This window comes from Lolium perenne, chromosome 3, assembly GCF_019359855.2.
Source record: "Lolium perenne isolate Kyuss_39 chromosome 3, Kyuss_2.0, whole genome shotgun sequence".
NCBI classification, from domain to species: Eukaryota; Viridiplantae; Streptophyta; class Magnoliopsida; order Poales; family Poaceae; genus Lolium; species Lolium perenne.
The window spans coordinates 74,156,553-74,298,234 of NC_067246.2; the positions used below are offsets into that span (position 1 = coordinate 74,156,553).

Genomic DNA, 141,682 nt, shown 5'->3' on the forward strand with positions numbered 1-141,682 from the left:
ATTAAGTTTCAGCGGTTGCTTTCAACTTGTAACATGTATATCTCATGGATAATTGTCAACATAGAGTAATATAATAAGTGCAATATGCAAATATGTAGGAATCAATGCACAGTTCACACAAGTGTTTGCTTCTTGAGATGGAGAAAAATAGGTGAACTGACTCAACAATGAAAGTAAAAGAATGGTCCTCCAAAGAGGAAAGCATCGATTGCTATATTTGTGCAAGAGCTTTGATTTTGAAAACATAAAGAGAGCATAAAAATAAAGTTTTGAGAGGTGTATGTTGTTGTCAACGAATGGTAGCGGGTACTCTAACCCCCTTGCCAGACAAACCTTCAAAGAGCGGCTCCCATTTTATTTTGTTTTGGGTGGCACTCCTTCCATCCTTTCTTTCACAAACCATGGCTATCCGAATCCTCGGGTGCCTGCCAACAATCTCATACCATGAAGGAGTGCCTTTTTATTTTAGTTTTATTATGATGACACTCCTCCCAACCTTTGCTTACACAAGCCATGGCTAACCGAATCCTTCGGGTGCCGTCCAACAATCACATACCATGGAGGAGTGTCTATTTTTGTTAATTAATTTGGGACTGGGAATCCCATTGCCAGCTCTTTTTGCAAAATTATTGGATAAGCGGATGAAGCCACTAGTCCATTGGTGAAAGTTGCCCAACAAGATTGAAAGATAAACACCACATACTTCCTCATGAGCTATAAAACATTGACACAAATCAGAGGTGATAAATTTTGAATTGTTTAAAGGTAGGACTCAAGCAATTTACTTTGGAATGGCGGAGAAATACCATGTAGTAGGTAGGTATGGTGGACACAAATGGCATAGTGGTTGGCTCAAGTATTTTGGATGCATGAGAAGTATTCCCTCTCGATACAAGGTTTAGGCTAGCAAGGTTATTTGAAACAAACACAAGGATGAACCGGTGCAGCAAAACTCACATAAAAGACATATTGTAAACATTATAAGACTCTACACCGTCTTCCTTGTTGTTCAAACTCAATACTAGAAATTATCTAGACCTTAGAGAGACCAATTATGCAAACCAAATTTTAGCATGCTCTATGTATTTCTTCATTAATGGGTGCAAAGCATATGATGCAAGAGCTTAAACATGAGCACAACAATTGCCAAGTATCACATTACCCAAGACACTAATAGCAATTACTACATGTATCATTTTCCAATTCCAACCATATAACAATTTAACGAAGAAGAAGCTTCGCCATGAATACTAAAAGCTAAGAACACATGTGTTCATATGCAACAGCGGAGCGTGTCTCTCTCCCACACTAGCATGATGTAATCCAATTTATTCAAACACAAACAAAAATAGAAACAAACAAACAGACGCTCCAAGTAAAGCACATAAGATGTGACTGAATAAAAATATAGTTTCAAGAGAAGGAACCTGATAATTTGTCGATGAAGAAGGGGATGCCTTGGGCATCCCCAAGCTTAGACGCTTGAGTCTTCTTGATATATGTAGGGGTGAACCACCGGGGCATCCCCAAGCTTAGAGCTTTCACTCTTCTTGATCATAGTATATCATCCTCCTCTCTTGACCCTTGAAAACTTCCTTCACACCAAACTTCAATGCTACCCTCGAAGACTATCTTGCTATTTTGTGATGTACATCAAGCTTCAATGCTTTTGACGGAAAAGGCGGCGCCATCTTCATTGACCCTCTTTGCCCCGGTGACAGTCAAAATAGCCGTTCCCTCATGAGCATAATGGAACAAAGAAATCCACCCAACACAGCGAGATGGCGCCGTTGCCGGGGAGGAAAGGTAAAAGGTACTCACACTCCGGACCTCGGCTACCAAGCTATTTTCCGCCGTTGTAAGTACTCAAAGCTATTTCCTTTAGATCCTGCAATTGCATCTTTTTGTTTCTTGTTTACACTAGTTTGGCATAATGGACAAGAATGAGCTTCTTATGCTATTTCCTGATTTAAAACATGGATTGTTTGATGCGAAAATTAAAAAACCTATGGAATCTTATTTGCATGCTGGTAGTAATATTAGTATGAACGCTTTGAACACCATTGTTGATAATGATATAGAAAGTTCTAAGCTTGGGGAAGCTAGTTTTCCTGATCTTTTTAGTCCCCCAAGCATTGAGGAGAAAATTTTCTTTGATGATACTTTGCCTCCTATTTATGATGATTATAATGATAGTGGTCTTTTGGTGCCGCCTACTATGGAGAGTAAATTTAATTATGATTATACTATGCCTCCTACACTTGATGAGAATAATAATAATGATAGCTACTTTGTTGAATTTGCTCCCACTACAACTAATAAAACTGATTATGCTTATGTGGAGAGTAATTATTTTATGCATGAGACTCATGATAAGAATGCTTTATGTGATAGTTATATTGTTGAGTTTGCTCATGATGCTACTGAAATTTATTATGAAAGAGGAAAATATGGTTGTAGAAATTTTCATGTTACTAAGATACCTCTCTATGTGCTGAAATTTTTGAAGCTACACTTGTTTTATCTTCCTATGCTTGTTACTTTGCTCTTCATGAACTTGTTTATTTACAAGATTCCTATGCATAGGAAGCATGTTAGACTTAAATGTGTTTTGTATTTGCCTCTTGATGCTCTCTTTTGCTTCAAATACTATTTCTTGCGAGTGCATCATTAAAACTGCTGAGCCCATCTTAATGGCTATAAAGAAAAGAACTTCTTGGGAGATAACCCATGTGTTATTTTGCTACAGTACTTTGTTTTATATTTGTGTCTTGGAAGTTGTTTACTACTGTAGCAACCTCTCCTTATCTTAGTTTTGTGTTTTGTTGTGCCAAGTGAAGCCTCTAATCGAAGGTTGATACTAGATTTGGATTTCTGCGCAGAAACAGATTTCTATCTGTAACGAATCTGGGCTATTTTCTCTGTAGAAAAATCAGAAAAATATGCCAATTTACGTGCGTGTTCTTCAGATATGTACGCAACTTTCATTAGTTTTGAGTTTTCCGATCTGAGCAACGGAAGTATTTATTAAAAATTCGTCTTTACGGACTGTTCTGTTTTGACAGATTCTGCCTTTTATTTCGCATTGCTTCTTTCGCTGTGTTGGGTGGATTTCTTTGTTCCATTACCTTCCAGTAGGTTTGAGCAATGTCCAGAAGTGTTAAGAATGATTGTGTCACCTCTGAACATGTGAGTTTTTGATTATGTACTAACCCCTCTAATGAAGTTTATGAGAAGTTTGGTGTGAAGGAAGTTTTCAAGGGTCAAGAGAGGAGGATGATATACTATGATCAAGAAGAGTGAAAGCTCTAAGCTTGGGGATGCCCCGGTGGTTCACCCCTGCATATATCAAGAAGACTCAAGCGTCTAAGCTTGGGGATGCCCAAGGCATCCCCTTCTTCATCGACAAATTATCAGGTTCCTTCTCTTGAAACTATATTTTTATTCGGTCACATCTTATGTGCTTTACTTGGAGCGTCTGTATGCTTTTATTTTTGTTTGTGTTTGAATAAATTGGATTACATCATGCTTGTGTGGGAGAGAGACACGCTCCGCTGTTGCATATGAACACATGTGTTCTCAGCTTTTAATATTCATGGCGAAGTTTCTTCTTCGTTAAATTGTTATATGGTTGGAATTGGAAAATGATACATGTAGTAATTGCTATAAATGTCTTGGGTAATGTGATACTTGGCAATTGTTGTGCTCATGTTTAAGCTCTTGCATCATATGCTTTGCACCCATTAATGAAGAAATACATAGAGCATGCTAAAATTTGGTTTGCATATTTGGTTTCTCTAAGGTCTAGATAATATCTAGTATTGAGTTTGAACAACAAGGAAGACGGTGTAGAGTCGTATAATGTTTTCAATATGTCTTTTATGTGAGTTTTGCTGCACCGGTTCATCCTTGTGTTTGTTTTAAATAAGCCTTGCTAGCCTAAACCTTGTATCGAGAGGGAATACTTCTCATGCATCCAAATCCTTGAGCCAAACAACACTATGCCATTTGTGTCCACCATACCTACCTACTACATGGTATTTCTCCGCCATTCCAAAGTAAATTGCTTGAGTGCTACCTTTAAACAATTCAAAATTTATCACCTCTGATTTGTGTCAATGTTTTATAGCTCATGAGGAAGTATGTGGTGTTTATCTTTCAATCTTGTTGGGCAACTTTCACCAATGGACTAGTGGCTTCATCCGCTTATCCAATAATTTTGCAAAAAGAGCTGGCAATGGGATTCCCAGTCCCAAATTAATTAACAAAAATAGACACTCCTCCATGGTATGTGATTGTTGGATGGCACCCGAAGGATTCGGTTAGCCATGGCTTGTGTAAGCAAAGGTTGGGAGGAGTGTCATCATAATAAAACTAAAATAAAAAGGCACTCCTTCATGGTATGAGATTGTTGGCAGGCACCCGAGGATTCGGTTAGCCATGGTTCGTGAAAGAAAGGTTGGAAGGAGTGCCACCCAAAAAATAAAATAAAATGGGAGCCGCTCTTTGAAGGTTTGTCTGGCAAGGGGGTTAGAGTACCCGCTACCATTCGTTGACAACAACATACACCTCTCAAAACTTTATTTTTATGCTCTCTTTATGTTTTCAAAATAGAAGCTCTAGCACAAATATAGCAATCGATGCTTTTCCTCTATTGAGGACCATTCTTTTACTTTCATTGTTGAGTCAGTTTACCTATTTCTCTCCACCTCAAGAAGCAAACACTTGTGTGAACTGTGCATTGATTCCTACATACTTGCATATTGCACTTATTATATTACTCTATGTTGACAATATCCATGAGATATACATGTTACAAGTTGAAAGCAACCGCTGAAACTTAATCTTCCTTTGTGTTGCTTCAATGCCTTTACTTTGATTTATTGCTTTATGAGTTAACTCTTATGCAAGACTTATTGATGCTTGTCTTGAAGTACTATTCATGAAAAGTCTTTGCTATATGATTCACTTGTTTACTCATGTCATATACATTGTTTTGATCGCTGCATTCACTACATATGCTTTACAAATAGTATGATCAAGGGTATGATGGCATGTCACTCCAGAAATTATCTTTGTTATCGTTTTACCTGCTCGGGACGAGCAGAACTAAGCTTGGGGATGCTGATACGTCTCCGACGTATCGATAATTTCTTATGTTCCATGCCACATTATTGATGTTATCTACATGTTTTATGCACACTTTATGTCATATTCGTGCATTTTCTGGAACTAACCTATTAACAAGATGCCGAAGTGCCAGTTCCTGTTTTCTGCTGTTTTTGGTTTCAGAAATCCTAGTAACGAAATATTCTCGGAATCGGACAAAATCAACGCCCAAGTTCCTATTTTCACCGGAAGCATCCAGAACACCCGGGAAGGACCAGAGGGGGGGCACTGGGCCCCCAGACCATAGGCCGGCGCGGCCCAGGCCCTGGCCGCGCCGCCATATGGTGTGGGCACCCCTTCGACCCTCCTGCACCGCCTCTTCGCCTATTTAAAGCCTCCGTCGCGAAAACCCTGATACGTACGACGAAACCCACAGAAACCTTCCAGAGCCGCCGCCATCGCGAGGCCAAGATCTGGGGGACAGGAGTCTCTGTTCCGGCACGCCGCCAGAACGGGGAAGTGCCCCCGGAAGGCTTCTCCATCGACACCGCTGCCATCTCCACCGCCATCTTCATCACCGCTGCTGCTCCCATGAGGAGGGAGTAGTTCTCCATCGAGGCTCGGGGCTGTACCGGTAGCTATGTGGTTCATCTCTCTGCTATGTACTTCAATACAATAATCTCATGAGCTGCCTTACATGATTGAGATTCATATGATGATGCTTGTAATCTAGATGTCGTTATGCTAGTCAAGTGAATTTTACTTATGTGATCTCCGGAGACTCCTTGTCCCACGTGTGTAAAGGTGACAGTGTGTGCACCGTGTGGGTCTCTTAGGCTATATTTCACAGAATACTTATTCACTGATGAATGGCATAGTGAGGTGCTTATTTATATCCCTTTATGATTGCAATGTATTTGTATCACAATTTATCTATGTGCTACTCTAGCAATGTTATTAAAGTAGTCTATTCCTCCTGCACGGTGTAATGGTGACAGTGTGTACATCCGTGTTAGTACTTGGTTTATGCTATGATCATGATCTCTTGTAGATTGCGAAGTTAACTATTGCTATGATAGTATTGATGTGATCTATTCCTCCTACATAAGCATGAAGGTGACAGTGTGCATGCTATGCTAGTACTTGGTTTAGTCTTTTGATCTATCTTACACTCTAAGGTTACTTAAATATGAACATTGAATTGTGGAGCTTGTTAACTCCGGCATTGAGGGTTCGTGTAATCCTACGCAATGTGTTCATCATCCAACAAGAGTGTAGAGTATGCATTTATCTATTCTGTTATGTGATCAATGTTGAGAGTGTCCACTAGTGAAAGTCTAATCCCTAGGCCTTGTTCCTAAATACTGCTATCGCTGCTTGTTTACTGTTTTACTGCGTTACTACTGCTGCAATACTACCACCATCATCTACACGCCAGCAAGCTATTTTCTGGCACCGTTGCTACTGCTCATATATATTCATACCACCTGTATTTCACTATCTCTTCGCCGAACTAGTGCACCTATTAGGTGTGTTGGGGACACAAGAGACTTCTTGCTTTGTGGTTGCAGGGTTGCATGAGAGGGATATCTTTGACCTCTTCCTCCCTGAGTTCGATAAACCTTGGGTGATCCACTTAAGGGAAAACTTGCTGCTGTTCTACAAACCTCTGCTCTTGGAGGCCCAACACTGTCTACTGGAAACGGAGGGGGAAGTAGACATCAAGCTATTTTCTACTTCAATACAAGCAGTACCTTTTACCTTTCCTTTTCCTGTAGACAGTGTTGATACTAGAAAATAGCTTGATGTCTACTTCCCCCTCCTTTTCCTGTAGACAGTGTTGGGCCTCCAAGAGCAGAGGTTTGTAGAACAGCAGCAAGTTTTCCCTTAAGTGGATCACCCAAGGTTTATCGAACTCAGGGAGGAAGAGGTCAAAGATATCCCTCTCATGCAACCCTGCAACCACAAAGCAAGAAGTCTCTTGTGTCCCAAACACACCTAATAGGTGCACTAGTTCGGCGAAGAGATAGTGAAATACAGGTGGTATAAATATATATGAGCAGTAGCAACGGGAAAATAGCTTTTGGCGTGTAGTTGATGGTGGTAGTATTGCAGCAGTAATGCTAACGCAGTAAAACAAAGAAACAAGTAGCGATAGCGATATTTAGGAACAAGGCCTAGGGATTACACTTTCACTAGTGGACACTCTCAACATTAATCACATAACAGAATAGATAAATGCATACTCTACACTTTTGTTGGATGATGAACACATTGCGTAGGATTACACGAACCCTCAATGCCGGAGTTAACAAGCTCCACAATTAATGTTCATATTTTAGTAACCTTATAGTGTAAGATAGATCAAAAGACTAAACCAAGTACTAACATAGCATGCACACTGTCACCTTCATGCATATGTAGGAGGAATAGATCACATCAATACTATCATAGCAATAGTTAACTTCATAATCTACAAGAGATCATGATCATAGCATAAACCAAGTACTAACACGGATGCACACACTGTCACCATTACATCGTGCAGGAGGAATAGAACTACTTTAATAACATTGCTAGAGTAGCACATAGATAAATTGTGATACAAACACATTGCAATCATAAAGAGATATAAATAAGCACCTCACTATGCCATTCATCAGTGAATAAGTATTCTGTGAAATATAGCCTAAGAGACCCACACGGTGCACACACTGTCACCTTTACACACGTGGGACAAGGAGTCTCCGGAGATCACATAAGTAAAACTCACTTGACTAGCATAATGACATCTAGATTACAAGCATCATCATATGAATCTCAATCATGTAAAGCAGCTCATGAGATTATTGTATTGAAGCACATATGAGAGAGATGAACCACATAGCTACCGGTACAGCCCCGAGCCTCGATGGAGAACTACTCCCTCCTCATGGGAGCAGCAGCGGTGATGAAGATGGCGATGGAGATGGCAGCGGTGTCGATGGAGAAGCCTTCCGGGGGCACTTCCCCGCTCCGGCGGCGTGCCGGAACAGAGAATCCTGTCCCCCAGATCTTGGCTTCGCGATGGCGGCGGCTCTGGAAGGTTTCTATGGGTTTCGTCCGATTCCGAGAATATTTCGTTACTAGGATTTCTGAAACCAAAAACAGCAGAAAACGAGGCGGCACTTCGGCATCTTGTTAATAGGTTAGTTCCAGAAAATGCACGAATATGACATAAAGTGTGCATAAAACATGTAGATAACATCAATAATGTGGCATGGAACATAAGAAATTATCGATACGTCGGAGAGTGTATCGATAATTTCTTATGTTCCATGCCACATTATTGATGTTATCTACATTTTTTATGCACACTTTATGTCATATTCGTGCATTTTCTGGAACTAACCTATTAACAAGATGCCGAAGTGCCAGTTCTTGTTTTCTGCTGTTTTTGGTTTCAGAAATCCTAGTAACGAAATATTCTCGGAATCGGACGAAATCAACGCCCAAGTTCCTATTTTCACCGGAAGCATCCAGAACACCCGGGAAGGACCAGAGGGGGGGCACTGGGCCCCCAGACCATAGGCCGGCGCGGCCCAGGTCCTGGCCGCGCCGCCCTATGGTGTCGTCGCTCCTTCGACCCTCTGGCGCCGCCTCTTCGCCTATATAAAGCCCCTGGATCGAAAACCCTAATACGTTCGACGAAAACCACAGAAACCTTCCAGAGCCGCCGCCATCGCGAAGCCAAGATCTGGGGGACAGGAGTCTCTGTTCCGGCACGCCGCCGGAGCGGGGAAGTGCCCCCGGAAGGCTTCTCCATCGACCCCGCTGCCATCTCCACCGCCATCTTCATCACCGCTGCTGCTCCCATGAGGAGGGAGTAGTTCTCCATCGAGGCTCGGGGCTGTACCGGTAGCTATGTGGTTCATCTCTCTCCTATGTACTTCAATACAATAATCTCATGAGCTGCCTTACATGATTGAGATTCATATGATGATGCTTGTAATCTAGATGTCATTATGCTAGTCAAGTGAGTTTTACTTATGTGATCTCCGGAGACTCCTTGTCCCACGTGTGTAAAGGTGACAGTGTGTGCACCGTGTGGGTCTCTTAGGCTATATTTCACAGAATACTTATTCACTGATGAATGGCATAGTGAGGTGCTTATTTATATCTCTTTATGATTGCAATGTATTTGTATCACAATTTATCTATGTGCTACTCTAGCAATGTTATTAAAGTAGTTTTATTCCTCCTGCACGATGTAATGGTGACAGTGTGTGCATCCGTGTTAGTACTTGGTTTATGCTATGATTATGATCTCTTGTAGATTATGAAGTTAATTATTGCTATGATAGTATTGATGTGATCTATTCCTCCTACATATGCATGAAGGTGACAGTGTGCATGCTATGTTAGTACTTGGTTTAGTCTTTTGATCTATCTTACACTATAAGGTTACTAAAATATGAACATTAATTGTGGAGCTTGTTAACTCCGGCATTGAGGGTTCGTGTAATCCTACGCAATGTGTTCATCATCCAACAAGAGTGTAGAGTATGCATTTATCTATTCTGTTATGTGATCAATGTTGAGAGTGTCCACTAGTGAAAGTGTAATCCCTAGGCCTTGTTCCTAAATACTGCTATCGCTGCTTGTTTACTGTTTTACTGTGTTACTACTGCTGCAATACTACCACCATCAACTAAACGCCAGCAAGCTATTTTCTGGCACCGTTGCTACTGCTCATATATATTCATACCACCTGTATTTCACTATCTCTTCGCTGAACTAGTGCACCTATTTGGTGTGTTGGGGACACAAGAGACTTCTTGCTTTGTGGTTGCAGGGTTGCATGAGAGGGATATCTTTGACCTCTTCCTCCCTGAGTTCGATAAACCTTGGGTGATCCACTTAAGGGAAAACTTGCTGCTGTTCTACAAACCTCTGCTCTTGGAGGCCCAACACTGTCTACAGGAAAAGGAGGGGGAAGTAGACATCAAGCTATTTTCTGGCGCCGTTGCCGGGGAGGAAAGGTAAAAGGTACTCACACTACGGATCTCGGCTACTAAGCTATTTTCCGCCGTTGTAAGTACTCAAAGCTATTTCCTTTAGATCCTGCAATTGCATCTTTTTGTTTCTTGTTTACACTAGTTTGGCATAATGGACAAGAATGAGCTTCTATTTCTATTTCCTGATTTAAAACATGGATTGTTTGATGCGAAAATTAAAAAACCTATGGAATCTTATTTGCATGCTGGTAGTAATATTAGTATGAACGCTTTGAACACCATTGTTGATAATGATATAGAAAGTTCTAAGCTTGGGGAAGCTGGTTTTCATGATCTTTTTAGTCCCCCAAGCATTGAGGAGAAAATTTTCTTTGATGATACCTTGCCTCCTATTTATGATGATTATAATGATAGTAGTCTTTTGTTACCACCTGTTATGGAGGATAAATTTGATTATGATTACAATATGCCTCCTATATTTGATGATAGCTACTTTGTTAAATTTGCTCCCACTACAACTAATAAAATTGATCATGCCTATGTGGAGAGTAATAATTTTATGCATGAGACTCAGAATAAGAATGCTTTATGTGATAGTTATATTGTTGAGTTTGCTCATGTTGCTACTGAAAGTTATTATGAGAGAGGAAAATATGGTTGTAAAAATTTTCATGTTACTAAAACACCTCTCTATGTGCTGAAATTTTTGAAGCTACACTTGTTCTATCTTCCTATGCTTGTTACTTTGCTCTTCATGAACTTGTTTATTTACAAGATTCCTTTGCATAGGAAGCATGTTAGGCTTAAATGTGTTTTCAATTTGCCTCTTGATGCTCTCTTTTGCTTCAAATATTATTTCTTGCGAGTGCATCATTAAAACTGCTGAGCCCATCTTAATGGCTATAAAGAAAGAACTTCTTGGGAGATAACCCATGTGTTATTTTGCTACAGTACTTTGTTTTATATTTGTGTCTTGGAAGTTGTTTACTACTGTAGCAACCTCTCCTTATCTTAGTTTTGTGTTTTGTTGTGCCAAGTGAAGCCTCTAATCGAAGGTTGATACTAGATTTGGATTTCTGCGCAGAAACAGATTTCTATCTTTCACGAATCTGGGCTGTTTTCTCTGTAGAAAAATCAGAAAAATATGCCAATTTACGTGCGTATTCCTCAGATATGTACGCAACTTTCATTAGTTTTGAGTTTTCTGATCTGAGCAACGTAAGTATTTATTAAAAATTCGTCTTTACGGACTGTTCTGTTTTGACAGATTCTGCCTTTTATTTCGCATTGCTTCTTTCGCTGTGTTGGGTGGATTTCTTTGTTCCATTACCTTCCAGTAGCTTTGAGCAATGTCCAGAAGTGTTAAGAATGATTGTGTCACCTCTGAACATGTGAGTTTTTGATTATGTACTAACCCCTCTAATGAAGTTTATGAGAAGTTTGGTGTGAAGGAAGTTTTCAAGGGTCAAGAGAGGAGGATGATATACTATGATCAAGAAGAGTGAAAGCTCTAAGCTTGGGGATGCCCCGGTGGTTCACCCCTGCATATATCAAGAAGACTCAAGCGTCTAAGCTTGGGGATGCCCAAGGCATCCCCTTCTTCATCGACAAATTATCAGGTTCCTTCTCTTGAAACTATATTTTTATTCGGTCACATCTTATGTGCTTTTCTTGGAGCGTCTGTATGCTTTTATTTTTGTTTGTGTTTGAATAAATTGGATTACATCATGCTTGTGTGGGAGAGAGACACGCTCCGCTGTAGCATATGGACAAGTATGTCCTTAGTTTCTACTCATAGTATTCATGGCGAAGTTTCTCCTTCGTTAAATTGTTATATGGTTGGAATTGGAAAATGATACATGTAGTAATTTGCTATAATGTCTTGGGTAATGTGATACTTGGCAATTGTTGTGCTCATGTTTAAGCTCTTGCATCATATACTTTGCACCCATTAATGAAGAAATACATAGAGCATGCTAAAATTTGGTTTGCATATTTGGTTTCTCTAAGGTCTAGATAATTTCTAGTATTGAGTTTGAACAACAAGAAAGACGGTGTAGAGTCTTATAATGTTTTCAATATGTCTTTTATGTGAGTTTTGCTGCACCGGTTCATCCTTGTGTTTGTTTCAAATAAGCCTTGCTAGCCTAAACCTTGTATCGAGAGGGAATACTTCTCATGCATCCAAAATACTTGAGCCAACCACTATGCCATTTGTGTCCACCATACCTACCTACTACATGGTATTTTCCGCCATTCCAAAGTAAATTGCTTGAGTGCTACCTTTAAAATTCCATCATTCGCCTTACAATATATAGCTCATGGGACAAATAGCTTAAAAACTATTGTGGTATTGAATATGTAATTATGCACTTTATCTCTTATTAAGTTGCTTGTTGTGCGATAACCATGTTCACTGGGGACGCCATCAACTACTCTTTGTTGAATTTCATGTGAGTTGCTATGCATGTCCGTCTTGTCTGAAGTAAGAGAGATCTACCACCTTATGGTTAAGCATGCATATTGTTAGAGAAGAACATTGGGCCACTAACTAAAGCCATGATCCATGGTGGAAGTTTCAGTTTTGGACATATATCCTCAATCTCAAATGAGAAAAATTATTAATTGTTGTTACATGCTTATGCATAAAAGAGGAGTCCATTATCTGTTGTCTATGTTGTCCCGGTATGGATGTCTAAGTTGAAGAATAATCAATAGCGAGAAATCCAATGCGAGCTTTCTCCTTAGACCTTTGTACAAAGTGCATAGAGGTACCCCTTTGTGACACTTGGTTAAAACATGTGCATTGTGATGATCCGGTAGTCCAAGCTAATTAGGACAAGGTGCGGGCACTATTAGTACACTATGCATGAGGCTTGCAACTTGTAAGATATAATTTACATGATACATATGCTTTATTACTACCGTTGACAAAATTGTTTCATGTTTTCAAAATCAAAGCTCTAGCACAAATATAGCAATCGATGATTTTCCTCTATGGAGGACCATTCTTTTACTTTCATTGTTGAGTCAGTTCACCTATTTCTCTCCACCTCAAGAAGCAAACACTTGTGTGAACTGTGCATTGATTCCTACATATTTGCATATTGCATTACTCTATGTTGACAATATCCATGAGATATACATGTTACAAGTTGAAAGCAACCGCTGAAACTTAATCTTCCTTTGTGTTGCTTCAATGCCTTTACTTTGAATTATTGCTTTATGAGTTAATTCTTATGCAAGACTTATTGATGCTTGTCTTGAAGTACTATTCATGAAAAGTCTTTGCTTTATGATTCACTTGTTTACTCATGTCATATACATAGTTTTGATCGCTGCATTCACTACATATGCTTTACAAATAGTATGATCAAGGTTATGATGGCATGTCACTCCAGAAATTATCTTTGTTATCGTTTTACCTACTCGGGACGAGCAGAACTAAGCTTGGGGATGCTGGTACGTCTCCGACGTATCGATAATTTCTTATGTTCCATGCCACATTATTGATGTTATCTACATGTTTTATGCACACTTTATGTCATATTCGTGCATTTTCTGGAACTAACCTATTAACAAGATGCCGAAGTGCCAGTTCCTGTTTTCTGCTGTTTTTGGTTTCAGAAATCCTAGTAACGAAATATTCTCGGAATCGGACGAAATCAACGCCCAAGTTCCTATTTTCACCGGAAGCATCCAGAACACCCGGGAAGGACCAGAGGGGGGGCACTGGGCCCCCAGACCATAGGCTGGCGCGGCCCAGGCCCTGGCCGCCCTATGGTGTCGTCGCCCCTTCGACCCTCTGGCGCCGCCTCTTCGCCTATATAAAGCCCCTGGATCGAAAACCCTGATACGTTCGACGAAAACCACAGAAACCTTCCAGAGCCACCGCCATCGCGAAGCCAAGATCTGGGGGACAGGAGTCTCTGTTCCGGCACGCCGCCGGAGCGGGGAAGTGCCCCCGGAAGGCTTCTCCATCGACACCGCTGCCATCTCCACCGCCATCTTCATCACCGCTGCTGCTCCCGTGAGGAGGGAGTAGTTCTCCATCGAGGCTCGGGGCTGTACCGGTAGCTATGTGGTTCATCTCTCTCCTATGTACTTCAATACAATAATCTCATGAGCTGCCTTACATGATTGAGATTCATATGATGATGCTTGTAATCTAGATGTCATTATGCTAGTCAAGTGAGTTTTACTTATGTGATCTCCGGAGACTCCTTGTCCCACGTGTGTAAAGGTGACAGTGTGTGCACCGTGTGGGTCTCTTAGGCTATATTTCACAGAATACTTATTCACTGATGAATGGCATAGTGGGGTGCTTATTTATATCTCTTTATGATTGCAATGTATTTGTATCACAATTTATCTATGTGCTACTCTAGCAATGTTATTAAAGTAGTTTTATTCCTCCTGCACGATGTAATGGTGACAGTGTGTGCATCCGTGTTAGTACTTGGTTTATGCTATGATTATGATCTCTTGTAGATTATGAAGTTAATTATTGCTATGATAGTATTGATGTGATCTATTCCTCCTACATATGCATGAAGGTGACAGTGTGCATGCTATGTTAGTACTTGGTTTAGTCTTTTGATCTATCTTACACTATAAGGTTACTAAAATATGAACATTAATTGTGGAGCTTGTTAACTCCGGCATTGAGGGTTCGTGTAATCCTACGCAATGTGTTCATCATCCAACAAGAGTGTAGAGTATGCATTTATCTATTCTGTTATGTGATCAATGTTGAGAGTGTCCACTAGTGAAAGTGTAATCCCTAGGCCTTGTTCCTAAATACTGCTATCGCTGCTTGTTTACTGTTTTACTGTGTTACTACTGCTGCAATACTACCACCATCAACTAAACGCCAGCAAGCTATTTTCTGGCACCGTTGCTACTGCTCATATATATTCATACCACCTGTATTTCACTATCTCTTCGCTGAACTAGTGCACCTATTTGGTGTGTTGGGGACACAAGAGACTTCTTGCTTTGTGGTTGCAGGGTTGCATGAGAGGGATATCTTTGACCTCTTCCTCCCTGAGTTCGATAAACCTTGGGTGATCCACTTAAGGGAAAACTTGCTGCTGTTCTACAAACCTCTGCTCTTGGAGGCCCAACACTGTCTACAGGAAAAGGAGGGGGAAGTAGACATCAAGCTATTTTCTTAATGAGAAAGACTCCAGGGACCACGTCTCGCTGTTCCCTAGGCAACGGCGCCAGAAAATAGCTTGATGTCTACTTCGAGGGTAAAGGTGACAGTCAAAAGCATTGAAGTTTTCTATGTCGATGGAGGTCCGGAGTGTGAGTACCTTTTGCCTTTCCTCCCCGGCAACGGCGCCATCTCGCTGTGTTGGGTGGATTTCTTTGTTCCATTATGCCGGGGAGGAAAGGTAACATAGCGAGACTGTCTACAGGAAAAGTCCGTCAAAAGCATTGAAGTTTTCTATGTCGAAGGTTGATTACAAGTTTTCCCTATCAAGCTATTTTCTGGCGCCAGAAAATAGCTTAGTAGCCGAGATCCGGAGTGTGAGTACCTTTTACCTTTCCTCCCCGGCTAGGGCCCAGAAAATAGCTTGATGTCTACTTCCCCCTCCTTTTCCTGTAGACAGTGTTAGGCCTCCAAGAGCAGAGGTTTGTAGAACAGCAGCAAGTTTTCCCTTAAGTGGATCACCCAAGGTTTATCGAACTCAGGGAGGAAGAGGTCAAAGATATCCCTCTCATGCAACCCTGCAACCACAAAGCAAGAAGTCTCTTGTGTCCCCAACACACCTAATAGGTGCACTAGTTCGGCGAAGAGATAGTGAAATACAGGTGGTATGAATATATATGAGCAGTAGCAACGGTGCCGTAAAAATAGCTTCTTTGGCGTGTAGTTGATGGTGGTAGTATTGCAGCAGTAGTAACACAGTAAAACAGTAAACAAGCAACGATAGCAGTATTTAGGAACAAGGCCTAGGGATTAGACTTTCACTAGTGGACACTCTCAACATTGATCACATAATAGAATAGATAAATGCATACTCTACACTCTTGTTGGATGATGAACACATTGCGTAGGATTACACGAACCCTCAATGCCGGAGTTAACAAGCTCCACAATTAATGTTCATATTTTAGTAACCTTATAGTGTAAGATAGATCAAAAGACTAAACCAAGTACTAACATAGCATGCACACTGTCACCTTCATGCATATGTAGGAGGAATAGATCACATCAATACTATCATAGCAATAGTTAACTTCATAATCTACAAGAGATCATGATCATAGCATAAACCAAGTACTAACACGGATGCACACACTGTCACCATTACATCGTGCTGGAGGAATAAAACTACTTTAATAACATTGCTAGAGTAGCACATAGATAAATTGTGATACAAATACATTGCAATCATAAAGAGATATAAATAAGCACCTCACTATGCCATTCATCAGTGAATAAGTATTCTGTGAAATATAGCCTAAGAGACCCACACGGTGCACACACTGTCACCTTTACACACGTGGGACAAGGAGTCTCCGGAGATCACATAAGTAAAACTCACTTGACTAGCATAATGACATCTAGATTACAAGCATCATCATATGAATCTCAATCATGTAAGGCAGCTCATGAGATTATTGTATTGAAGTACATAGGAGAGAGATGAACCACATAGCTACCGGTACAGCCCCGAGCCTCAATGGAGAACTACTCCCTCCTCATGGGAGCAGCAGCGGTGATGAAGATGGCGGTGGAGATGGTAGCGGTGTCGATGGAGAAGCCTTCCGGGGGCACTTCCCCGTTCCGGCGGCGTGCCGGAATAGAGACTCCTGTCCCCCAGATCTTGGCTTCGCAATGGCGGCGGCTCTGGAAGGTTTCTGTGGGTTTCGTCGAACGTATCAGGGTTTTCGCGACAGAGGCTTTAAATAGGCGAAGAGGCGGCGCAGGAGGGCTGAAGGGGTGCCCACACCATATGGCGGCGCGGCCAGGGCCTGGGCCGCGCCGGCCTATGGTCTGGGGGCCCAGTGCCCCCCCTCTGGTCCTTCTCGTGTGTTCTGGATGCTTCCGGGGATTCTAAGATCTTCGGCGTTGATTTCGTCCGATTCCGAGAATATTTCGTTACTAGGATTTCTGAAACCAAAAACAGCAGAAAACAGGAACTGGCACTTCGGCATCTTGTTAATAGGTTAGTTCCAGAAAATGCACGAATATGACATAAAGTGTGCATAAAACATGTAGATAACATCAATAATGTGGCATGGAACATAAGAAATTATCGATACGTCGGAGACGTATTCTCCAATTCCTTACGCAGGGTGTCGAGTTTGGCACTGTTGGCAGAGGTGTCGGTTTTGGCGTCCAAGGCAGCCTTTTTCTCGTTGAGCCGTTGACACTTGTCTGCAATATCGGCTCTCAACGGTAGCTGGGCGTGGCGAAGGTTAATTCTTTGACGAGCCGACTGCACCCTTGACTTGAAGACCGACAGAGTCACAGCTGGCCAAAGTTTCACCTGCAGTGTCACGAGGAGATGGGGCTGGATATCTTCGAGAATGCCCTTTACTTCCTCGGGGTTTTCAACCAGGGTCTCAACCGAGGAGGAGAGCAAAGCCTTGAGACGCTCGAGTGGACCATGGGCCGTGCTAGGACTTGGCTCTTCACCTGCCTTGGAAGTAGCTGGTTCGATGGATTCAGGGTCGAACGTCAGCAAGCTTGAGAGATCACAACCCTGACATACGAACAAGAATGGCATTAGTATACAACAAAAGAAAAGGGTAGAGCCAAGAAAATGGAGTATACCTCTCCCAAGGTGGGAGGGGCAGCCGATGTCATGGTGATCGGCTTTTCCGTGGGCTTGGTTAGGTTGGCCACCTTATCAGCCGTGCTCGTTGAAGTTGCTAGGTCTAGCGTGGCAGATGGCATCAGTACCTCTTCGACATCTCCGCTAGAGGTATCATTGGTCTACAAAAGGAAGTGATTAGCCGATCCGAGTGGCAATGGGATAGCATGAAATATAAACCAGGGGAGTAATTACATTTGAAACCTCCTGGCTTGATGGAGAAGCTCGTGGGTCTTTGCGAGCCCTCTTGACGCATCGACGCTTCACGCGTGACCCTATTCTGATCGAAGCTTGAAAGGCAGCAGGTTCGGGAGTTGACCTTTTCTTGGAAGCCGACGCTGGCGAGTCCGTCTGGCTCTGTGTGGTGGTTCTTCCAGAATCACCTGAGGTCGAGTCCCTTCGACTGGACTGTGCTTCCTCGCTGGGGTTCTCCTCGGTGGAGGTCTGTAAAGAAAATACAAGCATGTTGCAAAAGCCTAGGAGGACAAATGAAGTTAGTCAAGGCATAGATCAACTTACGTGCAGGCTTTCTTGAGCAGGAGTAGGGGCTTGGCGCTTCAAAGTCTTCCTGGCCGCCACTTTCCTCACTGCTTTCCTCGCCTGGATTGAGGCTCGGGGGGCAACTGGTCCCGAGGATGCTTTACTCTTGGGAGCCGATTTCGGTGAAATCGGCTGGCTCTGCATTATAACCTTCTTCAGGGGTGGCGAGCTTTGGCAGAAGAGAACCACCGGGGCTGGTGGAAGAAATTTGAAGGGGGAGCCATCGGCTTGCATGGGTTCTGGGCCATCTTGCTGCTGCAAATAAATAGAGCCAGGTTACCTCATCGTAAGCCATTGCAAGAAATTTATAAGTAATGGTACCTGGTCTGCAGGAACGTCGTATTCAGCATCAAGTTGCTTCAGCAGCGGTCCTAGAGCTCTTCTGAAGGCGTGGGTCTTCCACATGGACCACCAAGTCTCAAAACCATCGGTAGTGGTGGTGAAACGGAGGTTGTGAGGAATTGGGATGGCCAGAGCATCAAAGAAGGAATAGCACCTCTGGCTAGTAAGGATGTCAGGCAGTTCAGCTCTGCTTTCTGTCAGGTGGTGGAGAAAGAAGTGTGGAGACACTTGTCCAAGGCCAAGCTGCCGGGCTACTACCACCGGCTGGTAAGATTCATAACCAGGCTTGATGATCCTGTTTGAAGTGCTCATGCCAATGGGAAGAAAGCAAGGATGGATCATGATAGAGTACAAATGCCGAGTGCTGGGGTCATCGGCAAAGCTGTCCAACCTGAAGGAAACTGGGTTCTCAAAGTTTTCAGATTCAGTATAAGGAAAGAACAGAGGATTATCCAAGCCTTGGAAGAAAGTCCTGAACCACTCTAATGCTTCCTTAGGGATCAGCCTACTGCCTGGGAGGCTATACAACGCTTGGCCGTAGCTAGTGCATCGGATCTCCTTCCCACTAGCATCTGGGAAGGTGCGGGTGGCCAAAGATGGAAAGTTTGGGATCTGGTGTTGGAAGTACAACTGAGCCCATAACTGAATAAACCACCAAGGACCTCCTGTCTTAACTGTCTTTTGGGAGAACAGTTTAACAGACATCAGTTGGAGAGATCGATAGACTTCCCAAAGAAGCAGTTTGCCGATGCCAAGCTGAGTGCCTTTGGCAAGTTCATAGGCTAGGGAGAGGTAATTCTTGGTTGGGGCGAGTGATGGGCCACAGAATATGAAGTGCTCCAACCAGAAGTTCAGGAAGGCTGTGTGTTCTCTCTCTGTCACAGGGCCTTTGGTTTTCATATAACGTTTTAGGTAGGCACCCCAGCTGGTACACTCTTTTTTGGAGGAAAGGGTGAAAGGGACCTTTGGCAGCTTAAAAGCAGAGGGGCTTGGGGATGCAATGTCTAGGCCTGTGATCATGGCCACGTCCAGCAGAGTTGGTGTCATAGGGCCGTGGCCAAACATGAAGCAGTTCAGTGCATCAGACCAGAAGTAGCCGATGGTTTTCAGAATATTTTCATTCTTTTCAAGAGGAGACAATGATAATGACAAGGCATCGGCTATCCCTATAGTTTCCCAGGTGGCATAATGGGTTTTTGACACTCTATTGTACCATGCCACCCAACCCTCAGGAGGATTAGGCCAGGCTCACAGGCAGTCGGCCCAGGAAGACAGATCTAAGTTCTGGTTCACGAAGGGGATTCTGTTAGCCTCGCATGAGATTAAGTGAGCGGGACTCTCAGAAGAACGGGAGGCAAGACACATAGAATTTGGAAGAGAAGGATTCGGCAGCAGGATGTCTGAAACCTAAATTAATAACGAAATAAGGCATTAATTCAGGTGATTGCTGTTAATCCTAACATTTACTCGGATGGCGAGGGGCGGTTAAGGATTACCTTCAGACCGGAGACCATGGCGTTGGCGTTGGATGATTCCGCCATTGGATGCGCTGTGGAGTTGGAATGGCGCGGTTGAGATCTGAGATTCGTGTGGCCGTGAGTTGGATCTGCTCGGGCGGCGATTTGGGGATCTGAGTTTGCTTTCTCAGACGGAAGTCACAGGTTACCGTTTGAAAGGGCAACTGGGTTGGCCTTACTCGCATTTTATGGTAGAGGCCGATGCGATGCCATCGGCTCTTTTGGGGATTGTTTGACTTTGACTATCGGCAAAAAATTGATTGGGAACACTTCTTCATTAATAAAAGGGGATTTTTACAATGAAGAGCCGATCGCTCAAGAAAGGAGGAACAAAAGAAGAGCCGATTGCTCAGGAACTACTAGTCCTACACTACTAATCCTCGCTGGCCTCGTCGTCGGCATCGTAGCTGCCGCCGGCGCTGCTTCCGGAGAGTTCCTCGTCGCTGCTGCCCCAGCCCTCGGCCGGAGCCTCTTCCTCCTCGTCATCATCATCGTCTTCGCTGTCCGCCCAAGCGGAGGAGGAGGAGTCGTCTTCCTCCTCTTCCTCATTTTCCTCCTCTTCTTCTTCTTCCTCCCCCTCGTCGAAGGAGGTGGGGTTCGCCCAGGAGTGGATGTCGTCCTCGCTCTCGCTCTCCAGCTCCCCTTCAATGAGGAACTGGAGGTCGTCCTCCCCATCGGTCAGGGGCAAGTCACCATCTGACCCGACGAGGGCCTCGGGTGGGCCATCTGGCACGAAGTCGAAGTCCCACTCTTGCTCTGACATCGGCTCACTCGAGGAAGAAGATTGGAAAGAGAGGCCTGATGAGACGGAGGAAGAGGAAGACATTGCTACAGGGAAAGAGGGTTTTTTGGTGCCGATGGCTAGAACAGAGCAAGGGGATGAAGAGGCGAATTGTTCGGCATAGTTAAATAAGGGGAGCATGGTGGAAATTTAATGTCATTACAGTTTCCGAGGAAGTGATGCTAAAACTATCAAATCTTGTAGAGAAGTTGAGAAGGCAAGGCATCATGATGAAGGATACTGCGACGGTTCTGCTCTGCCACGACATGACCCGACGAAGAAAAAGCAGAGTGTTTTTGGAATTATCAATTCCAAAACCAGGGGGGCATGTGTTATCACCAGAATTTGACCGGATCAGAGGTGGGCCGTGATTAAAGATGGACTTGAAGAATATACATGGAAGATATATGTGAATCGGCCTTGTACACGAAGTTTGGGCTAGTTTGCCCGTGTATCTGTAAATATAGTAGGATACGTGTCGGTTAGTTAGAATTTGGCTCGTACACGGTTGGGATTATTCCCACGTTAGAAAGTCTACGGACTATAAATATGTATCTAGGGTTATTGAGATAAACAACAATCACGTTCATCACAAACCAATCTAGGCGCATCGCCAACCCCTTGTTTCGAGGGTTTCTTCCGGGTAAGCATCATACTGCCTAGATCGCATCTTGCGATCTAGGCAGTACACGTTTATTCGTTGTTCATGCGGTGCTCGTGCTGAAGCCTTGTTGATGGCGAGCAACGTAGTTATCATAGATGTGTTAGGGTTAGCATTGCTTCACCGTGCCATATGCTTTTATCCATGCAACCCTTAGACGTCTAGCCGCCTTTACACCTATCTTAGGTGTAAGGGCGGCACCTTGCTTGATCTTTGTTTAGTAGATCCGATCCGTTATGATTGCTCCTTGTTCTTCAAGGATTAGTTTAATATCTGCATAGTTAGGCCTTGCAAACGGGTTGAAGGATCCAGTAGCACGTAGGGTGTAGTTTGCTGGCCCTAGATAAGATGTTCCGGGGATCAACTCTATGTTGGTTTTTAGGCCTTATCTAGGGCCGGTTTATTATCATCTTACGTGGCTGCCAGGCTCAATCACGTGTAGGATGTTCCGATTATGCGGTGAAAACCCTAAATCGTGGTAGGTCGTTTTAGCTTTATATTGATCAAGCAGGACCACCATGTGATCGTAGACCTCATACGAACCATGGGTGGATCGGCTCCTTGAGCCGATTCACAGGACAACCTGAGAGCCGATCGAGGCTCGTATTTAATGTTTACGTGTATGCCATGCAGGAAACTAAGCGAAGCAGATCATCACCTTCCTGACCAGGTATAGGTCAGGTGGCACACCCTTGCACCAGCATCGGGACGTGCGTACCAGGAGCTTTGCTGGCCGTCGCTCGGAGGGACCAGGGCCAGCCGCAGTTCTGGGAGCCTCCCGGCTCTTCGTGTTGCCCGTCGTTGCTCGCCGGTGGGTTTCGGACGCCAACACATGGTGAACTGGGTTTCGACAGAGAGCAATTGCTGCTTCGTTGTCCATCATTAGACTGAACTTTACTGGAGGTTTTCCAGTCATGTTCCCGAGCAGCCGACAGAGCCACATCCCCTGGGTCGCCGCTACAGCTGCGGCGATGTACTCAGCCTCACAGGAAGATTGAGCCACGGTCTTCTGCTTCTGTGAGCACCAGGTGATGAGATTCCTGCTGAGGAAGAAAACTATTCCGCTGGTGCTCTTCCTATCATCCAGATCACCAGCGTGGTCGCTGTCACTGAAGCCGACCAACTCCGCTGTACCACTTCCCTTCCTGTAGCAGCATCCGTAAGACAATGTGCCCTGGATATATCTGAGGATTTGCTTCACCGCACTCCAATGGTTCAGGCTTGGCTTTTCCATGTACCTGCTGGCGTATCCCACTGCATGAGCAATATCTGGGCGGGAGTTCACCAGGTAGCGCAGACTGCCGATCACACTTCGATAGAGAGTGGCATCGAACAGTTCAGCGCCGTCATCCTTCCTCAGCTTCAGGCGGCACTCCATGGGTGTGTGAGAGCTGTTGCACTTGCTCAGCCCCGCAACTTCAAGTATCTTGGCGGCATAGCTCCTCTGACACAAGGTGATTGCGCCCTTCGATTGCACCACCTCGATCCCCAGGTAGTAAGTCAAAAGACCCAGATCGCCCATCTTGAACATACGCTGCATCTGTTGCTTGAACTCAGCGATCGCCGCCACGTCTGTACCGGTGATGATAAGATCATCAACGTACACACCCACCAGGAGGTATGAGCGATCGTTGCCACGTCGATACACAGCATGCTCCAGTGGGCTGCGGATGAAACCTAGCGAGGTGAGCGATGCGTCCAGCTTCGCGTACCAGGCCCGTGGAGCCTGTCGGAGGCAGTAGAGGGCCTTCCGCAGCTTTAGTACTGCTTCCTCCTTGCCGTCGACGCCGTAGCCCGGCGGCTGTCGGACGTACACCTCCTCGTCCAGTTCCCCGTTGAGGAAAGCGGACTTGACGTCCATGTGGTGCACCTCCCAGCCCGAGTGAGCTGCTAGAGCGAGGAGGAGGCACACCGTCTCCATCCTGGCCACCGGAGCGAAGACTTCCGCAAAGTCCACCCCCTGTCGCTGTGCATATCCCTTGGCGACGAGGCGAGCTTTATGCTTGACGATGGTGCCTGTCGCGTCGCGCTTGACCTTGTACACCCACCTCAAGCCAATGGCTTTGTGGCCTGCTGGGAGCGTCGCAAGCTCCCAGGTGTCGTTCTCGACGATGGAGGCCATCTCCTCGTCCATGGCCTTCCGCCATGCAGCGTCGGCGATCGCCGCGGAGATGTCTTGTGGTTCTTCCGCCGTGAGCATGCACAGCTCCTCGTCGGGTGGCTCCGTCGTGGCGTCGTCCTCTGTTGCGTCGTATACGCATGAGAGATGCTTGTACCGGATCGGCCCGGAGTCCACGTCCCGTCCCTCGTCACTCGAGGGTGGGGTTGCCCAGCGAATCGCTGGTGTCGCTGCCGGCGTGTGCATGGGCTCAGGTGACGCAGCAGGTGCACTACCAGCAGCGTCAGTGCTGCCGGCCAGCATTGGCGACGAAGGCGTTGGCGATCGAGGAGTGGCATAGCCTGTGTCCACCTCCTCATTTCCATCTTCGTTGATGTACACCACTGTGAAAGTTGCCGATGAGGTGTCTTGAGCACCTGTCCAGTTCCAGCTTCGGTTTTCTTCAAACAAAACATCACGCGTTACCTGGAGTTTCTTCGATGCTGGATCGTAGACGCGGTACCCCTTTGTTCCTTCTTCATACCCGATGAAGACCATCGGAGCTGAGCGGTCAGACAGCTTGCTAACTCCAGGCCCGACCACGTGGGCAACGCACCCGAAGGTGCGCAGGTGATGCACATTCGGCTTGCATCCGTGCCAGGCTTCATACGGCGTGACCCCGTCGAGGCTCCGCGTCGGAGCTCTGTTCAGGATGTATACGGCGGTTTTCACCGCCTCACCCCAGAACTCCGAGGGCATGCTCATGCTCTTCAGAAGGCACCTCGCCATCTCGACGACGGTCTGGTTCCTTCGCTCCACCACGCCATTTTGCTGCGGTGAGTATGGCGCAGTGGTGTAGTGCTTGATGCCGAAGTCCTCGCAGTACACCTTGAACTGGCCGGAGTTGAACTCCCCTCCACGGTCTGTACGGATCGAGCGTAGGTTGCACTGCGCGTCAGCCTCGGCCACGACCTTGATCTTCTTGAAGAACATGAACGCGTCGGCCTTGCTCTTGATCATCTCGACCCACATGTATCTGCTGTAGTCATCAACCACCAACAGGAAGTAGTTGCTTCCTCCTACGGTGGCCGGGGTGATCGGCCCACACAGGTCGGTGTGCACCAGGTCGAGTCCACGTTCCGCACGATACGTCGATGCGCGCGGGAACGGCGCCCTATGCTGCTTTCCGAGTGCGCAGCCGTCGCAGAGATCGTCCACGCGATCGACCTCCGGCATGCCTCGCACCATGTTCTTGCGAGCTAGGGTATGGAGCGCTCGGAAATGGAGGTGGCCAAACCTCGCGTGCCACCGCCACGTGACGTCGTTGGACTTGGCGAGCAGGCACACCGGCGTGTCGATGCTGAGGATGCCGGTGTACAGCCTGTTGCGAGTCCTCCTGACGCGAGCCAGGAGCCCACGCGTCGGCTCGTGGATGCTCATCACGCCGTCGCCAATGTCGACTTTGCAGCCGTTCTCGTCCAGCTGCCCAACAGAGATTATGTTGCTGCGCAAGCATGGGATGTAGTATACCTCTGCAAGGACGCGTTGCTGCCCGCTCTGTGCGCGGAAGACGATGGAGCCCTTGGCTTCTATCTTCACGAGGGAACCATCGCCGAACCTGACGGTGCCATGAACAGCCTCGTCGAGGGACGAGAACATCTGTCGCACGCCCGTCATGTGGCTGCTGGCGCCCGTGTCGAAGTACCAGACCCCGTCCGGCGAGGGGACAGGGATCACCTTCTCTTCATTGAGGAACACGTCCTGGGGCACGACGGCAGTGTTGCGCTCGGACTCGGTGACCACGGCCATGAGCATTGCAGGGCCCTCGTCCTCATTGGCTTGGATGAGGTTCGCCTGCTCCTTCTCGCGGTCGCGCTTTGCCTTTCGGCATTCTTTTGCCCAGTGCCCGGGCTTGCCGCAATAGCGGCAGTTGCCGGTGCGTCGTGGCGCGCGATTTCCACCGCCGCCGGTACCATCGCCGCCCTTTTCGCCGCTGCCGCCCCCAGACGTCTTTGGTCTGGGGCTGCCCTTGGAGCCTGACGATGACCCTTGCCCGCGCTGCTGTTGGCGAGCCGCCCACTCCTCTTCAGTGAGCAGGAGGCGCCCGCCCGTCTCTGGCTCCGTGACGCCACGTCCCTCGGACGCAGACAGCCTCCCGCTGAGTTCCTCGATGGACAGCGTGCTCAGATCGAGAAGAGTCTCGATGGAGCAAGCCATCTGCCCATACTCCTTCGGCACGACTCGGAGCAGTTTCTGAACCGCGTCCATCTCCGTCGTGTGATCCCCGAGGGACTGCAGCTCGTAGAGGAGGTTAGAGAGACGCAGGGAGAATTCCTCGACGTTCTCACCTTTCCTGAAAGCCATCGCGTCGAAGTCCTTTCGAAGCTTCTGACGCCGTGCCTCCCGCACACGGACGTCGCCGACGCGCATCAGCGCCAGCGTGTCCCATGCAACCTTGGCGTCGTCCTTGGCTGCGAGTGATGGCACCATCTCCAGCGGGACGGAGCGGAGGATCGCTCCCAGAGCTTGTCGCTCCTGGCGCTCCGTCGCTTCACCGGTGTAGACGGCCTCCCAGAGGCCGGCGCCTTGGAGCGCGATCCGCATCAGGATCCGCCACTCCTGGTAGTTGGTCTTGGTGAGGGTGGGGAACGTGACGCTGCCCCCACCGCCGCCGCTGGTCTCCCGCACGATCTCCCTGACGACGACCTCGTTGCCGCCGCCACGTACCAGGCTTCGACCACGCCGCGCGAGCGGGGACACGGAGGTGCGACGCGGTGGCTGTGATCCGACACTGCCTGCGCCCGCAACCTGCGTCCCCTTGGCCTTCTCCGCAGCTGCCGCCGTGCGATCGGCGGAGGTCGACATCTAACCCGGTCGCTCTGATACCAAATGTAGTTGTCGAACTCTGATAATCTGAACTTTGCACTGCAAAACAGACGAACACAGAGAGAGACGGAGAGAATTTTGGTGTCGCGTGTAAACGTGCGACTTTTCTGGTTCTGTTATTCAGCTTATAAGGAGATTACAGGGCAACTAACTAGCTCACGATCCGATTCTGTCGCGCCATCCCACGACCTCGGCGTGCGCCTGCCACTAACTGAAAACTAGCTAACTACTTAACTGAAGAACCGGTCACAGCCTAGTGCTAGTGCCGTTGCTAAGAACTGGACACGCTCAAGCAATGAGATCGTGTCTTATTACAGGAATAAGTAAAGACTAAAAGTGTGTGCAGAGTTTAGGCTAACATTCCTTGCCCGTGTCAACGCATCTACCGCCAAAACCTGCCGCTGTCGATCTTTCAATAGAGTGAGGATGACGCCATTCATGTTTATCTAGGATTCATTAGTCCTAGACATACGGAGCTGTAATATGATACATCGATACATCGAAGATCTTAATTATTTGCCGTGGCATGCTTTGACTGCTTCCTAGGTCGAGAATGAATCATTTACTATGTCCTAGTGGCGCCCTTAGGAGATGGATGGAATTAATTAACACACGAGACGTACCTAGTTCATCAGGGACACTCGGTTCATCGGTTTTTACAAAAGTAAGCGTAGCTATCTACAACAAGTAAAGAACCGTTAATTTGGGTTTACAAATTTATGCGTAGCTATCTCTAACAGTTCAACATTCCGCTAAACGAGGTAGCTAGCTTGCATATCAGTGCATGCCAACGTCGACCCTTTGACAAAGTGTGCAAAGATGCTACAGTTGCCGCCACGACAAATTCATCAGTGTCAGCTCAGCTGCATGCATCATATATATGACAACCCCTTAATCATTCTAGTAAACCAGTTTTCTATTGGCAAATTGCCTCAGATGTGTCGTCTGTTGTTCTCCCACGTACATAGGACGACGTACTTACGTACATGCGAGGTCTCATCATCGAAGTCCTCCCCACCCAAGCAGATCGATATGCAATAATGCAATGATCTTACTAATTTAATTGCCCATAACCTGTAGCAGTTGCATGGCATTCAGAGAAGACCGATCGTGCGTTCGATGCTTCCATAAAATACTTGCAACTTGATGCATGTATATGGATTAATCGATCATGCGACCTCCTGCCTGTAAAATATCAGCAACTTGAGACGCAGAACGGTCACTGTGCTAATATAGCGCACCATCGATCCCAGGCTCAAGCTTTGCACTGATATGTCGATTAGGTACGGCGCATTTTAAGCCGTATGTGACGCCAAGATTCTTCATATTGGCGCCGCATAAACCTGAAAATTTGAAGCCCGATTCTTCATTGCAATCTGGAAAGCGTTCCTTGCGAGACAAGAACATATTCGATCTCAAGCATTACCACATTGCAGATGGAGCGTGGCACATATGTACGGCTAGCTTGATCATAAGTGGCAATTGCCGAACAGACAAGAAGCGTTCCCGACCAACTGTTCACACATACATGGGTCAATCATGCCGGTGCTGACGCTTTACGGTGCTTTGGCCAATTATGTGTATGCCCTGCCCGGCATGTACCTAATCAACATGGGTGCCTAGTTAACAAACTACTCCCAACATCATTATGGTTACATTCCCTGGTACTTCTGCTAGTGCATTCTCAGCAATTTCATCTTACTGTTATCAGGCTGCATGATTGATCGATCACGCCATTAACACCCTCCACACACACGAAACCTAGCTAACTACTCTCCTTCGACCGCATTGCACAATTTTACAAGCTATGGGAGAAGCTTGCCTACGTGCACTTGGACCCTCAAACTCGTGGTTCTACTTGTAAGCTCACAAATGATGGTTGCTACTCGCAAAAAAGGGCATACAAGATGCAATGTGTGGCTCTCACCTCGTCCACAATGCCTCTATTGGTTTGGAAACCTTGGACTCCTCCTAAGTGTAAGCTCTTCTCTTAGTTGATTCTTCAAAAACGAATTTGGACGGCGGATAGGCTTGCTCGAAGAGGATGACAAAATTGTGGGTTTTGCAAGCTATGCAATCAACAACAAGAGACGGCCCCTCGCTTACTTTTCAAGGGCGGTTTCTCACGTCGGGTTTGGTCCAATTTGAACACAATGCTAGGCCTAAATATTAACCCGATAAATTGGCATGGTATTCACACCGTGAAGATTTGGTGGACCGAGGTGATTCACAAGAGCCGATACAAGGAAGGCCATGGCTTTGCTCGCAATTCTTGTCTCTTGGAAAATTTGGAAGGAGAGAAACGCTCAGGGGTTTCGGGAACAAATCCATGACCGTTAACATGCTAGTTTCGAAAATAAAAGAGGAGGTAGCTTTTGTGGTGCCTTGACGGTGCAAAAGCTTTAAATAATGTAATGCCACGAGAGCAGTCTTTCAATATTTGGTCTTGGCTTTCGCCAAGATGGGGATTGTAAAACTTCTAAAAACTTCTTCTTTTTCAATAAAAATGGCAAATCTTGTGCCTTCTTTCACAAAAGACATTTTCGAATCGGTCCAATCGATTTGCACAATCCAGAATGACTAATATCTTTTTGAATTGAGAGGCCCTAGCCCCCGATTTCATTAAATGAAACCGATGAATGCGTAGTTTTACTTTTGTTTCCCAGTCTCCCAAAATCACACCACCATCTAGTCCAAACAGGAACTATATATATACTACAAGAAACAAACTTACTGAAACTTGATAACAACACTTTCTGCGGTCGCTTCACTCTTTTCTATTTACAGCAACCTTGATACCGTAAGAACAACATCGAACCAGGCATCCATCTCAACATCGAAGATAGATTTTTCAGGTCACCCTTACTTTTCATTAGCTTCGAGCTTCACCCATTGTCCAACCTCTTCCTCCATGGAGCCCAACCACCCTAGACGGCAGTAGCCAGCAGCGACCTAAGGTTGGCAGTCGTTTACCTTCTGCAAACAAACCAATGAGTCACGATGGCAATTTTATCCACGGATCCGGGTATCCACGGATATTCGACCCGCCGGGCACGGGTATAGAAGGTTGATTGTGTCCACGGATTTCATGAGACGGATATCCGATAATTCATGGAGCGGGCACGGACAGATCTTTTGCTCCGTGGATATTCGATGGATATCCAACTAACATGTGGGACCCACATGTCAGTGACACATGCGATTTTATCTAGGATTGGCTGCCCTTTTTAGGCCCAAATCACAAAACCCTTAATTTAAGCCTTAATTATTTTATACTGTAAATAATCATGGAACCGCGGCCGCATTGACTGTGCCTCTTCGTTGATTGCTCCGCCTCCTCGCGATTGCTTGCCATACTGGACTAATCGAGCCATCTCCTGTGATTCTCCTTCCTATCGCTAAATACTAATTACCCTGGCTTGTAATAACAAAGCATGGTCTATATGTTCCGTGAGATTGAAATGAGACATCTATTGTATGGTGTGATTGTGTGAGATTTAACATATTATAAGTACTATGTGATTGATATATTGTTGCTTTGATATTCCTATGAATTGTCGATATAATTATGGCTGCAATGCTACTAAAATAATGTCGAAATGCTGCCAAAATATTCATGTTAGCTTATTATTGATGAAATGCACGTGAAATAATGCTGAAATGATACTCAAATTTTATGGGCATGGATATCCACGGATATCCGGGTATCCATCGGATTTGGATTTGGGGCGACATCCATACCCATGGATACTTTCGTGGACGGGGCAGAGCAAGGATGATGGATTTGGGCATGGATTTGGTTTTCCTATATCCGTCCAAACCCGCTCCATTGCCATCCTTACCAATGAGCCATCTGGTGCAAAAAAAAAAAAAAAAAAAAGAACTCCTACAGCCCTTAACACTTGTCGTAGAATTAGGAAAAATACAGGCTAAAATCCATCTAGATTTATTAAATCTACGACAAATATATTTAGAGCATGTCATACCTATACTGCATGGATGACTGAATGACAATGCCTATGTGCTCATCACCTCAACCATGGGTCGGATATATTCCTTCCTGCGCAAGCACAGTCTGCCGCTCCATAACAGCAAAGTGTGTACACTCGCTCGTCCGTTTCCACGGCAGCAGAAGGAACAGACCAGCGTGCTCATGCAGCTGTGCGTACATATATAGTGGGCCAATCATGCCGTGCTGACGCTTCTGCCAGCCGTGCGCCCGTGCATGCCGAACCCAACCTCGTCTAATTAAGCGCCATGAACCATGATCGTTCTGAGGTGGACGGGCATGTCTATTGTCGCCGTGCCAAACCGAAAGGATTTGGCCTCGCTCATTATATTTGTTAGTTAGACGATTTGGAACGGGTTGGAACGAAAAGAGTTTTCTACTTCCTCTGCGTATAAAAAAGCTGCTCAACCTTATTTGTATACGGAGGTATATAGATATATTTTTTTATTATAAACACATCTAAATCTAAAAAAAGTTGAGCAACTTTTTATAGGACAGAGAGAGTACAACAAATCCGCTCTGCCAGGTATCCTCCTAGCCGAATTCCCTCCTTGGCATCGATCGCTCAAGCGATCAGTTTCGGTCGGCGCGGAACGCTCGCGCGGAAGCGCGAGTCAATTCCCTTTTTTGTCTCGTATGGGTGTTCACACTAACAGCTCATGTGTTTAATTACGTACACATGCATATGTGTGTTCACACTAACAGCTCATGTTCACACTTGCATGTTGCATACAACCAAAAGCGTTCACACTACATGCATGCATAAACTATCTCATGGGTTTGCATTTAATGAGCCAACTTTTCAGCACTGGCTCTCACAAGTTTCTGCATGCATGCACGTTTTTTTTTCAGCACGAGACGGACTCTCAATTCTCTTTATTTGCAATTCCCTTTTGACAATTCTCTTTTTCTGCAATTCTCTTTGTGTTGTTATTTCGTACGGTAATTCATGTTTTTTCGATTAATTTTTATAATTCCCTTTTTCGGGCTAGTGGTTTTTAAGGGGGGAAATAACGGGTGGGGAGATCCACTTGCAACTCAAATGAACTACCACTTGCTACTCAAATTAAGTACTATTGTTTAAGTTGTAAGCTAACAAAAGTTGCTAAAATATTCTAAATTAAATTTACCGTTGATAAATAACGGGGCATCGGGTTGATAACTTGTAAACAAAAAAGAGTCCCTACATATTTTAAATTAAATTAAATTTTTAGGGTTGATATTTATTTATATTTATCATTGATAAATAGCGGGTCACCGGGTTGATAGCTTGTAAATTAAAAGAGACTCGCTAAATATTTCTAAATGAAATATGTTTTAGGGTTATTATTTATTTATATTTACCGTTGATAAATAACAAGGCACCAGGTTGATAGCTTGTAAAATAAATAAAATGTTCACTAAAATATTCTAAATGAAATACTTTTTATGGTTGGTAGTTATTTATAATTACCGTTGATAAATAACGGGGCATCGGGTTGATAACTTGTAATTAAAAAGAGTCGCCAAAATATTCAAAATAAAATTAGATTTTTAGGGTTGGTAGTTATTTATATTTACTGTTGATAAATAAAAGGACACCGAGTTGATAGCTTCTAAATTAAAAAAAATCGCTAAACTGTTTCAAATAAAATTAACTTTGGGGTTGATAATTTTATATATTCACCGTTGATCACTCAAGTACGGAGGCGTTGATTATTCAGATAGAGAGGGTTGATAACTTTTAGCCCGAAAAAAAGTTTCTCGAAACATATCAACATGGGTGCTAGTTTTGAAGATCTCGGCGAGACGGATTTATTGGTGAAAGAGAATCTTAATATGAAGTTGTCGTTTGAAAGTTAAAACGTTTTGAATTTACAAATTTGGAAAAGATTCCGCTGACATCAGCATATTCGTCTATTTGTGCATGCATGTAAAACTTTCCCTCAATAGCCTACACCAGGTTGATAATTTTATATATTTACCGTTGATCACTCAAGTACAAAAGGGTTGATTATTCAGATAGAGAGGGTTGATAACTTTTAGCCCGAAAAAAAGTTTCTCGAAACATATCAACATGGGTGCTAGTTTTGAAGATCTCGTCGAGACGGATTTATTGGTGAAAGCGAATCTTAATTTGGAGTTGTCGTTTGAAAGTTAAAACGTTTTGAATTTACAAATTTGGAAAAGATTCCGCTGACATCAGCATATTCGTCTATTTGTGCATGCATGCAGAACTTTTTCTCAATAGGCTACACCAGGTTGATAATTTTATATATTTAGCGTTGATCACTCAAGTACGGAGGGGTTGATTATTCAGATAGAGAGGGTTGATAACTTTTAGCCCGAAAAAAAGTTTCTCAAAACATATCAACATGGGTGCTAGTTTTGAAGATCTCGTCGAGACGGATTTTTTGGTGAAAGCGGATCTTAATTTGGAGTTATCGTTTGAAAGTTAAAACGTTTTGAATTTTCAAATTTGGAAAAGATTCCGCTGACATCAGCAGATTCATCTATTTATGCATGATTGCAGAACTTTCCCTAAATAGCCTGCACCAGGTTGATAATTTTATACATTTACCGTTGATCACTGAAGTACGGAGGGGTTGATTATTCAAATAGAGAGGGTTGATAATTTTTAGCCAGAAAAAAAGTTTGTCGAAACATATTAATATTGGTGCTAGTTTTGAAGATCTCATCGAGACAGATTTATTGGTGAAAACGAATCTTAAATCGAAGCGTTCATTTGAAAGATAAATCATTTTAAACAATGGTTTATGCTATATATATTCTACAGGTGACCCTAAATTTGCATGCGGTGATTAGCCATGCTAATTAGGAATGCAGGGACGCGGGGAGAGAGAAGAAAAGGTGGTCCATCCCATGCATGCCTTCTACTTATTGTCATGCTAACTTGCATGCATTGATTATTAACATTAATTACATGAAAGGAGAGACATGCACTATGTGAAAGCTACCTGTCAGACAGGGAAACACGGTTTTTCCTAATTAGACTGTCGGAAACCGATCGCGCATTAAGAATCTGGCGCGCGAGCGCCAGCTAGGGACGCCCCCTCCTAGCCTCAATAAACAAAGAAGCAAATATTTGAATTGCCGTGGGTGCAAAAAGATTGAGCGTTTAATATTGGGAAAACAGTTCCTTTTGTTGAACCCGCTTTTTCATTTCGTGTCCATGTCTTCTTCTTAATTAATGGACTTTTTCGGTAAAGGGCCTTTACAGGTTTAAGAATTAGACCCGACCTATGCATGGAAAGTAAAAAAAAACAAAAAAAAAGCAAAATACATATCAATGATGATAATTTGTTAAACGCCTAAGGTGAGATGGAGGGCATATCTGAGATTATATTGTTATCCATGTTGGGCGAAAGTATCCATCGCCATGTCCTTCAACCATGTAGAGACCTCTATAAACATGTTTCGATGCTACACATTTTGTAGAGACGACCATAAACGGAGCGTACTAGCGCATCAGTAGATAACCTGCATAAGAGAACAGTTTTTATGTTTAAATATCATGTCATTTCTACATAGCCCTAGCAACCAAAAAACCTCAAGCACTCCCGCCCTAAGAAGAATTCTGAACTGTTATTGATCCCATGTATCTAATTTCCAAAAATAAACATTGGCAATACTTTGAGGTGGAGACAAGTTCGAATCTACTTGGAAGACTAACCATATAGAATAGTTAAATTTTCATTGGAAAATAATTGTGTTTGATTGTCTCATGCTGATGAAAAATCCATACTTTGTGCTTCCATGCCAATTATGCCTAACAAGGTTGTCTTTGGTAAGGATGACACCTTGACAAATATACCAAGCAAATATTTTATTTTTCATGGTATCTTCATCCTCCAATCTTCATAATGTCATCGACTAGTACGCTAGGCAAGACTAAAGCTTTGTGCATGGAATTGATGGAGAATTTTCCATTCTACTGTAAGTTCCAACGAAATTCATCATGACCCATGTGACAATCGAACTTGAGCCAGCCGCTGACGCAAGGCATTCCAAGAGATGTTAGCATGGGGCCAAATAAATCACTTCTCAACGCCACATTCGGTTTAAAATACTCCAAGGACCGTGGCAATTGTATCGCATGTGTGATAAAAAAATACTGTACGAGGCAGGGTATTGTTCCCAGAGAGTAGCATTGCACAACCACTTATCCTCCTAAAAACAAAATTTCAACTCATCCTTAATAGAAAATGATCCAAAGCAGAAAAAATATTTCTTCATGGCCATTAGACAAGCCCAAAAATGTGAATCCACATGCTTCCATTATACTTGGGAAAGAGCTTTCGAGCCAAAATATTTTCTTAGGAGGGTTTGCCAAATACCATCCTCGGTAAGGAGCTTAAGACGCCATTTACCTGGCAAGCCAATATTTTTGACCTTAGGGTCTTGGATACCTAGCCCCGCCCTGGTTTTTTGGACGACAAACAACACTCCACCTTTTTTCCGAAATGGAGATATAGCCCCAGCTTCTGCATCTGTTGATGCATGCAACTTTTTATTGCCTTAATAAAATATCCAAGTTTTACAGAAGATTACTTCATGGATCACACAGGGTCGATACATGTATCAACCATCTAAAGAGACTATAAAACATGATATGACATTGCATTACCATGTTATTCTATGATTAAAACGCCAGCTGCATTGGCTGTATAAATTCCGAGCAACTGTCTCCATTCGGTTCACCCGGTAACAAAATTCTTTCGATCCTCCCTTGGTTGTAGGAATATACGAAATGAGTATATCTTTAACAATACAAAACCACACTCCACCTAGCCGGTCGATACTTCTTTTCCTCACTATCTTTTTCCAAAAGAATCTTGATCGATCGGTAATAATCTAAAAAAATACAACTTCTTTGGAAAGCTAAACAAAGAGATTTGTTCTTTTTAAGACTCCTTAATTATCTTTGGAAAGCTAAACAAAGAGATTTGTTCTTTTTAAAAACAAAGAGGTTTGTTTTTAAAAAATCGACCTGACACACATCTTTTGTTTGCTTAGGACAAGAGGACGGATGGACATTCTTGCATACCGTACTTTGCTAGTCCATTGTCCAACAGTATCACTTGATGTAATCAGACCTGCTTGGCTAGATCATGCAACACTTGACAGACAAACCCTGGGATCCCGGAGCTTCCCTGTCCCTAATGAGCTGTTACCTAGTAGTGGTATTAAGCAAAGCACACTGTCGAGTGACGCGGTGCAGCTAGTTGGTAAGCTGCGTGTTCATGTGTCATGGCCAACCTGGCGCGCAGAGATGCCGGAACACAAGAATATTGCTGCCTGCCTGCGTTCCGACGTGTGCTGCCTTGGACGATCCAGGGGATCTCTCGGTTCCCGTCTCCTTCTTGTCTTGCACCTGTCGATGTGTCGAGCATTGCTCCAGCCTGGCGAAGGAGAGCCTGTCTTGACAGATACCAATCATCGAAAGTGTACGTTACGTACGTACGTCTCTCGACTCATCAGGCAGTTTATGTTTGTTGGCTTCTCTCCTAGGTGTGTATTACCATTTACCAACGTTTTCTCGCACTAGCTGTGTATTACCGTTTGTGTATGTAATGTCACTTCGTAGTTCGATTGAGACGAAAGTTTAATCAATAATTTGACTAACAAAATATAAGTTATATGACATCAAAAATGTGTTGTTGGCAGCTTCTACTCCATCCGTTTTTGTATGTAAGGTCACTTCGTAGTTCGATCGAGACGAAACTTTGATCAATAATTTGACTAATAAAATATAAGTTATATGACATCAAAAATGCGTTGTTGAGAGCTACTACTCCATCCTTTTTTATGTAAGGTCACACTCCATAGTTCGAGAAAAAGCTTTAACGAATAATTTGGCCAACAAAATATAAATTATATGACATTAAAAATGTATTGTTGGAAACATCTTTCAAATATGAATTCAATGGTACAGTTTTGTTGACATATAAATTATATTTTGGTAGTCAAATTACTAGTTGAAGATTTACCTTGAAATGTGTGTTGGTCTTATATTTTAGGATAGAGGGAGTACTTAGGGCGATTGGAAGAGAAATCATCCACTCACAAGCAAAGTAGATCCCAATTGCAAGCAACTGGAGGCGGTACATCATGGGATTCATGGCTCACTAGCTCCACTTAAAAGCTACTACTCCATCCGTTCTAGAATACAAGACCACTTTATTTTTTAGGCAAACTTTGATTAATATATTGCTCAAGCAATGTTAGTTGCATGCAATTTAAAAATATATCACCGAATAAACATTTCAATGAAAATTTTCAATGATATATTTTTAGATGACATATAACTTATATTTGGTTAATTAAATCATTAGTCAAAGTTTGGCACGAAAAAGGATATGGCCTTGTATTCATGAACAAAGGGGTACTGTTTAATCATATTCCGATATTGATTGATGCCCCAAATGGCATCCTTTATTTTGATATGCAAATGCCAATTTTGCAAGACTCGTGATAGGATTGTCAACTTATAGTAGTAGTATATCTTTAGAAATGTCTATTGGGGTTGGGATTCAGTCCGAAAAATCTAAACCTAGAAAATAAATTGGTTACTTTGGTGGGGTCTGAAAACAAGTTGGTTAGGTCTACTTTGGCCAAATAATTTTGTTGCTCAAAGTTTCTCAAATTATAAATGTACAAAAAAGGAGGAACTATGAAATATAGAAATTATCAGCTACATCGTCGTTCTAAAGGGCATGGACTGCATTAGAGAGGCCATGGGTATGGCTCCCGCTTGCATAACTAATGACAGATTTTATTTGAATTCCAATATTTTCGTTTAGCAATTCTTCCAAAGTAGGAACATAGTATCTTAAAGTGACTATATTTATTAATTTTTGATCCAAAAGAACAAAAAAATTGGGTACTACGATCATTACAGTTCAGTCTATAGTGTTGAACCAAAATAAAAAGAAATTATTTTTTCATCATATAGATAAATGAAGTACATGCCCATACATACAAAACCATAACCCACATGCAGACTTTCATTCATAAACATATGGTTTATAGCATATTCACTTGTACAATTATCCTCAAACACTCTAGTCCCAACTTTATTTGGATATGCAAATACCGATTTTGCAAGGCTCACGATATGATCCTCTAATTATACTAGTTTATATCTTTAGAAATATCTATGGAAATTGCGATTCAGTTAAAAAAATCCTAACCTAGCAAGAAATTGCTTACTTTGGTGGGGTTCAGAAATAGTATATTTTGGTCTACTTTGGCCAAACAATTAGGTTGCTCAAATTATAAATGTACAAATGAGGTGGAACTATGAAATATAGGAATAACCAGCTATATTGTAGTTGTAAAGGACATGGAATGCAGGAAAAATGAATTTTTTTGGTTGAATTACAATTTTTTGGTTTGTTTATTTTTTTGAAGTCGGATCAAGATTTCTTAAAGTACCTAATTTTATTATTTTTTGGGTCTAGAAAAAACAAAAAAAACTTGATTAAGCAAAATAAGAAAAAATCATCATATTGGTAAATGAAGTATCATGGATAAGAACATATAGTAGCACTTAATACCCAAACACGCAAAACCACAACCCACATGCAAATTTCCATTCCTGAACATATGGTTTAGCGCATATTCACTTCTACCATAATCCTCGAGCACTCTAGCCCCAACTTGTTTTCAGAAAGATAGAAGCAAAACAGTGCTTATGGACTTCCATAGAACATGAAAAAGTCCAAAAAGAAACATATATACCTTTAATGTTTTATTACAAAACGTAATTAATTTCCACCTATCTACAAATATGATTAAACATGTTACTTTTGATGCTACACTTATATTTGTATGCAAGCAAAAAATATTTTACTACATAACCAACATGTTTATTTTTTCATATTTTTGAGATTTTTTATGATCGAAATTGCTTTTCTAGAGCTGGTGAAGTGTTAAAGTCTTCCGTATACAATATATATAGGAGGTTCACTAAGCCCAGTTTGTTTTTCAGCGGTTAAGTGAACCAAGGCAATAGTTTAAGAGAGTAAAGTAGACCTATTCCAAGAACTAACCACTCTTTATAGTACGATTTAAAACAAGGGCCAATATATTATCATTTCTCCAATGGAGAGAAAAATCCCGTTACAAAATTGATGTCATCAAGCTCGATTGAGAACTACCTCAATTGACTGCAATGGCAATGGATTTGCCACAAAAAATACTTTTACTTGCCTAATGCTGTTTTTTTGTTTTCGTTTTGAAGAATTGGTCTATTGCTGTGTTGTCGCCTTGTTCCACCTGTCCATGAAGCGGCCCATCCTGGCCAGTGCAACATCCAGCGTGTCCAAGCTCATGTTGGCGAAGCACACCCTGAACCACCCGGGCTCCGAGCAATGGCACGACGACCCCGGCGAGATGTTGAGCTTCACCTCGTGAAGCATCAGGTCCCACAGCCTCAGCTCGTCGGCGACGGTCGCCTCGCCGCCCCCGCCGAGAAGCAGCCGCCGCATGTCCATCCACACGAACAGCCCAGCATTTCCCTGCAGGCACGGCACGCCGGCGCGTGCCAGCCCGGCAACCATGTGGTCGTGCCGCATCCTGAGGCGCTCGCGGTTGGTGCGGATGTACTCCTCGGCGAACGCGTCGTCGGAGAGCATGGCGGCGAGCGTCTTCTGCGTCTGCGACGACACGAGCGTGAAGCTGGACATGCGCCGCGCGGTGGTGACCACGGCGTCGTTGTACGAGTACACCACGCCGACGCGGAACCCAGGGAGCCCCAGGTCCTTGGAGAGGCTGTACACGATGTGCACGCGCTCGGCGACGTCAGGCCGCGACTCGACGAGCTCGGCCACGCTGACGAGGTCCGGCGCGGCGAACACCGAGCCGGAGTAGATCTCGTCGGAGATGAGGTGGATGTTCTTGCGCACCACGAAGTCGAGCACGTCCTCCAGCACGGACCTCTTCATGGTCGTGCCGAGTGGGTTGGACGGGTTCGTGAGCAGGACGCCGGCGGCGCGCATCCCCGCCGCGGCGGCCTCCTCGTACGCAGCCTCGAGCGCGGCGACCGTGACCTGGAACCCGTTGGCGCTGTGGCAGTGCACCGGCACGATGTTCACGCCAGTCCTCCAACGCAAGTCCCGATCAAACCTGCACGGCGCCATGCATGTCAGGACAAGTGCACGGCCAATGGAACAGTATAGAGAGTGTAGGTGTGTGCTTGATGGATGCGTGGTTGCTTACCCTGGGTAGTACGGAGTGGGGATCAGCAGCGCGTCTCCGGGGTTGGCGAGGATAAACGTGAGCAGCTCGTTGGCGGCCGTCGCGCCGGCGGTGAGCACGATGCGGTCAGGGTCAAACCTCGCCTTGCCGCCCCTTATCTTCTCCATGAAGCTGGCCATCGCCTGCAAGCAAAACGGTCAGTCCACGGCGTTCGACACAAGCAAGGAAAACAAACGAAAGCAGAGCACACTCTCTTGCGTAAGCGCGTGTATTCTGCAGCGTACCTTTCTGAAGGTTTTGAGGCCGTGGTAGTCCTGGAACAGAGCGTTGTCCCTGAAGCTGGCCACGCCGGAGCCGGCAGCGGCGCCGCCCCACCCGGCCGCCTCAGGGTGCTCCCTCAGGAACCCCTCCAGGAGGTCGAAGGAGACCTGGTTCTCCGCGAGGCCCATCTGGATGACGCCGCTTGGGTTGGAGACGGCATCGTAGGGGTCGTCGTCGTAGGCTCTCCACCCGGCGAAGTAGGGGGAGTCCTCGCCGTGGGAGCCGGAGGTCGCTACGTGCGACAGGGCAGGCGAAGCAGCGGGCAATAACTTGCCAACCATGATGGCCTCGACCCTTCCGCAAGAAATGGAACAGGACTCTTTCGAGGTTGAAGGAAGAAGACTGCAATGCAGTGCAATGGCAAGGAGAGAGCTAAAGGATGTGAATGTGTTTGCAAGGCAGAGCAGGTATGGTGATCTGATCCTGCTTGCTCTGTCCTTGGGGTATATATAGGCAAATATCAGGAATTCAGGATATATATACCTGTGTGAAACCGCTGAAAATGTCAAAGTTGTGATGGATGGTAGGCTACCCTTAGCTTCAAAACAAAACAAAACAAAAAATATCTAAAATAAGAAAGGGAAAATTCAAATTGTCTTAAGACTCTTAGCTAAGTGGGGCGGGACTTTAATCTGGCGAGCTATGTATGAGCAGCAATTTTCCATCAGTGGCCTGGAGAATTGCTACAGTAAGTACAAGCAATCTTCCTTCTCCTTCTCTCCCGTTCACACACCTGCCTGCCCTATGTGTTATTGCTAATTAAAAAATAACTAGTTGTCTAAAATACACTTCAAAACCCAAATGTACCAAAAAATATGTTTCATTCAGGCTTCATTTCTAAATCTAAAATTGCACAAGAACAAAAAAAACTGCAATTTTGGCCTTACAAATGTGAAACCACCATACTGCACATTTTTAACCCGAAATTACACCAAAACAATTAGGTGCCGTTTGCAAGGCAGAGCATGTATGGTGATCTGATCCTGCTTCCTCTGCCCTTGGGGTATATATAGGCAAATTTCAGGATATATATAGTTATATTCCTGTGTGAAATCGCGGACAATGTCAATGTTTTTTTTAGAGCGACCACATATTTCATTAATCGAAAACCAAATTACATACATGAAGCAACAAATGTGGAAACTAAAAGACAAACCGAAATAAAATGATTACCCTGAATTTGCAGATAAAACCCTAAAAGATCGAGAAATACAAAATGATTCCTAGGGTTTCCTGCAACCACCGTAGCCAGTGGCCACCGTCCAATTCCAACGCCGCCAAGACGAACGCAAGAAGAGATGCCGAGCCTCCAACGTTGCAAGATGCAAAAAAGCACCATCGCCAACGAGGCTTTGTGAGTCGATGAACAAGCCTACGAGGCACATGTCGCTGTGGCACGTCGACCGGGGGACGTTCCCGTGCTGTCTTGGACCAAGATACGCTGCCTCCCATCGACAAAGTCGGAGAAGAACAGCATATCCACCACCTCTGGACCAACATCTTCGCTCCAGAAGAACCACCTCGCCCCGGCCCCTAGCGCCGTCGTGGACAACGACAAACGTCAGTGAAAATGTCAAAGTTGTGGTGGATGGTGGAGTGGTTAGCCTTACATTCTTTTTGTTCTTCTCTAAAATAAGAAAGGGGAGGTTATTGTTGTGTTAAGACACTTTGCATCCGGCCGACTTATGCATGAGAAGTACTCCGTATTTGACATAAGTGTACAACAGTAGCCTGAAAAATTGGTACAGCACAATCAGTTGCTCTTTTACCTTCCTACCGTTCTAGAGGTGCAAACAGGTCGGATAGGGTTGGTTTTGTCTTGCTTTTACCATGTCGTATATCATATTTTCTCAACGGGTCATAAGCGGATCTGATAATAACCGGTTGCGGATTCAAATACAGATATATGAAACCATGTATTTGGAACGAAAATGGAGCGGATTTGGAACGGAAACAAAATTAATCCGATATGTGTAGGTCGGCAAACCATACAATAAAAAATAATTGATAATACGAGTTTCCAAAACTCACATAAAAAATAATTTAATACGATAGAATGAATAAACATAACATAACCAGGTTCATATGGATGCTATAACACAAACACAAGTGTTAGGATAACACCAACACATGCTTCAATAGTCATGTATCCTAATAAGCCTAGAGTGTATATTTTTTTACACCCCTATATTGTTCACACGTACCACCTCAATGTCTAGCGTCAACTAAGAATAATTAATCAAATCAAAATGCCTTTTACATACTTATGAAGCCAAATAGAACTAAAAAGTATGCTTACTTTGAGAACCAACCTGAGGTTGGGTGGTTAGGAGGGTGGTTGTACCCCCAGCCCACCAGAGTTCAAACCCCAGGTTTGACATCTGTGTGTCTCATAAAGGCGGAATATTCATTCAGTGGGAGGCGACGTTCCCGTCGACAGCGAGGCGCCTGTGGTGACTTCGTCAATTTCAAGATCCAATCCGCCGGCTCGGTCTTCCGGAGGTGCTCATAGGGGTAGGGTGTGCGTGTGTGCGTTCATAGGGGTGAGTGTATACGCGTGTATGTGAGCGTCTGCGTTTGTACTGTGTTTCTCAAAAAAAAAAAAAAAAAAAAAAAGTATGCTTACTTTGGTATTAATTTCTAGATACAAAAATTGCACAAGAACAAATATGTGCAATCTTAGAGTAACAAATGTGGAAAGTGAGGAACTCTGTATTTCTACAACCTAATTGTAAACATAACAATTGCAGAGTGTATATTTCTTTTACAAAACATGCAAAACGCCAAATTGCACATTTTATATCGAAAATGACACAAAAGGTGAAAATAAGTTTAAAAAGTTCAAATACACATTTGCATATTCTACGTATTTTTTAAAAAAAATATGCATCTACCTAATTATGATTCCGTTTTCATGAACAATTGAAATTTCTTTCACTTTTTGTGTGTGTTTTTGTTTGAAGTTCATCAAGATCGATCATGCGAAATCAGTAGCATATGTTCAATCTTTCCAAATTCCATTGTGCCATACCTTCGTCTCGCCATCCCGCACAACTCCCGTGTTGCGAGTGTTCTGTACCAATGCTTGTAGGCTAAGTGGTTTTGAGTTATTTGCAAACATGGTGTTGTCCACAAAAATATGAAGCAAGGTCAACATGCTAGGAATAGGTGAGCCAAACCTTTCCAAGCAAGTATCAAACACTTTCCAAGCAAGTACCAAACATGGAGCTTTCACTTCTTCTCATGCAATGCGGACAACCAAACACGGTAATACATAGGCTTAATGCACCTATTAAAAATGCAATTTAAGTTTATGCTAAAATGCCAAAATGTTTTGAAAAAATCCTTGTGTACATCAGGACATTCTATATTCAATCACAAAAGTTTGTGGAAAAAAGATAAAAACATATCTCGTGAAAAGATATTTTGGATCACCAAAAAATCTATTTCTTAGACAGCTCATGAAAGATGGCATTTCTTTGCGAAACTTAGTGTCTGAACATATTATGTTATGATGTACATCCAGATTTTTTTTTTCAAAATTTCTGAACATTTTAAAATATAAATTTTTAGATAACAGCCTAGGAGCCAAAGTGGATTTACCAGCATCCTTGCACTATCTCATCAACGGCTCTGACATCTCTCTCTCTCTCTTGTCTATTTGTAACAAGCTTGAGATTTGCTGGAGACTCGAGGAAGCTAGCCAGGCCGCTGTGTGGACGCTGCGGCGTACAACTGTCCCCATGACCGCGGGGGATTGAAGTTGCCGGTGGTTTCGCCCCCAACTAAATATTCAGGGGAATATTTGCCGGCTCCAAACTGAGCTGCCTGGCCACCAAGACTTTCTGCATCTGACCTTAGCGATTAAATTAGGCAGAGAGCTCAGTGACGAGTTTGACCCCTAATTTGCTGCGATTAGTTAAACAAACATGGCTGATCAACAACTACTCGACCCCGTGACGACGTACGCGGCGACTTTGGGTGTGTTTGGTAGCCTGTGCCAACTCAGAATAACTATCTCCCCTCATACATGGTGACCTCATACAAGCCCAACTAAGATTTTGTTGTTTGTTTGGTAGGCTGTATCACTTGAGAGAAGCTGAGTTCAGATATTGTTTGGTAGGGCTTGTATAGGGTGAGATGTGCTGGGTCCAAAATTTTACAGAAAGGTCCTTAAGCAAAAAAATTAAAAAGCAATCGGGTCCTTTTCATCAACACAACCGTATTGGGGAGGTTGGCCGTAGCTGCGCCTGGTGGCGCGTTGAGCCGGCGCGTCGACGCAGGCCTTCCTAGCGGCGCGGCGAGGCGGGACGTGGAGGCGGCGTGCCCTGGTGGATGCGGCGCGTCCTGCCGGCGTGTCGACCTGCTCTTCCCGGCGGCGTGCCCTGGTCGAGGCGGGGCTTCGCGGTGACGTGTCCTGGTCTTCCTGGCGGCGCGGCGAGGCCCGGTGTGGAGGCGTCGTGCCCTGGTGGAGGCGGCGCGCAGCCGGCGTCGTGGAGGCGGTGCGGGCGGCGAGGCAGCGCGCAGCCGGAGTTGGGGAGGCGGCGCGCAGCCGGAGTTGGGGAGGCGGCGCGCAGACAGAGTTGGGGAGGCCGGCGAGGCGGCGCGCAGCCGGAGTTGGGGAGGCCGGCGAGGCGGCGCGTAGGCCGGCGAGGCAGCGCTCAGGCGAGCGGGCCGGCGTCGTGGAGGCGGCGCCGGGGAGGCAGGCCGGGGAGGCAGCGCGCAGGGGTCGAGCTCGTTCCTCTCCTGGTCGATGGAGAGCGTTCAGCGGGGGGAAATGAGGGCGTCGGGCTGTGACCCTTGTTGGTTTCCGTCCAGGAGCGAGGCGGGTGCGGGATTTTCCGGGCGAGGTCAGCCCTGCCCACCTGCGAAACTCGATTTGAGCTTCTCTACCGGGCAGGGCTGAGAGCCCTTTTTCGTGCGAGGTGGGCACTGCCCAGTTCGCCCGATCCGACCTAACAAACACCGGATGGCCCAAAATTCTCGGTTGGGAGGAGATTTTCTGGGTAGAACCGACCTACCAAACACACCCTTTGTCTTAGCTGGCCCGTACACAGCTGTTCGCGGAGGTTCAAGGCTGCTTAGCCTGATATCTCAGCGCGTCCATAAACAACGGCCCCGGCTGCCGCTGATCACTGGTTAGTGGTTACAGAGGCGCCATTTGATTATGCAACTCATGATCCACGAAAGGACTATGAAATGTGATGCCTAGAAAAGGGTTGCTGGATGAATCATATCGACCGATCGGGAGTTGCGGCACCATCCGCCATCGTGATATATTATCTCTCCGTCCCACCAAAGTTATTTGAGATTTGTCAAAACTTGAATGTATCTCTATGCTATTTAACTTTTATGGAATGAAAGGAGTGTAATTTTGTATTGCCTTTTTGATTTGTGAGCACATAGCTTGCTAGCTTTCACTAAGAATAGTACTATTAGTATCTGGAAACTTCAGTTCTGATCTCTACTTTTAATGGCACTTTTAGTCCCCAAAAAATACTACTCGAGTTTGACAACCCATGAGCAACAAACAAGCCGTGCAAACACCGCTGCAAATGACACCAGGATGGAGAAACGGGCTGGCTTTCTGTTTCCCCAATCAGCTATGCGGAAGAAACGGAAAACCACGGAACTTCTGTCAACGGTTTTGGTGAAATGACATAATTTTAGTTTTCGCGCGTTGATCGTTGAAAAGAACGTTCGCGAACAAGTGATAAGATTTGTGGCTAATCTATCGTCAGGTCGTCAGCAACAACCGCATCACGCCTTGGTAGCAACAGAAAATGGGGCAGACTTTCCCAAAGTCTGCACACTCCCTTACAAAAAGTCAAAACCAGATAATAGCCACAAATGGGCACTTTTGAGAGCGATGATAAACAATTGTAACTAGTTCGCAACGAATTATTGGTGCAAATGTGAAAGTTCCGATGAGATATGGAATTTCTCGTTATGCATTATTGTCTTGTTGGTTTAATTCATGGTGTTTAAAATATTATAGTCTTGTGTATTAGGCTAGTCACAATGGGCGGTATCATACATATGATACTATGATAACAGCTCTATACTGCATTCTCTTGTTAGAATGCTGCTTATGATATCTCTATTATGGGTAGTATTAGCTAGACTTCATGAGTAATTCTGGTGCCCTCACACAAAAAATAGTATAACTCTCATTTGCAATTATTAAATACCTTCGGTTCTATATTTATCACGAGAGGCTCATACAACATTGGGTTCAATTTCATTTTTTACATTGGTCCCATGGAGGTGCGTAGCTAGACAACGGAAGGTTTTCTTTTGAATGGGATCCCATTTTCTCAAGTACGTGTGGCGACAGTAAGAACGACATGTATCTACCGAAGGGAACCTTACCTGGGTTTCAATAGTGGATGTTCTTATTGTCATCGCCCGCCAACAAACTCATATGGACACAATTGGTCATGTGGCATTGTCAGGTCAGAACTGTGCATGTGAGCATTGGTTCCAAATCCCAACATTCGGGCTGAAGATATTAATAGATGTCATGTTCCACGACTTTAGTGCATGAGGTTTATGCATATACGTTGTCGAGTGGTTTAGGACACGGCGTATAGAGGAGTATGAGCATATAATGAATGAAAGTGGTGTTGATGGTACATCGTGGTTGAGTTTTGGCGGTGCTACTTTAGTACAGGGACTAGAGCTCCGAGGTATAAAAAAAAAACTTGCTCTAACTTTGGTCGGTCATATACCTGACAATGGAGGGGTTTCAACATCGTTGCATTGTTGAAGGTTTTGCATGGATTAACTGAGTTCAGCTCTTTAGGGTGAAAACTCATAAACTAGTCTTTGGCCGGATCCGGCCAGGCAACATTTGTGTGCCATTAGTAAAAAAAAAAACTTTTTATGTTTTTTAATATATTCTCTTTATCGAGAAAAAAAAACGATTTGTGTTGCAATCTTGCACATTTTATATACAGTACATATGTAATGTAGGAGATTGACATGGCCATATATATTACTCATTTAGCAAAGGTTTATCATAATTGGAGGAGCAAAAAAATAAAGTAAGGTGTGCCCACCCTCCAACTTTTTCCTGCATCCGCCACTGCCCATTACCTTCATGAATGCTTTTTTTTTTTTGGAGAACCTCTTGCGCTCGTGTGTTGTCAGGCAATGGTTGATGTCAATGATAATAAGTGTATACACTAAATCTTGAATTTTTTATTTTTAATTAATAAAAACAGGCATCATCTGATATTACACCCTGAAGGTCAGAGTTAGCATATATTGAACGAGCAGGAAGAAAAGCACCACATGTTTTCTACTGTATTATCACTTATTCCGAACTTAGCTTATTTTATGAAAAAAAAGAAATCTTGTTTCTTAATCCTTGCAAATCTCTCTTTCAGCGCCATTGTTTGTTTTTTGTAACTCGAGACGTGGATTTCGCTAGTACCAGACAACATACATCATCTCTGGAGATCTCTACAGTTAGCCCCCGCGCGCAGGAACCGTTCCTGCCATAGAAGAAGAATCAAATCAAGCATGACATCCATTAGGTGAGGCTCTGATTGGCTCCTAGATCCCAACTTTTCGCAGGATCAAACCTAATCAAAGTCTCCCTGGATTACAATCTCATCAACTACCTATTTTATTTCTTTACAAGATATGGGAGATTGTTGGTTAGCCGCCGGCACCAAATTGGTTACCCTATAGGGTATAAACATAAGCTTAAGCAAACACATACAATCATCCCCATGTCACTCATAGTCAGAGTTTGAGCTGTAAAACATTAACACCGAGTAGTCACCGACTCGCTCACTGCGACATTTGGCGACACGTACTTATACCTTTTTTGTCAGCTAAACTCGAAGTGGTATCGTCTAGCTGTTATGATAGGCCAATCCGCAACAAACAATCTACAAATAGCTAGCTAGCCTGCCAAGCAGATCCTGATCTTAACCAATCGATATACAAGGATGCATGTGTGAAGCAGAATATACTAGCTGGCGACTTGTTCGTCCACATTCTTAGGTACACACTGCTTACAGACTGACAGAGAGCACATCTCTTCCCAGTCCAACAGGCATATACGACTGCTGCACGATCACAGGCAGCGACCAAACACCCGAATGATTCCACGCGATTTTGGGGTCCGTCTGGTTTTGGAGTCCGCTAGCTAGCAATCATCGCTTTTTATATTTCAGTTGATAAGAAGAAGAAGAAGAAGAAGATACGAGTATTAGTTAAATCTATCAGTTGCAGCACTACATCAGTCCACCTCTTCGTATGAGCTTACATGGCCACAAACTCGTCAACACCTGTGCATGTGCATCTATGAGAAACAAGACAAACTATGCCTTTTCAGCAAGGGAGCTTCCAAGCTGAAAGGAATGAGGCCGTGTGTATTTTTTTTCGAGAGCAAAGACGTGATGTATTATATTTTTACAGAAGGCAGAGGTTTGAATATAAGAAAACTACCGCTCGATACAAGCAACGAGTGTAGCAAAACTTATCAGCAAGTCCAAATACAACTACCACCAACACACAACTACACGCAAAAGAGCTTATTGTAAACTGAGTGTCTCGAGCGACGGCGGCAGCCTCCGAGACCAACGACCTCCCACTGAACTACGGTGGGTATGGCTGCCAAGTTGAAGTTCTCGCCTGGCTCAAGCGCACGCTCCGTGGCGTTGACGTTAATCTCTTGTGGTGCCATGGAGGCATGTGCTGCCGCTCATCCATGCTGATTGAGCACCACACGAGCTAGCGATGGATATATAGAAAGCCCATCGTGTAGCTCTTGAGTCTTGAACTATATGCTTGTGTTCAGCCCGTCTGCTATCAAATTTTCGGCCTCTTTCTGGCCCAAAGCCCAGTTTTGATTTGCAGGCCGCTCGCGTGGACTGTGGGGCAAAGAAAGCCAGAAAGGGCACCGCCAAACCTGTGGCCTTTTCAAACTGGGAGCGAAACACCTCCTGCCAAATGGGAATCGCACATGTCCCTAAAATGTTCAGAGCGCGTTTGATTTAAAGAACTTTCATATGAAACTCCTAGAATGAAATTATATAAGAAATTTCTGTACAATAATTGTTTGATTGGTTTCCATAAGAACTTTTCCTAAACAACCATTTACATTAGATTTAATAGGAAGTCTAGCATCCACTCAAACCTCTTTTTGAGTGAACAGAGTCTTGAACTTGAGACCTCTTCGCTCTGATACCATGCAATATGCAGATGATACCCTTGTTATAATGCAAGCAGATGTCCCTCAACTTTTATTCTTAAAGGGTTTGCTTCAGAAATTTTGGGAGGCTACTAGTCTAAGAGTAAATTATGAGAAATCCAATCTGGTACCCATTAATATTCTTGAGGATAGAGTGAGCTTATACACCTCTGCTCTCAATTGCCAGCTTGGAAACCTTCCTTTCTTATATCTTGGATTGCCTCTTAGTATCTCCAAGCCACCAAAGGAATACTTTATGCCACTAATACAGTGTGTACAGAGAAGATTACCCTCTTGTGCTATGTACTTTAATTATGGAATCAAGTTAAGACTGGTTAATTCAGTACTTTCTTCCCTGCCAATTTTTTCTATGAGTACACTTAAAATGTATCAATGGGTTCTGGATGAATGTGATAAATACAGAAGGCACTGCCTCTGGAGGAATAAGGACCTTAACAACAAGACTCCTCCTTTAGCCTCATGGGACATGGTTTGTCGTCCCAAAGATCAAGGAGGTTTGGGAGTCCTCAGTATGTCAGTTCAGAATAATTGTCTTTTAATGAAGCATATCCATAAGTTTTACAACAAAGACAATATTCCTTGGATGCATTTTGTATGGGAGTCTTACTATCAGCATGCCCTACCCCCCCTTAGACATAGAGATATTTCCTTCTGGTGGAGAGACTGTCTGAAAAACCTTGATCTTTACAAGGCAAAAGCATCATGTACACTGGACAATGGGGAGACTGTACTTTTTTGGACAGATTTATGGAGTATTGAAGTCTTATCTACCAAATGGCCTTACCTATTTACTTTTGCCAGAGATATCTCAATTTCTGTCAAGAAGGTGCTTCTTACCGAGGAGATTCCATCTCTCTTTCATTTACCTTTGTCTACTCAAGCTATGGAGGAATACCACCAGTTTCTTACCCTCATACAAGAAACACAAATTTCATTGGACAAGGATAAATGGTCAGTAACTGCTGCTGCTCCAGGATATACAGTCTCATCAATGTATAAGGATCTGATGAACCAGGGGCCTATGCTACCTATCATTTCTTGGCTTTGGAAAAGTTGCTGCTAGGAGAAGCATAAAGTATTTTTTGGCTGCTCTTTCATAATAGATTGAACACCAGGGCCATGTTACAGAGAAAAAGGTTCTATCTGCCAGATTACACTTGTGTTATGTGTGGTGGTTCGGCTTTAGAAACAAGAGACCACTTGGTCTTCACATGTCCTTTTGCAGTTCATTGTTGGCAATACTTATGCCCTAGTTGGACCCCAACTCTTTCCAATGGATATCCAGTGTTCCATGAGGTGATTCAGAGCTTAAAAGTGAGAATACAGCAGCCGTTCTTCATGGAGATATCATGTTGATATCTTGGTCAATATGGACGATTCGAAATGACTTTATATTCAAAGGAATCACTTCAAGTCTCTACCGCTGCAAATATAAGTTCAAGGAGGAGATGGCGCTTCTGATCCATAAAGCCAAGAGGAAATCTTATGTTGGCCTTAATGCCTGGGTAACGAATTTCTTGTAAATCCCTAGTAGCATAGTGTAGTTTAACTTAGCTTAGACTTTGCTTTCTTTTAGTGCTCTCCTCCAGCACTCTGTACTTTTAGCTCTGTTTCTTATACCAAAAATCAATAAAAAATATACACAGTAAGGAAACTCACTGTATAGCTTCAAAAAAAACCTCTTTTTGAAAATACTTTGGTTTCTTGTGGTGAAATCAAATAAATTTGCTTTAGATGGCCATCGCCTAGAGCGGGCTCGATGAGCTCCCCATGTGGCATGGCCTTGTCGTCCAGCTGCTGGAGTCCGTCGCCGCCCTATCTCACAATCAGACGTGTGCGGGACCTCCTCTTGTGAGATGGCCATGGGGCCCATCGTTCTTCATCGACCTTAACAAGGAGGACTAAGCGACAATGGCACAACCCTAATAGCTAGGGTTTTTCTTATTTCATTTTATCTTTGTATCTGTAACACCGCAAATTTCAATAAAAAGAAAGTTAGAGAAATACGGAAAGCAAAATTTCAAACCAACAAAAACTTTTCTATTGGCATATAGTACCATGCATAGGACTTGTGCATTTGAGTGATATGCCATGATGATTGCTTTTACTTGTATTTGATATGCTCTAAAACCCTAGAGTGATCATATGAAGATCACCAACCCAAATAAATCAAAGAGGAAGAAATTCCATAAAATGCAAAACCCTAAAAACCCTCACATATGCCCTATGGCATTTTTATAAATTTTGACCCTAGACCTATTTGGTCTTCACCATTAGTTGAGTAATGTTATTAAACACTTACTACAACTTTTGGAATCAAAGATTCACATTTCAAATGGATTTCAAACACAAATCCCACTCACATATGATAATGGTCAATTTTGACAATTCTAGTCTGATCACCACTTTGAGCCCTTGCCATTCAATTTTCCCAAACCAACTCTTGCTAACTCTTTGCACCATTTCCAAGTCAACATCAAGGTGAACAACTTTGGTGAAGATCATCATGCCAAATTCATCTTGGATCATGAGCAAGGCTCATCCAAAGTCCCAACTTTTTAACATATGGAACAATCTACACTTAGCCATTTTGGCCAACTTTTGAATTCTAATTTTTCCACCACCACCTCAAAACCTCTCTGGTCATTTACAACTAATATCAACACTCACTTTTCAAACACATTCACCATTTGAATTATTTCAAATTTGGACAATTTGGCAAATTCCAAATTCGGGCACTATTTGCAACTATTGCAAATAGTGATCTACCTCACCTAATCTAACCCAAAGCTATTCTACATTGTCCCCTGGTCCCCTTAAACCATCAGGGAAACATAGCAAACCTAGGGAGAGGAGGATCAAGGCTAGGACATGGCCATGCCGGCCATGTCACCAACCCGACCACCTCCACCTCTCTCCCTTCCTTCCCCAACCTGGCCACCATGCCGTTGCTCGCCACCTCACCCTACTGGAGCACCTCGAGCAAGCCACGGTCGAGGAGGAGCTCGACAGTCGCCGGAACGCGCGCGCCCAGTGGTGGCCACGCCATGCCGACGACGTCGCGCGTGGACACCCGCAGACGCCGCTGGACACGCGCCGCCTCGCCACCCTATGCCTTGCCTGGACCCCCTGCGAGCACGTTGAGTATCACCGTGACACCGCGACGCCGTTGGACACGCCCTCGACCACGACCCGCACCCGCCGTCGCCGGAGAAGCCAACCCTGGTCCGCCGCGGGCGCGACAGACGCGGAAGCGAGGCGACCAAACCAGCCACCCCCTACCCTAGCTGTCGCCGCCAAACGACTCGCCAGGAACCGCAGAACAGCGCCACGCCCTCGCCTAGCTCGATAAACCACCGGAGCAGTCGCGCCATGGTCGACCTTGCCACTGCCCCGCAGCACCCTTGCTCGCCTATAAAAGGAGACCTCTCCTCGTCGATCTGAGCACACCATCACCTTCCCCTCTTCTCACTCGACCGCCAGAACCACTCCACCGTCGACATTAGCCACTGACGCCGCCCAATTTCTACCTCACTGCCGCCAGACGCCGCGGAAGCTCGCCGTCGATTGGAGCCGTTCCAGGAGCCGCCGCTGGTACAAGGAGCTTCGCCGTAGACTACACCTTCCCCGAGCATACTGCCATACCTTGCTGGAGCCGCCGTAAGCCCGCCGACCCCCTACTGCCGCCGCCGCATCGTCGGGTTCTCGTCGGAGACGACGATGAACCACGGCCGTAGATCCGCGATCTAATCCAACGCCCCAGCTTCGCCCATACCGTTTCGGGTTTAAACGCCCACTGACAGGTGGCCCCCGCTGTCAGGCAGCCCGCGCGGCACTGGACCGTGGCTGGGCTGGCCTTGGGCCGTTTTTGAATCTTTGAGCCCACCTAGCTTTCCCGCCGGCCTTTTAATTCAAAATAGATTCAAATAATTCCCAAACAATTTCCTTACAGCACAAACTTTGAATTTAAATAATTCCAAATTGGCTAAACGAAATTTAGTGAATTTTATGTTGTTGGAAAGCTATTGAAATTCTCTACAACATGCCACTGGTCCCATGACCAGATTCTTTGTAGAATTAATGTGATAAAAATAACAAGACAGGGACTTTCCCTATTCAAATAATTCTTAAAAATCAACCAAAATAGATATTAAGTTAATTCCAACTCTAATAGCTCACATTTGACTTACACTAATTGTTTATGCAATAAATGTTGTGGTCACTTTGTATGATCATGCCATAGTTTAATGAACGGATATTATGGCTAGTTTAACTAGTTGATATTGTCCAAAACTGTTGAAGTAAATTATGTGGAGTCTTACACTTCACTTAAACTTGTCTCACATGAATTCATGGGATGTTTGGACCCCTGGTCCCAAACTCTCTTATATGAATTACTTGAGATTTAAATCAAATGTAGTGTTATTCAAATAGTATGAGGTGATCTACCTCATTTAAATCATTTTCATAAATGATGATGATGAACATTTGACTTAGGTCAATATGAGTTCATACATGATTGTTTGAGAAATTAAATCTTAAGAAGATTTCAATGAGAGGAAATTCTTTCTCAAGAACCCTATGGAAACTATCATTTACATATAAAATACAAAGAAGTGAATTCTATTTAAACCCCACAACCCATGCACCCTAGTTAATTTAATTGTGTGCATAGAGTAGTTTGTGTGTTATATGTGATGTATGGAATAGCCATTGAATTAGTGAGTAATTATACTCGTATTCAAATTTAGACGGTAGCACCGGAGAGTACGCCGAAGAAGAAGGTTGCTACCCAGAGGAGGAGGAGGAACAGTTTGAGAACTACCAAGGCAAGCTATTATTCTTGCAAAGTGCAAAGCCCCTTGGGGCAAGGCACCATGATTCTTATCTTATCTTACATGAGCCTATCCCAAGTTGTTACATTACAAGTTTTTACTTGTTTTCTAAATGAGTTCTTTTTATAGTTAACTTTGGTCAAAGTACAAGTTGGATACTAGAGTAGTGAGTTAGTCTCTTCCAAGCAAAGCAAGGTAGCACCCCCTCATGAATTAGAGCTAGTGCTAATGAATTAAAACTTGACTACTCTAGATGGGAACAATGTGAATTTGAAATGATTTTTGAAACCTTGGAATGATGATGCATTCCATTGAATGATTTATGAAGGTGAATGTGAACAAGAGAAGATGGTGATTTTTGATAAAACAATGGTGTTGGTTTGAATGCGATACCTTTCCAATTATTAAGTACCCCCACAATACCTGATTATGGGTAGGGCTTAACTGGAAGTTTATGCGTCTTAGTATGGGTTCCCTCTAAACAAGCGTCATCGGGGTTATGCCGAAAGCTGCCTCTACCACAAAAGAAATGATATGATATGATGCGAAATGAGGTGAATGTCCGGCCCAAGCCCTGTGCAGTTCCCAGGTTGACAGTTGGTCTTCACTGGGAGGCCAAGCTCATGGGGAGAGGTGCTCATACTAGGATTCGTAAGTGAAAGGTTATGGTTGATGATCCGCGTACTGTGTTACGATGATTCGGGGAAATCCCGACGGATGAAATCAAATGTTGTGGCACAAGTGTGCAACCTCTGCAGAGTGTAAACCTATTCGAATAGCCGCGTCCACGGTTACGGACGGTTGGAAAGGCCATACAGTTTCCAATGTCATATCTTTGAAAATGATGTTGAATGATGATGGTGAAATGACTTGTGGTGAATTGAATTGAAATCACCACTTGAATGGTGGGAATGACACTAATGTTCCCACTTGAGTTAGTTAGCTCTTGGATAAGCTTTTTCTCAAAACTTTGTGAACTAAAACTAGCTTTATGCAAATAAACTAGAGCTTAGCAAACCATACTAGAATGTCTAGCACTTACATTAGTAGTAGTTTGCGAGTACTCATCGTACTCACGGCTTTGTCCCTGGCTATTCAAATGGCCAGAGTATGAAGATGACCAAGGAGATGACCAGCAGGACGCCTACGACAACTAAGCGCCTTCCGACGTCAAGCGTTGGCCTGTGGACTAGAGAGTCCTTGTATCTTACGCTTCCGCTATGTTGAACTATGAACTTGTGTTTGTTCGTTGATCAATAGATCAACTATTCGTGTAATATGGATCATGTAATTCCAATTTGTAAGACTTATGGTTTGTAATGAATGATGACTGTGATACTTAACTATTATGCCTCGCAACAACAATATTCCTGGGATTGCGATGTATGACATAATAGGCATTCGGACTTAAAAATCCGGGTGTTGACAAGTTGGTATCAGAGCCATTGTTTGACCTTAGAAGACCTTAGTTAGAATGGGCGTTATGAAAACCTTAACTTTGAAATCAAATGAAAGAAATTATTTGTGAAAATTTACTACACTCTTGTCTTTGAGACTTTGCCAAAATTTTGATGAATCATGTTCTATCTTATTTGAATCAACTTAAAATTTTGCCACACTTTGCACTCTCTAACTCACTCATCCAATTCTCTTTCAGATGGAACCGAATGAACCCATCAACACCAAGTTTTACCAGCTTGGGAACGGAGGAAGCTTGATCTTTGAGCACGACCTCAACGCCGTCTTTGACTTCCTTGGGCGCCCACACCCCGAGTTTCACGGGGTTCAGCTGGACGACACGCCCGGAGGAGAGTTGCAGTGGGTGATCACTGCCGACTTGAGGGGCAAGATGGAGCCTCCCACCTCGGAGAGGATCCTCTTCTCCTTCCGCGAGAGCAACTGGCTCGACGGACTCGCACGTGGCCTACAGGAGGCACTTGCACGCCTCTGTGGATAGAACGTGGTGCGCATCCTCGCCTCTCGCTACGCCCACCTTGTGAGGCGTGATGCCGCGGGAGTGCCCATGGAGCTGCAGCCACACCCGGAGTTGAGGCACCACGCTGAGCACCTGGACTTCATGCTCTACCAGACTCAGAGGGACCTCGACGCCACTCGCGCTTACGCGAACCAGACCCATGCTCACATCACCGAGCAGGGTGAGGCGATCAAGCTACTCAACAACGACCGCAAGAGCCTTCGCCAGCAGCGTGCCAAGAAGGACGCTACGATTCGTCGCCTTCGCGCCCGGATCGCGTCACTTGAGGCCACTGTCAAGGCCCAGGAGGATCAGATTCGTCAGCTGGAGGATGACGATGGAGGCATCGACATTCAGGGAGGAGACGCCTTCCTGAGCGACGACAACGACTTTGAGGAGGACGAGAACACCGAAGAGGAGGACTACGAGTTCCTGGAGGCAGGACCCGACGACTACGTCCCGATCGATGTCGATGATGAGGAGTAGTTGCACTAGTTCCACTTATAGTAGGTGTGAGTTGTATCCCGTCCTTTGTATCGTAGCATGAGAATGGTTCTTAAAACCATTGGAGTATGTGTGTAGTTTGTACTATGTGTTGCATGAATGAATGAATGTTATGTTTGTCATGAAAAGATTACAAATTTTCAAATTGTTTTCAAACTTAACCAAAATGAACCATAGAATGTTCCCTCTCATCTCATAATCTTTTACATCTTCAGATGGCCCCTCCAAATCGCACCAACGACGCGATGCTGCAACTGCTGCAAACCATGCTTGCAGACCGGGAAACCGAAAGAGCCGAACGCCAAGCCAACCTCACCGCCTTGCAGAACATCGCCAACCAAGGCCATGGAAATCATGACCACCCCGGATCCAAGCTCAAGAACTTCCAAAACACCAACCCCTCCGGTGTTTAGCAAGACCGAGGAGCCCCTCGACGCCGACGATTGGCTCCAGACTATGGAGAACAATCTGGAGGTAGCCGGAGTAGAAGCCAACGAGAAGGTTTTGTTCGCCACTCACTATCTCGCTGGACCAGCCCGCGCTTGGTGGACAAGCACCCGTGCCATGAACGGAGGTCAATTCATGACTTGGGAGGATTTCAAACTCAAGTTCAGCAAGTACCATGTACCCCCGGGTCTTATCAAGAAGATGAGGGATGAATTCCGTGAGCTGAAACAAGGTCGCATGACGGTGGTTGAATACCGCGACAAGTTTCTCACTTTGTCGAGGTATGCCCCTGATGAGACCGACACCGTTGAGAAGAGGATGGAGAGATTCCTGAACGGACTGCATGATGAGATGCAGACTGTCCTCGTCAACATCCCCTTCGCCGACCTCGAAGCCCTTGTTGACTCCGCCATCCAGATGGAGGGCAAGTTAAACCAAGCCAATGAGAACCGCAAGCGCCGCATGGCGAATCAAAGTGGATCAAGCCACCCCCAAAAGTTTCGCCCTAGCTCAAGCGGAGGTTTCACTCCGAGAAACAACAAGCCACAGATGCAGAACTCTCGCCCCGGTTATCAGAACCGGAGTGGAGGAAACTCCAAGCCAGGAGGCTACAACAACAACTACAACAACAACAACTACAACCGCGCTCCACCCCGAGCCCCTAACAACAATAACACCAACACCAACACCGCTCCCAGAACCGGAAGCAATGCCGTTCCCGTTGCGAACAAGCAGGACAAGACCACTATCACTTGTTATGAGTGTTGTGTAGTGGGGCACTACTCCAACGAGTGTCCCAAGCGTCTTGCCAAGCTCGCTGGCAACACCGTTGCACCTGCTCAGCAGCAACGCCGTGTCTCCACCGGCAAGAAGTTCGCCCCCAACAACCCCAACAACCGCAACGGCCGCCTCTACCACATGAACGCCGAAGAAGCCCAGGAAGCACCAGATGTTGTACTGGGTATGTTTTCTGTCAACCACATCCCTTCCAGAGTGTTGTTTGATTCCGGAGCATCTCATTCCTTTGTCACCGAAGACTTTGCATCAACAAGTAAAATTCAACCCCTCAGTTTGAAGCATGTTATGATAGTCCAAATCCCCGGATCAACCACCAAAGCTAGAAAATTTTGCAAAAATGTGCCAATCAAAATCCATGATGTAGATTTCTTTGCAAATCTAATCATACTCGGAACCAAAGGTTTGGAAGTTGTCCTAGGAATGGACTGGATGTCCAAACACAACGGATTGATAGACTGCGCCAAGAAAGCCATAACCATGACTAGCAGCACCGGTATCGTAGTTGAGCACATCTCTGAAAAACTACCCAGAAAATTTACCTGCAACCAAAGTGTATCCAAGCCAACTCTGGATCAAATCAGGGTCGTTTGTCGCTACCCTGATGTGTTTCTGGATGATCTACCCGGTATGCCCCCGGATCGGGATATCGAATTTATCATCGAGTTAATCCCCGGAACGGGACCCATAGCCCAGAGAGCCTACAGCATGAACGCAGCGGAGCTGGTGGAACTGAAGAAGCAAATAGATGACATGTTAGCCAAAGGTTTGATTAGACCGAGTGCATCCCCCTGGAGATCCCCCGTCTTGTTTGTCGACAAGAAAGATGGTGCAAATCGTTTATGCACGGACTATCGTAAGCTTAACGATGTCACCATCAAAAACAAATACCCCCTACCCAAGATAGAAGACTTGTTTGACCAACTCACCGGATCCAGAGTTTTCTCCAAGATTGATCTTAGAACTGGATACCACCAACTGAAGATCCGAGCCACCGACATTCCAAAAACTGCCTTTACCACCAGATATGGGTTGTATGAGTACAACGTCATGTCGTTTGGACTGACCAATGCCCCCGCTTATTTCATGAATCTCATGAATAAGATCTTCATGAACTTTTTGGACAAGTTTGTCGTTGTATTCATCGACGACATCCTCGTCTACTCCAAGTCCGAAGAGGAACATGAACAGCATTTGGAGATTGTCCTAGAAACCCTTAGACAGCACAAGTTGTATGCCAAGTTTAGCAAGTGTGAGTTTTGGCTGGAAGAAGTTGGATTCCTCGGACACATCTTGTCTGCAGGAGGAATTGCCGTAGATCCCGCCAAAATCAAAACTGTTATGGAATGGCAAGCCCCAACCACACAAACCGAGGTCCGCGCTTTTCTTGGATTAGCCGGATATTACCGCAGATTTGTAGAAGGTTTTTCGAGCATCGCTCGACCAATGACCCAACTGCTGAAAAAGGACAGAAAGTTTGAGTGGACCGACAAATGCGAAGAGAGCTTTCAACAGCTCAAGAGTAGACTGACAACAGCCCCAATCCTGATCATGCCAGATATCGCAAAGCCCTTTGACGTATATTGCGACGCCTCCAAGACTGGACTTGGATGCGTGCTTATGCAAGAAGGAAAGGTTGTATCCTACCTTTCAAGGCAACTCAAGCAACATGAACAGAACTACCCAACCCACGACCTCGAGCTTGCAGCCGTGGTCTTAGCCTTGAAAGTTTGGCGTCATTACCTCATGGGTAATCGATGCGAGATCTACTCCGACCACAAAAGCCTCAAATACATATTCACCCAGAAGGAGCTGAACATGAGACAACACCGATGGATCGAATTGATCAAGGATTACGACATGGAGATTCACTACCACCCCGGCAAGGCCAATGTGGTAGCGGATGCTTTGAGTCGACTGTCGTGCCAGCTGAACTCCATGCTCGCAACCGAACAGCCCAGCTTGCACCAAGAGTTTGAACAGTTCAGACTCGAACTTGTTAGTGAAGGATTCCTAGCCAAAATAGAACTGCAACCCACCTTGGTTGGTCAGATCAAGGAAGCCCAGAAGGACAACGCTAGCATTGACGGAATCAAGAAACAGATAGCCGCAGGAAAAGCCCCCGGATTCACCATAGACGAAGCCGGAGTTCTTCGGTACAAAGAACGTCTCTGCGTACCATCGGACTCTGACTTGAAACAAGTCATCCTGCAAGAAGCCCATGACACCCTTTATTCAATCCACCCCGGAGGTACCAAGATGTACCAGGACCTGAAAGAACAATTTTGGTGGCACGGAATGAAGAGAGAGATCGGTAGCTATATCGCTAAGTGTGACATCTGTCAGAGAGTCAAGGCAGAACATCAACGACCCGCCGGACTGTTACAACCCCTCCAGATTCCGGAATGGAAATGGGACTCCGTAGGAATGGAATTTATCACCGGACTGCCCAAATCTAGCAAAGGCAATGATTCAATATGGGTAGTTGTCGATAGATTGACCAAAGTCGCCCATTTCATCGCCGTCAAAACCACCTATCAAGGCCCCAAGTTAGCTGAACTTTACATCTCCAGAATAGTCGCTCTGCACGGAACCCCCAAATCGATAGTATCAGATAGAGGATCACAGTTCACCTCAAGGTTCTGGCAGAAAGTGCATGAAGGACTAGGCACTCGCCTAAATTTCAGCACCGTCTATCACCCTCAGACCGACGGACAGACTGAGAGAGTAAACCGGATACTGGAAGACATGCTTAGAGCATGCGTACTGGAATACGGATCCAAGTGGGAAGACTGCCTACCTTACGCAGAATTCTCTGACAACAATAGCTATCAAGCCAGCCTACAGATGGCCCCCTTTGAAGCCTTGTACGGAAGGAAGTGCCGTACCCCCCTGAACTGGTCAGAAGTCGGAGAGAGCCAAGTCTTCGGCCCAGACGTTCTTCGTGAAGCCGAAGAGAAAGTCCACAAGATCCGCGAGTACCTCAAAATGGCGCAATCCAGACAGAAGAGCTACGCCGACAAGAGACGTCGGGAGATGACCTTTGAGATCGGAGACTTCGTCTATCTCAAAGTATCCCCCTTGAAAGGAACGCAAAGGTTCCAACTGAAAGTAAAGCTTGCACCCCGCTATGTCGGACCTTTCAAAGTCCTCAGCTGCCGAGGTGAAGTATCTTATCAACTGGAGTTGCCTGAAGAAATGTCGGTTGTGCACGACGTGTTTCACATCTCACTTCTCCGGAAATGCCTTGAAGTCCCGGAGAAGACCGAAGTGTTCAAGAACATCGATCACGGATCGGTGGATATCAACAAGGATCTGACTTACCGCGAAGTGCCGATTCGCATCCTGGAAGAAGCTTACCGAACCACCCGCACCTGAAGCATCCAGTTTCTGAAAATCCAATGGAGCAATCATACCGAGGATGAAGCCACATGGGAACGCGAAGACTTCATGAAGAAGGAGTACCCAGATCTCTTTAGTACCTAACTTTCTTTTCGATCTCGGGACGAGATCTTTTGTAAGGGGGAAGGGTTTGTAACACCCCAAATTTCAATAAAAAGAAAGTTAGAGAAATCCAGAAAGCAAAATTTCAAACCAACAAAAACTTTTCTATTGGCATATAGTACCATGCATAGGACTTGTGCATTTGAGTGATATGCCATGATGATTGCTTTTACTTGTATTTGATATGCTCTAAAACCCTAGAGTGATCATATGAAGATCACCAACCCAAATAAATCAAAGAGGAAGAAATTCCATAAAATGCAAAACCCTAAAAACCCTCACATATGCCCTATGGCATTTTTATAAATTTTGACCCTAGACCTATTTGGTCTTCACCATTAGTTGAGTAATGTTATTAAACACTTACTACAACTTTTGGAATCAAAGATTCACATTTCAAATGGATTTCAAACACAAATCCCACTCACATATGATAATGGTCAATTTTGACAATTCTAGTCTGATCACCACTTTGAGCCCTTGCCATTCAATTTTCCCAAACCAACTCTTGCTAAATCTTTGCACCATTTCCAAGTCAACATCAAGGTGAACAACTTTGGTGAAGATCATCATGCCAAATTCATCTTGGATCATGAGCAAGGCTCATCCAAAGTCCCAACTTTTTAACATATGGAACAATCTACACTTAGCCATTTTGGCCAACTTTTGAATTCTAATTTTTCCACCACCACCTCAAAACCTCTCTGGTCATTTACAACTAATATCAACACTCACTTTTCAAACACATTCACCATTTGAATTATTTCAAATTTGGACAATTTGGCAAATTCCAAATTCGGGCACTATTTGCAACTATTGCAAATAGTGATCTACCTCACCTAATCTAACCCAAAGCTATTCTACATTGTCCCCTGGTCCCCTTAAACCATCAGGGCAACATAGCAAACCTAGGGGGAGGAGGAGCAAGGCTAGGACATGGCCATGCCGGCCATGTCACCAACCCGACCACCTCCACCTCTCTCCCTTCCTTCCCCAACCTGGCCACCATGCCGTTGCTCGCCACCTCACCCTACTGGAGCACCTCGAGCAAGCCACGGTCGAGGAGGAGCTCGACAGTCGCCGGAACGCGCGCGCCCAGTGGTGGCCACGCCATGCCGATGACGTCGCGCGTGGACACCCGCAGACGCCGCTCGACACGCGCCGCCTCGCCACCCTGTGCCTTGCCTGGACCCCCTGCGAGCACGTTGAGTATCACCGTGACACCGCGACGCCGTTGGACATGCCCTCGACCACGACCCGCACCCGCCGTCGCCGGAGAAGCCAACCCTGGTCCGCCGCGGGCGCGACAGACGCGGAAGCGAGGCGACCAAACCAGCCACCCCCTACCCTAGCTGTCGCCGCCAAACGACTCGCCAGGAACCGCAGAACAGCGCCACGCCCTCGCCTAGCTCGATAGACCACCGGAGCAGCCGCGCCATGGTCGACCTTGCCACTGCCCCGCAGCACCCTTGCTCGCCTATAAAAGGAGACCTCTCCTCGTCGATCTGAGCACACCATCACCTTCCCCTCTTCTCACTCGACCGCCAGAACCACTCCACCGTCGACATTAGCCACTGACGCCGCCCAATTTCTACCTCACTGCCGCCAGACGCCGCGGAAGCTCGCCGTCGATTGGAGCCGTTCCAGGAGCCGCCGCTGGTACAAGGAGCTTTGCCGTCGACTACACCTTCCCCGAGCATACTGCCATACCTTGCTGGAGCCGCCGTAAGCCCGCCGACCCCCTACTGCCGCCGCCGCATCGTCGGGTTCTCGTCGGAGACGACGATGAACCACGGCCGTAGATCCGCGATCTAATCCAACGCCCCAGCTTCGCCCATACCGTTTCGGGTTTAAACGCCCACTGACGGGTGGCCCCCGCTGTCAGGCAGCCCGCGCGGCACTGGACCGTGGCTGGGCTGGCCTTGGGCCGTTTTTGAATCTTTGAGCCCACCTAGCTTTCCCGCCGGCCTTTTAATTCAAAATAGATTCAAATAAGTCCCAAACAATTTCCTTACAGCACAAACTTTGAATTTAAATGATTCCAAATTGGCTAAACCAAATTTAGTGAATTTTATGTTGTTGGAAAGCTATTGAAATTCTCTACAACATGCCACTGGTCCCATGACCAGATTCTTTGTAGAATTAATGTGATAAAAATAACAAGACAGGGACTTTTCCCTATTCAAATAATTCTTAAAAATCAACCAAAATAGATATTAAGTTAATTCCAACTCTAATAGCTCACATTTGACTTACACTAATTGTTTATGCAATAAAATGGTGTGGTCACTTTGTATGATCATGCCATAGTTTAATGAATGGATATTATGGCTAGTTTAACTAGTTGATATTGTCCAAAACTATTAAAGTAAATTATGTGGAGTCTTACACTTCACTTAAACTTGTCTCACATGAATTCATGGGATGTTTGGACCCATGGTCCCAAACTCTCTTATATGAATTACTTGAGATTTAAATCAAATGTAGTGTTATTCAAATAGTATGAGGTGATCTACCTCATTTAAATCATTTTCACAAATGATGATGATGAACATTTGACTTAGGTCAATATGAGTTCATACATGATTGTTTGAGAAATTAAATCTTAAGAAGATTTCAATGAGAGGAAATTCTTTCTCAAGAACCCTATGGAAACTATCATTTACATATAAAATACAAAGAAGTGAATTCTATTTAAACCCCACAACCCATGCACCCTAGTTAATTTAATTGTGTGCATAGAGTAGTTTGTGTGTTATATGTGATGTATGGAATAGCCATTGAATTAGTGAGTAATTATACTCGTATTCAAATTTAGACGGTAGCACCGGAGAGTACGCCGAAGAAGAAGGTTGCTACCCAGAGGAGGAGGAGGAACAGTTTGAGAACTACCAAGGCAAGCTATTATTCTTACAAAGTGCAAAGCCCCTTGGGGCAAGGCACCATGATTCTTATCTTATCTTACATGAGCCTATCCCAAGTTGTTACATTACAAGTTTTTACTTGTTTTCTAAATGAGTTCCTTTTATAGTTAACTTTGGTCAAAGTACAAGTTGGATACTAGAGTAGTGAGTTAGTCTCTTCCAAGCAAAGCAAGGTAGCACCCCCTCATGAATTAGAGCTAGTGCTAATGAATTAAAACTTGACTACTCTAGATGGGAACAATGTGAATTTGAAATGATTTTTGAAACCTTGGAATGATGATGCATTCCATTGAATGATTTATGAAGGTGAATGTGAACAAGAGAAGATGGTGATTTTTGATAAAACAATGGTATTGGTTTGAATGCGATACCTTTCCAATTATTAAGTACCCCCACAATACCTGATTATGGGTAGGGCTTAACTGGAAGTTTATGCGTCTTAGTATGGGTTCCCTCTAAACAAGCGTCATCGGGGTTATGCCGAAAGCTGCCTCTACCACAAAAGAAATGATATGATATGATGCGAAATGAGGTGAATATCCGGCCCAAGCCCTGTGCAGTTCCTGGTTGACAGTTGGTCTTCACTGGGAGGCCAAGCTCATGGGGAGAGGTGCTCATACTAGGATTCGTAAGTGAAAGGTTATGGTTGATGATCCGCGTACTGTGTTACGATGATTCGGGGAAATCCCGACGGATGAAATCAAATGTTGTGGCACAAGTGTGCAACCTCTGCAGAGTGTAAACCTATTCGAATAGCCGCGTCCACGGTTACGGACGGTTGGAAAGGCCATACAGTTTCCAATGTCATATCTTTGAAAATGATGTTGAATGATGATGGTGAAATGACTTGTGGTGAATTGAATTGAAATCACCACTTGAATGGTGGGAATGACACTAATGTTCCCACTTGAGTTAGTTAGCTCTTGGATAAGCTTTTTCTCAAAACTTTGTGAACTAAAACTAGCTTTATGCAAATAAACTAGAGCTTAGCAAACCATACTAGAATGTCTAGCACTTACATTAGTAGTAGTTTGCGAGTACTCATCGTACTCACGGCTTTGTCCCTGGCTATTCAAATGGCCAGAGTATGAAGATGACCAAGGAGATGACCAGCAGGACGCCTACGACAACTAAGCGCCTTCCGACGTCAAGCGTTGGCCTGTGGACTAGAGAGTCCTTGTATCTTACGCTTCCGCTATGTTGAACTATGAACTTGTGTTTGTTCGTTGATCAATAGATCAACTATTCGTGTAATATGGATCATGTGATTCCAATTTGTAAGACTTATGGTTTGTAATGAATGATGACTGTGATACTTAACTATTATGCCTCGCAACAACAATATTCCTGGGATTGCGATGTATGACATAATAGGCATTCGGACTTAAAAATCCGGGTGTTGACAGTATCCATGACCCGACCGGGAATTATTTCTATTTATATATATCAAATATAAGTTATCAAATGTTTGCGTTGCGTTCCAGGGTATGGCCCCAATCCAAAGGGACAAGGGTTGCCAGATAGCCATGTGTGTCCACAGCCCAACCCAATCTAACCAAATCTTATACTCCCTTCGTTCCTATATATATGCCATATAGCTTTTTGCGAAGAAATCCAGAATATCAGGTCTATTGCGTTGCCCCGCTTGTATGGATAATATTTTTAGGGATTTGATTAGGTTTCTTATCTTATGCAAAGTTCTTTACTAGCTCACATTAATTACCTAGGGTTAAACCTAGCCAAACATGGTAATTTGTTTTTGAAATGTGCGTTCTTTAATTTTCATGCAAGAAACTATATGGCCTATATATCTAGTAACGGAGGGAGTATTACTTATATCAGGCCGTTAGAGATGGCCTAACCAACCAAGTGTGATGTTGCCGCCTGCAAATATAACGTGCGACGCCGCTGCGAACAAAGTTTTATGGCCCTTTCATTTATAGGACTTGTGTAGGGCTTAGATCCTATACGAAAATTTTCTGCACTAACTGTTTGATTCATATGAACGCGTCATATAGGATCTAATCTTATTAGATTCTATGTTTTTGCTAGGGTGAAGATAGCTCTGACCGGCCACTCCCGGTGGAGATGCTCTATGTTTTCAAACCGAGGGTGCTCACGGTGAGGGGAGGTACGGTTCCAGCTGACGAGAGGTAGCCATAGCACCAACTGCGCCGCCGCAGGACGGCCGGACGAGAGGCCGTTCGTCCTGGCTGCTTCTGGTCCCGGCTTGGCCTCCTGCGGCGGTGGCAGGCAGCCACAGGGAGATAGCGCGGCCAGTACCACCACACTGCAGTTGCACGCAAGGAGACAAGCGATGGCATGCAGCGCCCGGCCCGTTGCCATTGCCATTGCCATTCCAAACAAACTCTTGCTCTCCCGGCTGACACACGCTGCCGCGATCAAACGCAGAGGACGCGTAGGGGCTACGGCCGCCTAGGGCCCCTACGCTGTCAGGCATCTGGTGGGCTGTGGCTGGGTTGCCCCTGCATTGCCGGCCTGCTGATGCGACACGCCTCTCTTTGATTCGGGGTCCCGGATGGCATCCTGGTCTCAGTGGCTATTTGCACCAGTAGTAGTACTGTACTCTGTGCTCTACTGCACCGATTAAACTGCCAATCCATGTGACTACCACAAACATGAAACATCTGGTTACTGTTCCGTGTAGCAAGGGTTGTATTAATATTTTTAAGCGAAATATTTCGTTTGTGCACGATACGTTGAAGAAGAGTATAGAAATTTATTTTACCGGAAATCAGGGTCGCTCACATTTAGATATTTAGTAATCTCTATTCGCTACCGCACACTTAAGAATAGGTAATTGAAGCTAGTCGAAGACCGCTTCGATAGAAAGCTGAATGTCTAAGCAAGTTAATTACTATCTTATGGGGATCGGTAAATACCATGGTGAAGCCAGGAAAACGAATCGTTGGTGTCAGTACTCTATATTTAAATCGGTGTCATTGCATATATTGGTGTCATTCCCAATTTCTCATGTCTAACCAAAATTCATATTTTAAACAAAACAACATAATATATGAAAAAAGTTGTGTTGATATTGCATATTATTATTGTAAGGTACGGTAACATGAAAGCTTATTGCAAATTCATCATTTATAATTTTAAGTTCAAATTATTTTTGTTCTGCAGCGGAGCGCGGGCACAGTACTAGTTACTATCTTATGGGGATTGGTAAATACCATGGTGAAGCCAGGAAAATGAATCGTTGGTGTCAGTACTCTATATTTAAATCGGTGTCATTGCATATAGTTAAGAACATTTTTTTCTATTTCCAAAGTGGATTAGCTAAATTTCGTTGGTGTTTAGTATCGATTAGACGCTAGCTCTGCCCTGGTCAATACTGCATCATTTCCAAAATTAACTCATGCTTCAGATTTGATCTAGATATGTATGTAGACGTGTTTTAATGTACAAGTTTGCTTATTTTAAATTTAAAAATGTCTCACTTTATTTGAAATGCAGGAAGTGCTAATTAACCTTGTTCTCACTAGCCTCCAAACGTTTATGCTTACTTTCTTTGAAGTACCCAAATAGGTAAGAAAAAGGTGTCTTAGGTAGGTCAAGATTCTTTTGGCAAAGTGATGTACATCACTAGTGGAAAACGGGGCTATAGGCCCGGTCCATTTGGTCCTTCAGTCCCGGTTCCCAAACCGGGACCAATTAGGCGGGACTAAATGGTCCCCCTTTAGTCCCGGTTTAAAGTTGCACCGGGCCTAAAGGCCTCGCCACGTGGTGCGGTCAGGGAGCTCAGGGTGGATGGCCTTTGGTCCCGGTTCGTTGTACGAACCGGGCCTGGGGTTCTCTGTCGCGGCAGATAATTGCTATTTCTCTGACGCGGCACAGGTTTAGGCTGTACCACCGTTTCTCTGCCGCGGCAGAAAAACAGGGCGTTTCTCTGCCGCGGCAGAGTTTCAGCAATGCATACATATCATTCAAGAAACCACAAAAAGTCGTCGTGAATATATATAGACATCGTCAACAGTACACGTAATGCATGCATATTTACAATATAAAGCTAGTCGGATCTCTTTACTAAATCTATTAGCTTCTACGAAGTTGCTCAATATCTCGTCGTGACCTTCGCATAGTGCTCTCCACCTGGGGTAATGACCTCGGTAACAAAGAATCCCGCGATTTCCTCCTGAATTGCTCGTATTTGATCCTCCGTTATGAGAGTGTCCCGCAGGCGTATCATCTATATTTAAAAAAGGAGATCAATATATGAATGGAACTCAATACAATAGATGGTACCCATTGGTCCCGGTTTGGTTCTGCACTGGGACATTTGCTTGGGACCAAAGGCCTCTTCTCCACTAATGCATAGAAAATATGTAGGCTTACGGCATGGAATAATATTTATAGGACAAAAGACCAGGAAGGGTTAGGGTTAGTGGTTTTAGAGCATAAAAATAAATATTTACTATGCAAGTGGATATATAAGATTCTAAGAGAAGGATCCCTGTTGCATGAGCTAATACACACAAATAACTTGCATAAAAAATCTAGTGAAATTGAACTCAACTGATTCACCCTTTCGAAGGGGCTTATGAAAGTAAAAGAAGACAGTTTAGTAGAGGTTCTTTTAAAACTGGGAATGGTGAGAGCATGTTGTTTTGGGAGGATACTTGGATGGAGGATACTCTTTTATCGCACCAATATACGTCGTTGTATAATACTACTCAAAGAAAAAAAGCTTCAGTAGCAAATGTTATGTCACGGACTCTTAGCAGAAACAAGTGAGCAGCATGGCTACATTAGGTTCACCGACTTATGAATAATCAACTTAAGGTGTGCGACCTTATTTGTTTGTGTGGAAGCTCAAAACATCAAGATCCTTCTAATTTAAATTAATGTATCTAGATTATATAAATGATCGTACTATTTTCCTTTGTAGATATATTTGCAAAAATAAAGCTACACATTAGAATTAAGATTTTATGTGGTTCCTATATCTAAAAGTGCTCCTCACATAGGCAAAATGGATAATTTGGGCATAACGAAACCGGCATAACGATAAAAAAAGGGTTTTGTGATCAAGACGAAACAATACATCACCTATTTATTACATGTCCTTTCGCGAAGTTTGTGTGGCACATAGTTTAAATGGCTTTAAATATTTCAACCAGAAGAATACCACTAATCTTTTTTGGATTGACTTATGGGTTGTGCCATGTGAAAGGTGTACAATAATTTTATTCTTAACAATGCAAAATCTTTCTCTTTTATGCATATCATACTAGTTACTTACCATTTGTGGTCTTACGTATGCAGCCAATAAAAAAGTGCAGGCTTTGGATAGTTTTTTTTTTTTAATATACGACCTTTACCTTCTAATCTAAGAACAGCATGTTGACGCAGAGCTGTTCAAAAGAAGAACAGACCTTTTGCATGGGTAGTACTATACAAGAATTGCACAAAGATCGGTGTGCAAGTGTTTTCTTTTCAACTTGGAAGCGATGTACCGATGTCTATTCAGAACAGTTGGACCGAAGAGGCCAGCTCGAGCTGTCTAGCAACGCTAGCTAGTATTGACTAGGGTGCAGCCTTTTCATCAAATCGGTCATGTCAGTCGCACACCACGAAATTGAGCGATTCCTTGGTCAGCAAACCATATCATGTTTGTCCACTCCTCGGTCATGTCGGTGTCATCAACGGGAACCGGATACATCACTCGGTCGATAATCGTTGTGAAGACCGATGAACCACTGCGACGTTCCCCGGTTATCCGGCTGTAAAATTCTCATACGCTGCTAGGTTTTGGTCGCTGGCAAACCCGTTTCCTGCGAGCCGAAAAAACTACGTTTGGTTGGTTGCTGCCTGCTGCAATATAGGCTCGCACGTTTCCTCGCCAGGAACGGCTGAATCGAGCATCTTCATTGGCAGAAATAGCATGGCTGTGTGGTTTGGCGCAAAAATAGCCTCATCGCTCACTTATTCGATCACCACCATCAGCAGAGAACAAATCCAGCCTCACTTGTCCTTTCGGCCGGCGAAGGTGACAGCGACGATTTAGATCTACGGCACCGGCTGCTCTTTAATCGTAGATCTTCAGCACCGATTTCATCGCCCTCTCTTCCCCGTCACCGGCAGTAGCGGGATTGAACATCTGCAGCAACGACTTTCTCTATTCATGTCTAATACCTATTTCCCCCGTTGTCTACAACTTTGGTAGGTCTGCACCGCCTTCATACATGGTAGTAGGCACACCTAGAACCCCTTCCCATTATTAGCTCATTAGCTAGTTAGATGGAGCTTAAGGCAGGTTACGCCAGTTACTTATACAACATCGATTTGATTAAGACAAATCAACAAAGTTTTTCATTCATCCATCTCCCCTTGGACTATCAATCAGACATGGGTGCTTTTAATCCACAAGAGAGTGGTTCGTCGCAACTACATGCTCTCGATCACGTACGCGCCCATGTTCGAATGCGATAGAGAAAGGATGGAAAATCTAAAGTACATTTATAACAATAACAATGTAAAGATTATCAATATGCTTATGTTGAAAAGATCTCCTTTTAACCACCTAGTGGACACATTAAGGCCCAGTTCTTTTGGAGCTTCCAGATGGCTTAACGGTGAGGGGCAGCCTAAGCCCAAAAGAATTGGATTTTAAACCGTGGTGGCCTGGTGGGGGCAGCCGGCTTTGGCCATTTGTGTGTAGTGGGGAAAAGCTGGGGTACCCCAGCTTCCCGCAGCTTCCCACACTCCACCGAAATGGTATATGGTCTTGCCCCTATCATTTTCCTTATTTACGTTCAAATGCCACCGCGAAGTTTTAGTTGACCGAAACGTTTTCCCCTCGTGACTTGCAGAGAGAGACTCCAATCGTACGTGTTCTTCTCACGATCGAAAAAGGAACGCGACCTGCAGCCGCCCCCGATGCCCTGGCCGCCCGCCCGCCTCCCATGCCCCGACGCTGCCCCCGACGCTTCCGCCGCCAGCCGCATGTTCGCCTCTCGTCCCCCGCCACCTGCCGCCCCATCTCAGGCCGCGCCCCCCGCCGCCTGTTTCCCCATCGACCGAAGTTTGAGTTTGATGGCTGGGACTCCCTCTGCTATGGACGTCGAACGGCAGGGCTTCGTTCGGCCATCTCGCATCCAATCCGGCCATCTCCCAACTTCTCAATCACCGATGGTCTGTTGAATCTGTGTCTCTCTTTTGTCATAAAACAAATTCATCCCAAGGGTATTATAGACTCCATCCTAAAGCTCAGACAATAAGCTAAGATAGGAGAAGCTAAAAAGAATTGGACTATAGTTTCTCAAAAGCTTAATCTCACAACTGTTTCTATGGACAGCTCCAGCCACAGTGGCTTATGCACAAGACGAAGCTCAAAAGAACTGGGCCTAAGAGTTAGGGGTTGCTTCAAGATACTTTCCACGTTTGTGTCAAAGAGCAAGTAACAATGTTCCTTCATATTATTTTGACATAACCACAAATTTCAAGTGATTCGCAACACTTGGCGGAGATCAAATGAGACTGTTTTCCAATACTTTAGACAAGTATGTATGCTATTCGTGACATAGGCATCCCTAATGGGTCCGCCGAAGAAGGTACCCGGGGTTTACTGAAGGCCTCTTCGACCCCCTCTGGACTTCGTCTTCGTTTCGGTAAAATATTGACTTCGGTTTTTGTTTCGTCCAATTCCGAGAATATTTTCTGTACAACTTTTCTTAAATACAAAAACAACAGAAAACAGAGAACTGGCACTGTGGTATCTTGTTAATAGGTTAGTGCCGGAAATCATGTAAAAGTGCAATGAAGTGTAAACAAAATATATGAATTGGTGTCAAACAAGCATGGAGCATCAAAAATTATAGATACGTTTGAGACGTATCACTTCCATCTGCTTATATTCCATCGAAAATGAGAGAATGCTACCAATATTTTCCATATTTTAAGGTAAGAAATTCTAGCTTGTAGTTCATGAAATGATTGTATTGCACTGATACCTAACAATTTGTTCATTTCATTTAGATTGTATTGGGGAAATTGATGATACTCATATGACTGGTAGAGTTCCCAGTAGCCAGTTTCATGCATAAAAGGGGAAAGCACTATACTAGCCAAAATGTGCTTGCGGATGTTGATTTTTCCACCCTTCAGGTCAACAAGTTACCACCTCGATGGATTCTCTACAAAGCACACCTCCGACGAGAAAGACCTTTTAAATCTCATATACTCTAGGCTTAGAGTCGTGATCGATAGGACATTCGCTACTCTGAAGAATGTATTTAAGATCGTTGATCGGAACTAATATCATCTTTTCTCCACCCTATTAAAGCTTTTTTTTGCAGTTTGCATCCTTCACAACTAGATTTCGTATGGTAGGCCTTAATGAGTTATTTCTGCATTACAATGGCATGGCGCCTAACGATATAGATGTTGGCTATGGTGACACGTCCAATGATAGTCAGGCCTAGAAGAATAAGAGACAGTAGTTGTCTAACGAGATGTGGAGGGACAGAGGCCAGAACATGATCTGGAGAGGAAAAAAAGAAAAGAAGAAGAAGAAGATCGTGATGTCTGTCATGTTCTATGAACTACACCTATTTGTGCATACACTTGCTATTTGTTAGTACCTAGGTAATACCGTGGTGAACTGCTATTTTCTAGTAGTAGTAGCTAGTAAACATTCTTATGAACTGATGTTTGCTAATAGTTTTGGCTAAACGGCGTCAATTTGCGGTCGCATGTCAGTTTAATATGTTGCCTACTTGTTTTCCTAGGCTGCATGTTAGTTCAAAGATGTGCCAAAAGGTCATCAACAGTGAGAAATGGTTACCAAAACACGGCTTGCTAATCAAAGTGCAGAAACTATGTCTAAAATAGATGGTAACCACCAAACTGAACGCACAACATGAGTTCCCAGTAGCCAGTTTCGTGCATAAAAGGGGAAAGCACTATACTAGCCAAAATGTGCTTGCGGATGTTGATTTTTCCACCCTTCAGGTCAACAAGTTACCACCTCGATGAATTCTCTACAAAGCACACCTCCGACGAGAAAGACCTTTTAAATCTCATATACTCTAGGCTTAGAGTCGTGATCGATAGGACATTCGCTACTCTGAAGAATGTATTTAAGATCGTTGATCGGAACTAATATCATCATTTCTCCACCCTAGTAAAGCTTTTTTTTGCAGTTTGCATCCTGCACAACTGGATTTCGTATGGTGGGCCTTAATGAGTTATTTCTGCATTACAATGGCATGGCGCCTAACGATATTGATGTTGGCTATGGTGACACGTCCAATGATAGTCAGGCCTAGAAGAATAAGAGACAGTAGTTGTCTAACGAGATGTGGAGGGACAGAGGCCAGAACATGATCTGAAGAGGAGAAAAAAGAAAACAAGAAGAAGAAGAAGATCGTGATGTCTGTCATGTTTTATGAACTACACCTATTTGTGCATACACTTGCTATTTGTTAGTACCTAGGTAATACCGTGGTGAACTGCTATTTTCTAGTAGTAGTAGCTAGTAAACATTCTTATGAACTGCTGTTTGCTAATAGTTTTGGCTAAACGGCGTCAATTTGCGGTCGCATGTCAGTTTAATATGTTGCCTACTTGTTTTCCTAGGCTGCATGTTAGTTCAAAGATGTGCCAAAAGGTCATCAACAGTGAGAAATGGTTACCAAAACACGGCTTGCTAATCAAAGTGCAGAAACGATGTCTAAAATAGATGGTAACCACCAAACTGAATGCACAACATAACTTTAGACTTGACCTAATATATGATGGCTCCATGAATCAAATCTCCACATACGCAAACAAAAAAATTGGAAGGAACCAAACACAATCTCTGTCTTAGCGCTGCATGCAAGTAGTATGATGAGAGACAACTAGCCTAGCCATTTGGTAGCCTTTTTTCGGTGGCCTAGCTAGGCATAATGCCATGTTGGTAGTTGGTCGGGTGAAAATCGATAAATAATGCTTCCTCTATACCAAAAAAAAATTATAATATTGAAAACTTTATTTGAATATAAATCCATTGGTATAATTTCTTTGCCATATATTATTTTTTTTTAACCAAATTTGTAGTCAAGCGTTTTTCTCGAAATGCGTAATTACACTGTAAACCGGTACGGAGGTAGTAACTCTTTTTGAAACTCTGGCATAAAATGCACTATGTTTAAAAAGTGTTCTTGTTGTTCGCTGCTTGAGCCGTGATCACCACTAGGTAGTCGTCCATGGCCATTGCCATATATACTCCGCCGTTCATCTCTCATCACCAGATACGAACAGATCGAAAAGAGGGCATTCGGCAATACCAGCAAAAAGAGATGATACTCGCCCGTAAGATCACATGTAACCCGCGGAAAGGGTTATTTTTACAGAGAGAAAGGAGGGAATCAAACAGCGCAGGGAAGATGTCGTCACTCGTCAGTGCTCAACGTTGAGCAGGATGCGCCTAGCCCAGCTGCATGCAGCGCAGCAACCCAGCCCCAGCTTTGACTGGAGGTTTCGAGGGCTAGCCAGCCAATGCGAACTCACAGTACTGTAGCACCACCACTGGGCAGTGGGCAGTGGCCGGTCGGCGGAACGGTCCGGCCATGGGCAAGCACATCCTTCTGCCGCCGCTGCGTGCTTGTCCGCTTCCCGGGAATAGAAGTCTCAAACCCCTATTCAAACTGCAACTGGAGATGCTGCGGCCTGTCCTGCCAATCCGCTCAGACCTGCGAGATGCTGCGTCCTGTGCATGTCCTGGTACTGCACTCTGCATGCACGCCAAGACCGCCACCCCCTCCTTCTCCTTTGTCTTCTTCCCGCCCACACCCAGCCTCCGCCCGCTACATATTGCCATCCCGCCCGGCGGCGCATTCTTGCAAACCAGCAAGTGTCCGGTAGCTCAACCTCTCTAGCTAAACACTAGCGCGCGGGTGGTGAGGAGGTAGCTAGCCATGGTCCACATCACCGTCATGGATCAGGTGTCGGAGGAGGACGTGAGGCTCATGTCTCCACCGGCGCCGGCGCCGTCCCCGGCCCCAGCGTCCGTTGGCAGCGGCGCGGCGGGGAGGAGGGTCGGCGAGGCGGAGCGGGCGGCGCAGTACCCGTGCCCGCGGTGCGACTCCACCGACACCAAGTTCTGCTACTACAACAACTACAACCTCGCCCAGCCGCGCCACTTCTGCAAGGGCTGCCGCCGCTACTGGACCCGCGGCGGCGCGCTCCGCAACGTCCCCGTCGGCGGCGGCACGCGCAAGGCCGCCCCCTCCGGCGCCGCCCTCTCCCGCCGCAAGAACCGCCCCTCCAACTCCCACGCCGCCGCGGCCGCGGCCGCCGCCGCTCAGGTCGCGTCCGTCGTCTCCCAGCTCTCCTCCGTCTCCGCGCCGATGCCTCTGCCGCTGCTTCCGCTCTCGGTCACCGCGGCGCCGCCGCCGCCGCCGTCGCAGCTGCCTTACCCAGAGCTGTCCTTCGTGTCCACCCTCGCGGCCATGGACCCCGACCGCCGCCTCCTCGACCTCGGCGGCAGCTTCAGCTCCCTCATGGCGCCGCCCGCCCCCATGCTCACCCACGCCCACTTCGCCACCGGCTTCCTGTTCGGCGGCGGCGGTGGTGGCAGCGCGGGCCCCATTCATGCTCACGCTCCTGGTCTGCCGCAGCAGCCGCCGGTGGTGTCGCAGGCCGTGCCGGAGGGCTTCTGGGGCATGGGGTGGCCGGACCTCTCCATCTAGGACCCATCCGGCTCCTCCCGTCGCCAAGATCGATCGCCGGTGCCGACCAGTCGGCTCTAATCAGTCTAGCATTTTCTCTGTTTTAGGTGCATGTTCAGTTGACGGTAGCTTGTTAGCCTAGCTTACTGCATCAGTCCATCCAATATGCCTATCTTTTTGAGAGCGTTCGAAGTGATTTCAACAATTAATCAGGAGTTAGCGAGTATTTTGTTAGTGAGGTTCAGGAAGGGACTATGAGAGTGATCTGAGGATGGTGGTGACGATACTCACGTTAATCTGTGTGTTCTTGTGGCTGCATTTCATACGTGATCTGCAGATGATGCCAAGCGTACAACTGGTGGATCGATGCTAGCTTACTATGTCGAATGGAAACATTGTTTCAGTAGTAGTTGAATGTCTGTATTCTCCTTTTTATCTGTCCATGACTTTCCCTTTGGTTCGCACTGGATTGACTGACGTTGTTTGCGGTGCGGTTCATCATCTAACGGCACCTTGTACAGTATCTGTTGCCTGGTTGTATTGCTTATTTTGTCCCTTCTCCCCTCTTCTGTGCTAGAAATGTTTTGAGGGCATCTCCAGCGGCGCGACGCAATCGGACGCTGAGCGACCGTTTTCGTCCGCCGTGACCGAAAATGCGTCTGACACCACCTCCATCGGGGCGACGCAAAATGATCGGGCCGTCCGCGGAGACGCAAACCTGACCCAAATATGCGTCTCGGATGCGTCTCTGCGGACGTCCGGAAACGTCCGCTCGCGTCTGGCGGACGTTTCGTCGGGCCCACCTGGCAGCGACCCTGCGTCGATGCGTCTTCTCAAACGCGCCAGCGACTGCGCCGCTGCGTCGCTTTGGCACTCTGCGCCACGTTAATGGCGTTGTCTCGGCTGCCGAGCGGCCGCCCACCTCCGCCAACCACGTTAATGGCGACGCCACGCGAATCTGGCTACGGGCCAGACGAAGCCAGTAGTCGAGGTTTCTGGATGTTCTTCCTCGGTAGAACCAACAATGGCACCGTCTCCTCCCGCTGGATTTTCTAGTTTGGGTGATTGGGTGTGCCCTCGAATGTTCTTTCTTGGCAGCGAACATACGGAAATCAACACAACTTGCTTCTATTTTTTTAAAAAAAAAATTTGTGTCGACCATGGTTCAAACTATGTGTTAGCAGCAACGCCGACGCGAGAGAGATCGGCGAGGGCGGCCATTAGCATGCCGTGAGATACGATGTGGGCCGGCCTTGCTGACCCATCGGGTCACTCGGTCCTGGCCCTACTGACCCAAATTTTATTCGAGGCTGACCTGCGCGACCCTGACATTTTGGGTCGGGTCAGCGACCCGGCCCGTTTCCATCCTAAACCCAATTACTAGAAGAAGTGGAATGTAAAGAATCCTGCCTGCTGATTGCAATTTAGTACTAGTAGTACTAAATTTAGTACTAGTAGTACTACTCCCTCAGTCCCGGTTCACAGGGCTCACATGAATTTGCACCGTGACCAAGGTAGCATTTGATTGGACGCTAAAAATCTTCTCAGCACTTGCCTCTCTCCAATCAGATGTCCTCACTAATTAATAGGAATGCTAATAGACTTGCATGCACCGCATGCCCACATGAAAAATCATTGGGTTTTCCACCCTGCGTGCATGCATTGGTTGTTTCCACCAGCTTAAAAAAGAGAAAGAGAAAGGAGAGAGTAATTAGAGGGAGGTACTACTTCTAATTAAATGCATGGAGGCCTTAGTGGAATGGTGTTATGGGACAAATGTTTTTTCATATTAGGCCCTGTGAACCGAGACGGAGGGAGTAATAGATGTCAAAAGTTTATCTAAATTTGAATGTATCTAGACAAGATTTAGTATATAATAGATACATCCGAATTTAAATAAATCTTTAGCATCTATTTATTTAGTATAAAGAAGTGAACAAATATTTTTGAAGTTAACACTGAATTTGATTTTCTACAAATATCATCATCCTATGCATGCCTCTGTGTACGTGAGCGTCAAACGGATGGATGGATCGCTGGACTCCAAATCTGCAATTAGCGAAGCGGACACCTTCCGAATAAATGGCGAAATGGAAGAAGGCCCACCAACTGGGATGGAAAGGAAGAAAAAAAGGAGGAGCAGTGGACGAGTCAGCACGCTGAGAGAAAAAAAAAAGGTAAGGAGCGACCGAAAGTCCACGCGTACACGTGACTTTCCGCCAACCGACGTACCTGGCGAACGACGCGACCCTCCCACGGTCCACGCCGCGACTTGCTACACGCCCGCTGCGAGGTAGGTTTGGATCGATCGTTTAATTGCGAGGAGACGAACGGAACGGGCTGCGGACGACGAGGAGCGGCCCTATGTTCCGCTGTTGGTGGAGGGAATCGGCGGAGGGGAGCGGAGAGGCATATGCCTTTGTTGAAAACAAAAACGAATCGAGGAATCCGTCTCTACCATGGTGTCCCACGCGCTGAAGGACCGATCCGGCTCCGGCGGGCCGAGCGTCGCCTTCGCGTGCGGCGTGTGGAACGACCGGACGCGCCCTCTGAAGCCGGCGTACCGCGAGGCCGTCGTCGGCACGTACATGGCGGAGGGGCGCGCGGCCGACTTCCACGAGAACGCGGGGGAGGCTGCGGAGCAGATCAACGCCTGGGTCGCGGAGGTCACGAGGAGCCTCATCGACAACATCGTCTCCGCCAAGTCCTTTGACACCGACACTCACGCCGTGCTCGCCAACGCCATATACTTCGTGAGGAGGTGGGACCTGCCGTTCTACGAGCGGAGCACGACGGACAGGCCGTTCCACCTGCTCGACGGCGCCACGGTCGACGCGCCCTTCATGTACAACTCGGACCGCCACTTCATCGCCGTGTACGACGGGTTCAAGGTGCTCAAGCTGCAGTACAAGATGCAGCAACAACAAAGAGACCCTTGGTCGTCGACGGCCAGCTTGAAGAAAGACCCGCAGTACTCCATGTGCATCTTCCTACCGGACGCGTACGACGGCTTGCGCACCCTCCTCGACGAGATAACGTCCCGGCCAGGGTTCGTGCACGACCACCTGCCGTCTAGCAAGGTCAAGGTTTGCCATTTCGGGGTTCCCAAGTTCAAGCTTGAGTTCCTCAGCAACGTCACCCAAATTCTCAAAGACTTGGGACTTGTGCTGCCGTTCTGCATGGGTGCCGACCTGTCCGACATGATGGAGGCCGACCGCAGCGGTTTGCCCTTGGTGGTGCAAGACGTCTTCCACAAGGCTGTTGTTGAGGTCAACGAGGAAGGCACCGTAGCTGCGGCAGTCACCATCATGCGGATCGCTCCTGGATGTGCGCCCGGGATGATGGGGGAGCCGACGGTGGATTTTGTCGCCGACCATCCGTTTGCGTATTTCATTGTCGAAGAGACTTCGGGGGCGATCCTCTTTGCAGGGCATGTCGTGGATCCTACCGATGGCAAAGCCCCTGTGCGGACAGGACAGCCTGTTGCGGCCACGGCTAGAGGATTCGAGTTGCCGCTCATGATCAGACATCCTCTGACGAGGAATGCTAGCTCCACTGGCCTGGGAACCCTCGCTGCCGGACTCGCGAACCGCCTCGCCGAGGAGAGGACAGACAAGAACATGATATGCAATTTTGTCCCCACCCGCACCCAGCCGCCGCCTCTCTCCCCACCCGACCCCTCCCTACAGGGTGCTAAAGGCAGGGGCGGTGGTGGTGCGCCCATGGACTCCACTTCGCGCGGAGGCGGGGTCTTTCAGGGGCGGCGACGGTGGACGTTGGGTCTGCTGCTGGTGGCCTTCGGCTACATCACTTGGCTCATGGCGGGGGACGCGGTGGTGGTGCACCCATGGACTCCACTTCGCGCGGAGGCGGGGTCTTTCAGGGGCGCCGACGGTGGACGTGTGGTCTGCTGGTGGTGGCCTTCGGCAACATCACTTGGATCATGGCGGGGGACGCGGTGGTGTGGCGGAACTCGGCGGGGCGGAAGGGTGGCAGCGGGTTTCGGAGGGAGCGGCGTGAAACTCTGCTCTAAGTTGACATCAAGTGACTTTTGGTCTATGGTGAAGTCAGAAGCAGAGAATATCATGAAGGCGGGATTGGGGGATTAGCTAAAGAAGGTCCAAGTCTTAGCGATGTTGAGGAACTTGCTTGGTGTTCTTGGGGGATTAGCTTGTCACATAGTTTTGTTCATATTAGCCTATCATGTTCTTGTCTGTCCTCTCCTCGGCGAGGCGGTTCGCGAGCCCGGCAGCGAGGGTTCCCAGGCCAGTGGAGCTAGCATTCCTCGTCAGAGGATGTCTGATCATGAGCGGCAACTCGAATCCTCTAGCCGTGGCCGCAACAGGCTGTCCTGTCCGCACAGGGGCTTTGCCATCGGTAGGATCCACGACATGCCCTGCAAAGAGGATCGCCCCCGAAGTCTCTTCGACAATGAAATACGCAAACGGATGGTCGGCGACAAAATCCACCGTCGGCTCCCCCATCATCCCGGGCGCACATCCAGGAGCGATCCGCATGATGGTGACTGCCGCAGCTACGGTGCCTTCCTCGTTGACCTCAACAACAGCCTTGTGGAAGACGTCTTGCACCACCAAGGGCAAACCGCTGCGGTCGGCCTCCATCATGTCGGACAGGTCGGCACCCATGCAGAACGGCAGCACAAGTCCCAAGTCTTTGAGAATTTGGGTGACGTTGCTGAGGAACTCAAGCTTGAACTTGGGAACCCCGAAATGGCAAACCTTGACCTTGCTAGACGGCAGGTGGTCGTGCACGAACCCTGGCCGGGACGTTATCTCGTCGAGGAGGGTGCGCAAGCCGTCGTACGCGTCCGGTAGGAAGATGCACATGGAGTACTGCGGGTCTTTCTTCAAGCTGGCCGTCGACGACCAAGGGTCTCTTTGTTGTTGCTGCATCTTGTACTGCAGCTTGAGCACCTTGAACCCGTCGTACACGGCGATGAAGTGGCGGTCCGAGTTGTACATGAAGGGCGCGTCGACCGTGGCGCCGTCGAGCAGGTGGAACGGCCTGTCCGTCGTGCTCCGCTCGTAGAACGGCAGGTCCCACCTCCCTCTGAAGTATATGGCGTTGGCGAGCACGGCGTGAGTGTCGGTGTCAAAGGACTTGGCGGAGACGATGTTGTCGATGAGGCTCCTCGTGACCTCCGCGACCCAGGCGTTGATCTGCTCCGCAGCCTCCCCCGCGTTCTCGTGGAAGTCGGCCGCGCGCCCCTCCGCCATGTACGTGCCGACGACGGCCTCGCGGTACGCCGGCTTCAGAGGGCGCGTCCGGTCGTTCCACACGCCGCACGCGAAGGCGACGCTCGGCCCGCCGGAGCCGGATCGGTCCTTCAGCGCGTGGGACACCATGGTAGAGACGGATTCCTCGATTCGTTTTTGTTTTCAACAAAGGCATATGCCTCTCCGCTCCCCTCCGCCGATTCCCTCCACCAACAGCGGAACATAGGGCCGCTCCTCGTCGTCCGCAGCCCGTTCCGTTCGTCTCCTCGCAATTAAACGATCGATCCAAACCTACCTCGCAGCGGGCGTGTAGCAAGTCGCGGCGTGGACCGTGGGAGGGTCGCGTCGTTCGCCAGGTACGTCGGTTGGCGGAAAGTCACGTGTACGCGTGGACTTTCGGTCGCTCCTTACCTTTTTTTTTTCTCTCAGCGTGCTGACTCGTCCACTGCTCCTCCTTTTTTTCTTCCTTTCCATCCCAGTTGGTGGGCCTTCTTCCATTTCGCCATTTATTCGGAAGGTGTCCGCTTCGCTAATTGCAGATTTGGAGTCCAGCGATCCATCCATCCGTTTGACGCTCACGTACACAGAGGCATGCATAGGATGATGATATTTGTAGAAAATCAAATTCAGTGTTAACTTCAAAAATATTTGTTCACTTCTTTATACTAAATAAATAGATGCTAAAGATTTATTTAAATTCGGATGTATCTATTATATACTAAATCTTGTCTAGATACATTCAAATTTAGATAAACTTTTGACATCTATTACTCCCTCCGTCTCGGTTCACAGGGCCTAATATGAAAAAACATTTGTCCCATAACACCATTCCACTAAGGCCTCCATGCATTTAATTAGAAGTAGTACCTCCCTCTAATTACTCTCTCCTTTCTCTTTCTCTTTTTTAAGCTGGTGGAAACAACCAATGCATGCACGCAGGGTGGAAAACCCAATGATTTTTCATGTGGGCATGCGGTGCATGCAAGTCTATTAGCATTCCTATTAATTAGTGAGGACATCTGATTGGAGAGAGGCAAGTGCTGAGAAGATTTTTAGCGTCCAATCAAATGCTACCTTGGCCGGTGCGAAATTCACGCGCTGTGAACCGGGACTGAGGGAGTAGTACTACTAGTACTAAATTTAGTACTACTAGTACTAAATTGCAATCAGCAGGCAGGATTCTTTACATTCCACTTCTTCTAGTAATTGGGTTTAGGATGGAAACGGGCCGGGTCGCTGACCCGACCCAAAATGTCAGGGTCGCGCAGGTCAGCCTCGAATAAAATTTGGGTCAGTAGGGCCAGGACCGAGTGACCCGATGGGTCAGCAAGGCCGGCCCACATCGTATCTCACGGCATGCTAATGGCCGCCCTCGCCGATCTCTCTCGCGTCGGCGTTGCTGCCTCCCAGCGTCCGTTGGCAGCGGCGCGGCGGGGAGGAGGGTCGGCGAGGCGGAGCGGGCGGCGCAGTACCCGTGCCCGCGCTGCGACTCCACCGACACCAAGTTCTGCTACTACAACAACTACAACCTCGCCCAGCCGCGCCACTTCTGCAAGGGCTGCCGCCGCTACTGGACCCGCGGCGGCGCGCTCCGCAACGTCCCCGTCGGCGGCGGCACGCGCAAGGCCACCCCCTCCGGCGGCGCCGTCTCCCGCCGCAAGAACCGCCCCTCCAACTCCCACGCCGCGGCGGCGGCGGCCGCCGCCGCCCAGGTCGCGTCCGTCGTCTCCCAGCTCTCCTCCGTCTCCGCGCCGACGCCGCTGCCGCTGCTCCCGCTCTCGGTCACCGCGCCGCCGCCAACGTCGCAGCTGCCGTACGAGCTGTCCTTCGTGTCCACCCTCGCCGCCATGGACCCCGACCGCCGCCTCCTCGACCTCGGCGGCAGCTTTAGCTCCCTCATGGCGCCGCCCGCCCCCATGCTCACCCACGCCCACTTCGCCACCGGCTTCCTGTTCGGCGGCGGCGGCGGCGGCAGCGCGGGGCCGGCTCATGGTCACGCTCCTGGTCTGCCGCAGCAGCCGCCGGTGGTGTCGCAGGCCGTGCCGGAGGGCTTCTGGGGCATGGGGTGGCCGGACCTGTCCATCTAGGACCCATCCGGCTCCTCCCGTCGCCAAGATCGATCGCCGGTGCCGACCAGTCGGCTCTAATCAGTCTAGCATTTTCTCTGTTTTAGGTGCATGTTCAGTTGACGGTAGCTTGTTAGCCTAGCTTACTGCATCAGTCCATCCAATATACCTATCTTTTTGAGAGCGTTCGAAGTGATTTCAACAATTAATCAGGAGTTAGCGAGTATTTTGTTAGTGAGGTTCAGAAAGGGACTATGAGAGTGATCTGAGGATGTTGGTGACGATACTCATGTTAATCTGTGTTCTTGTGGCTGCATTTCATACGTGATCTGCAGATGATGCCAAGCGTACAACTGGTGGATCGATGCTAGCTTACTATGTCGAATGGAAACATTGTTTCAGTAGTAGTTGAATGTCTGTATTCTCCTTTTTTATCTGTCCATGACTTTCCCTTTGGTTCGCACTGGATTGACTCACGTTGTTTGCGGTGCGGTTCATCATCTAACGGCACCTTGTACAGTATCTGTTGCCTGGTTGTATTGCTTATTTTGTCCCTTCTCCCCTCTTCTGTGCTAGAAATGTTTTCAGGCATCAGATACAAGTCTATATTTCCAGAAGATACCATGAATGGAATACTAACTAGCAATGGTGTTAGGGATGTCCAGCAGCCCCAACCATTTCGGACGCAAAACATATCTGACCCATTTTAGGCACAAAAGATATTGGTTTTGGTTTGTTTCGATTGGTCCACGGACACCAAAATAACGGTTCAGACAATTTTGTTTGTTTGGACCGGGCTAGTCCGATGGTCGGATGCATGTTGCTCTCCCCTAACCTTGCCCTAGCAAGAGGAAAGATGTTTTGCAATAAAAACTTGAATATGTATCGCATCATTCGTGGCGAAGAACATTTTAAAGTTCATGGCGCGAAGGGAAGGATTGCATCATTCATTACATATAGAAATAACTAGTAAGATCCGAAGGCTCGTCGGAGGCTTCATCGCATCGTAGAATGCCAGAGTCGATGGAAGCTCCTATGATTCATCGTCCGACTAGAGGTTGACGATGCTGGCCACCATGAACCCCTGAATGAATGCTACTGCTACTTGGCGGGCATTGTCAATGACGTTCGTGGGGGAGGAGAATCGGACTTCTAGTGCTTTGTGCAACAAGCAGGCTGGGAAACGGCAATGTCATTGGATGTGTGAGCAGTGGTGCGTGCGAGTGCAACCTCTTGGCTATAGAACGATCACATATGCGCTATTAATGTCGGCACAGAAGGCTAGCCGCCGACCTGCCAGCATTAGCTAAGTAATTTGCGCACTTGCCCGTACCCCTCTCGCTCCATTGGTCCGTTTGTGTTGGCGCGTTGAAGAAGACTTCAGTTTGTTAATGTCCTATAACAGTAACTAGCTAGGATAGTTTCGACCCATTCTCTTCAGCCTATTCTCGCGTATGTTTGTTAGACAAAATATATGTTATTTGTACGTCATATAGCTAAAAATATGCGTTGTTTATATGCTATATAGCTGCCTCCCATGTCACTAAACGTATCAGTTGTTTCATCGCCTATGTATCTCTACCTATCTCAGGCTCTGACTTGGCATGCGACTTCTAGATCCAAACCTTCCTCTCGTCCCCTTCATCGATGCCACCACAACATTGCGGCCACCTCCATCTACCATGATTCCCTCCTCCCTTCGTGATGCCCTCCAGGATCCCAACTGGGCGCCGTCACGCTAAGAGGAATTTGACGCCCTCATGTCTTGAACCCACATAAGCGTTCGTCCCCTGGCTGCCTCGTACTAGCGGTCAGTGAAAATGGGTTTTGAGGCACAAAACAAGGGCAAATCATCTATCGAGCAATACAAGGTGTGGTGGGTCATTCGCGGTTTTGCCCAACTACCGAGTGTTAACTTTGGGGAAACCTTCTCGCCGGTTGTCAAACCGGTGACGACCCGCACTATGCTCACCTTCACGTGAAAGATGCCTTTCTCCATTGGGTCTCGATGAGCAAGTTCCTTAGGCTGGTGCCAATGCATCATAGGTTATAGCCTCGCCACGTCAGCTTTTACCCTCACTCTCACCCCACTCTCACCCCACGGTGCCAGTGCATGAGCTATAGTCCCAGCTCTCACTTCTCTCTCCTCCACATCACCCAACGGCTAGCTGACGTGGACGAATCAGATCGCGCCACCCGCTCTCGCCCCCGCTACCGCCCCCACCCGCCAGCGCGCCGCTCCCGCTCTCGCCCCCCTCTCGCCCTCCTCTCGGCGCTAGCGCGAGCGGCAGCCGGGCGGTAGCGGGCGCTACCGCCGGGCGGTGGATCCACCGCCCCGCGCTGCCGTCTCGCCCCCCTATCGCCCCGCTCTCGCCTCCCAGCGGGCGGTACCGCCCCAGCTCCCGCCCGCGTTGGCACCAGCCTTAGTATCAGTCGGCGGGCTTTATCGACGAGCACCACAAGGATTATGTCTGCAAGCTCTCTAAATCCCTCTACACCTTGAAGCAAGCATCGCACGCATGGTTCCAGCGCTTCTCCGCGCCATCACCATTTCCTTATCCCGTGGTGGTCTCTTCCTCGGCCCAGCTCAATTACGATGAGGAGATCATGCAACGGCGTCGGCATGGTGAAGTGCAAGTTCGCCTCTACACCACTGGACTTGTTTCCCGTTGTTTTTGCAGACGCTTTCTCCCCGGTGGTTGTTCCTTCTGAGTACTGCAACCTCACCGGCGCGCTGCAATGCTAAACCATGACACGACTTGAATTGACGTATGTCGTGCAACAAGTTTGCTTGCACATGCATGATCCTTGTGATTTCCACCTTGCCATCATCAAGCGTCTACTATGGTATGTCCGTGGCACCACTTTCTTCGACTTACTCCTTCTGATTCCCCCCTACCTTGACATTGGCACGTACTTGGACACCGATTGGGTGGGCTGCCTAGACACACGATGTTCCACCTCGTGCTGTTGTGTCTATCTTGGCAACGCACATGTTGTCCTCCAAACGGCAGGCCACAGTCTCACGCTCGAGTGTAGAGGCAGAGTATTACATAGTTTCCAGCGTCATTGTCGACTATATATGGCCCGGGAAAGTACTGCTTTATAAGCTTGGTAAGCTTGGTTGTTCTCTTCCCAAGGCAACCATTGTCTTCTGTGATAACATGTTGGCAGTGTACATGTCCTCCAACCCTACGTGGATTGAAGCGTCATCCTCAAGACACTGCTAAGGTTGGTGTATGTTGGGTTAGCGGTCCCGAGTAGTTGATGTTTGCGAGTCAAGGCGTGGGCCTCGGAAACCATGGTGTGCAACATCTTCATGGGGCAGGTATGTCGTCTGCATGGCTTGGGTGTCAATCTTTTGTAGCTAGTTTGGTGAGGTTGACAGCTCGGTCGACCCGTCTCACCAGAGGCGGGTTGACTTTACACTAAGCGGTGGCCCTTGATGCCAGCATGGCGGACATAGTTTTGTGTGATTTTCCATGTGCATCTTGGGCTGCCTGAGGCCGAGATAGGAGGTATTGCGGCTCGAGCAAAGCCGGGCGGTAGTCTAGAAAGTTTGGCAATATTTGGCGTTGTTGAGGTTCCATGTCCTCTACACCATTGTCATCTGATGAGAACACTGGTTTGGCTTGCTGGGGCCTTGGAATCATGATCTCCTTGGATGCACTGCGTCAGGAGCTTGTGTTCGCTATTAGCTGGTTGTAGTGTGATTGATTTGTGGGTGTCGTGTTGGGGTGCTCTTTCTGGTCTCGGCTTGCGATGGTGAACGTGCCCGTTGTCGCTTCTTCCTTGATGGTCTTTTATAGAATAATAGGGATCCCTCATGTCTCCATTTCATTGAAACGAAACCAAATTGTCACAAAGGTTCAAGCCTCAAGGGCTAGCAAACTAAAAAAGTTGAAGGAAAAGAAACAAAGCCCATGACCAGTTGCAACACAAAACTAAACCAACTGGCATTGGCCAAGATAAAAATAACATAAACACCTCAGACCGACCAAACACGAGTTTGTTGAGGACACAAACGACATCTGAGTTTCAGAGAAACAAGCATCAGTGTAACTATATCAAATGGGAGCCCATTGACGGCAGGCACTTGGACCTTTGTTTTCGTCACGCGTCACCACATGGATTACTTCAGCATCTTCAGGATGTTTTTGAAGGTAAGACGCAGGCAATCCGACATCTACTCCAATGGGTGATTGAGTTTTCTGATCAGATGTGCTGTGAACAGGTCCACTAGGTGCCACTCCTGGTATTTCAAGGGGTCCTTCCAATTCGTCAGATAAGACAAGATAAAATGCCAAACATATTTCATATTCACATTAAGCACAATATTGTTCCCGTTGTTCCAAATGTTAAAAACCTCAGAATACATTAGCCCAAAACAAGTTAGAGACAATACACTCAAATAACATATGTTTAACGGTTTCTATTTTCTTACAATGGCTGCACTCTAGAGGTTTGGGGATTCCCCTTTGTAGGATAACGTTGCATAGAAAACAAAAAATTTCCTACGGCGAACACGCAATCCAAGCCAAGATGCAATCTAGAAGACGGTAGCAACGAGGGGGTATCGAGTCTCACCCTTGAAGAGATTCCAAAGCCTACAAGATGAGGCTCTTGTTGCTGCGGTAGACGATCACTTGCCGCTTGCAAAAGCGCGTAGAAGATCTTGATCACGATCGGTTCCGGCGCCACGAACGGGCAGCACCTCCGTACTCGGTCACACGTTCGGTTGTTGATGAAGACGACGTCCACCTCCCGTTCCAGCGGGCAGCGGAAGTAGCAGCTCCTCTTGAATCCGACAGCACGACGGCGTGGTGTCGGTGGCGGTGGAGAAATCCGGCGGAGCTTCGCTAAGCTACGCGGGCTATATGGAGGAGAGGGGGGCGGCTAGGGTTTGGGAGGGGGTGGCCGGCCACTTCAAGGGGGGCGGCCAGCTTGTGGTCTTGGGGTGGCCGGCCCCCTCCCTTGGCCCCTCATTATATAGGTGGATCCCCAAGTGTTGGTGTCCAAGTCTTCGAATAAGACCCGAACCAAAAACCTTCCATAAGAGGGGAAACCTAGCCCAACTAGGACTCCCACCAAAGGTGGGAGTTCCACCTCCCATGTGGGGGGGTTGGCCGGCCCCCTAAGGGGGAGTCCACTTGGGACTCCTCCCCACTTAGGCTTGGCCGGCCATGGAGGTGGAGTCCCATGTGGACTCCACCTTCCTTGGTGGTTTCTTCCGGACTTTTCTAGAACCTTCTAGAACCTTCCATAGAACCTTCCGTGACATTTTAATTCACATAAAATGACATCCTATATATGAATCTTATTCTCCGGACCATTCCTAACTCCTCGTGATGTCCGGATCTCATCCGGGACTCTGAACAAATATTCGAACTCCATTCCATATTCAAGTACTACCATTTCAACATCCAACTTTAAGTGTGTCACCCTACGGTTCGTGAACTATGCGGACATGGTTGCGTACTCACTCCGACCAATAACCAATAGCGGGATACGGAGATCCATAATGGCTCCCACATATTCAACGATGACTTTAGTGATCGAATGAACCATTTACATATAATACCAATTCCCTTTGTCTCGCGATATTTTACTTGTCCGAGGTTTGATCTTTGGTATCACTCTATACCTTGTTCAACCTCGTCTCCTGACAAGTACTCTTTACTCGTACCGTGGTATGTGGTCTCTTATGAACTCATTCATATGCTTGCAAGACATTAGACGACATTCCACCGAGAGGGCCCAGAGTATATCTATCCGTCATCGGGATGGACAAATCCCACTGTTGATCCATATGCCTCAACTCATACTTTCCGGATACTTAACCCCACCTTTATAGCCACCCATTTACGCAGTGGTGTTTGGTGTAATCAAAGTACCTTTCCGGTATAAGTGATTTACATGATCTCATGGTCATAAGGACTAGGTAACTATGTATCGAAAGCTTATAGCAAATAACTTAATGACGAGATCTTATGCTACGCTTAATTGGGTGTGTCCATTACATCATTCATATAATGATATAACCTTGTTATTAATAACATCCAATGTTCATGATTATGAAACTAATCATCCATTAATCAACAAGCTAGTTTAAGAGGCATACTAGGGACTTCTTGTTTGTCTACATATCACACATGTACTAATGTTTCGGTTAATACAATTCTAGCATGATATATAAACATTTATCATAAACATAAAGATATAAATAATAACCACTTTATTATTGCCTCTAGGGCATATCTCCTTCAGTCTCCCACTTGCACTAGAGTCAATAATCTAGATTACATTGTAATATACCTAACACCCATGGCATTCTGGTGTTGGTCATGCTTTGCCCTAGGGAGAGCTTTAGTCAACGGATCTGCTACATTCAGATCAGTGTGTACTTTGCAAATCTTTACTTTTCCATCTTCGATGTACTCGCGAATCGAGTGGTAACGCAGCTTGATATGCTTCAGCCTCTTGTGTGACCTTGGCTCTTGTGCATTGGCGATGGCACCCATGTTATCACAGTAAATGATTAATGGGTCCAATGCACTAGGAACCACACCGAGCTCTACAATGAACCTCTTCATCCATACCGCTTCTGATGAAGCCTCTGAAGCCGCTATGTACTCTGATTCTGTTGAAGACTTCGCCACCGTGCACTGCTTCGAGCTTGCCCAGCCTTCATCGCAGCACCATTCAATATAAACACGTACCCAGATTGTGACTTAGAGTCATCAGGATCAGTGTTCCAACTTGCATCGGTGTAACCGTTTACAACGAGCTCTTGGTCACCTCCATAACAAAGAAACATATCCTTAGTTCTTTTCAAGTACTTCAGGATATTCTTGACCGATGTCCAGTGTTCCATTCCTGGATCACTTTGATATCTGCTAGTCAAACTAACGACATGTGCTATATCCGGTCTAGTACATAGCATGGCATACATGATAGATCCTATCGCCGAGGCATAGGGGATATTACTCATCCTTTCTCTTTCTTCCTCGTCGTAGCCGGTCCTTGAGTCTTACTCAATACCTTGCACAGTAACATAGGTAAGAACCCTTTCTTACTTTCGTCCATTCTAAACTTCTTTAGAATCTTGTCCAGATATGTACTCTGTGATAGCCCTATTAGACGTCTTGATCTATCTCTATAAATCTTGATGCCTAATATATATGATGCTTCACCAAGGTCTTTCATTGAAAAACTATTATTCAAATAACCTTTAACACTGCTTAATAGTTCTATATCATTCCCGATCAATAATATGTCATCTACATATAATATCGGGAATGCTACGAGCTCCCACTCACTTTCTTGTAAATACGTGCCTCTCCATGACACTGTATAAACCCGAAGTCTTTGATCACCTTATCAAAGCGTCGGTTCCAACTTCTTGATGCTTGCTTCAGTCCATAGATTGAACGCTGAAGTTTGCATACTTTGTCAGCATTTTTAGGATCAACAAAACCTTTGGGTTGTACCATATACAACTCTTCCTCAATGTCTCCATTAAGGAACGCCGTTTTGACATCCATCTGCCAAATCTCATAATCGAAAAATGCAGCTATTGCTAACAAAATCCTCACAGATTTTAGCTTCGCTACAGGTGAGAATGTCTCATCGTAGTCAACTCCTTGAATTTGTCGGAAACCCTTTGCGACAAGTCGAGCTTTATAGACAGTAATATTACCATCAGCATCTGTTTTTCTCTTGAAGATCCATTTATTTTCGACAGCCTTTCGGCTATCACGTAAGTCTACCAAAGTCCATACTTTGTTATCATACATGGATCCCATTTCGGATTTCATGGCTTCTTGCCATTTGTTGGAATCTGGGCTCATCATCGCTTCTTCATACGTCGCAGGGTCCTCATCATTGTTATCCACAATCATGACATTTAGACAAGGATCATACCAATCTGGAGTGGCACGTTCCCTTGTCGATCTGCGAGGTTTAGTAGTTTCCTCGTTCGAAGTTTCATGATCATTATCATTAGCTTCCTCTGTTGCCGGTGTAGGCGGTACAGGTACAACTTCCGGTACTGCGCTACTCTGATCAACGAGTATAGATTCATCAATCTCATCGAGTTCTACTTTTCTTCCAGTCACTTCTTTAGTGAGAAATTCTTTCTCAAGAAAGGTTCCGTTCTTAGCAACAAAGATTTTGCCTTCGGATCTGTGATAGAAAGTGTACCCTATAGTTTCCTTAGGGTATCCTATGAAGACGCATTTCTCCGCTTTGGGTTCTAGCTTGTCCGGTTGTAACTTCTTTACATAGGCTTCGCAACCCCAAACTTTCAGGAACGACAGCTTAGGTTTCTTATTAAACCATAATTCATACGGTGTCGTTTCTACGGATTTTGATGGTGCTCTATTTAAAGTGAATGCGGCTATCTCTAATGCATAACTCCAAAATGATAATGGCAAATCAGTAAGAGACATCATACTACGAACCATATCTAAGAGAGTTCGATTACGACGTTCGGACACACCGTTACGTTGAGGTGTTCCCGGCGGTGTCAATTGTGAAAGTATTCCGCATTTCTTTAAATGCATGCCAAACTCATAACTCAGATATTCACCTCCACGATCAGATCGTAGAAATTTAATCTTCTTGTTACGTTGATTTTCTACTTCACTTTGAAATTCCTTAAACTTCTCGAAAGTTTCGGATTTATGTTTCATGAAATAGATATACCCATATCTACTCAGATCATCTGTGAAGGTTAGAACATAACGATAACCACCTCGCGATGCTACGCTCATTGGTCCACATACATCGGTATGTATGATTTCCAATAAGTCAGTAGCTCACTCCATCATACCAGAAAATGGAGTCTTTGTCATTTTACCCATTAGACATGCTTCGCATCTATCAAGTGACTCAAAGTCAAGCGATTCAAGTAATCCATCAGTATGGAGTTTCTTCATGCGTTTCACTCCAATATGACCAAGACGACAGTGCCACATATAAGTAGAATTATCATTCAATTTAATTCGCTTAGCATCAATGTTATGTATATGCGTATCACTACTATCGAGATCTAACAGAAATAAGCCATTCTTTTGTGGTGCTCGACCATAAAAGATATTATTCATAAATATAGAACAACCATTATTCTCAGACTTGAATGATTAACCGTCTTGCATTAAACAAGATCCAGATATAATGTTCATGCTCAACGCAGGTACATAATAGCAATTATTTAGGCTTAAAACTAATCCCGAAGGTAGATGTAGAGGAAGTGTGCCGACTGCGATCACATTGACCTTGGATCCGTTTCCAACGCGCATCGTCACTTCATCTTTCAGCAGTTGTCGTTTATTCTTTAGTTCTGTTTGAGTTACAAATATGAGCAACCGAACCAGTATCAAATACCCGTGTACTAGAACGAGAACCGATGAAATGAACATCTATAACATGTATATCGAGATATACCTTCTTTCTTCTTCTTGACAAGGCCGCTCTTCAGATCAGCCGGATACTTGGAGCAATTACGCTTCCGGTGTCCCTTCTCCTTGCGATAATAGCACTCAGCATCAGGCTTAGGGCCGTTCTTAGGTTTCATAGGAGGCGTGGCAGCTTTCTTGCCACCCTTCTTGAATTTTCCCTTAGACTTGCCCTGTTTCTTGAAACTGGTGGTCTTGTTGACCATCAACACTTGGTGCTCTTTCTTGATCTCAATCTCAGCAGCTTTTAGCATGCCAAAAAGTTCAGGTAACTCCTTGTTCATGTTCTGCATATTGTAGTTCATCACAAAGTTCTTGTAACTTGGTGGCAGTGATTGAAGGACACGATTAATCCCGATCTGTTAGGAATCACTATTCCCAAGTCACTGAGTTTCTTCGCATGCCCGGTCATGGCGAGCATGTGCTCACTAACGGAGCTGCCTTCTTCCATCATGCAGCTGAAGAAATGTTTCGATGCTTCATAGCATTCCACGGCCGCATGAGTCTCGAATATAGCTTTCAGCTCATTCATCAACTCATGAGGATCGTGGTGCTCAAAATGTTTTTGAAGATCGGATTCCAGACTGCACAGGATGGCACACTGAACTTGAGAGTGCCGAGTTTTCCGAGTCGCGTAAACAGCTTTTACTTCATCGGTTTCATCTTCTGCAGGAGGGTCACCTAGCGGTGCATCAAGCACAAATTGCAGATTTCCGCCAGAGAGGAAGATCCTCACATGACGGAACCAGTCGGTGAAGTTGCTACCGTTGCTCTTAAGTTTCTCTTTCTCTAGGAACTGATTAAAATTGATTGGGGACGCCATCTCTACAACATATATTTGCAATAGTTTAGACTAAGTTTATGACAAATTGAGTTCAAATTTTAATTCAACATAATTAAAAATCTAGGTGAACTCCCACTCAAAACAATATCCCTCGCATTGTTATAGTGATCACACGAACCAAATCCACCGCACCTAAACCCGATCATCACGAGAAAAGGTGTGACTTCAATGGCGAACACTCAAAGTGTTCATCATATCCACCATATGATTCATGCTCTACCTTTCGGTATCACGTGTTCCGAGACCATGTCTGTACATGCTAGGCTCGTCAAGGCCACCTTAGTATCCGCATGTGCAAAACTGTCTTGCACCCGTTGTATGTACTTATTGAATCTATCACACCCGATCATCACGAGGTGCTTCGAAACGACAAGACTTGGTAACGGTGCTACTAAGGATGAACACTTTATTATCTTGAGATTTTAGTGAGGGATCATCTTATAATGCTACCGTCGCGATCTAAGCAAAATAAGATGCATAAAAGGATTAACATCACATGCAGTTCATATGTGATATGATATGGCCCTTTTGTCTTTGCGTCTTTGATCTTCATCTCCAAAGCACGGACATGATCTCCATCATCTTCGGGCATGATCTCCATCATCGTCGGCGTAGCGTCAAGGTCAATGATGCCGTCTTCATGATTGTCCTCCATGTAGCAACTATTACAACTACTTTGAAATACTACTCAACATGAAATTTAAAGACAACCATAAGGCTCCTGCCGGTTGCCACAATACAATAATGATCATCTCATACATATTCATCATCACATTATGGCCATATCACATCACCAAACCCTGCAAAAACAAGTTAGACGTCTCTAATTTGGTTTGCATATTTTACGTGGTTTAGGGTTTTCGAGAGAGATCTAATCTACCTATGAACATGAACCACAACGTTGATACTAATGTTTTCAATAGAAGAGTAAATTGAATCTTTACTATAGTAGGAGAGACAGACACCCGCAAAGCCTCTTATGCAATACAAGTTGCATGTCGAACGAGGAACAAGTCTCATGAACGCGGTCATGTAAAGTTAGTCCGAGCCGCTTCATCCCACTATGCCATAAAGATGCAAAGTACTCAAACTAAAGATAACAAGAGCATCAACGCCCACAAACCATTGTGTTCTACTCGTGCAACCATCTATGCATAGACACGGCTCTGATACCACTGTAGGATAACGTTGCATAGAAAACAAAATTTTTCCTACGGCGAACACGCAATCCAAGCCAAGATGCAATCTAGAAGACGGTAGCAACGAGGGGGTATCGAGTCTCACCCTTGAAGAGATTCCAAAGCCTACAAGATGAGGCTCTTGTTGCTGCGGTAGACGATCACTTGCCGCTTGCAAAAGCGCGTAGAAGATCTTGATCACGATCGGTTCCGGCGCCACGAACGGGCAGCACCTCCGTACTCGGTCACACGTTCGGTTGTTGATGAAGACGACGTCCACCTCCCGTTCCAGCGGGCAGCGGAAGTAGTAGCTCCTCTTGAATCCGACAGCACGACGGCGTGGTGTCGGTGGCGGTGGAGAAATCCGGCGGAGCTTCGCTAAGCTACGCGGGCTATATGGAGGAGAGGGGGGCGGCTAGGGTTTGGGAGGGGGTGGCCGGCCACTTCAAGGGGGGCGGCCAGCTTGTGGTCTTGGGGTGGCCGGCCCCCTCCCTTGGCCCCTCATTATATAGGTGGATCCCCAAGTGTTGGTGTCCAAATCTTCGAATAAGACCCGAACCAAAAACCTTCCATAAGAGGGGAAACCTAGCCCAACTAGGACTCCCACCAAAGGTGGGAGTTCCACCTCCCATGTGGGGGGGTTGGCCGGCCCCCTAAGGGGGAGTCCACTTGGGACTCCTCCCCACTTAGGCTTGGCCGGCCATGGAGGTGGAGTCCCATGTGGACTCCACCTTCCTTGGTGGTTTCTTCCGGACTTTTCTAGAACCTTCTAGAACCTTCCATAGAACCTTCCGTGACATTTTAATTCACATAAAATGACATCCTATATATGAATCTTATTCTCCGGACCATTCCGGAACTCCTCGTGATGTCCGGGATCTCATCCGGGACTCCGAACAAATATTCGAACTCCATTCCATATTCAAGTACTACCATTTCAACATCCAACTTTAAGTGTGTCACCCTACGGTTCGTGAACTATGCGGACATGGTTGAGTACTCACTCCGACCAATAACCAATAGCGGGATCTGGAGATCCATAATGGCTCCCACATATTCAACGATGACTTTAGTGATCGAATGAACCATTTACATATAATACCAATTCCCTTTGTCTCGCGATATTTTACTTGTCCGAGGTTTGATCTTTGGTATCACTCTATACCTTGTTCAACCTCGTCTCCTGACAAGTACTCTTTACTAAATACCGTGGTATGTGGTCTCTTATGAACTCATTCATATGCTTGCAAGACATTAGACGACATTCCACCGAGAGGGCCCAGAGTATATCTATCCGTCATCGGGATGGACAAATCCCACTGTTGATCCATATGCCTCAACTCATACTTTCCGGATACTTAACCCCACCTTTATAGCCACCCATTTACGCAGTGGTGTTTGGTGTAATCAAAGTACCTTTCCGGTATAAGTGATTTACATGATCTCATGGTCATAAGGACTAGGTAACTATGTATCGAAAGCTTATAGCAAATAACTTAATGACGAGATCTTATGCTACGCTTAATTGGGTGTGTCCATTACATCATTCATATAATGATATAACCTTGTTATTAATAACATCCAATGTTCATGATTATGAAACTAATCATCCATTAATCAACAAGCTAGTTTAAGAGGCATACTAGGGACTTCTTGTTTGTCTACATATCACACATGTACTAATGTTTCGGTTAATACAATTCTAGCATGATATATAAACATTTATCATAAACATAAAAATATAAATAATAACCACTTTATTATTGCCTCTAGGGCATATCTCCTTCACCCTTTCCCTCACATTATCCCTATCATCCCTAGTCATTACTTTATTGTGGAAAGAGAGACAAAGAAATATATGAACCCCAGGTGGTATTTAAGTTCCACACAGCAGGTAGATAGACATGCCACACGCCCTATTATTAACTAGCACATACATTGATTTAGAAGAATAAACCCCACTAGCTTCATACGTACATCCAAATCAATTGATCTTCATGCCTAGTAAATGAAATATTTATAGCAATCTCTAAAAGCTCCTGCCACTGATGATCGAGAGAAAGTTCTCCTAAAGGTACATCTAAGTTGGGATCCACAAAATGAATATTCCAGAATTGTGTGGAGAGTGGGATGCTTCCAAACCAAATATTCTCCAAGAACTTAACTGATTTTCCATTTCCTAAATTCTATCTATAACCAAATTTAGCAGCCTCAATAGCCCACATCACACCCTTCCCGAAGACAGAGGGGCCAGGGGTGTGTGTTATGAAAGCACAAAGATGTTGGGTTTTCTTGTTTCATATTTAGCATCAATCATCTTTTTCCAAAGACTATGTTCACCTTGAGTATACCTTTCCATCTAGGATCCTGACAAACAGATGTTAAGATCTTTGAGATTAGAAATACCAAGACCACCTAATTCTTTCCTCATACAAATAGAAGGGGAGTTACCTAGGTGGACTTTCCTATTCCCCTCCCCATCACTCCATAACCAATTAGCCAATTGAGTGTTAATGAGATTCAGATCCTACCTTGAAAATTTAAAGAAAAACAACATGCAAAGAAGAATAGTACATAGAACAAGGTATTTTAGGTGATTTAGATTTAGATATTTGTATTGTATAAGACGACTCAACTATGAATAACTATACATAGTATTTAGCATCGATCGGGGGTTTGTACTATTTAGAAAACGAGGCCTTCATTCGAAGAGAAACCAAAAGTGGGACTAAAGGTACCTATTGGCCCGTTTGAATTTTTTCAGCCTGGTTAACCACAAGATGCCTGATTCGACCTGCGGAGCAGCAGCTCCTGTTTAATGTTTATCTGGTCTTTTTGGCGAGAGTTCATGAAGAAAAGTTCTTTGACTGGAAATTTGTAGTCTCATGAAGTCAACCGAGCGAGAAATTTGTAGACGAGCCCTGAATCGCTAGTATGCTACTCTTGCTATTCGGCATGCACGCACGCGCCAAACACAATTTTATGCCTTGATTTGGTGTGGTTTTGTGCTCCTAATTGTGTGGCTTCCCGGGCTCCTAGCGCTTCCTCTTGCAGTGTCACGAGTGAAACCAAAAATAGCTTAGGCAGCATCTCGAATTGGAGCAGGACGGCAGTGCCCTCTTTAGCCGAAACTGCTAAATCCGACTAGGTGCATCACGAATTGGGGCTCCCCTTCTCCTCCAGGTATCCAATTTTTGTTGTACATTTGGTTTGTTTTGATCTTAGGCCGATCGAGAACTTAACTAACAAATTCGTCATGGCACGGTAGGACGTGCTCATGGAGCCCCAATCGCCCGGCTCGCCGGCGTCGCCACCCTCTCCGGGCAAGGTGATGTCACCAGAGCTGCCTGAGCCTTCTCGAGAAATGTCATCGCCGGAGGAGGAGGCCCCTGTCAATCCCGACAGGAAGTCATCATCGTCCTCTTCTTCGTCATCCTCTTCGTCGCGCGTCCCCTTGGCCGGGTGCGTTTTCCATGTCGAAGCGGCCGAGATGAGCACCCCGTTGGTGGTGGAAGCGCAAAACGACGACGGCGATCATGCCGATGCAGGCGCCGGCACTGACGCAAAACTACCCGGCGACTGGGCGTCGTGGCCAGAGCCGTCACCACCCAAGACCGTTGATGACGACCCGTCGTCGTCCGACGGCGGCACGGTGTCGGTGGCGCCGGAATCCCAGACGATGGCGGAGATGGAGGGTTTCAACCCGGACAGGATCCCGGCGTCCATCTTCCAGCCCAAGACGTCGGCGTCGCAGCAGGAGTGGAGCATCGCGTCCAACGAGTCGCTGTTCAGCATCCACGGCGCCAGCCAGAGCCAGTCGGACGACTTCTACGCCCCCAGCAGGTCCCACTTCGACTACTTCTACGACGAGGCCATGGCCGCCGGCGCCGAGCCGAACGGGAAGCTACCGCCGCTCGCCGAGGTGTCGGAGCATGGAGGCGGCACCGTGCCGGGCAGCGCGGTGTCGGACGCCAGCGACGGGAGCGCAGCGGCCAGCAAGGCGGCCATGGCGTTCCGGCGCCACGAGAGCGGCTCATTAGGCAGCTCCAGCAATTTCTCCTTCGCCTTCCCAATGTACGTACGCCCCGTTGCAGGCACGATTCTTTACCACGCTCGGTCGTGCTTGATACTGTCCATTACTGACCTGCAAAACCCTTTGTGTTTTCTTATCCGCAGACTCGCTGAGCCGTCGGCGGGGAAGAAGGAGAGCATGGGCGGCTACCAGCAGCTGCAGAAGGAACACGAGCGGTCGCCGCCGACACCCTCTGAACGAAAGTCGCAGTTCGAGGAGATGACGACGGAGGAGGAACGGCGGAGGAGGAAGACGAGTTGGTGCTGGTACGAGGAGTGCTGTGGCCGCTGCTGGCTCATCTGCTCATGGTCCACCTGCTGCTGCTGCTTTCAATGGCGGTGGAACTGCTGCTCCTGCTCCTGCTCCTGCCCGAGCTTATGCCGGTGCAGCTGGTGCCTCTGATCCAGAGCTAGATTTTGGAGGGAAAAGGATACCGAACATAGATCTTAACTTTCAAAAGTAGGTGTTGTGAAGTGAACAGCAGATGATGATTAGTGAGCATTTCAAGACAGGCAGATCCCATCTCTGCCCGTGTTCTAGGAGGATTAAGCATGCAGACGGGGTTGGGATGTACAGAGATGCAGTGTAATGTTAACAGGGAACACAAAGTGCAAACATGTGTGGTTTTGTTAGGACAAAGCATGCTTACTCACCATGTCATTTCTGCACCATAGCATACATGTCCACCTGCTACTGCTGCTTTCAGTGGCGGTGGAACTGCTGCTCCTGCTCTTGTTGCCGCCCGAGCTTATGCCGGTTAAGCTGGTGCCTCTGATCCACCGCTAGAATTTGGCGGGGACAGATACCGAAACAGAGCTGATCTTTCGAACCGTAGGCGTTATGAAGGGAACAGTAGATGCTGATTAGGGATCATTTCAAGAGAAGCAGATCACGCTCTGCCCGTGTTCTAGGAGAAGGATTAAGGATGCAGACAGGGTTGGGATGTACAGACAGAGATGCAGAGATGCTGTGTACAATGTTGACATGGAATTTAAAGTGCAAACATGCATGGTTTTGTTAGGACAAAGCATGCTGAAATTATAGACCAGGTAATATGCAGCATGTTAAGTTGTCAACACAAAAGTACATAATCTAGTAAGACAACCATAGTACTTCCTTATCTTGAAGCATGTGCACAGTGCTACGAAGAAACAAGCCATATGCATATTATCATAGACATACATCACGCCATCAACAATGTGCCATGAGCAAACCAACCAGGTTCAGACACTGTTCAGATGCTGCTACATTAACAAAGGTATCAAAGGTACTGCTAGATTATTGACAGTCTTCAAATGAAGCATAGATGCAGGATTACTGCCAAGTACCCCATTGCCACGTCATCTTCGGAAAACTTAGCGGCCAAAGTGATGCTGCAGCTTGGCAAACAGCATCGCTGGTATCAGCATGGAAAAGAACAGTCACCTTGCAGAATGATGCGCTGTTCCTAAGCAATGGTACAAACGGACAATCAGAAATGAATGATTCTGGTAGATGAACAAAAAGTTTCTCCAAGCAGCTTGGAAACTCATAATCCGCACACACCACTAGGAGCCTCATCAGTTCACATGAAAATCTTGGTGACAACTTGACTTCATTGATCCCGGCAAACAGTTGAACAAGATAGTCTAGCTCCACCGCACCATATAGGTCTGAGTAGTCTGCAGAATCTGGTAGCTCAAGATCTAGACTCCTGATATCTCGATCACTTGTAAACCGCTGCAAGAGGGAATCTAGATCCAGTGACTCGATCCGAAGACTCTTCAAACTCACTAGGCCATCAACTTGGACGGTTGGACAAAGTTTATCAATGGTCAGCTTCAGAGTAGACAGGGAGGGAGTTTCTAAAATGAGGTTTTCTGGTCGAACACACTTTAACTCAATATAAACCAAGTTCGGCGCATAGATAGCTAAAGAAGTTGGTTCATTTGTTGATACCTCCCAGCGGAAAGTCTTTAGTTGAGAAAGGCAAATCTTGGGTTTTTTGAGACTTCCAACTCTAATAAGATTGAGAATCTGGAGGGAGGGAAAGCATTCATTCAACTTGCTGAGGTTCTCGTCCTCAATTCTAATGCACTCAAGCGTCAGATGGGTCAGATTAGGCATTATCTTGAGCCCATCAACAGACAGCCATGCATTTTTCAGCACTAATTTGAGAAGATTATGACCTGCATAGAAATATTTTAATATGGGATCATCACAAACAGGGTAAAGTTAACTGGTTAAATATCTTGAATCAAATAGGCCATGAACTCAGTATAGCAGATGCAGGTGTATGTCTGAATAGTGATAAAACTGATAACAGCACCATTTATTATATGTTGAAACAAGAGCATTTACTTAGTGAGGTTCCACATGTATGTAAGCTTGAGTTTCATCTGAGATATAGCACTACGACCCATGTTCTACTGATGTGTCTTCATTCATGGAGTTAATGAAATTGTTAGAAAAGCTCTTTTCAAGAGACCGACCGTCTGGTCATGTAGCTAGCTGGAGCAAGGTGATATGCTCACAGGCTCCGCCACCTGGGTTTGAGGCTCGACCTCCACAGGGTGGTTGCTCATGTTTCCTCTCCTTAAACAAAATACAACCAGGGCCAAATCCCCCCTTTTTTGGATGACCGGGGCCAAATCCCTGGTTTATCGAGATTTATTTATTAATTTATTTCAGAAAGCTCTTTTCAATTCAAAGTGCGCTGCTGCCGCCTTCCAGGACAGGACGAGAGTAAGCCAGATCTTAAGCATTATAATCTACCTAAAAATCATTCTTCAAGTTTCAGACAAACCAAAATCTACAAGATCTTCTAACAAAGGCAAAATCTACAACTGACATCCAGGAGACCCCAAACATCAAATCAATTGGCAACAAACTTTTAACATAAACCGAACCCCCGATGACATTATTAGTGCTACCAAGTACCAAGCAAAGGTCCCTGCCACTGCCAGCTGTCAGACTTCAGCACAAAACTGAGTTTATTAAACATCTAAATAAGTTATAAGAACAAATTCTCAAAATTGTTCTCTGTTTTCTCAATCAGTTTACCTTTTGTCTTTTTAATTCCTGATCGAGAAAACACAAATTTAGCTAAAAGATCAGTTTCTAGAGCAACATAGGTTAAGGCACAGTTTTTCAGAGCGTTACAGATTATAATTCGGCCATGAATGAGTAAGCTTATGAACAAGGAACATAACTCCAGCCAAACAACTTGTTCCAACAATCCTACAAATAAGCTAACTCTAGCAGGATAATATATTACATGAAATGAAACAACTTTTTCAACATGGAGAACATAAATATTGCCAAGAATAGAAAACTTAGAAAGAGAGAGAGACTGACAGAGGTGGGAGATGACAGGGAGTGCCTCCGCCTTCCGCCAACACGACTGTCTCCAGAAGTCAATGATCTCCACCTCTTGGAGGGTAGGTCCTGCAGCCGTCGCAGCCCACGCAATCACAGACTTTAAACTGGTGACGTGCAGATCATCCGCCTCATCAGACTCGCCCTCCTCTACCCACATCGCATCATCTACACAACTCTGCCCCTCGGACGCGTTAACTGCAAGGGACCGGAGGTGCGACCCGAGTAAAGCTGCGACGTTTCCAGCGAGTGTGCAGAACGATGTACCCTTGACCCCACCCCTGTCTTCCCGAAGGCGCCGTGTGCGAGTGGCTGCGTCGAGACGGATGCGGGGGCACTGCTTGGCTGCGACGAAGAGCGCACGCGAGGCAAGGATGCATGCTGCGATGTCTCTGATGTCGGTGACACGGCTGAGGATATTGGCAAGGATCAGCGGTGGGAGGTGCGGGGCGTCGGGCTCTGACATGGAAACCATGGAGATATCATCGGCGTAGGACCGTCGACGTTTAAGGATGGGGTTGGATGAAGGACTGCAAAGCGGGGTCGTTGAACTGTTTCTTTTGCATAATCCACCAATGACAGCAACAGGTGTTGGAGTAGCAATATTCTCTCTTTGAGAAGGATCATCACTGACAACAGAATCAGCAGGTGTTGGAGTAACAATATTCTCTCTGTGAGAAGGATCATCACTGACAATAGCACATATGCTTCTTGAGAAGTTGGGAGACTGGTCTTGAATAGGATCAGGAGAGACATGTACAATATCATCTTGGGGGTGTGGCTCTTCATTTGTTGTCAGGGTTTGCTGCTGTCCGGTGTGGCTGACTACACACTCAGTGCCAACATTCTCACTGACTTGACTTTCTTGAGCATCCTTTGAATTTAAACCAGCCGCTGGAACTTGACCTTCAAATGCAATAGGAGGATTCTGCTGATCGAGGACTAGATCTACGGAAGCTTGATCGGGAAGTGGAACTTTTCTTTTTAGACCGTCTTCTCTTTTTTTTGAGAACTACACACTCAGTGCCAACATTCTCACTGACTTGACTTTCTTGAGCATCCTTTGAATTTAAACCAGCCGCTGGAACTTGACCTTCAAATGCAATAGGAGGATTCTGCTGATCGAGGACTAGATCTACGGAAGCTTGATCGGGAAGTGGAACTTTTCTTTTTTTAGACCGTCTTCTCTTTTTTTTGAGAACTACACACTCAGTGCCAACATTCTCACTGACTTGACTTTCTTGAGCATCCTTTGAATTTAAACCAGCCGCTGGAACTTGACCTTCAAATGCAATAGGACGATTCTGCTGATCGAGGACTAGATCTACGGAAGCTTGATCGGGAAGTGGAACTTTTCTTTTTTTAGGCCGTCTTCTCTTTTTTTTGAGAACTCCAGGATGTGGAACTTGATACTCAGAGGTAACAATGGGATGTAGCTGATCTCGAAATTGACTCGAAGAAGCATCCACATCTGTATGACGATTGCGTATGAGGGATAAAATAGTGTCAGAAATGTCATCTGCCATCAAGGAGACACGTTTCTGGTGAATTGATTTCACTGAAGAAACAAATGAGCTAAATTGTTCAGCCCAGATAGCACTATGTTTTTCCACGACAGAACTGATAATAGAATGCACCTGTTTAAAAAATAGAGAAGGACTATGAGAACTGTAACAAAAACATGTAAAAATAACTAAAAAAAATTAACTCATGAACCTTAAAAAACCGATTGAAAAAAAGCTTGGAATAGCAAGCATTAAAGGATGCTCAGTGAAAATGTTGCAAATATAAAAGAGGGAGTGGGAGTAAATTTACACTAGCTTGAGAGGAAGAGCTGGAGGTTTCAGCTTGGGGGCTGGACAAATTTGGCTCCATAGAATTTGCACCAGATGTAACCCTTCCAATAGCACGTTCAACACAATTCTGCGCAGAGGCATCAGCTCCAGTGGCCTCTGATGGCATCTTCACCATATGGTGTAGAGGGTATATTTCGGAACTAAACTTTGCAGAAAAATATTATAAAAAAGGAAATCAGTCGATAACACAATTGAAGGAGGAAGGCGTAAAAGAAGATTATAAAACAAGATTAGCAGGGTAAGTAGAGAAATCTTCACAGCTAAAACTCCACATGCATGTTTTGGGGTATGTCTGTCCCTGCCAGCTTGAGTTACAAACATAAAATAACTTGACGGCAGGATGTCAAATACTGGCAATCCACACATTTAAAAAGAAAAGGAAAAAAAATCAAATGTAGTAGCTGTAGCAAAACGATTACATTGAACTACAAATCACATTTATCAGTCGTAACCAAGGATATGCAATTAACAAGACACACAAACTACTACATAAATATATGCATAAAGATCTAAAATGTGCTTTAAAAGAATTAAAAAAAACCTATGTAACATGTCGAAACTGCACTTGCTTAGATTGCTTAGGCCCCGTTTTGTGAGTATTGTAAATATATACCCTAGCAATCAGATAGCAAGTGTGACTTAATAGATCACAAAAATGCCCTTCAGTACAACGGTGTCTCTTTCAGTTTCTAGATCATTGTTTCGATGGAACTGGGGTATGGCTGAGGCAGTGGCAGTGGCAGTGGGGAGCTGGGAGAAGAGAAAGGCGGCATCTTGCTTGCGAGAGAGCCGGCAGGGACAGGGGATCAGGGCGCGAGATCCGGCAGGGACGGGGGAAGCTAGGAACTCGGAAAAGTGGGGCGGTGGGCGGTGAGCGATGGGCGGTAGGCGTCGCTTTCTTACCTCGTGGTGGTCGGCAGAACCGTGGAAGCTGAGGCGGCGGCGGCGGCGGCATCTCGCACAGGCGGCGTCTCTCCTCTTTTCCTGCCCCTTGGCATCCCTGCGTTCGGAGACTAGGCCCCCAGTTTACCACAGATTCGGGCTGGCGAGGTAGCGGGATTCCAAATCCAAACTCATTGGAATTTTCATTCGGGAGTTTACTTTAGGCTGCGTTTGGTTGCTGAACAAACAAAGGATGGGATTGGACCACCCCTATTTTACCCATGTTTGGTTGTAGCGTGTATTGGATGGAACCATGCCGTAAGAGGAAATATTCCCTCTAAATGCCGACCCATTGGTACCATCTTTATCCGATATCCTATAATTTAGGCATTTAGGGCGCTTTTGGTAGTCTGCACGGGATTCCTGCACCACTGCGCCAGCGAGATGAGCCTTCCTACGCGTTGAGAACGGGCCATGTGACATGAAACGCGGGTCATTTGATATCCAGGGTGGCCTTTTCTGCGACGGAGAGGGAAGCCGGGTCTCATCGTTTGGTTGCTCGTTTCCAGCCTAAGTTGCACCATGAATCAGCTGTTTGGTTGCTTAAATCACAGTTCCATATTTTACCACAATTCAAATAGGGTGAGATTACCATGCCATAGCATGTTACATACGATGAGACACCATTCAGAAGAACAGGATCCTGACGATCATCACGATGAGGAAGGCGATGATGTAATCTTTGACCCGATTGGTACGTACCATCGGTGGTGCTCCTTGTAGAGCATGCACTTCCTCCGACGGTAGTTGTGCTAATGGCACTGCCTCGTCGATGGTCTGATCTTCCAGGAACTCCTCTTCCAGGAAGATGAGGTACTCTTGTTGTGTCTTCTCCAATGTTTCATACCCTCGGTAGCTGTTGTTGGTGTAGCCATTGACCTGGTCTTGAAAGACCCTCCATGAGGTAATCGATCACAACAATGAACCAATTCATAACAGAGCAATAGAACCACACAAGTGTTGACAACAAATGATAATCTAACAGGGGCATACATGATCATTCCAAAAGTGGATCACAAGTTCATCCTACACTACTATGGTGTCATCCTACCACCACAACAAAAGTGGGTGTCATCCTAACACCGCAAGTTCAGCATCACCTGAGGGGTTAGTATATACCACCTCATCATAGTTACAAAAGGGAGCCATCAAATGTTTTCAACCCTGGCTACTGCCAAAATGTACATCATTAGCATCATCATCCAATTCATCACCTCCATGCATGCATCCCCTAAACCACCCCCTCAAGGGCACCACTACACCTTGCAGTGGTACTTGGCAAGGTAGTTCCTTAGCCAGCGGATGCGGTGTGGCTCGATCATACCCACAAAGCTACAAGCCTGGGCCTTGTGGTCGACGAGGTGGCTCAGGGCGGCCATGAGATCATCCTCGGTGAAGTCAAGCATGTCCATGACCGCATTGTATAGGTCAGAGTGCATATCTATGGGCTTGTTGTCCCTGCTGGCTTGTGCGACGTCCTTCACACCAACAATCATGTTGGTGAAGGCCACCAGCTCGTCGTCGATGAAGGCGCCTCTCTTCCTCTTGTCGGCGGTCACCTTCTCAGACGCGGCCCATCGAGGTTGATCGTGTTGGACTCCTGGGTTTCAGCATCCTCAGGTGAAGGATTTGTTGCGGCCGAGCCCAGGGGCTCACTAGATCCTTGGCGTAATTTCCGGTGGCGAGGCCGAAAGAGAAGATGGTATGCATCTCATCGTAGTTGGCAATGGGCACATTCAGGAACTCCGCGTCCTTTGGGTGATCCTACGATACGAAGACAATGATGTTAGTTCTGCTCATGGCTGATCAAAAGAGTTAGTGAGGTGGACTGAGCGTGCTCACCGCGACGTGCCCGCAGTAGTGCTCACCCTCAAGGATGATGCATTTAGTATCCTCGCACCACTGAGCCCCGCTTAGATCACGGAGCCTAGTAATGGTGAGCCACCTCTACATCCACTTCCTCAGGTGATTGTACACCTGAGTGGAGCACGCGGAGACACCACAATGTTCAAACAGGCCATTCGCCACGGCAGTCAGATGGACTTCCTTGAATCCTTTGTCAGTTCTCACTCCGGTCTTGATCAAGTTGCACATATTCTCCAAGACGAAGCTGGACATGAATGGAAGCCATTTCATGGTGTCAGTCCCTTTCTGTGAGGCCTTCAAGGCCATGTCCGCTTCCCTGAGTTTCTTGTTCTTATTTGTGGTGGTCAACCTAGCCGCGACCTCTACCGCTACCTGAGCCACCAGGTCAGCCACAGGCCCATTGACGAACAGCAGAGGAGTGACCGCCACCTTGGAGTCATAGACAGGCTGTGAATCGGGAACTTGCGAAGGAATCTGAAAGTCCCCAACGCAGATAAGCGTCTGGCTAAAGTCATCATAGAGGAACGGCGGAAGAGGAAGACGGGTTGGTGCTGGTACGAGGAGTGCTGTGGCCGCTGCTTGTTAGCCTGCTCAAGTGCTCATGGTCCACCTGCTGCTGCTGCTTTCAATGGCGGTGGAACTGCTGCTCCTGCCCGAGCTTATGCCGGTGCAGCTGCTGCCTCTGATCCAGAGCTAGATTTTGGAGGGAAAAAGATACCGAAACAGAGCTGATCTTTCAAACCGTAGGGGTTGCGAAGGGAACAGTAGATGCTGATTAGGGATCATTTCAAGAGAAGCAGATCATGCTCTGCCCGTGTTCTAGGAGAAGGACTAAGGATGCAGACAGGGTTGGGATGTACAGAGATGCAGTGTAATGTTAACAGGGAATGCAAAGTGCAAACATGTATGGTTTTGTTAGGACAAAGCATGCTTACTCACCCTGTCATTTCTGCACCATACTGCATACAGCATACATGTACATAACCTAGTAAGATAACCATAGATAGTTGATGTCATGTATAGTTTTATTCTTCAAACATTTGTGCACAGTGCTACGGCAAAACATGCCCTATACATGAGGATACATCAGGCCATCAACAATGTGCCAAATAGAAAACCAATCAGCTTCAGACATAGTTGAAGACGCTGCTACATTGACAAAAGTGTCGCAGGTACTGCTGACTCTGATTCTGGACAGTCTTCAAATGAAGTGTAAATGCAGGATTACTGCCAGGTACCCCATTGCCATGTCATCTCCGGAAACCTTAGTGGCCAATCTGATGCTGCAGCTTGGCGAGCAGCGTTGCTGGTATCAGCATGGAGAAGAACAGTCACCTTGCAGAACGGTGCGCTGTTCCGAAGCAATGGTACAAATGGGCAATCAGCAGTGTCTGATGCTGGTAGATGAACCAGAAGTTTCTCCAAACAGCTTGGAAACAAGTTATCCGAACACACCACTAGGAGTCTCATCAGTTCACATGAAAATCTCGGGGACAACTTGACTTCATTGATCCTGGCAAACAGTTTAACAAGATAGTCTGGCTCCACAGCATCATAAAGGTCTCTGCAGTCTGCAGAATATGGTAGCTCAAGATCTAGACTCTTGATATCTCGACCATTTGTAAACAGCTGCAATAGGGAATCTAGATCCAGGGACTCGATCCAAACATTTTTCAAACTCACTAGGCCATCAGCTTGGGTGGTTGGACTAAGTTTATCAATAGTCAGCTTCAGAGTAGACAGGGAAGGAGCATCTAAAATGAGGATTTCTGGTCGAAAACATTTTAACTCGAGATAAACCAAGTTAGGCGCATGGATAGCTAAAGAATGTCGAACATTTCTTGATACCTCCCAGCGGAGAGTCTTTAGTTGAGAAAGACATATCTTGGGGTCTTTGAGCTTTCCGACTCTAACAAGATTGAGAATCTGGAGGCATGGGAAGCATTCATTCAACTTGCTGAGGTTCTCGTCCTCGATTCTAATGCACTCAAGCGTCAGCTGGGTCAGATTAGGCATTATCTTGAGCCCATCAACCGACAGCCATGCATTTTTCAGCCCCAATTTGAGAAGATTATGACCTGCATAGGTTTTTTTAATATGAGATCATCATAAACAGGGTTAAGTTAACCTGTTAAATATCTGGAATCAAATAGACCATAAACTACAGGTGTATATCTGAATAAAGATAAAACTGATAATAGCACCAATTATTATACTAAGTTGAAACAAGAGCATTTACTTAGTGAGGTTCCACATTTATGTAAGCTCAAGTTTTCATCTGATATATAGCACTATGACCCAAACTACTGCTGCCTTCTCATTCATGGAGTTAATGAAATGGTCAGAAAAGCTCTTTTAAAGAGACCGACAGTCTAACCATGTGGCTAGCTGGAGCAAGGTGATATGCGCACACGCTCCGCCACCTGCTTTTGAGGCTCCCACCTCCACAGGGCGGTTGCTCATGTTTCATCTACTTAAAAAAATGCACCGGGGCTAAATACATGGTTAGTCGAGTTTTATTTATTCAGTTCAGAGAGCTCTTTTCAATTTTAAGTCTGCTGCCGCCGCCTGCCAGGACGAGAATAAGCCAAATCTTAAGCAAGTGTAATCTACCTAAATATCAACCTTCAAGTTTCAGGCAGAGCAAAATGTACAAGACCTTCTATAAAAGACAAAATGTAAAACTGATATCCAAGAGGCTTCAAACCCCAAATCAATGGGCAACAAACATAAATCGAGCACCCGAATTGCATTATTGTTGCTACCAAGTACCCAACAAAGGTACCTGTCAGAATTCAGCACAAAATTGAGTTTATTCAGAACAGATAGATAAGTTATAAAAATAAATTCTCGACATTGTTCTCTGTTTTCATTATCACTTCGCCTGTCTTTTTAATTCCTGATTAAGGAAACACAAATTTAGATTATAATTCAATCATGAAAGAGTAAGATTATGAACAAGTACATAACTTCAGCCAAACAACGTGTTCTGACAATCCTAAATTACAAGCTAACTCTAGCAGGATAATACATGAAATGAAATGAAACAACTTTTTCAACATGGAGAACATAAGTACTAACAGGAATACAAAACATAGAGAGAGAGAGAGAGAGAGAGACTGACAGAGGTGGGAGATGACAGGGAGTGCCTCCACCTTCCGCCAGCACGACTGTCTCCAGAAGTCTGCAATCTCCACCTCCTGGAGGGTAGGTCCCGCGGGAGTTGAAGCCCATGCGAGCACGGACTTTAAACTAGTGACATGCAGATCATCGGCCTCGTCGAAATTCCCCTCCTCTACCCACATCGCATCATCTACGCTACCCTGCTCGTTGGACGCGTTAACCACAAGGGAGCGGAGGTGCGACCCGAGGTGCAATGCGACGTTTCCCGCGAGTGTCCAGAAAGCGGTGCCCTTGTCCCCACCCCTGTCTTCCTGAAGGCATTGTGTGCGGGTAGCAGCGTCAAGACGGATGTGGGGGCACTGGTAAGCAGCTGCGAGGAGTGCTCGTGAGGCAAGGCGGCACGCTGCGATGTCTCTGATGTCGGCGACACGGCCAAGGATATTGGCGAGGATCAGTGGTGGGAGGTTGTTGAGAGGGGCCCCAGCCTCTGAAATGTGGACCATGGATATATCTTCAATGGAGGACCGTCGACGTTTCAGGATGGGGTTGGATGAAGGCCTGCAAAGCGGGGTCGTCGAACTGTTTCTTTTGCGTAATCCACCAATGAGATCAGCATCAGCAGGTGTTGGAGTAGCAGTATTCTCTCTGGGAGAAGGATCATCACCGACAATAGAACATATGCCTCTTGAGAAGTTGGGAGATTGGTCTTCAGTAGGGTCAGGAGAGACATGAACAATACCATCTTGGGGGTGTCGCTGTTCGTTCGTGGTCCGGGTTTCCAGTGTTAAGTGGTTTGTTCCTGCCGTGGTTTCTTGTCGCCATTGGTGCTTCCGCTGGGTATGCTGCTGTCCGACCCGGCTGACTAAACATTCAGTGCTAACATTCTCATTGACTTGACTTTCTTGAGCATCCTCCGAATTTAGACCAACCTCTGGAACTTGACCTTCAGATGCAATAGGAGGATTATGCTGATCTAGGACTAGATCTAAGGAGGCTTGATCAGGCTGTGAAGCTTTCTTTTCTTTGAGAACTCCACGATGTGGAACTTGATATGCAGGGGTAACACCACCAGGATGTAGTGGACCTTGAAATTGACTCGATGAAGCATCCACATTGGTCTGGTGGTTGCCCATGAGGGACGAAATAGTGTCAGATATGTCGTCTGCCATTAAGAAGACACGTTTCTGGTGAATTAAATTCACTGAAGAAACAAATGAGCTAAATTCTTCAGCCCAGATAGCGCTATGCTTTTCCACGACAGAATTGATAATAGAATGCACCTGGTTAAAAGAAGAAGAAAAGGACTATAAGAAGTATAACAAAGAAACATGTAAGAATAACTAAACATTCAGTGCTAACATTCTCATTGACTTGACTTTCTTGAGCATCCTCCGAATTTAGACCAACCTCTGGAACTTGACCTTCAGATGCAATAGGAGGATTCTGCTGATCTAGGACTAGATCTAAGGAGGCTTGATCAGGCTGTAAAGCTTTCTTTTCTTTGAGAACTCCACGATGTGGAACTTGATATGCAGGGGTAACACCACCAGGATGTAGTGGACCTTGAAATTGACTCGATGAAGCATCCACATTGGTCTGGTGGTTGCCCATGAGGGACGAAATAGTGTCAGATATGTCGTCTGCCATTAAGAAGACACGTTTCTGGTGAATTAAATTCACTGAAGAAACAAATGAGCTAAATTCTTCAGCCCAGATAGCGCTATGCTTTTCCACGACAGAATTGATAATAGAATGCACCTGGTTAAAAGAAGAAGAAAAGGACTATAAGAAGTATAACAAAGAAACATGTAAGAATAACTAAAAAGATTGAACTCGTGAACCCTACAAAACTGATTGACAAAAAACAGGAAACTACGAGTATTAAAGGATGCTCAATGAAAACATTCTGAACATAAAAGAGGGGGAGGGGGAGGGGGTAAATGTGCACTAACATTAGAGGAAGAACTGGGAGTTTCAGCTTGGGGGTGGATGAACCTCATAGACTTTGCAGCAGAGGTAAAAGTTCGAACGGCATGTTCAGCATAATTCTGCAAAGCGGCATCAGCTCCAGTGGCCTCTCATGGAATCTTCACTATATGGAGTAGATTATATATTTCGGAACTAAACCATGCAGAAAAATATTATAAAAAGGGAAATCAGACGAAAAAATCAAGTGCAGCTGGAAGCTGTAAAATAAGGTAAAATAAGATTAGTAGGGCAAGTACAGATAACATTACAACTAAAGCTCCACATGCATGTTTTGGGGTCTCTATGTCCGTGCCAGCTTAGAGTTACAAACATAAAATAAGTTGATGATAGGATGTGGAAATACTTGCAATCCACGCGATATTTTAACAGGAAAAAAATCAAATGTAATAGCGGTAGCAAAATGATTACATACAACTAAAATCACATTTATCAGTTGAACCAAGGATATGCAACTAACGAATAACACACAAACTACATAAATCAAAGCATAAAGATCTAAAAATGTGCTTAAAAGGAACAAAAGACCCTATGTAACCTGTGGCAATTTCACTTGCTTAAATTGCATAGAGTGATATCCTTGTAATGAGAGATAATACATAAGTTACTTAACCAATGAAAATTTCTGCATAATAATCTCAAAACGATGGTAAGGAAGCTAGTGCTAATGGGCATACGAAAATGTAAGAGTTAACTAGAAACCATAGAACTAAGGAAATACCATGCTTACAGGCTTGCTGAGGATGGAAGGTGTAGTTAGCAACAATTTTACAACTATGAAGCACAGATACGGCGATATGTATCTCAAACGTGATACGGGGATACCGCGATACGATATTTTTCCAAAAAAGGAGATACGGGGAATAATTTTAAAAAATAAAAATTAAACATTTCACATAGGATAAAGGGATGGTAACATGGTCCAAAAGATCACAAATCCGCTAAATCGGTTCACAAAATGAGCGCATCTAAATAAGGAAGGAAGATAATCAGAGAGGAAGGAAGATAATCAGAGATCAATCTATGACTTTTGCCGGTTGGTAGAACAGCAGGCTGCAGCCATGGAGCAGGAGGTCCAGACATTAGGTCGTAGGGGACTAGGAGATGGAGGAAGAAGACTCACCTGTCACCTTGTGACTTCGTCAATGAGGGCGGCGACCAGCGAGAAGGAGATGAAGCATCGCCGGCAAGGACCAAAGAAGCTAAGAGGCGGCTGCGCGTGCAGGGTACCTACTTAAGATGGGCTGTGCCTGTGTGCGGGCGTTTGGCCTTTCTAGGGAGCGCGGGCGTTTGGCCTTTCCAGCCTTCATCGATCGAAGCGTTTCCGGTATCCCTCCTCCAGTATCCTTCGGTATCCCTCACATATCGGTATTCATTTTCCTTTTTTTTAATTCGAAAATCGGTAGATACGTACTAGATACATATCGGGCAGTATCCAGTATCCGATACCGGTACGGTGACAAAGTGAAGCTTCCTAGTTTTACAAAACTGTAAATATTATTTACACAACATGCATCTATATGCAGGTCGTTGTGCCTTAGAAGACCAAAATTACAAACCAGCAGCAGTGGTGACGACCAAATAGAAAGCACGAAGACAAACTATAGATACATTCTTCATCAATAAGTTGGAACGGAATAAATTAGTAATCTACTAGCTGCTAAGTTAGGAGAGGCAACTTGTTCTAACGGTAGCAGCGACTACAACCATGCTGAATACATGGGCACATAACCGAACCCTCAAGGCCTTCTACATATCAGCTTATTAGAGCATCTCCAGCCGCGTCCCCCAAACCGTCCCCCAAAGGGCGTCGGATCGAGCGTTTTGGGGATGTGTTTTGTTCGTGCCGCGTTTAGGGGACGTCGCTCCCCAGCCACGTCCTCCAAACGCCGCCCCCAAACATTAAAAATAATTTAAATAGATAGAAGAAAACTCTTTACTATAATATTCAAATCGGTTCAACTTAAAATTACATATAAAACTTCAAAAAAACATAATTAAATTACATATAAATTATTTTAAACTACTTCGTCTTCTTCTTCGATGATGGCCCCGCCTCGTCGTCGTCATCACGGCCTCCCTTTCCGCTCCGCCGTCGACATCTTCCGGCGCAGACAGTCTTTATGTCACTGATCATCGGACAATCCTTTAGGCCTCTTCTTCGGGGCCGGCGCCTTCCGCGGCTTCGCGAACGGCGCTTTCGCCCCTTTCGTCGCATTGCCCGGCGGCTTCTTGGCCATCTTCTTGGGGGCTACCGGCGGCGTCATGGAATGGGGAGAAGGTAGCGGCGGCGGGTGGACGGCGGGAGGGAGAAACGAATCGGCGAGGGAAAGGAGAAATGAATCGGCGGCGGGGAAAGGAGAAATGAATTGGCAGCGGGGGAGGCCAGAAATGCGCGGCGGGATAGGCGCGATATGGCAGGAGGGGCAGGATTTGGCGGGAGTGGAAGACGATTTTTCATTTAACCGCTGACGAGTCAGCCCCGCCACTCCCCACCTCGCTTTTTGTTGTGTCCGGCGTCCCCGGTGCGTCCCCTGTGGGACCGGGACGGGCTCGGGGCGTCGGATACCGTATCGGGCCGCGCCGGACAAAAATGGGCTTTGGCAGACGCGGCTGAAACGTATTTTTGGTCCGGCGCGCCCCAAATCCCTTTGGGAGACGTGGCTGGAGATGCTCTTAGGTTAGCTTAACAGGAGAGGTTCCATGCCATGGACATATGTATCCCTGACCTAATTCTGATGTAAACTTGCAGCATGCCAAAAGGTGCTGCCTCGAGATGGTAAATAGCAGAGGAAAGTGCATCGGGTGTTGGACTCGCAGTCAAAATCGAAAGAATGAACTCATCAAAAAAAACGAAAGAATGATGAAAAAAAAGATCGCGGCTGCGAATGCGAATCGGTGAATGCGTTTTACCAACTCACCGTCGGGAGAAGGGGCCAGTTCATGGAGGTGCTTCTCCTCCCTGCTTTTCTAAGAAAAGTTGAAGGAGATTCCAGAAACAGAACCACAGTGCGGATCTAGATGGTGTGCCGGGACTGAGGCGTCGACAGTGTCGCAAGACGGCACGGCGATAGCTGTAGGTAGATCCGGCGTCGGAAGTTCAGGAGTGGTGAGTCGGAGAGAGTTCCGATGAAGGGGTTGGAGATGGGAGACACAGATATTATGGGGCGAGCCTAGCTAGCGGTCGACCGCCGCATTCAACGCGCGCGGTCGATTTCGGACAGCCCACGATTTTCCAATTTCGGAAAGTTCGAAAGCCCGCTTTTTTTCCAATTTCGGAAAGTTCGCGCCAACTTCCTGTTGGAAATAGAAAGCGGAGCAAGCGAGAATCGAACCAACCACCTCGTGGGTGCGCGCGCCGCCCGGCGACCCAGCTGACCAGCTGGCCACCAAGAACTTCGCGCCATAGGAGGAGATGGACATATTTTGTACTGCATTTAACAGCGTAGCAACAGTAAAATAATGAACTTGCTCAAAACTAAAAAACGTAGCAAATGAACCGGATGTAAAACATGCAGTATTAGACGAAAATTAATTATGTTGGAGTGAATCTTTTCTAATTTAATTTAAAATATTTTAACAATATTTTAGCTCACAATTTATCAACCCCTCCACATGATATTTATCAATGGTAATGCGAAAAAGTTATGGACCCAAAAAACCTTATATTATTTAGAATACTTTGGATCATTTTTTGCTCGTAATTTATCAACCCCTATGTTGTTTATTTATCGACGGTAAATATGAAGAGTTATCAACCCATAAAAGCTAATTTTATTTCGAATATCTTTAGGATATTTTTAGCTCCCAAATTTATCAACCGCTCTGTCCCGTTATTTATCAACGGTAAATGTGAAGAGCTATCAACCCGAAATACAAATTTAATTTAAAATATTATGGGAACATTTTTATCTCACAATGTATCAACCCCTCCACCTAATATTTATCAATGGTAATGCGAAAATTTATAGACCTGATAAATCTTATATTATTTAGAATATTTTAGGGACATTTTTTGCTCACAATTTATCAACCCCCCTATTCGTATTTATCGACGGTAATATGAACAATTATCGACTCGTAAAAGTTAATTATATTTAGAATATCTTTGGAACATTTTTAGTTCCCCAAATTTATCAACCCCTTCTCCCGTTATTTATCAACGGAAAATGTGAAGAGTTATCAACCCGAAATACTAATTTAGTTTAAAAAATTATGGGAATATTTTTAGCTCACAATTTATCAATGCTCTGCCCATTATTTATCAACGGGTAAATGTGAAAACTTATCGACCCGAAAGGCTAATTTTGTTTAGAATACTTTTAGGAACATTTTTAGCTCATAATTTATCAACCCCTTTTGTTATTTAGCAATGGCCAATATCAAAAGTTATCAACCCATAAAGTTACTTTTATTTGTAATATTTGAGAAACATTTTAGCTCACAATTCATCAACCCCTCTGCCCGTTATTTATCAACGGTAAATGTGAAAAGTTATCGACCCGAAAAACTAATTTAATTTGGAATATTATGGAAATATTTTTAGCTCACAATTTATCAGTCGCTTTGCCCATTATTTATCAATGGTAAAATATGAAAAGTTTGTTGCGGTCAGAAACCCACCGGCAAGCAGCGACGGACAACACAGTAGAGCCGGGAACAACTTAGGGCTGCGGCTGGCCCTGGTCCCTCCGAGCGACGGCCCGCAAAGCCTCTGGCACGCACGTCCGATGCTGGTGCAAGGGCGTGCCACCTGACCTATACCTGGTCAGGAAGGTGATGGAGATGCCTCGCTTAGTTTCCTGCATGGCATACACGTAAACATTAAATACGAGCCTCGATCGGCTCTCAGGTTATCCTGTGAATCGGCTCAAAGAGCCGATCCACCCATGATTCGCACGAGGTGTACGAATATACGGTGGTCCTGCTTGATCAAGATAAAGCTAAAACGATCTACGACGATTTAGGGTTTTCACCGCATAATCGGATCATCCTATTCACGATTGGGCCTCGCGGTCACGTACGGTGATCGTAAGCCGATCCTAGACAAGGCCTAAAAACCAACACGAGGTTGATCCCCGGAACATCCTGTCTAGGGCTAGCAAACTACACCCTACGCGTCGCTGGATCCTCCAACCCTTTGTAAGGCCTAACTATTGCAGATATTAAACTAATCCTTGAAGAACAAGGAGCAACCGTAACGGATCGGACCTACTAAATAATGATCAAGCGGGGTGCCGCCCCTACACCTAAGATAGGTGTAAGGGCGGCTAGATGTATAAGGGTTGCACTACGACAGCATATGATACGAAGAACAATGTTAACCCTAATACATCTAAGATAACTACGTTGCTCGCCATCAAAAAGGCTTCAGTACGAGCAACGCATGAACAACGAAATAAGCTTGTGCTGCCTAGATCGTAAGATGCGATCTAGGCAGCATGATGCTTACCGGAAGAAACCCTCGAGACGAAGGAGTTGGCGATGCGCCGAGATTGATTTGTGGTGAACGTTGGTTGTTGTTTATTTCATAAACCCTAGATACATATTTATAATCCAGGGGACTTTCTAATTTAGGCGTGCACCTAACCGTGCACGGGTCAAACTCTATCTTCTAATCTAAGATGCGATCTACTATATTACAGATACACGGGCAATCTAGCCCAAACTCTTCGTGCAAGGCCGCTTCAGAGATCTTCCACGTGTAACCTTCCAAGCCCATCTCCCTTACGGCCCATCTCCTGATTTGGCCAAAATCTGGTGATAACACATGCCCCCCTGGTTTTGGTAATGATAATTTCAAAACCACTCTGTTTTTTTCTTCGAAGGGTCATGTCATGGCAGATCAGAACCGTTGCAGTATTCTTTATCATGATGACTTGCCTTCTCAACTTCTCTGCACGATCTGACAATTTTGGCTCCACCTCCTCGGAAACTGCTCGAGCAATAAATCTCTATTCTATCCCCTTTTATTTACAGCATCGAACAGTTCACCTCTTCATCCCCCTGCTCCAAATTAGCCGTCAGCCAAAAAACCCTCTCCTTTCATAGCCATGTCGTCCTCTTCCTCCTCTTCCGTTTCTCTCCAATCCTCTTCCTCAAGCGAGTCGATCCCAGGGCACAACCAGATAGAGGCGTACAACAGGCGCGCTCCCAAACATTGGGACGAGCGGGAGTGGGACTTCGATTTCGTGCCAGAGGGCCTACCCGAGGACCTCGTCTGGTCAGATGGGGCCATGCCCCTGACTGACGGGGAGGATGACCTCCGATTCCTGATTGACGGAGCACTGGAGGTGGAGAGCGACGACGACGACCCTCCGTTCCGGGGTAAATTCACCTCCATCACCAAAGAAGAAAAAGAGGATGACGAAGATGAAGACATCTCCTCCGACACGAAGAAGGAACAGGAGGACGACACCTCCTCCGACGAACCGCCGCCAAAGCGCATCCGTGGCTGGGCTTGGTCAGATGAGGACGATGATGATGACGAGGAAGAAGCCTCCGCTGAAGGTTACAGTAGCAGCAACGAGGAACTCGTCGACAGCAGCAACGACGGCAGCTACCCCAGCGATGGCGAAGACAGCAACAGCCCTTAGAGTAGGGACCTACTAGCATAGGATTAGCAGTAGTAATCTGTTCCTTTTCGTTGAACAATCGGCTTCTCTTTGTAAGAAATCTTATTATCAATGAAAAACTTCCTTTGATTTTGCCGATTTTTTTCTCATCTGACTTTGTCGACTGTTAGCCTAATCAATGCTCAATGACTGATGGCAACGCATCGGTCTTTCACGAAAATCTGCGAGACAGGCCAATTCAGTCATCCCTCCAAGTTAGCCAGCTCCGCTGATGATGATAGCACTTGGTACAGCCGATCGCAGCAGGCCGGCGATTTGGTCTCGAGCAGGCGTCTTTAAGAGAGCCCTGGAACTGTTGCTGAATCAGCTTGGATGCTGAAACTGATAACTCTGTAACAAAAGCATCACTCTTCAGAACAGTTGCGATGTAGAGCCAGCCGATTTCAACAAAATCGGCTCCCCAGAGCAAAGAATCTTTCGGGCGAGTTGCCCCCCGAGCCTCATCCAAGGCGAGAACAGTAATGAATCAGCCAAATGTGTCACCATCGGCCTCCAAGTTATAATGCAGAACCAGCCGATGCCAACAAAATCGGCTTTCCAGATCAAAGATATTTCAGGGCGAGCTGCCCCCCGAGCCTCTTCAGCTCCCATCAAAACGTGGAAATCCGTTCCTTGAACTAAGAAGCCTCAAATATCTCTGACTCCTCCTAGTTCAATCCTTTGCGCCTTGCTGATCAGATCGGCTCATCCTCTTTGGCAGACTGATGCAACTTCCAGTGAGGATGTTTTGAATTTCTGATGCCCTCCAAGACTCTGGATGTAACAACCTCTGAAAGTGACATCGACCAAGCCGCCACCTTGGTCCACGCCAGGCAAAACGCCATAGCCGCTTGATTCGTCATCAGCTGCGCTCATGCTCCTAGGATAGGTATGCTCCCTTTGTTGGACTCACCCTTAACCTGATCTGCATGCTTACACTGGCACTGCTGAACTTGAAGACTTGCAGCAAGAGTTGGAGGTCTTGAGAAGGAATTTATCCAGTAGAGCCTCTCCTTGTAACTCAACAACTGCTCCATCGGGCTTCTGCTTATACCAGCTGTACCTCTTGAGTCGATGGCCATGCATCAGCTTTCTATTCTAAAGTCGATGTCTGTGCATCGGCTGTAAACCCACTATGAGTATATATATTTTTTTTACTGGCCGATTTTTTCTATCGGCCCCCAATGTTTCACTGCACACATGTTCATCTGCGCCTGTTCATCTGATTAGATGCCCCCCGAGCCGAATCTGTCAGGGAACTGCAGATATCGGCTCTGTAGTTAACCAAGGCATATGAATTTGCACGTCGGCTCTGGTAGGACCAATGTTGATTTTTCCTAACTCATCAGCCGACGTAAAACCGCTGCCCAGCAGATCGATGTTGAACACAAGCAGAACATGTGGTGAAGATAATTTTGGCCGATCGCTGGAATCGGCCTCCATGTTGATCGAAGCACTCAATGAAGGTTTTGTAATGTTCCTTCATAGATCTTTGGGGCCGATCCCAAGGATCGGCCTCGCCACGTTTGCCCATCGGTCCGTTCTTGCTACACGGTCAGGCCAGTGGATAAGACCAGCCTAACCCCATCCTTTGTCACGTCGATGCGCTCGCCGTCATCCAAATCGAGTGCATCGTTTAATCCTGGAGCACTAAACTCTGTTGGAAGGATGAGCACCATGTTTGTGCCAGCCGATGTCTCATCATCGGCTTTCCTTTGCTTGGGGCGCCACACCATTTTTTGTGGTCGACCCTCTTCGTCCAGGGTTCGCTAAATTTTCGCGGCCAGATCAGGCCGCGCCTTCCTTAGCGTGTGCAGGTATAACCTTTCGGCTTCCTCCAAGCCGCGCAATCGCTGAACCCTACGCTTTTGGGAACGGCTGAGTCCATCAGGGCACCACCTTGGCCGGTGGTACCTGTCTTCTTCTTCTTCATTGTCTTCCAAATCCTCGAGATCTTCTACTCGAGGGGACTCAGCGTGCTTGTTCTGAGGCGGGAGAGGCCCTAGGCGTTGGAACACGGACACGTTGGCTGCCTCCTTCTTCTTCTGGTTACATTCTGGGCAATTGCCGACTGTAGGCAATCGGCTCATTCCTGAATCCCAGCAGTATCTGAAGAAGGGACAGTCCCAGTGCCTATCTTCATTGTCTTGCTCCCTCGATTCTTCCTTGGCACGGCGCTCGTACTCCTCCTCATCGCGGTCATGCCGACGATGTCTTCTGGCTTCTCTAGCCAGACGATCTCTTTCATCATCATCGCTGGGTCGTCGGCGTTGGTCATACTGACTCACATACTTGTTGAGGGGGTGATCAGAGAGAGGTCGCTGATATCTCACATTCCTTACTTCTCCCTCTGTGACGTAGCGTTTGCCATCGTGACGGAGCCGATCGCGTGGAGCGGCCTCCTCCGTGTCCTTGCTACGAGAGCAGCTGCCCTCGTCTCCATCCTTGCCAGAGTGGTGCCCAGGTCCTACCATGTTAATGCTGAACGAGGATCCTGGCTGGCAACCTTCAGGGTAAGTGCACTCCACCATGTTAACGGCGGGGAAGGGGTGGGTGTCGACCTTGATGGCGTGTATTTCACACGTTCGTTGGGCAACCCCAAGAGGAAGGTATGATGCGCACAGCAGCAAGTTTTCCCTCAGAAAGAAACCAAGGTTTATCGAACCAGGAGGAGCCAAGAAGCACGTTGAAGGTTGATGGCGGCGGGATGTAGTGCGGCGCAACACCAGGGATTCCGGCGCCAACGTGGAACCTGCACAACACAACCAAAGTACTTTGCCCCAACGAAACAGTGAGGTTGTCAATCTCACCGGCTTGCTGTAACAAAGAGTTAACCATATTGTGTGGAAGATGATTGTTTGCAGAAAACAGTAAAACAAGTATTGCAGTAGATTGTATTTCAGTAAAGAGAATTGGACCGGGGTCCACAGTTCACTAGAGGTGTCTCTCCCATAAGACGAACAGCATGTTGGGTGAACAAATTACAGTTGGGCAATTGACAAATAAAGAGAGCATGACAATGCACATACATATCATGATGAGTATAGTGAGATTTAATTGGGCATTACGACAAAGTACATAGACCGCCATCCAACTGCATCTATGCCTAAAAAGTCCACCTTCAGGTTATCATCCGAACCCCCTCCAGTATTAAGTTGCAAAGCAACAGACAATTGCATTAAGTATGGTGCGTAATGTAACTAGTGACTACATCCTTGAACATAGCACTAATGTTTTATCCCTAGTGGCAACAGCACAACACAACCTTAGAACTTTCATCCTTTGTCCCGGTGTTAATGCAGGCATGAACCCACTATCGAGCATAAGTACTCCCTCTTGGAGTTACAAGCATCTACTTGGCCAGAGCATCTACTAGTAACGGAGAGCATGCAAGATCATAAACAACACATAAGCATAACTTTGATAATCAACATAACAAGTATTCTCTATTCATCGGATCCCAACAAACGCAACATATAGAATTATAGATAGATGATCTTGATCATGTTAGGCAGCTCACAAGATCCGACAATGATAGCACAATGGGGAGAAGACAACCATCTAGCTACTGCTATGGACCCATAGTCCAGGGTAGACTACTCACACATCACACCGGAGGCGACCATGGCGGCGTAGAGTCCTCCGGAGATGATTCCCCTCTCCCGGCAGGGTGCGGAGGCAATCTCCTGGATCCCCCGAGATGGGATCGGCGGCGGCGGCGTCTGCGGAAGGTTTTCCGTATCGTGGTTCTCGATCGGGGTTTCGTCACGGAGACTTTTTATAGGCGGAAGGGCAGGTCAAGAGGCGGCACGGGGGCCCCACACCACAGGGCCGCGCGGCCAAGGGGGGGGGCCGCGCCGCCCTAGGGTGTGGCCCCTCCGTGGCCCCTCTTCGTCTCTCCTTCGGACTTCTGGAAGCTTCGTGAGAAAATAGGCCCCTGGGCTTTGATTTCGTCCAATTCCGAGAATATTTCCTTACTAGGATTTACGAAACCAAAAACAGCTGAGAAAACAAGCGGCACTTCGGCATCTTGTTAATAGGTTAGTTCCGAGAAAATGCACGAATATGACATAAAGTGTGCATAAAACATGTAGATAACATCAATAATGTGGCATGGAACATAAGAAATTATCGATACGTCGGAGACGTATCAGCATCCCCAAGCTTAGTTACGCTCGTCCCGGCGGGTAAAACGATAACACGAGATAATTTCTGGAGTGACATGCCATCATAATCTTGATCATACTATTTGTAAAGCATATGTAGTGAATGCAGCGATCAAAACAATGTATATGACATGAGTAAACAAGTGAATCATAAAGCAAAGACTTTTCATGAATAGCACTTCAAGACAAGCATCAATAAGTCTTGCATAAGAGTTAACTCATAAAGCAATAATTCAAAGTAAAGGCATTGAAGCAACACAAAAGAAGATTAAGTTTCAGCGGTTGCTTTCAACTTGTAACATGTATATCTCATGGATATTGTCAACATAGAGTAATATAATAAGTGCAATAAGCAAATATGTAGGAATCAATGCACAGTTCACACAAGTGTTTGCTTCTTGAGGTGGAGAGAAATAGGTGAACTGACTCAACATTGAAAGTAAAAGAATGGTCCTCCATAGAGGAAAAGCATCGATTGCTATATTTGTGCTAGAGCTTTGATTTTGAAAACATGAAACAATTTTGTCAACGGTAGTAATAAAGCATATGCATCATGTAAATTATATCTTATAAGTTGCAAGCCTCATGCATAGTGTACTAATAGTGCCCGCACCTTGTCCTAATTAGCTTGGACTACCGGGTCATCACAATGCATTGTTTTTACCAAGTGTCACAAAGGGGTACCTCTATGCCGCTTTGTACAAAGGTCTAAGGAGAAAGCTCGCATTGGATTTCTCGCTATTGATTATTCTTCAACTTAGACATCCATACCGGGACAACATAGACAACAGATAATGGACTCCTCTTTTATGCATAAGCATATAACAACAATTAATAATTTTCTCATTTGAGATTTGAGGATTGTTGTCCAAAACTGAAACTTCCACCATGGAGCATGGCTTTAGTTAGCGGCCCAATGTTCTTCTCTAACATATGCATGCTTAACCATATGGTGGTAGATCTCTCTTACTTCAGACAAGACGGACATGCATAGCAACTCACATGAAATTCAACAATGAATAGTTGATGGCGTCCCCAGTAAACATGGTTATCGCACAACAAGCAACTTAATAAGAGATAAAGTGCATAATTACATATTCAATACCACAATAGTTTTTAAGCTATTTGTCCCATGAGCTATATATTGCAAAGGTGAATGATGGAATTTTAAAGGTAGCACTCAAGCAATTTACTTTGGAATGGCGGAAAATACCATGTAGTATAGGTAGGTATGGTGGACACAAATGGCATAGTGGTTGGCTCAAGTATTTTGGATGCATGAGAAGTATTCCCTCTCGATACATGGTTTAGGCTAGCAAGGCTTATTTGAAACAAACACAAGGATGAACCGGTGCAGCAAAACTCACATAAAAGACATATTGAAAACATTATAAGACTCTACACCGTCTTCCTTGTTGTTCAAGCTCAATACTAGAAATTATCTAGACCTTAGAGAAACCAAATATGCAAACCAAATTTTAGCATGCTCTATGTATTTTTTCATTAATGGGTGCAAAGCATATGATGCAAGAGCTTAATCATGAGCACAACAATTGCCAAGTATCACATTACCCAAGACATTTATAGCAATTACTACATGTATCATTTTCCAATTCCAACCATATAACAATTTAACGAAGGAGAAACTTCGCCATGAATACTATGAGTAGAAACCAAGGACATACTTGTCCATATGCTACAGCGGAGCGTGTCTCTCTCCCATAAAGTGAATGCTAGGATCCATTTTATTCAAACAAAACAAAAACAAAAACAAACCGACGCTCCAAGAAAAAGCACATAAGATGTGATGGAATAAAAATATAGTTTCAGGGGAGGAACCTGATAATGTTGTCGATGAAGAAGGGGATGCCTTGGGCATCCCCAAGCTTAGACGCTTGAGTCTTCTTGATATATGCAGGGGTGAACCACCGGGGCATCCCCAAGCTTAGAGCTTTCACTCTCCTTGATCATGTTGCATCATACTCCTCTCTTGATCCTTGAAAACTTCCTCCACACCAAACTCGAAACAACTCATTAGAGGGTTAGTGCACAATATAAATTGACATATTCAGAGGTGACACAATCATTATTAACACTTCTGGACATTGTATAATGCTACTGGACATTAGTGGATCAAAGAAATTCATCCAACATAGCAAAAGAGGCAATGCGAAATAAAAGGCAGAATCTGTCAAAACAGAACAGTTCTTATTGACGAATTTTAAAATGGCTCCAGACTTGCTCAAATGAAAATGCTCAAATTGAATGAAAGTTGCGTACATATCTGAGGATCATGCACATAAATTGGCTTAATTTTCTGAGCTACCTACAGGGAGGTGGACCCAGATTCGTGACAGCAAAGAAATCTGGAACTGTGCAGTAATCCAAATCTAGTACTTACTTTTCTATCAACGGCTTAACTTGGCACATCAAAACACAAAACTAAGATAAGAAGAGGTTGCTACAGTAGTAAACAACTTCCAAGACACAAAATAAAAACAAAATACTGTAGGTAAAAACATGGGTTGTCTCCCATAAGCGCTTTTCTTTAACGCCTTTCAGCTAGGCGCAGAAAGTGTGTATCAAGTATTATCAAGAGATGAAGTGTCAACATCATAATTTGTTCTCATAATAGAATCAAAAGGGTACTTCATTCTCTTTCTAGGGAAGTGTTCCATACCTTTCTTGAGAGGAAATTGATATTTTATATTACCTTCCTTCATATCAATGATAGCACCAACAGTTCGAAGAAAAGGTCTTCCCAATATAATGGGACAAGATGCATTGCATTCAATATCCAAGACAACAAAATCAACGGGAACCAGGTTATTGTTAACGGTAATGCGAACATTATCAACTTTGCCCAAAGGTTTCTTTGTAGAATGATCAGCAAGATTAACATCCAAATAACAATTTTTCAGCGGTGGCAAGTCAAGCATATTATAGATTTTCTTAGGCATAACAGAAATACTTGCACCAAGATCACATAAAGCATTACAATCAAAATCTTTAACCTTCATCTTAATGATGGGCTCCCAACCATCCTCTAGCTTTTTAGGAATAGAGGCTTCACGCTCTAGTTTCTCTTCTCTAGCTTCTATGAGAGCATTTGTAATATGATGCGTGAAAGCCAAATTTATAGCACTAGCATTAGGACTTTTAGCAAGTTTTTGCAAGAACTTTATAACTTCAGAGATGTGGCAATCATCAAAATTCAAACCATTATAATCTAAAGCAATGGGATCATCATCCCCAATGTTGGAAAAAATTTCAGCAGCTTTATCACGAGCGGTTTCGGCGATTTTAGCGGTTTCGGGCAGTTTTTCGCTTTGCATTCGAAGTGGAAACATTGCTAACACCAATTCTTTTATTAGTATGAGTAGGAGGTGCAGCAACATGTGTAGCATTAGCATTACTAGTGGTGGTAATAGTCCAAACTTTAGCTATATTCTTCTCTTTAGCTAGTTTTTCATTTTCTTCTCTATCCCACCTAGCACTTGATTCAGCCATTAATCTTATATTCTCATTAATTCTAACTTGAATGGCATTTGCTGTAGTAGTAATTTTATTATGATGACTCTCATTAGGCAAAACTTTTGATTTCAAAAGATCAACATCAGCAACAAGACTATCGACTTTAGAAGCAAGTATATCAATTTTCCCAAGCTTTTCTTCAACAGATTTGTTAAAAGCAGTTTGTGTACTAATAAATTCTTTAAGCATGGCTTCAAGTCCAGGGGGTGAATTCCTATTATTGTTGTAAGAATTCCCATAAGAATTACCATAGCCGTTGCCATTATTATAAGGATATGGCCTATAGTTGTTACTAGAATTGTTCCGGTAAGCATTGTTGTTGAAATTACCATTTTTAATGAAGTTTACATCAACATGTTCTTCTTGTGCAACCAATGAAGCTAATGGAACATTATTAGGATCAATATTAGTCCTATCATTCACAAGCATAGACATAATAGCATCAATCTTATCACTCAAGGAAGAGGTTTCTTCGACAGAATTTACCTTCTTACCTTGTGGAGCTCTTTCCGTGTGCCATTCAGAGTAATTGATCATCATATTATCAAGAAGCTTTGTTGCTTCACCAAGAGTGATGGACATAAAGGTACCTCCAGCAGCTGAATCCAATAAATTCCGTGAAGAAAAATTTAGTCCTGCATAGAAGGTTTGGATGATCATCCAAGTAGTCAGTCCATGGGTTGGGCAATTTTTAACCAAAGATTTCATTCTTTCCCAAGCTTGAGCAACATGTTCAGTATCTAATTGTTTAAAATTCATTATGCTACTCCTCAAGGATATAATTTTAGCAGGGGGATAATATCTACCAATAAAAGCATCCTTGCATTTAGTCCATGAATCAATACTATTCTTAGGCAGAGATAGCAACCAATCTTTAGCTCTTCCTCTTAATGAGAAAGGGAACAATTTTAGTTTAATAATATCACCATCTACATCTTTATATTTTTGCATTTCACATAGTTCAACAAAATTATTAAGATGGGCAGCAGCATCATCAGAACTAACACCAGAAAATTGCTCTCGCATAACAAGATTCGATAAAGCAGGTTTAATTTCAAAGAATTCTGCTGTAGTAGCAGGTGGAGCAATAGGTGTGCATAAGAAATCATTATTATTTGTGGTTGTGAAGTCACACAACTTAGTATTTTCAGCGTTGGCCATTTTAGCAATAGTAAATAAAGCAAACTAGATAAAGTAAATGCAAGTAAACTAATTTTTTTGTGTTTTCGATATAGCAAACAAGATAGCAAGTAAAGTAAAACTAGCAACTAATTTTTTTTGTATTTTGATTTAGTGCAGCAAACAAAGTAGTAAATAAAACTAAGCAAGACAAAAACAAAGTAAAGAGATTGAGAAGTGGAGACTCCCCTTGCAGCGTGTCTTGATCTCCCCGGCAACGGCGCCAGAAAAAGAGCTTGATGGCGTGTATTTCACACGTTTGTTGGGCAACCCCAAGAGGAAGGTATGATGCGCACAGCAGCAAGTTTTCCCTCAGAAAGAAACCAAGGTTTATCGAACCAGGAGGAGCCAAGAAGCACGTTGAAGGTTGATGGCGGCGGGATGTAGTGCGGCGCAACACCAGGGATTCCGGCGCCAACGTGGAACCTGCACAACACAACCAAAGTACTTTGCCCCAACGAAACAGTGAGGTTGTCAATCTCACCGGCTTGCTGTAACAAAGAGTTAACCGTATTGTGTGGAAGATGATTGTTTGCAGAAAACAGTAAAACAAGTATTGCAGTAGATTGTATTTCAGTAAAGAGAATTGGACCGGGGTCCACAGTTCACTAGAGGTGTCTCTCCCATAAGACGAACAGCATGTTGGGTGAACAAATTACAGTTGGGCAATTGACAAATAAAGAGAGCATGACAATGCACATACATATCATGATGAGTATAGTGAGATTTAATTGGGCATTACGACAAAGTACATAGACCGCCATCCAACTGCATCTATGCCTAAAAAGTCCACCTTCAGGTTATCATCCGAACCCCCTCCAGTATTAAGTTGCAAAGCAACAGACAATTGCATTAAGTATGGTGCGTAATGTAACTAGTGACTACATCCTTGAACATAGCACTAATGTTTTATCCCTAGTGGCAACAGCACAACACAACCTTAGAACTTTACATCCTTTGTCCCAGGTGTTAATGCAGGCATGAACCCACTATCGAGCATAAGTACTCCCTCTTGGAGTTACAAGCATCTACTTGGCCAGAGCATCTACTAGTAACGGAGAGCATGCAAGATCATAAACAACACATAAGCATAACTTTGATAATCAACATAACAAGTATTCTCTATTCATCGGATCCCAACAAACGCAACATATAGAATTACAGATAGATGATCTTGATCATGTTAGGCAGCTCACAAGATCCGACAATGATAGCACAATGGGGAGAAGACAACCATCTAGCTACTGCTATAGACCCATAGTCCAGGGGTAGACTACTCACACATCACACCGGAGGCGACCATGGCGGCGTAGAGTCCTCCGGGAGATGATTCCCCTCTCCGGCAGGGTGTGATACGTCTCCGACGTATCGATAATTTCTTATGTTCCATGCCACATTATTGATGTTATCTACATGTTTTATGCACACTTTATGTCATATTCGTGCATTTTCTGGAACTAACCTATTAACAAGATGCCGAAGTGCCGATTCTTTGTTTTCTGCTGTTTTTGGTTTCAGAAATCCTAGTAAGGAAATATTCTCGGAATTGGACGAAATCAAAGCCCAGGGGCCTATTTTCTCACGAAGCTTCCAGAAGTCCGAAGGAGAGACGAAGAGGGGCCACGGAGGGGCCACACCCTAGGGCGGCACGGCCCCCCCCTTGGCCGCGCGGCCCTGTGGTGTGGGGCCCCCGTGCCGCCTCTTGACCTGCCCTTTCGCCTATAAAAAGTCTCCGTGACGAAACCCCCGATCGAGAACCACGATACGGAAAACCTTTCGAGACGCCGCCGCCGCCGATCCCATCTCGGGGGATCCGGGAGATCGCCTCCGGCACCTGCCGGAGAGGGGAATCATCTCCGGAGGACTCTACGCCGCCATGGTCGCCTCCGGTGTGATGTGTGAGTAGTCTACCCCTGGACTATGGGTCCATAGCAGTAGCTAGATGGTTGTCTTCTCCCCATTGTGCTATCATTGTCGGCTCTTGTGAGCTGCCTAACATGATCAAGATCATCTATACGTAATTCTATATGTTGCGTTTGTTGGGATCCGATGAATAGAGAATACTTGTTATGTTGATTATCAAAGTTATGCTTATGTGTTGTTTATGATCTTGCATGCTCTCCGTTACTAGTAGATGCTCTGGCCAAGTAGATGCTTGTAACTCCAAGAGGGGGTACTTATGCTCGATAGTGGGTTCATGCCTGCATTAACACAGGGACGGTGAGAAAGTTCTAAGGTTGTGTTGTGCTGTTGCCACTAGGGATAAAACATTGATGCTATGTCTAAGGATGTAATTGTTGATTACATTACGCACCATACTTAATGCAATTGTGCATTTGCTTTGCAACTTAATACTTGGAGGGGGTTCGGATGATAACTTTGAAGGTGGACTTTTTAGGCATAGATGCGGTTGGATGGCGGTCTATGTACTTTGTCGTAATGCCCAATTAAATCTCACTATACTCATCATGATATGTATGTGCATTGTCATGCTCTCTTTATTTGTCAATTGCCCAACTGTAATTTGTTCACCCAACATGCTGTTCGTCTTATGGGAGAGACACCTCTAGTGAACTGTGGACCCCGGTCCAATTCTCTTTACTGAAATACAATCTACTGCAATACTTGTTTTACTGTTTTCTGCAAACAATCATCTTCCACACAATACGGTTAACTCTTTGTTACAGAAAGCCGGTGAGATTGACAACCTCACTATTTCGTTGGGGCAAAGTACTTTGGTTGTGTTGTGCAGGTTCCACGTTGGCGCCGGAATCCCTGGTGTTGCGCCGCACTACATCCCGCCGCCATCAACCTTCAACGTGCTTCTTGGCTCCTCCTGGTTCGATAAACCTTGGTTTCTTTACGAGGGAAAACTTGCTGCTGTGCGCATCATACCTTCCTCTTGGGGTTGCCCAACGAACGTGTGAAATACACGCCATCAAGCATATTTTTAAGCGCCGTTGCTTCTGGGAGATCAAGACACGCTGCAAGGGGAGTCTCCACTTCTCAATCTTTTTACTTTGTTTTTGTCTTGCTTAGTTTTATTTACTACTTTGTTTGCTACACTAAATCAAAATACAAAAAAATTAGTTGCTAGTTTTACTTTATTTGCTATCTTGTTTGCTATATCGAAAACACAAAAAAATTAGTTTACTTGCATTTACTTTATCTAGTTTGCTTTATTTACTGTTGCTAAAATGGCCAACGCTGAAAATACTAAGTTGTGTGACTTCACAACCACAAATAATAATGATTTCTTATGCACACCTATTGCTCCACCTGCTACTACAGCAGAATTCTTTGAAATTAAACCTGCTTTCTTGAATCTTGTCATGAAAGATCAATTTTCTCGGTGTTAGTTCTGATGATGCTGCTGCCCATCTTAATAATTTTGTTGAACTATGTGAAATGCAAAAATATAAAGATGTAGATGGTGATAGTATTAAACTAAAATTGTTCCCTTTCTCATTAAGAGGAAGAGCTATTGATTGGTTGCTATCTACGCCTAAGAATAGTATTGATTCATGGACTAAATGCAAGGATGCTTTTATTGGTAGATATTATCCCCCTGCTAAAATTATATCTTTGAGGAGTAGCATAATGAATTTTAAACAATTAGATACTGAACATGTTGCTCAAGCTTGGGAAAGAATGAAATCTCTGGTTAAAAATTGCCCAACCCATGGACTGACTACTTGGATGATCATCCAAACCTTCTATGCAGGACTAAATTTTTCTTCACGGAATTTATTGGATTCAGCTGCTGGAGGTACCTTTATGTCCATCACTCTTGGTGAAGCAACAAAGCTTCTTGATAATATGATGATCAACTACTCTGAATGGCACACGGAAAGAGCTCCACAAGGTAAGAAGGTACATTAATGAAGAAACCTCTTCCTTGAGTGATAAGATTGATGCTATTATGTCTATGCTTGTGAATGATAGGACTAATATTGATCCTAATAATGTTCCATTAGCTTCATTGGTTGCACAAGAAGAACATGTTGATGTAAACTTCATTAAAAATAATAATTTCAACAACAATGCTTACCGGAACAATTCTAGTAACAACTATAGGCCATATCCTTATAATAATGGCAACGGCTATGGTAATTCTTATGGGAATTCTTACAACAATAATAGGAGTTCACCCCCTGGACTTGAAGCCATGCTTAAAGAATTTATTAGTACACAAACTGCTTTTAACAAATCTGTTGAAGAAAAGCTTGGGAAAATTGATATACTTGCTTCTAAAGTTGATAGTCTTGTTGCTGATGTTGATCTTTTGAAATCAAAAGTTTTGCCTAATGAGAATCATCATAATAAAATTACTACTACAGCAAATGCCATTCAAGTTAGAATTAATGAGAATATAAGATTAATGGCTGAACTGCGTGCTAGGTGGGATAGAGAAGAAAATGAAAAACTAGCTAAAGAGAAGAATGTAGCTAAAGTTTGGACTATTACCACCACTAGTAATGCTAATGCTACACATGTTGCTGCACCTCCTACTCATACTAATAAAAGAATTGGTGTTAGCAATGTTTCCACTTCGAATGCAAAGCGCGAAAAACTGCACAAACTGCTAAAGCTGCTGAAAGCTGCACTGTGATAAAGCTGCTGAAATTTTTTCCAACATTGGGGATGATGATCCCATTGCTTTAGATTATAATGGTTTGAATTTTGATGATTGCCACATCTCTGAAGTTATAAAGTTCTTGCAAAAACTTGCTAAAAGTCCTAATGCTAGTGCTATAAATTTGGCCTTTACACATCATATTACAAATGCTCTCATTAAAGCTAGAGAAGAGAAACTAGAGCGTGAAGGCTCTATTCCTAAAAAGCTAGAGGATGGTTGGGAGCCCATCATTAAGATGAAGGTTAAAGATTTTGATTGTAATGCTTTATGTGATCTTGGTGCAAGTATTTCTGTTATGCCTAAGAAAATTTATAATATGCTTGACTTGCCACCGCTGAAAAATTGTTATTTGGATGTTAATCTTGCTGATCATTCTACAAAGAAACCTTTGGGTAAAGTTGATAATATTCGCATTACCGTTAACAATAATCTTGTTCCCGTTGATTTTGTTGTCTTGGATATTGAATGCAATGCATCTTGTCCCATTATATTGGGAAGACCTTTTCTTCGAACTGTTGGTGCTATCATTGATATGAAGGAAGGTAATATAAAATATCAATTTCCTCTCAAGAAAGGTATGGAACACTTCCCTAGAAAGAGAATGAAGGTACCTTTTGATTCTATTATGAGAACAAATTATGATGTTGACACTTCATCTCTCGATAATACTTGATACACACTTTCTGCGCCTAGCTGAAAGGCGTTAAAGAAAAGCGCTTATGGGAGACAACCCATGTTTTTACCTACAGTACTTTGTTTTTATTTTGTGTCTTGGAAGTTGTTTACTACTGTAGCAACCTCTCCTTATCTTAGTTTTGTGTTTTGTTGTGCCAAGTTAAGCCGTTGATAGAAAAGTAAGTACTAGATTTGGATTACTGCACAGTTCCAGATTTCTTTGCTGTCACGAATCTGGGTCCACCTCCCTGTAGGTAGCTCAGAAAATTAAGCCAATTTACGTGCATGATCCTCAGATATGTATGCAACTTTCATTCAATTTGAGCATTTTCATTTGAGCAAGTCTGGTGCCATTTTAAAATTCGTCAATACGAACTGTTCTGTTTTGACAGATTCTGCCTTTTATTTCGCATTGCCTCTTTTGCTGTGTTGGATGAATTTCTTTGATCCATTAATGTCCAGTAGAATTATGCAATGTCCAGAAGTGTTAAGAATGATTGTGTCACCTCTGAATATGTCAATTTATAATGTGCACTAACCCTCTAATGAGTTGTTTCGAGTTTGGTGTGGAGGAAGTTTTCAAGGATCAAGAGAGGAGTATGATGCAACATGATCAAGGAGAGTGAAAGCTCTAAGCTTGGGGATGCACCCGGTGGTTCACCCCTGCATATATCAAGAAGACTCAAGCGTCTAAGCTTGGGGATGCCCAAGGCATCCCCTTCTTCATCGACAACATTATCAGGTTCCTCCCCTGAAACTATATTTTTATTCCATCACATCTTATGTGCTTTTTCTTGGAGCGTCGGTTTGTTTTTGTTTTTGTTTTGTTTGAATAAAATGGATCCTAGCATTCACTTTATGGGAGAGAGACACGCTCCGCTGTAGCATATGGACAAGTATGTCCTTGGTTTCTACTCATAGTATTCATGGCGAAGTTTCTCCTTCGTTAAATTGTTATATGGTTGGAATTGGAAAATGATACATGTAGTAATTGCTATAAATGTTTTGGGTAATGTGATACTTGGCAATTGTTGTGCTCATGATTAAGCTCTTGCATCATATGCTTTGCACCCATTAATGAAGAAATACATAGAGCATGCTAAAATTTGGTTTGCATATTTGGTTTCTCTAAGGTCTAGATAATTTCTAGTATTGAGTTTGAACAACAAGGAAGATGGTGTAGAGTCTTATAATGTTTTCAATATGTCTTTTATGTGAGTTTTGCTGCACCGGTTCATCCTTGTGTTTGTTTCAAATAAGCCTTGCTAGCCTAAACCTTGTATCGAGAGGGAATACTTCTCATGCATCCAAAATACTTGAGCCAACCACTATGCCATTTGTGTCCACCATACCTACCTATACTACATGGTATTTTCCGCCATTCCAAAGTAAATTGCTTGAGTGCTACCTTTAAAATTCCATCATTCACCTTTGCAATATATAGCTCATGGGACAAATAGCTTAAAAACTATTGTGGTATTGAATATGTAATTATGCACTTTATCTCTTATTAAGTTGCTTGTTGTGCGATAACCATGTTTACTGGGGAACGCCATCAACTCATTGTTGAATTTTATGTGAGTTGCTATGCATGTTCGTCTTGTCTGAAGTAAGGGCGATCTACACTGAGTTGAATGGTTTGAGCATGCATATTGTGAGAGAAGAACATTGGGCCGCTAACCGAAGCCATGCTCCATGGTGGAAGTTTCAGTTTTGGACAACAATCCTCAAATCTCTAATGAGAAAAGAATTAATTGTTGTTGAATGCTTAAAGCATTAAAAGAGGAGTCCATTATCTGTTGTCTGTGTTGTCCCGGTATGGATGTCTAAGTTGAGAATAATCAAAAGCGAGAAATCCAAATGCGAGCTTTCTCCTTAGACCTTTGTACAGGCGGCATAGAGGTACCCCTTTGTGATACTTGGTTAAAGCATATGTATTGCGGTGATAATCCAGGTAGTCCAAGCTAATTAGGACAAGGTGCGGGCACTATTAGTACACTATGCATGAGGCTTGCAACTTATAAGATATAATTTACATGATGCATATGCTTTATTACTACCGTTGACAAAATTGTTTCATGTTTTCAAAATCAAAGCTCTAGCACAAATATAGCAATCGATGCTTTTCCTCTATGAGGACCATTCTTTTACTTTCAATGTTGAGTCAGTTCACCTATTTCTCTCCACCTCAAGAAGCAAACACTTGTGTGAACTGTGCATTGATTCCTACATACTTGCTTATTGCACTTATTATATTACTCTATGTTGACAATATCCATGAGATATACATGTTACAAGTTGAAAGCAACCGCTGAAACTTAATCTTCTTTTGTGTTGCTTCAATATCTCTACTTTGAATTATTGCTTTATGAGTTAACTCTTATGCAAGACTTATTGATGCTTGTCTTGAAGTGCTATTCATGAAAAGTCTTTGCTATATGATTCACTTGTTTACTCATGTCATATACATTGTTTTGATCGCTGCATTCACTACATATGCTTTACAAATAGTATGATCAAGATTATGATGGCATGTCACTCCAGAAATTATGTGTGTTATCGTTTTACCTGCTCGGGACGAGCAGAACTAAGCTTGGGGATGCTGATACGTCTCCGACGTATCGATAATTTCTTATGTTCCATGCCACATTATTGATGTTATCTACATGTTTTATGCACACTTTATGTCATATTCGTGCATTTTCTGGAACTAACCTATTAACAAGATGCCGAAGTGCCGATTCTGTTTTCTGCTGTTTTTGGTTTCAGAAATCCTAGTAAGGAAATATTCTCGGAATTGGACGAAATCAAAGCCCGGGGGCCTATTTTCTCACGAAGCTTCCGAAGTCCGAAGGAGAGACGAAGAGGGGCCACGGAGGGCCACACCCTAGGGCGGCGCGGCCCCCTTGGCGCGCGGCCTGTGGTGTGGGGCCCCGTGCCGCCTCTTGACCTGCCCTTTCGCCTATAAAAAGTCTCCGTGACGAAACCCCGATGACCGAGAACCACGATACGGAAAACCTTCCGAGAGACGCCGCCGCCGATCCCATCTCGGGGGATCCGGAGATCGCCTCCGGCACCCTGCCGAGAGGGGAATCATCTCCCGGAGGACTCTACGCAGCCATGGTCGCCTACGGTGTGATGTGTGAGTAGTCTAGCCCTGGACTATGGGTCCATAGCAGAAGCTAGATGGTTGACTTCTCCCCATTGTGCTATCATTGTCGGATCTTGTGAGCTGCATAACATGATCAATTTCATCTATATGTAATTATATATGTTGCGTTTGTTGGGATCCGATGAATAGAGAATACTTGTTATGTTGATTATCAAAGTTATGCTTATGTGTTGTTTATGATCTTGCATGCTCTCCATTACTAGTAGATGCTCTGGCCAAGTAGATGCTTGTAACTCCAAGAGGGGGTACTTATGCTCGATAGTGGGTTCATGCTCGCATTAACACAGGACAAAGTGTGAGAAAGTTCTAAGGTTGTGTTGTCTTGTTGCCACTAGGGATAAAACATTGATGCTATGTCTAAGGATGTAGTTGTTGATTACATTACGCACCATACTTAATGCAATTGTCTGTTGCTTTGCAACTTAATACTGGAGGGGGTTCGGATGATAACCTGAAGGTGGACTTTTTAGGCATAGATGCAGTTGGATGGCGGTCTATGTACTTTGTCGTAATGCCCAATTAAATCTCACTATACTCATCATGATATGTATGTGCATTGTCATGCTCTCTTTATTTGTCAATTGCCCAACTGTAATTTGTTCACCCAACATGCTGTTCGTCTTATGGGAGAGACACCTCTAGTGAACTGTGGACCCCGGTCCAATTCTCTTTACTGAAATACAATCTCTTGCAATACTTGTTTCTTGTTTTCTGCAAACAATCATCTTCCACACAATACGGTTAACTCTTTGTTACAGCAAGCCGGTGAGATTGACAACCTCACTGTTTCGTTGGGGCAAAGTACTTTGGTTGTGTTGTGCAGGTTCCACGTTGGCGCCGGAATCCCTGGTGTTGCGCCGCACTACATCCCGCCGCCATCAACCTTCAACGTGCTTCTTGGCTCCTCCTGGTTCGATAAACCTTGGTTTCTTTCTGAGGGAAAACTTGCTGCTGTGCGCATCATACCTTCCTCTTGGGGTTGCCCAACGAACGTGTGAAATACACGCCATCAGGGTGCCGGAGGCAATCTCCTGGATCCCCCGAGATGGGATCGGCGGCGGCGGCGTCTCTGGAAGGTTTTCCGTATCGTGGTTCTCGGTACTGGGGTTTTCGTCACGGAGACTTTTTATAGGCGGAAGGGCAGGTCAAGAGGCGGCACGGGGCCCCACACCACGGGGCCGCGCGGCCAAGGGGGGGCCGCGCCGCCTAGGGTGTGGCCCCTCCGTGGCCCCTCTTCGTCTCTCCTTCGGACTTACGGAAGCTTCGTGAGAAAATAGGCCCCTGGGCTTTGATTTCGTCCAATTCCGAGAATATTTCCTTACTAGGATTTCTGAAACCAAAAAGCAACTTGACAAGAATCGGCACTTCGGCATCTTGTTAATAGGTTAGTTCCAGAAAATGCACGAATATGACATAAAGTGTGCATAAAACATGTAGATAACATCAATAATGTGGCATGGAACATAAGAAATTATCGATACGTCGGAGACGTATCAGACCTTCATGGCGTACTGGTTAAAAATCAGACGTCCTTGTTCTATCGCCATTTGGATCTGCTGACGCCACACCCTGCAGTCGTTGGTGGCATGGGAGACCGAGTTATGCCATTTGCAGTATGGCTTTCCGTTCAGCTCCTGTGAGTGGGGATTTTGAGGCCTTCGGGTATCTTCAGCTGCTTCTCCTTGAGTAAGAGGTCGAAGATTTGCTCAGATTTAGTCACGTCAAAATCAAACCCTACGGGCGGACACTGGTGGCTTAACCCATTTGCGGGACACGGGGTTGCCCCCGAGTCCATTCAGCCTTGCTACCTCTTGATCTCCCGCGGAACCTTTGTCTTCATACGCCTCGACCGGGACTACGCACGCTTGAATTTGTCTGGTACAAGTCCGGGTGGCGCTGTTCATATGCCGACGGTTTCGAACCATGTGCGCCGGTGAAGGGTAGTACGCTTGGGAGGCCATGTCCTTGAGTGGCGATGCAAGGCCCACCACCGCCAACTCGGCGCTTCCTTTTCGATTACGAGCCGAATAACATCGGTTCCTTAGATTTCTGAAGCGCTGGATGTATTACGCCACGGTTTCTCCACGCTTCGACGTATTTGTGCCGGATCGGCAAGGCCGGACTCGGAAGCCTCTCGAGTGATACGCATGTGGGCTGTTCTTCCAACTGCTTCCAAGTCCGGATCGAGTCCGGTGGCAACGAAGTGTACCACCCGAAAGCCGATCCCGTGAGGGACTGTGCGAAGAACCTCACGCGTAGTGGATCCGACGCTGAGGCCGTTTCTAGCTGTGCCAAATATCGGCTCACATGCTCGATGGAGCTGGAACCATCTGATCCACTGAATTTGGAGAAATCAGGGAGCCGATATTTGGGTGGTAGCAGGACCAACTCGTACTCGTCGGGATACGGCTTGGAATAGCCGATTGTCCTCCTTTTCGGCACCATGCCGAACTGGTCTCTCAGTATGGTACTGATTTGATCTGCGGTGCTGGCTGCAGGAGTCGAACTCTGAAGATTCGCCGGGGTGGCGTACTTAGCCAGCCATGCTTGCTTTTCCAGCTACGAGCCAAGCTGCAGGAGCTGAGCTCTGGAGGTTCGTCGGAGTGGCATACTTAGCTAGCCACGTACGCTTCTCCAAGATCCGTCGGCGACGTTCCTCCTGCTTTTCGAAGTCCTCTTTGTCGCGGCCTGGTTTGTGAGCGTCCAGCTACCGCGATGCGGCACGTATGTGCACATGTACCCGTGAGGGATCTCCTTAGGCGCCTCATGCAAGAGCGCGATCACTAGGGTCACCACCGATCTTGTAGACGACGAATGCCGGTGAATTCGGCACCTACGGTGCCGCCAACGCAAATGGCGGTGGTGGACGGGACTGGAGTGGCATCTCTCCTTGATGTGTCCCGAGAGCTGGTCTGACGGAGAATGCGGTGCCTCATGATCTCTGGATCACCCGAAGAGTGACACGCTCCAAAGTGTTCACCGGAGTTCTCGAGTGGCGGTGCGGCGAGTGAGCCACCATGTAGTTGATCTCGGACGCGGGGACACGGTGCGTTCTTCGACGGGGCGGACGGGTCTATTCCATCGAGCGCACCGTCGGGCGAGAACCCTTTCCACGATGCCATGTGAACGGGTTACGTGAAAAGAGCCGATGAGGTCGGCCTCGAGGATAGCTTTGACCTCGTCGTACTTCTTCTTGAGCTCGTCGGTCGGATCCTCGTACGTGAGCGGGGTGCCGTCCGCCATCTCGGATGTAGATGGCGATGTGGTTGATGTAGAAGATGGTCCCACCGGGCGTGCGAGAATGTGTTGCGGTCGAAACCCACCGGCGAGCAGCGACGGGCAACACGGTAGAGCCGGGAACAACTTAGGGCTGCGGCTGGCCCTGGTCCCTCCGAGCGACGGCCCGCAAAGCCTCCGGCACGCACGTCCGATCTTTGGTGCAAGGGCGTGCCACCTGACCTATACCTGGTCGGGAAGGTGATGGAGATGCCTCGCTTAGTTTCTGCATGGCATACACGTAAACATTAAATACGAGCCTCGATCGGCTCTCAGGTTATCCTGTGAATCGGCTCAAAGAGCCGATCCACCCATGATTCGCACGAGGTGTACGAATATATGGTGGTCCTGCTTGATCAAGATAAAGCTAAAACGATCTACGACGATTTAGGGTTTTCACCGCATAATCGGATCATCCTACTCACGATTGGGCCTCGCGGTCACGTACGGTGATCGTAAGCCGATCCTAGACAAGGCCTAAAAACCAACACGAGGTTGATCCCCGGAACATCCTGTCTAGGGCTAGCAAACTACACCCTACGCGTCGCTGGATCCTCCAACCCTTTGTAAGGCCTAACTATTGCAGATATTAAACTAATCCTTGAAGAACAAGGAGCAACCGTAACGGACCGGATCTACTAAATAATGATCAAGCGGGGTGCCGCCCCTACACCTAAGATAGGTGTAAGGGCGGCTAGATGTATAAGGGTTGCACTACGACAGCATATGATACGAAGAACAATGCTAACCCTAATACATCTAAGATAACTACGTTGCTCGCCATCAAAAAGGCTTCAGTACGAGCAACGCATGAACAACGAAATAAGCTTGTGCTGCCTAGATCGCAAGATGCGATCTAGGCAGCATGATGCTTACCGGAAGAAACCCTCGAGACGAAGGAGTTGGCGATGCGCCGAGATTGATTTGTGGTGAACGTTGGTTGTTGTTTATTTCATAAACCCTAGATACATATTTATAGTCCAGGGGACTTTCTAATTTAGGCGTGCACCTAACCGTGCACGGGTCAAACTCTATCTTCTAATCTAAGATGCGATCTACTATATTACAGATACACGGGCAATCTAGCCCAAACTCTTCGTGCAAGGCCGCTTCAGAGATCTTCCACGTGTAACCTTCCAAGCCCATCTCCCTTACGGCCCATCTCCTGATTTGGCCAAAATCTGGTGATAACAAAGTTATCGAACCAAAAAGTAATTGAGCAAAAGGTAATATTTATTTGAGTTGCAAGTGATAGTTCATTTGAGTTGCAAGTGGTTTCCCCACCCGTTATTTTCCCCTCTAGAAAACCATTGGCCCGAAAAAGGGAATTGAAAAAGTTAGTCCAAAATAACATGAATTTTATACAAAAGTAACATCAAAAAATTGAAAATATAAAAAGTAAAGGGAACTGAAAAAAGGGAATTGACAAAAATGATTTTTTCTTCGAAAAAAATAAAGGAAAATGTAGGAAAAGAAAAGAGAAAGTCCGTACGGCCCAACTGGAGAAAAAAGACCAGCTAGGCCCATAGCCCACTCTACCGAACCCTATCTAATCCTCTCGTCCACCTCTCGTACTCTCCACCGCACGAAGATCCCACGCACGCCGGCGCTCGTAGCGGCGCTGCAACCCGGCCGCCTTCCACGCTATACTCGTTCCCCACCGCTGGCGACGCAACAGCTCGATTATCCGACCATCTTAGCTCCAGCGACCCGCCAAGGGCACCAACACGCGAGCGGCGCCGTCAACGAGAGCCAACTCCGGCGCGCCACCGCGGCATAAACTGCGACCACCCCCACCCCGGATTCCTGTCCCCACCGCCGCATGCTCCGCGGACGCGGCTGTCTACGGCGAATCAACCAGCCTCCGCCGCCGCGCGCCCATTCCCGGCAATCTCTCACCACCATTTTTCCCCCGGCAATTCAAATCGACCTCGCAGCCCCCTGCCGACAGCGAAGGTTAATTGTCTTCTCGACCACCGCGAGGAGCGAAGATCTACGGTATTTAATCTGGATTCAGGAGGGGAGGAAGCGGAGAAGATGGAATGGGATTTCCAAAACTGGAAAGCGTGTATTTTGCCAAAAAAAGGGAATTGGTCGCGCTTTTTTGAGGGAGCGCTGCCGCGCCAAAGCGACCGCGAGGGCGGTTGATTGCCAGGGAGGGTATTCGGATATTATGCACTTTACCATGTTTAACACTTTTTTTTTGAGCGGTAATGTTCGATGCTTGACAAGTCAACAAAAAGCGGAAAGGTTT

General features: G+C 45.5%; 8 protein-coding genes across 10 annotated transcripts; 4 read left to right on the forward strand and 4 right to left on the reverse strand.

The window, feature by feature from the left end:
• Positions 1–38,838: 38,838 nt before the first annotated feature.
• On the reverse strand, positions 38,839–40,700 carry LOC127341503 (1-aminocyclopropane-1-carboxylate synthase 5). The gene is made up of 3 exons (XM_051367372.2): positions 40,258–40,700; positions 39,995–40,155; positions 38,839–39,901 (listed from the first exon to the last, which is right to left on the reverse strand). Exons 1-3 carry the CDS (start codon positions 40,573–40,575, stop codon positions 39,025–39,027), a joined length of 1,356 nt encoding a protein of 451 aa, XP_051223332.1. The 5' UTR covers positions 40,576–40,700; the 3' UTR covers positions 38,839–39,024.
• Positions 40,701–75,393: 34,693 nt separating this feature from the next.
• Positions 75,394–76,574, forward strand: LOC127341502 (uncharacterized). Its single transcript, XM_051367371.2, has one exon. It carries the CDS (start codon positions 75,436–75,438, stop codon positions 76,207–76,209), a length of 774 nt encoding a protein of 257 aa, XP_051223331.1. The 5' UTR covers positions 75,394–75,435; the 3' UTR covers positions 76,210–76,574.
• A 2,073-nt stretch (positions 76,575–78,647) lies between these two features.
• Positions 78,648–80,277, forward strand: LOC127339341 (serpin-Z6B-like). Its single transcript, XM_051365204.2, has 2 exons — positions 78,648–80,093; positions 80,260–80,277. Exons 1-2 carry the CDS (start codon positions 78,648–78,650, stop codon positions 80,275–80,277), a joined length of 1,464 nt encoding a protein of 487 aa, XP_051221164.2.
• A 104-nt stretch (positions 80,278–80,381) lies between these two features.
• LOC127339340 (putative serpin-Z5) lies at positions 80,382–81,554 on the reverse strand. The gene has a single exon (XM_051365203.2). The coding sequence runs from the start codon at positions 81,552–81,554 to the stop codon at positions 80,382–80,384; it is 1,173 nt and encodes a 390-aa protein (XP_051221163.1).
• A 1,189-nt stretch (positions 81,555–82,743) lies between these two features.
• Positions 82,744–83,954, forward strand: LOC127339339 (uncharacterized). The gene is made up of 2 exons (XM_071827232.1): positions 82,744–82,747; positions 82,836–83,954. Exons 1-2 carry the CDS (start codon positions 82,744–82,746, stop codon positions 83,510–83,512), a joined length of 681 nt encoding a protein of 226 aa, XP_071683333.1. The 3' UTR covers positions 83,513–83,954.
• Positions 83,955–98,046: 14,092 nt separating this feature from the next.
• LOC127338207 (uncharacterized) lies at positions 98,047–99,682 on the forward strand. Its single transcript, XM_051364423.2, has 3 exons — positions 98,047–98,154; positions 98,240–99,045; positions 99,148–99,682. Exons 2-3 carry the CDS (start codon positions 98,249–98,251, stop codon positions 99,443–99,445), a joined length of 1,095 nt encoding a protein of 364 aa, XP_051220383.1. The 5' UTR covers positions 98,047–98,154; positions 98,240–98,248; the 3' UTR covers positions 99,446–99,682.
• A 503-nt stretch (positions 99,683–100,185) lies between these two features.
• On the reverse strand, positions 100,186–105,373 carry LOC139838435 (F-box/LRR-repeat protein At4g29420-like). The gene is made up of 4 exons (XM_071827996.1): positions 105,160–105,373; positions 104,216–104,396; positions 102,380–104,037; positions 100,186–101,211 (listed from the first exon to the last, which is right to left on the reverse strand). Exons 3-4 carry the CDS (start codon positions 102,873–102,875, stop codon positions 100,358–100,360), a joined length of 1,350 nt encoding a protein of 449 aa, XP_071684097.1. The 5' UTR covers positions 102,876–104,037; positions 104,216–104,396; positions 105,160–105,373; the 3' UTR covers positions 100,186–100,357.
• Positions 105,374–107,992: 2,619 nt separating this feature from the next.
• On the reverse strand, positions 107,993–113,654 carry LOC127341501 (F-box/LRR-repeat protein At4g29420). Of its 3 annotated transcripts, XM_051367363.2 has the most exons (5): positions 113,297–113,654; positions 112,140–112,308; positions 111,547–111,945; positions 110,189–111,467; positions 107,993–109,142 (listed from the first exon to the last, which is right to left on the reverse strand). In XM_051367363.2, the coding sequence occupies exons 2-5, from the start codon at positions 112,185–112,187 to the stop codon at positions 108,289–108,291; spliced, it is 2,580 nt and encodes an 859-aa protein (XP_051223323.1). In that variant the 5' UTR covers positions 112,188–112,308; positions 113,297–113,654; the 3' UTR covers positions 107,993–108,288. The 3 variants fall into 3 exon arrangements, with proteins under 3 accessions (XP_051223323.1, XP_051223326.1, XP_051223325.1); XM_051367366.2 differs by having other exon boundaries at positions 112,183–113,654; XM_051367365.2 differs by having other exon boundaries at positions 111,595–111,945; positions 112,140–113,654.
• Between the last annotated feature and the right edge of the window lie 28,028 nt (positions 113,655–141,682).

Excerpts from the sequence above, each read along its gene's own strand:
- LOC127338207 (XM_051364423.2), top strand. The coding sequence starts at position 98,249 with ATGGAGCCCCAATCGCCCGGCTCGCCGGCGTCGCCACCCTCTCCGGGC. Across the intron at positions 99,046-99,147 it reads TTCTCCTTCGCCTTCCCAAT|ACTCGCTGAGCCGTCGGCGG; the intron begins GTACGTACGCCC and ends TCTTATCCGCAG.
- LOC127339341 (XM_051365204.2), top strand. The coding sequence starts at position 78,648 with ATGGTGTCCCACGCGCTGAAGGACCGATCCGGCTCCGGCGGGCCGAGC.
- LOC127341501 (XM_051367363.2), bottom strand. The coding sequence starts at position 112,187 with ATGAGGTTCATCCACCCCCAAGCTGAAACTCCCAGTTCTTCCTCTAAT. Across the intron at positions 111,946-112,139 it reads CTCCCAGTTCTTCCTCTAAT|GTGCATTCTATTATCAATTC; the intron begins GTTAGTGCACAT and ends TCTTTTAACCAG. Across the intron at positions 111,468-111,546 it reads AAAGTCAAGTCAATGAGAAT|GTGCATTCTATTATCAATTC; the intron begins GTTAGCACTGAA and ends TCTTTTAACCAG.
- LOC127341502 (XM_051367371.2), top strand. The coding sequence starts at position 75,436 with ATGGTCCACATCACCGTCATGGATCAGGTGTCGGAGGAGGACGTGAGG.
- LOC139838435 (XM_071827996.1), bottom strand. The coding sequence starts at position 102,875 with ATGGTTTCCATGTCAGAGCCCGACGCCCCGCACCTCCCACCGCTGATC. Across the intron at positions 101,212-102,379 it reads CCCTGTCATCTCCCACCTCT|GTCATAATCTTCTCAAATTA; the intron begins GTCAGTCTCTCT and ends ATTTCTATGCAG.
- LOC127341503 (XM_051367372.2), bottom strand. The coding sequence starts at position 40,575 with ATGGTTGGCAAGTTATTGCCCGCTGCTTCGCCTGCCCTGTCGCACGTA. Across the intron at positions 40,156-40,257 it reads GCCTCAAAACCTTCAGAAAG|GCGATGGCCAGCTTCATGGA; the intron begins GTACGCTGCAGA and ends TTTTGCTTGCAG. Across the intron at positions 39,902-39,994 it reads CCCACTCCGTACTACCCAGG|GTTTGATCGGGACTTGCGTT; the intron begins GTAAGCAACCAC and ends GGCGCCGTGCAG.
- LOC127339340 (XM_051365203.2), bottom strand. The coding sequence starts at position 81,554 with ATGGTGTCCCACGCGCTGAAGGACCGATCCGGCTCCGGCGGGCCGAGC.